Here is a 135,606-nt window from a genome sequence, read left to right on the forward strand (position 1 = left end):
GGTAACCTGACCTTTTTCTCTGGCTGCCCTTAGCATTATTTCCTTTATTTCAATCTTGGAGAATCTGACAATTATGCATCTTGGGGTTTCTCTTCTTGAGGAGTATCTTAGTGGTGTTCTCTGTATTTCCTGAATTTGAATGTTGGCCTGTCTTGTTGGGTTGGGGACATTCTCCTGGATAATATCTTGAAGTGTGTTTTCCAACTTGGTTCCATTCTCCCCGTCACTTTCAGGTACACTAATCAATCATAGGTTTGGTCTTTTCACATAGTCCCATAGTCCTTGGAGGCTTCGTTCATTTCTTTTCATTGTTTTTTCTCTAATCTTGTCTTCATGCTTTATTTCACAAAGTTGATCTTCCATCTCTGATATCCTTTCTCCCACTTGATCAATTTGGCTATTGATACTTGTGAATGCTTCATGAAGTTCTTGTGCTGTGTTTTTCAACTCCATCAGGTCAGTTGTGTTCTTCTCTAAATTGGTTATTCTAGTTAGCAGTTCCTGTAACCTTTTATCAAGGTTCTTAGCTTCCTTGCATTGGGTTAGAACATGCTCCTTTAGCTCCGAGTAGTTTCTTATTACCCATCTTCTGAAGCCTACTTCTGTCAATTTGTCAAATTCATTCTCCATCCAGTTTTGTGTCCTTGCTGGAGAAGAGGTGCGATCATTTGGAGGAGAAGAGGTGTTCTGGTTTTTGGAATTTCCAGCATTTGGAGGTTGGGTTTTCCTCAACTTTGTGGATTTATCTACCTTTGATCTTTCATGCTGATGGCCTTTGGATGGAGTTTTTGTGTGAGCATTTTTTTTTTTTTTTAATGTTGATGTTATTGCTTTTGGATTGTTAGTTTTCCTTTTAACAGTCAGGCCCGTCTTCTACAGCTCTGCTAGAGTTTGCTGGAGGTCCACTCCAGACCCTGTTTACCTGGGTATCACTGGCAGAGGCTGTAGAACAGCAAAGATTGCTGCCTGCTCCTTCTTCTGGAAGCTTCGTCCCAGAGGGGCCCCTGCCTGATGCCAATAGGAGCTCTCCTGTATAAAGTGTCTGTCAACCCCTCCTGGGAGGTCTTTCCCAGTCAGGAGCCACAGGGATCAGGGACCCACTTGAGGAGGCAGTCTGTCCCTTAGAAGAGCTTGAGCACCGTGCTGAGAGATCCGTTGTTCTCTTCAGAGCCAGCAGGCAGGAACGTTTAAGTCTGCTGAAGCTGTGCCCACAGCTGTTCCTTCCCCTGGGTGCCCTATCCCAGGGAGATAGGGGTTTTACCTATAAGCTCCTGACTGAGGCTGCTGCCTTTCTTTCAGAGATGCCCTGCCCAGTGAGGAGGAATCTAGAGAGGCAATCTGGCCCCAGGCACTTTGCCATGCTGTGCTGTTTCATACAATCTGAACTTCCCACAGTCTGAACTTCCCAGTGGCTTCCTTAACACTGTGAGGTGAAAACTGCCTACTCAAGCCTCAGGAATAACAGACGCCCCTGCCCCCACCAAGGTCTATCATCCCAGGTCAACTACAGACTGCTGTGCTGGCAGTGAAAGCTAGGCACTGTGGGAGTGGGACCTGCTGAGTGAGACCACGTGGCTCCCTAGCTTCAGTTCCCTTTCCAGGGGAGTGAACAGTCCGATCTCGCTGGGGTTCCAGGTGCCACTGGGGTATGAAAAAAAAAAAAAACTCCTACAGCTAGCTTGGTGTCTGCCCAAACAGCTGCCCAGTTTTGTGCTTGAAACTCCAGGCCCTGGTGGTATAGGCACACAAGGGAATGTCCTGGTCTGTGGGTTGCAAAAAACTATGGGAAAAGCATAGTATCTGGGCTGGATAGCACAGTCCCTCAGGGCTTCCCTTGGCTACTGGAAGGAGTTCCCCAGCCCCTTGCACTTCCCAGGTGAGGCGATGCCCCACCCTGCTTCTGCTCACCCTCCGTGGGCTGCACCCACTGTTTAACCAGTCCCAGTGAGATGAACTGGGTACCTCGGTTGTAAATGCAGAAATCACCCTCCTTCTGTGTTGGTCTCACTGGGAGCTGCAGACTGGAGCTGTTCCTATTCAGCCATCATGCCAGCTCCCCTGTGTAGTATTCTCTATCTTGCTTTTCATTCTTTTTTTCCTCTGTGATTTCATATAGCCTGTCTTTTAGTTCACTGATTCTTTTCTCTGCTTAATCCATTCAGTTGTTGAGAGCCTCCAATGAATTTTTCAACTCACAGATATATTTCTCAGTTCTAAGATTTTCTGTTAGCTTATTTTTTTTTTCTATTTCAACCTCCGTGTTTAATTTCTCTGATAAATTTCTGAGTTCCTTTTCTGTGTTATCTTAGATATCAGTGAGTTTCCTTAAAACTATTATTTTTAAGTCTTGGTCAGGTATTTGATGTATTGCCATCTCATTAGGGTCAATCACTGGTTCTTTACATTGTCCATTTGTGTTTTTCATGTTTCCTGTTGTTTCTTGTGGATGTATATTTATGTCTTTGCATTAAAGAATTATTTCAGTCTTCTCTGTCTGGCTTGTTTTGGTTTTAATTGGGGATGGGATGTTAACTTAGCAATTCTTCTTAAATTACCTGTTCAGTATCTTATACTTTTTCTCACTTAGTCACTTCCTCCTTTCAGGACTAGATGGCACCTTAAACTCAGGTTTGCCTTTGCAAACAATCAGAGCACTAGCAAACAATCAGAGCACTGCCCATCTACACTGGGTAATTTGAAAGGGGATACCCTGGTCGTATAAAAAGGCTGGCTGGGGATGTGTGCTCAGGGGACCTGTGACACGTATCTCCTACAGCATGATGCTGGTGAACAGCCACTGTAATTTGGCATCTCCTTTGGCCTAAGTACAGAGTAGGGTTTCTAGCACTAAGAATGGTAGTTTCACCCTCTCCTCTTGTCTCTGGCTGTTCTCTCCATCCAGACACTCACAATACTTACTGTGGATTGAGGCATGAATAGGTCTCCTGCCAGGGAACCCAAGATGGTAGGAAAGCTGTTGTTCATCTTGATCTCACCGTACCCAGTGCAGAAACTGTGAATCAGGTGACATTTTCTGCAAATTGGTGCTGGGCAGATATTAGGGAGGGGCATTTCACATATGGGAATTTGATTCTCTTACCATCTGCTCAGAATTTTTGTAACTTCTTTGTGTCCCCAGGATCTGATTTATTCTCATATTTGAATTTTTGGAATTTGCTGGTGAAATTTCAGGGCTGCATATTCGTTTTGGTTTGTCGGGGAGGGGGAATGAAGAGTGAAGGAAACCTGTGTCTACACAAACATTTTGGAACAGGACGTCTCCCAGGTACACACCTTGAGATGTTTTCCTATACCAATATATTGGGGACCAGGCTCTGTCTACACCTAAGCTAATTTAGTCTCAGAAGCGGTTCTATTTTTTGATCTTGCACATCATTGCTGTGCCCCATCCACTGTACACCTTCTCTTTAACTACATAGAAACTATAACCTTCTATAGGGCTCTATAGTACTATTGCCATCTAAAAATAGTATAATTGCACACATTTTTCTTATGCCAGATAAAGGTCACCTTTCAGTACATCCAGATTGTTTTTTGTGTTCATTATAATATTCTCATGGTGAAGTAAGTTTGATCAATACATAGTCTTAATACTATATTTTAAAATTTTTAGTAAAGTAGTGGCTTTCAAGTGTGGTCCCCAGACCAACAGCAACAGCATCACATGGGAACATGTTAAAAATTTATATTTTTGTCTCCTTCCCAGCATCTCCACTGAATCAGAACCTCTAGAGGTAGAGGTCCAGCAGTCTGTGTTTTAACAAGCCTTTCAAGTGATTTTTTTAAATGTTCATTATCTTTCTTATTTTATTTAATTTTTAACTTGACATATAAAATTATGTGTATTTGCCATGTATGACATATTGTTTTCAAGTATATATACATTGTGGAATAAATCTAGTTATTAACATATGCATTACCTCACATACTTTTCATTTTGTGGTGAGAATAATTTATTGTACAACAAGGTGACTGTAGTTAACAATATATCATAGTCTTGAAAAATGCTAAGAGAGCAGATGAAATGTCCTCAGATGTATGCTCAAGTTTGAGAACCACTGCTTCAAAATCTTCTTTGTCTTTTGTATGAGGGAACAATGTCCCCCAGTGGTGACAAATATGTACATTATCTTTTTATGTAAATATGTTTGTACACTGTGTTTAAAATAATTTCCAAAGATAATTTTTTATTATGTTTTTAAGTGGGATTGAAACTCAGTTGTCAAATTTCTTCTCTTTATTCATAATTAAATCCCAAACTGACACTAGACTGGCTAGAAACTAATTCTTACTCAGTATCATGATATCTTTCTCTCTAGAAATCAACCATATCCACAGGCTTACTTGGTGTATTAGTTCATTTTCACACAGCTGATAAAGAAATACCTGTACCCGAAACTGGGAACAAAAAGAGGTTTGATTGGTCTTATAGTTTCACATGGTTGAGGCCTCAGAATCACGGTGGGAGGTGAAAGGCACATCTTACATGGTGGCAGAAAGAGAAAAATGAGGAAGAAGCAAAAGCAAAGCCCCCTGATAAACCCATCAGATCTTGTGAGACTTATTCACTATCATGAGAAAAGCACAGGAAATACTGGCCCCCATGATTCAATTACCTCCCCATGGGTCCCTCCCAAAACATGAGAGAATTCTGCAAGATACAATTCAAGTTGAGATTTGGGTGACACAGCCAAACCATATCTTTCCACCCCTCCCCCCTCTAAATCTCATGTCCTCACATTTCAAAACCAATCATGCCTTCCCAACAATCCCCCAAAGTCTTAACTCATTTCAGCATTAACTCAAAAGTCCACAATCAAAAAGTCTCATCTGAGACAAGGCAAATCCCTTCCGCCTATGAGCCTGTAAAATCAAAAGCAAGTTAGTTACCTCCTAGATATGATGGGAGTACAGGTATTGGGTAAATACAGCCATTCCAAATGGGAGAGATTGGTCAAAAGAAGGGGGTTACAGGGCCCAAGCAAGTCTGAAATCCAACAGGGCGTCAAATTTTAAAACTCCAAAATGATGTCCTTTGACTCCAGGTCTCACATCCAGGTCATGCTGATGCAAGAGGTGGGTTCCCATGGCCTTGGGTAGCTCTGTCCCTGTGGCTTTGCAGGGTACAGCCTCCCTCCCGGCTGCTTTCACGGGATGGTGTTGAGTGTCTGTGGCTTTTCCAGGTGCTCGGTGCAAGCTGTCAGTGGATCTAACACTTCAGGGTCTGGAGGACAGTGGCCCTCTTCTCACACCTTCACTAGGCAGTGCCCCAGTAGGGACTCTTTGTGGGGCCTATGACCCCGCATTTCCCTTCTGCATTGCTCTGGCAGTGGTTCTCCATGAGAGCCCCGCCCCTGCAGCAAACTTTTGCCTGGGCATCCAGGCATTTCCATACATCTTCTGAAATCCAGCAGAGGTTCCCAAATCTCAATTCTTGAGTTCTGTGTACCCACAGACTCAACACCACATGGAAGCTGTAGCCACAGCCTGAGCTCTACATTGGCCCCTTTCAGACATGGCTGGAATAGTTGGGACACAGGCCTCCAAGTCCCTAGGCTGCACACTTATGGTGACCCTGGGCCCGGCCCACAAAACCTCCTGGGCCTCCAGGCCTCTGATGGGAGGGGCTGCTGTGAAGGTCTCTGCTATGGCCTGGAGATATGTTCCCCATGGTCTTGGGGATTAACATTAGGCTCCTGGCTACTAATGCAAATTTCTGCAGCTGGCTTGAATTTCTCCTCAGAAAATGGGTTTTTCTTTTCTATTGCATTCATCAGGCTGCAACTTTTATGCTCTGTTTCCCTTTTAAAATGAAATGCTTTTAACAGCACTCACGTCACCTTTTGAATGCTTTGCTGCTTAGAAGTTTCTTCTGCCAGATACCCGAAATCATCTCTCTCAAGTTCAAAGTTCCACAAATCTCTACGATAGGGGCAAAATGCCACCAATGTCTTTGCTGAAACATAGCAAGAGTCACCTTTGCTTCAGTTCCCAAGAAGTTTCTCATCTCCATCTGAGACTACCCCTGGACCTTATTGTCCATGTTGCCATCAGGCTTTTGGTCAATGTCATTCAACAAGTCTCTAGGGAGTTCCAAACTTTCCCACATTTTCCTGTCTTCTTCTGAGCCCTCCAAACTGTTCCAACCTCTGCCTGTTACCCAGTTCCAAAGTCACTTCCACATTTTTCGGTGTCTTTTCAGCAGCACCCCACTCTACTGGTACCAGTTTACTGTCTTAGTCCATTTTCACACTGCTGATAAAGACATACCCAAAACTGGGAACAAAAAGAGATTTAATTGGACTTACAGTTCCACATGGCTGGGGAGGCCTCAGAATCATGGCAGGAGGTGAAAGGTACTTCTTCCACGGTGGCAGCAAGAGAAAAATGAGGAAGAAGCAGAAGCAGAAATCCCTGATGAATCCATCAGATCTTCTGAGACTTATTCACTATCACGAGAATAGCATGGGAAAGACTGGCCTCTGATTCAATTCTCTCTCCCTGGGTCCCTCTCACAATATAGGGGAATTCTGGGAGATACAATTTAAGTTGAGATTTGAGTGGGGACACAGCCAAACCATATCACTCGGTGCTCAGAAAATGGGATAAATTTCTTGACCTTTCCATCTATTAGAGCCTCTGGTGGACTCCCCACTGCCAAATTAAAGTGGACCCTTGAGGTTTGTGTCCTAGATTCAGCTCTCCTGGGCATACCATGCAATCATTTATCTGAAATTTTGTCTCCTCTGGGTGCACTGCTACAGATCAACAGCTGGATCCCTAAAAATTACAGAACCTATTGGCTTTTCTCCCTTTCCCAGTTCCTGGAAACTGCTCCTCCCTCTCTTGCTTCAGAGATACTTCTCTATCTCTTCCTGCCCTTCAAGAAACGGAGATTTATTTCTTTAACAAATTGAGTCTTTTACAAAATACCTAAATGTCTTTTAAAGTGGTGTCCAGTAGAACTTCCTAAGAGGATAAAAATGCTCCATACCTATATTGTCCAATTCAGGAGCCACTAGCCACATGTACCCACTGAGCATTTAAAATGTGGGTAGTGCAACAAATCAGTTTTTAATTACATCTAATTTTAATGAAAATTTAAACAGCCTCATGTGGCCAGTGGCTACCTTATGAGGCAGCACAGTTTTAAAGCACAGCAGGCTTTTTCTTTTATCCTGCTGTAAAAATACAAATAGCCTCGCTATCTACTTGAAACAGAGAATGAAAAATATAGAAAGCAATACAAAATAGCGCTTCTAAAATGTTCTCCAGTGATGAGCTTCAGGCATTCATTATACTTTGCTTCAATTTTTCTGTATGTTTGAATATCCTCAAAATAAACATTTGGGGAAAGAAACATCCTGTCACAAATTAAAGCACAGTTATAAATAAGTTTCTGAAGAGGGATCCTGCGGCCTGAGCTCCAGCTGTTTTCATTTTGCTAATTCCGACAAGTGGATGGACTGATTAGGAAGACCCAGTGCATGAGAAAGCAAGAGTTGGATAAAAAGCAAGAGCCTGGGCCGGGCGCGGTGGCTCACACCTGTAATGCCAGCACTCTGGGAGGCGGAGGCGGGCATATCCCGAGGTCAGCAGATCAAGACCACCATGGCTAACATGCTGAAACTCCGTCTCTACTAAAAATACAAAAAATTAGCCGGGTGTGGTGGTGGGCGCCTGTGGTCCCAGCTACTTGGGAGGCTGAGGCAGGAAATGGTGTGAATCTGGGAGGCGGAGCTTGCAGTGAGCCCAGATCACGCCACTGCACTCCAGCCTGGGTGACAAAGCGAGACTCCATCTTACCAAAAAAAAAAGCAAGAGCCTGGACACCATGGAGGTGGGCGGGGGGCAACAAAAACCTTCTCAGTGGTAGGGGGAAGCATAACCTCTGCTTCCAAGCATTACTCTGAACGGAAGGCACTCTCTTCCTGAGGGAGATCGAGTCTGGATGCTGTCATGAGGACAGAGGAATGCTGCGTCAGTGTGAAGTGATACGTGGATGAGCTTCTGGCCTCATACAGATAGATGTCTAACTGGCAGAAGAAGTATCTAGGGCAAGCGAGTTGAAACAACAAGCTGATCAGAGGCAGGAAGGGTGGCACACTGTGCCACCCCAAAATATGCCACTTTGGCATAGTATTATTACTGAGCTAAAGACATTTGAAAAGCAGTAGATGCAAAAGGGCATGGTAGTCTCCAATTTTCTTCCTGAAAACAGGAGATTAAAAACTTTCATGTGAACGATGTCCTCGTTGTACCCAGAGAAAAGCAGCATTCTTCAACAGGGAGTGATAGCCAAGAGAATTCAGTATAAACAGACCTTTGAAAAATAGTTCTTATCTTCCATTTAGCCTCTCCACATAAGTTAATTACTCTTCTATAATTGTCTCTCTTTGTTAAACCTCATATAAAAGCATTTAGCTTTTGCTACTTCTTGGGGTCTTCATTTGCTTATGAAGGCTCCCATGTCACATAAAACTTATATTAAACAGTTTGCATGCTTCTCTCTTGTTAATGTTTTACACTAAATTCATTCTCAGGATCAGCCAAAGAACCTAAGAGGGTAGAGGTAAAGTTTTTACTCTCCTACAGTTAATTCAGTGAAGCAGCAGCATTATATATTGGCTACTAATACACATGCTGAAATGGATGCAGGGAAGAGAGAAACCAAAGAGAAAGTCAGGGAAAGGAAGATCAGTGAGAAAAATCAGATACAATGTACCCAAAGAAGATCACATTAGAGCATAACAGAAATCACAACCTCAGTTCTACTGAAGTCTCTATCTACTCCTTTATTTTTGCAGAGGAAACATTTGGCATCAGCATATGTTTCCTCTAAAGAGTTTGATGACTACTTGGAAACACTGCTATAAACAAAGTTACCAAGAATCAGGTATCAATGCCGCATTTTTTCTCAAACTTAAGACAAAAATGAGAATGGAGCACTGGTTTTCTCACAGTCAAAAGGAATATGTTGTGAATTTGACATTGGGTAAGATTTTTCAGATGTGAACTCGGACTTAAGACAGTAAAATCTAAAATATTGTACTGTGTATCTGAATGTCACTCCAGGCAGAGGGAGGAGTTATCACGATTTCTTATTCAATCAATTAGAAAAAATGATTATTTAAAGAAGTAGAAGGAAAAACAGATGGCATCTTGTCTGAAGACATCTTGTATATCACAGTTGTAAACACTTAAATAATTCATTATTCTATTTCAAAAGAACAAACTCTTAAATGTATCTTTCTGCGTCTTCCCTCTCCTACTTTTGCGTAGACAAAATGTCAAGATCTAGCTAAGAAAATCAAGAAAGAAAGTAACTCTCCTGGTAAGCTACTGTCATATTTGAGTAGAAACATTCCGAACATCTGATAATTCAGGTAAGGAGGAAATAAATGTATGGCTATCAGAAGTTCTTAGTCATCAGGTATGTGAGCTGCTGGAGTATTTTAAAGACAAACAAAGTATCATACAATAGTCTAAAAGTAAGTCAATTGAAGAAATTCAGTCAAAGAATTTCCTGGACTATAACAAGTGATGTGAATGCCACTTAAACCCTAAAGCTTGGCAGAGACCACACACTTTAGGCTCTTGATTATAGCTCTGAAAACAGTTATTAAGGCTGTCATAACTTGTAATTTATAATAATTTACTCATTCCCTTTTGTGAAGATCTGTTTAATGCTTGTTTACCTTTATTAGACTTTAAGCTCCAGGAGGGTAGGTACAAAAAATTTGTTCTCTGCCATAGGAACTCATTATAATGTTTACTGAATAAATGAACAAATGATTTAACAATACATTGTTAGAACTCAGACTACATCCTCAACTTTCATCATAGTGAGTGCCATTTATCAAAGGAACTGTAAACAGCAAATGACTGACCATTATCTTCTTCTCCATAATCTAAATGAACAAATTTAAAGAATGTTAAAGTGATAGATTATGACAAGTATCTTATTTTTTGCATTAGCAGCTACTATACTTCTATTACACTATTCAAAAGTGTAATACATCTGTACTATTTCATTTGGAAAAGAAAAGAGCCATAAACGGTATATGCTAGGATCCCAACCTCAGAGTGGTCAGATGGCTTGTCCCATACTTAAATAGCTGGTTAAGAAGCTTTCCTATGTCTGTGCTATGAAGCTTTCCTGTAAATGTGCTGTGAACTTTTACACAGGGCTTTTCAATGTTTGAAATACTTTCATATAATATCATTTAGTCTAAACATTGACAAAACACATATTAAAATTCCTATGTCCAATTATCCATTACACATATATAAACTAAAGCAGAGAAAAGTTGATGACTTGATTTCCAGTAATTAAATGGTGGCACAGAAGCAAGCTGGCTTTAGTCACCCTTCTATCACAGAAAATAAAAAACAAACATACAGTGCCCAGAATTCAAATATGAAGATGAGACAGTTCCTGGAGCCACCAAGAAGTGAAAAACATATAGAAGGTAACAAAATCAGACTTCCACATCTGTGATGCTCCTCCCTCCATTCTGCCCAGTACCAAACAGAAATATTTTCCCCAACTCAGTTTCTACACTAGAAAAAGTGAGATTGAGATACACAACCAGTTCTCCACCATATTGGGTTCACAGGCAAGAGACTTGTCCCTGCCTTAACCAATGGGAAGCATCCCAAGTGCCTGAAGGGAGAAATATCCCCAAGGATGGGTAGAGACAAAGGGGAGGCAGGACTACCATCTCAGCCCCGGAAACACTGCTCTGTAATGCAAAGGAAACACCAAATCAAAGTAGCCGCTCAGCAGGACCACAGTATAGGAGGTTTGTTCCACAGATCTCCTGGGCACAAAGCCCTATCCAGCCTACCCATACTGCTAGGATATCCTCTTTGGTGCCGCCTCTATTTGGAAAGGGAAGCACTGAGATTGTTTAGTTGAGTCAAGGCAAACCTGGGCTTAATGTGCCAAAGGCAGCTGAAAAGGAGGCAGCAGCCTAGTGGTAAAGAACCTTTAAGTAAATATATCCAATAAAAACCAAAATAGGCCAGACAAAGAGGACTGAAATAAACAATAAATCACTCAATGCAAAGAAGTAGATGTACATCCACAAAAAACAACAGCAAAGAGGGAACCTGATTTCCCCAAAGTAAGGACCCTAACAACATAGTGATATGTGAGCTCTCTAACCAGCAGTTTAAAATAGCAGCTTTAAGGAAGTTCAATGCTCTCCCAGTTAACACAGAAAAGGAGCTCAGAAATTTATCACATAAATTAAACACAGAGATTAAAATAATTTTTAAAAAATAAAACAGAAATATTGAAACTGCGAAATGTATTTGCTGAATATCAAATTTCATTAGAGGCTGTCCACAGCAGAATGGATCAAGTAGGGGAAAAAATCTGTAATCTTGAAGACAGTCTGCTGGATAATGCACAGTCAGAAGAATAAAAAGAAAAAAGAATGAGAAGCAATGAAGAACACTTACAAGCTATAGAATATTACCTTAAAAAACAAAATCTAAGAATTATTGGTGTTCAAGAGTGAATGGAGCAAGAGCAAGAAATAGAAAGCTTATTTAAAGAAATAACAGTTAACTTTCCAAAACTTCAAAAAGAAACATTCGGTTATAGGAATGTCAGAGAACACCAAACAGTTCTGACCCAAATAACACTACCCCAAGGAATATAATAATCAGATTCTCAAAGGTCAAGGACAAAGTGAAAATTCTAAAAGCAGCAAGAGAAAAGAAGTAAATAACATATAAAGAATCCCCAATTCCTTTGGCAACAATTTTTTTTTTCAATGGAAATTACACAGGAAAGGAAAGAGTGCATCAACATTTTCAGAATGTTGAAAGAAAAAAACTGGCATTCGAGAACACTTTAATTAGCAAAGTTATCTTTCAAATATGAAGGAGAGGTAAAGTCTTCCCCAAACAAGAGCTGAGAGAATTGACCACCACCAGACCCATTTTTAAAGAAATGTTACAGGGAGTTCTTTAATGTGCAAGGAAAACAACAACAAGAAATTGAAGATATAAAAACTACCAGTAAAATGAAGTAAATAGACAAACCCAGATTACTGTAATACTGCATGGGGTGCAATTCACTGATTCCTCTAATACAAAACCCAAAAGAAAAATCTATCAAAAGCAGTAATAGCTACAGCTACTTGTTAAGAGAGAGATAATATAAAAATATGTAAATTGAGATGATTAAAAGTCAAAAAGTGTGGGAATAGGGTTGAAAGTGCAGATTTTTTAGTTTTTTTTTTCTTTCTTTCTATCCTATTCTTTGTGATATAAGTAAGGTAAGTTGTCATCTCTTTAAAATAACTTGTATCTATGTTTTTTGCAAGTCTCATGATGACCACAGTGCAAAAACCAATAATTCACTAAATATGAAAAGCAATGAATTAAAGCATTCTACCAGAGAAAAATTACTTAACCACAAAGGAAGAAAGTAAGAAGGAAAGGAAGGACGTATGAAACAACCAGAAAACAAGCAGCAAAATGGCAGTAGTCTTTACTTAATAGCATTCAATGTAAATGGACTCAATTCTCTAATTAAAAGGCATAAAGTGGCTGAAGAGCCGAACTATGTGCTGCCTATAGAAAAAAAACACTTCACCTATAAATATACAGCCTGAAAGTGAAGAGATGGAAAAAGATATTATATGCAATTGGAAACCAAAAAAAAAAAAAAAAAAAAAAAAAAAAAAAAAAAAAGCAGGAGTAGCTACACTTATATGAGATAAAATAGCCTACATATCAAAGACTGTAAAAGGAGACAAAAGGTCACTATATAACGATAAAGGAGTCAATTCAGAAAGAAAATATAACAATTATAAATATCTGTGCACCAAACACTGGAACATCCAAGTATATTCAGCAAACGTTAATATATCTAAAGGGAGAGATAGATTGTAATACAATAATAGTAGGGGACTTTATCACCCCACTCTTAAAATGAAGAGATCATTAAGAGAGAAAATAAAAAAGGAAATAATGGAGATAAACTACATACTGATAGGCCTAACTAACATTCACAGAACATTTCATCCAACTGCTACAGAATAACATTCTTTCTTTTCATTAATACTGGAACATTCACCAGAATAAATGATATCTTAAGTCACAAAACAGCTTCCAACCAATTCGAAATGTAGAAACAACTACGCGTGATATCTTGGGGGCTGTAGTCCTAGCTGCTTAGGAGGCCAAAGCAGAAGAAGGGAACTAGTTGAGCCCAGGAATTCGAGGTTACAGTGAACTATGATTGTACTCCATCATTGTACATCGTTATACTCCAGTGTGGGTGGCAGAGTGAGACCTTGTCTCCAAAATAAATAAATAAATAAAATAAAACAAAATGTAGAAATTCTATGAAGTATCTTTTCTGACCGCAGTAGAATAAACGTAGAAATCAATTAGAGAAACCTCAGAAGCTTCAATGTAATTACACAGCATGGAAATTAAACAGCATGCTCCAGAAAAAACAATGGGTAAATGTATAAATTAAGAAGAAAATTAGAAAATTTATTGAAATAAATGAAAATGGAAATATAACATACCAAAATCTAGACAATACAGCAAAAGCAGTTCTAAGAGGGAAATTTACAGCAATAAATGTCTACATCGGAAAAGGAGAGAGACTTCAAATAAAGAACCTAATGATGCATCACAAGAAACAAGGAAAGCAAGAACAAATCAAACCCAAAATTAGTTGACAAAGAAATAATAAGGACTAGAGCACGAAAAAATACAATTCAGACTATAAAAACAAAAAAGAAGATCAACAAAATGAAAAGTTGTTTTTTTTAAGATAAAAATCCAACAAACCTTTAGCTAGACCAGAAAAAAAAGAGAAAAGCCTAAATAAATAAAATAAAAAATGAAAAAGGGAACATAACAACCGAAACCACAGAAATACAAGGAATCATTACAGATTGTCATGAAGAACTATATGCCAAACTATTGGAAAATTTAAAAGAAACAGATAAATTCCCGGACACATACAGCCTAGTAAGATTAAACTATGAAGAAATACAAAACTTCAACAAACTAGTATCTAGTAAGAAAACGTCTCTCATCAAAGAAAAACCTAGGGCCTGATGGCTTCACTGCTGAATTCTACCAAACATTTAAAGAAAATGTAGTAACAATTTTACTCAAACTCTCCAAAAAAAAAAAAAAATTGAGTAAGAGGGAATGCTGTTGAACTCATTCTACAATGCCAGCATTATACTGCTACCAAAAGCAGAGAAGAATACAACAAAAGAAGAAAAACACAGGATAATATCACTGATGAACAAAGAGGCAAACATCCTCAGCAGTATACTAGTAAACTGAATTTAACCACACATTAAAAGGACCATTCACCATAATCAACTAGGATTTGCCCCAGGGATCCAAGTATGATTCAATATATGCAAACATGATACCTCCCATTAACTCCATCAACAACAAAATCCATATGATCACTTCAACAGATGAAAAAAAAAGGCATTGGAGTAAAAATAGAAAAAATTAGCTGGGCGTGGTGGCGGGCGCCTGTAATCCTAGCTACTCAGGAGGCTGAGACAGGAGAATCGCTTGAATCCAGGAAGCAGAGGTTGCAGTGAGCCAAGATTGCGCCAGTGCACTCCATCCTGGGTGACGGAGACTCTGCCTCAGAAAAACAAAACACACAAAAAAACCAAAAAACAAAAAAACCCCACTTCTCTTTATGATAAAAACCCTCAACAAATTGGGTATGGAAGGAACATTCCTCACCACATACGACAAATCCATGACTAACATTGCTCTGAAAAGGGAAAAATTGAGGGCCTTTCCTCTAAAATTTAAAATAAGACAAGGGTGTCCGGAATTGGTGGGTTCTTGGTCTCACTGACTTCAAGAATGCAGTCTCAGACCCTCGCAGTGAGTGTTACAGTTCTTAAAGATGTTGTGTCCAGAATTTGTTCTTTCAGATGTTCAGATATGTCCGGAGTTTTTGCCTTCTGGTGGGTTCGTGGTCTTGCTGTCAGGAGTGAAGCTACAGACCTTTGTGGTGAGTGTTACAGCTCATAAAGGCAGTGCGGCCCCAAAGAGTGAGCAGCAGCAAGATTTAGTGCAAGGAGCAAAAGAACAAAGCTCCCACAACGTGAAAAGAGACCTCAGTGGGTTGCTGCTGGCTGGCTCCTGGCAGCCTGCTTTTATTCCCTAATCTGGCCCCACCCACATCCTGCTAATTGGTCCATTTTACAGAGAACTGATTGGGCTACTTTACAGAGAGTTGATTGGTCCGTTTTGACAGTGTGCTGATTGGTGCATTTGCAATCCTCTAGCTAGACACAAAAGTTCTCCAAGTCCCCACTAGGTTAACTAGATACAGAGTACTGATTGCTGTATTCATAAACCTTGAGCTAGAGGCAGAGTACTGATTGGTGTATTTACAAACCCTGAGCTAGACACAGAGTGCTGACTGGTGCATTTACAATCCTTTAGCTAGACACACAGTACTAGACGGGAAAGTTCTCCAAGTCCCCACTAGGTTAGCTAGACACAGAGTGCTGATTGGTGTATCTACAATCCCTCAGCCAGACATGAAAGCTCTCCAAGTCCCAACCAGACTCAGGAGGCCAGCTGGCTTCACCCAGTGGATCCCGCACCAGGACTGCGGGCGGAGCTACCCGCCAGTTCCCTGCCCTGCACCCTCACTCCTCAGCCCTGGGCAGTCCATGGGACCCAGATCACAGAGCAGGGGGCGGCGCTCTTTGGGGAGGCCTGGGCGGCGCGGGAGTCCACCGCAGAGGGAGAGTTCCGGCATGGCGGGCTGCAGGTCCCAAGCCCTGCCCGCGGGGAGGCAGCTTAGCGCGGAGGAGAACTCGAGCTCAGGGCAGGTGGGCCAGCACTGCTGGGGGACCCGGCACACCCACGGCAGCTGCTGGCGCGGGTACTAAGCCCCTCACTGCCTTGGGCCGAGGCGCCCGCCGGCCGCTCCGAGTGCGGGGCCCGGGGCGGCCTGGACTTGCGCTGTGCGCAGCCCCGGTCCCCGCCCGCACCTCTCCTTCCACACCTCCCCGCAAGCAGAGGGAGCCGGCTCCGGCCTAGGCCAGCCCAGAGAGGGACTCCCACAGTGCAGTGGAGGGCTGAAGGGCTCCTCAAGCACCCCCAGAGTGGACACCGAGGCCAAGAGGCGCCGGGAGCAAGGGCTGCTAGCACGTTGTCACCTCTCACAAGGATGCCCATTTTTTTTCTTTTCTTTGAGAAGGAGTCTCGCTCTGTCACCTAGGCTGGAGTGCAGTGGCGCAATCTCAGCTCACTGCAAGCTCCGACTCCCAGGTTCACGCCATTCTCCTGCCTCAGCCTCCCAAGTAGCTGGGACTACAGGCGCCCGACAACACGCCTGGCTAATGTTTTGTATTTTCAGTAGAGACGTGTTTCCCAGTGTTAGCCAGGATGCTCTCGATCTCCTGACCTCGTGATCCGCCCGCCTGGCCCTCCCAAAGTGCTGGGATTACAGGCGTGAGCCACTGTGCCTGGTCAGATGCCTGCTTTTACCACTTTAACATAATACTGGAACTCCTGGCTAGAACAATTAGGCAAGATAAAGAAAGAAAAGACATCCATATTTGAAAGGAAGAATCAAATTAGCCCTGAACACAGATGATATGATCTTATATTTAGAAAATCCTAGACTCCATCAAAAAAACTGTTAGAACTGACAAATGAATTCAGTAAAGTTGCAAGATACAAAATCAATACACAAAAATCAGTAGCATTTATATATGCCAACAGCAAACAATATGAAAAGGAAATCAAGAAGCAATCACATTTACAATAGCTAAAAAATAAAAATAAAATAAAATACCTAGAAGTCAATTTAACCAGAGATGTGAAAGATCTTTATAAGGAAAATGGTAAAACACTGATGAACGAAACTGGAGAGGACACACAAATAAATGGAAGGATATTCCATGCTCATAGATTGGAAGAATAATATTGTTAAAATGGCAATACTATTCAAAGCAAATTACAGATTCAGCGCAATCCTTATCAAAATAAGAATGAAATTCTTCATAGAAATTGAAAAAATAATCTTAAAATTTACCTGGAACCACAAAACACCCCTAATAGCCCAAACAATCCTGAACAAAAAGAACAAAGCTAGAGGCATCATATTATCTCACTTCAAAATTTATGACAAAACTATAGTACCAAAACAGTATTGTGTGGGCATAGACCATATAATGTGTACAGGACAGACACATAGACTAATGGACGAGAACAGAGAACCTAGATGTAAAGCCATGCCTTTACAGTCAATCTATTTTTGACAAGGCTCCAAGAACACCATGAGGAAAGGACAGTCTCTTCAACAAAGGGTGCTGGGAAAACTGTGTAACCGAATGTAGAAGAATGAAACTAGGCCCCAAATTCCCACCATATACAAAAATCAAATCAAAATGAATTAATGACTTAAATCTAAGACCTGAAACTTTGAAACTACTAGAAGAAAACATTGAGGAAATGCTCCAGGACATTGATATAGGAAAAAATTCTATGTGTAAAACCTCAACAGCATAGGCAATTGAAGCAAAAACAGATAAATGGGATTACATCAAACTAAATATCCTCTGGACAGCAAAGGAAACAATCATCACAGTGAAGAGATAAGACATAGAATGGGAGAAAATGTTTATAAGCTCTCCATCTAAGAAGAGATTAAAAACCAGAATACTTAAGGAGCTCAAACAACTCAATAGGAAAAAAAAATCTGATTTAAAAATGAACAAAAGATCTCAACAGACTTTTCTCAAAAGAAGACATACACATGCCTAACAGGGATATGAAAAATTGCTCATCACTAATAATCAGAGAAATAAAAATCAAAACTACAATGAGATATCATCTCACACCAGTTAAAATGGCTTTTGATCAACAAGACAGGCAATAACGGATGCTGGTGAGGATGTGGAGAAGGGAACACTCATACACTGTTGGTGGAAATATAAATTAGTACAGCCATTATGGATAACAGGGTGGAGTTTCCTCAAGAAACTAAAAATAGAACTACCATATGATCCACCAATTCCACTGAGTATATATTCAAGAGAAAGAAAATCAGTATACTGAAAAAGATCTGCACTTCCATGTTTATTGCAACACTATTCACATGAGCCAAAATATGGAATCAACCTAAGTGCCCATCGATGAATGAATGGATAAAGAAAATTTGGTATATATACACAATGTGATATTGTTCAGCCACAACAATGAAGTCTTGTCATTTACAGCAACATGGATGGATTTGGACGTCAGTATATTAAAGAGAAATAAGCCAAGCACAGAAAGACAAATATTGTGTGTTCTCACTGACCCGTCGGAGCTAAAAAATCAATCTCATGAAAATAGGGAGTAGATTGGTGGTTACCAGAGGACATGAAGGGTATGGAAGGAGCAGAAAGAAGATAAATTGATTAATGTGTACAAATATATAGTTGACAGAAGAAATAAGACCTAGTGTGAGACAGATCAGTAGGGTGAGTAAAGTTTACAATATTCTATTGTGCTTTTCAAAATAGTTAGAATAATTAGAATGGTTCTAGCATAAATAAAGGACATATAATTAAAGTGATGAGATCCCAAGCACACTGATTAGATCTTTATGAAGTATGAATCTATATTATCTCATGTAACTGAAATAATAAATATCTATTATGCATCAATAAAATACTTTTTTTTTTTTTTTTAAGACAGAGTCTCACTCTGTTGCCCAGGCTGAAGTGCAGTGGTGTGATTTCAGCTCACTGCAACCTCCACCTCCCGGTTCAAGCAATTCTTCTGTCTCCACCTCAGCAGCTGGGATTACATGCACCTGCCACCATGCGCAGCAAATTTTGTGTTTTTAGTAGAGATGGGGTTTCACCATGTTGGCCATGCTGGTCTTGAACTCCTGACCTCAAGTGATCTGCCCACCTCACCCTCCCAAAGTGCTGAGATTACAGGCATGAGTCAGTGCATCCAGCCTAAAATAAATAATTTCTTTTTAAAAAGTTTATGACTTACCCAAAGTTGCAAACTTATTGAGGGACAGAACTCTAACAACTCAGCAATTCTGATTTCAGTTAACCTTCTAACTGTTCCATGATGTTGCCTCTGAGACTGAATTATGTGCTAGTTTGTTTGGATTTCATACCTTTTTAACTTCTATATATCATTTCAATTTTATAGTAATAATGTTAAAAAAACATTTTGAGATAAATTTAGCAGAGTTTATTTGAGCAAAAAAATGATTCATGAATTGGGCAGCACTTGGAACCAGTCAAGGTTCAGAGAGGTCTACCCAGCAACTTCTTTAGGTAGTATCTACAGACAGAAAAAGGAAGGAACTTACAGAAACAGCCTGATTGGTTATAGTTTGGTATTTGCCTTATTAGAACATGTCTGAGCAGTTTGCCACTTGTGATTGGCTGATATGATTGGGCAAAACTTGGTTGTTTAAAAAATACACTTTTAGTTACATTTCAGTTTGTTTACATATAGATTATGGTGCAGTGTGTATGAAGGTTTCTTTAGGCCAAATTTAATTTAATTTACTAAGCCTTCAAAAGAAAGAAAAGGCAAACACTCTTCTTCTTATTCACAATTGTTGTGCAAGCTAGATTGGACGGTGGAAAACTACTGGTCTTAGCTTTGGGCTTCATCTTACTCTTTTGTAAAATAAAATTGTTCAAGCTGCTAACGTTATTTTCACCTCCCAAATTTAATGATGACATATACTTGCCTCTGTTTTATTTTTAGTGTGTTTACTTTTATTTTGTTTGTTACCAAAACTCCCTAGTTTTCCTAAGTCTTTTTCTTTAATTTGAATATATAAAATAATACAGCTACAAGTGGATCAGCATAAGAATTGGAGGAGGAGAAAATCAAACACAGACATGATTAAAAGAAACTATCAGTGCTATAAAACTTTCTAAATACTTCTGTGATCAATACTGTTCTCTGTTTGGAGTAGTTGGGAGTATAAGTGATTACAGGTAACAGTAATTCAGTACTTACCATACCCCTAATACTGCTCTGTGCTTTAAATATTAACTTATTTAGTCTTCTTAACAATTTTCTGAGGTGTTAGTCTGATATTACAGCTGAAGTACACAGAGAAGTTAAGTAACTTTTCCAACTGAATAGCTAGTGAATAGTAATATTAAGGTCTGAACGCCAGTGACCTATTTCTGGAGACCAAGCTGTTAACTGCTACATTATATTATCTAGCTTTATAGTGCTCATCATCTGGTAGAGAACATTAAACAAACAAACAAAAATATGCTATAACTATAATACAAGGACTATGCAAGTGTAATAAGTCTTATAGAGCAGTGGTCCCCAATCTGAGGGCTGCAAACCAGTACTACACAGCGAGATGGGGTACGCAGCAGGATGGGGTACACAGCAGGAGGCCAGCTGCGGGGCAGGAAAGGAAGCATTACCCCAAACTCCACTTGCTGTCAGAGAGCGAGGCATTAGATTCTCGTAGGAATGCAAACCCCATTATAAACTGTGCATGCGAGGGATCTAGGCTGCATGCTCCTTAGATAAGAATCTGATGATCTGAGGTGCAGTAGTTTCATCCTGAAACCATCCCCCCTACCCCTATCCATGGAAAATTTATCTTCTGTGAATTGTCTTCCACCAAATTGGTCCTTGGTGCCAAAATGGTTGGGGACCGCTGCTATAGAGCACTACATGTTTAATGGAAACTATTGGTTATACAATGCCTATTACGTGTCAGGAACTTTTAATATGTCTGTAAGGCATTCCGTTTCTTTAGTAAATAAGGAAAATGAGGCTTAGGGAAATTACTTCCCCAAGTCACAAAAGTAGATAGCATAATAGATGCAGGAGAGGGTATTCTTGCCACTACACTGTGATCTTTTTATACCCATCCAGTTATGGTGATCCTTAAAGACTTCACGAAATTTGAAAAGAACTCAGAAGAAAGAGATTTTCTCAGGTGAAGAAAGCGCTCAAAACAAAGTAGGGGAAAGCATTCCCAGAAGAAGGAATATTTGTCCCACTGAGCCGGAATAAAGGCTCCTTGAAGGGGAGGTAGAAGATAAGGCTTGAAAAGACAATGAGGTGAAGGCTCTTGGATATCAGACTCAAAAGTTTGTAGCTAGTAAAAGTGAGCCAATAAAAATGTTACTGCTAAGGAACACATCGATTTTTCAGGGAAGACAAGAGTTTTTCCTGGCCTGAGATCCAAAATAAATTTCTTACATGAGATCTAATCAGGGCACAGGGCACACCAAGTCACTGTGAGTGTCAAAGCAAATCTCAGAGTACTTTTATTCCAACAAACATTTATGAAACGTCAGGCTTGGTGTTTCATGCTAAATAATTCAACCTTGGAACAAAATTCAGTGAAGAGAATACGAGGCTAAATTAATATGACTTTAAAAAGCTCCAAAAGGTAGGTTGATCATCTGTTCTGTTAACCATGATCCTGAGATATTTCCTTACAGATGAACTTTTCTCTTATTACCAAAGGTTTTACAGTTCAAGATTATACACTTCATTGAGCACCCTGGCCTTGTGGCATTCTTTGCTGTATACCAAGTGCGGATTAATCCGCAGCTTTGAAAATCAGACAAACGGAAATCACCAGTTGTTCATCACCACAGACATTTAGCTGGACTACGAATATTGGAAAGGAAAAAAAATGCTCATGAAAATATGTGGTGAATTCCTTTAAAAAGAAACCAGTGAGAAATATTGCTTCACCTTAAAGCCTAGGATAGTAGCTACCTTTTTTTCTCAAGACTGTCCTTACATAACCTATTGGCATGGGGGAAAAGTCAGTTTATAAACTCCTTAAGAAACTTACAATCTGAAAAAGACAACTACGTATCATGTCAACTAAAGTAAGATAATTAACACTAGGATCAAAATTTGGAATCCACGTGAAAGATTCTGCGAAGATCACTTAAATCTCAGACCTTAAGCACTATTTTAAATATTTAAGCAGAAATAGAAAATGTCTATTATATTTCCATTTAATTTTCTGGACTTAAGAAATCTATGTGTAACTGATCGAGTTGCCTACTGGGTGCAAACATAAAAAATTTGTATTGGGATTCATTTTATTCTCAGTTTAAAATCAACAGTATCATTTAAAACACAGACACTAATTTTCTGGAAGTTTAACTTATTTGTCCCTCTTATTATCGGGGCTGGTAAAAACGGGCTAACTGAACATGCATTCTAACAAAGATTGCAGCAACGCCTGCAAAGACGGGCCCAAGCTCACCGCATTTCTGTTAAAAACGGGTATTTTTCTGCGCCACCTTGTGGCCATAAAACAACTTGCCCACGTGAAAGTTGACCGCTTTTTCCCGCGCCGGCAGAGCCTTGCCGAGAGCCGCACTGCGGGAATCGGCCTCCAGACAAACGTACAGAAAATGGTGTCTTCCTTTACAACCAGTGACACGAAACAGACTTCCCCTTCTTCCTACTCAGTTTCCTTTATTCCTTAATTCAATTTCCTCGGCCCGTCCACCCACTGTCCTCAGACAGCCGTTTCCCAGTGTGACCTCCTTTTCCAGCTGCACTACCCGACGGAGGCCCTTTTCCCAGCCCCAATCCTCCCGGGTCGCCCTCGCAGCTCTCCCTCCCGGTCCCCGCCCCGCCTTCTCCACTACAGCACGATCCCCGCCACACAGGCCCGCCCCTCCCTCCGACAGCCAATGGCGGCGCGACCCCGCCCCTCCCGCCGTTCCCTGGGAGTTAGCTGGCTCCGGGAGGCGGGGGACACTGAATTCTTTGTGCATCTTCTTTTGGCCTGCGGCGATACAACGCCCCCCAGCCCCGCGGCCCAGCCTCGGGGCAGCCATGGACTCGCAGGAATTGAAGGTGACCGGGCGGGCGGGCGGAGTTCCTTTGCGGCCTGTTGGCCCAGGGGCGCGGAGGGAGCTCGGGTGGCTTCCCTAGGCCGCTGTTTCTCTGCGATGCCCCGGCCGCTCGGGTTGCAGGGTGGGCCTGCAGCCTCTGCCTACGGCGGGTCTCCGCGGGCCCTGCTGGGGAAGCCCAGGTCTGGGCAGCCCGCCCGCGTGCTGTTTCTGAATTGCTGCTAGTCCCCATGCTGTTGGTTGTGTTTACTTTTGCATCATATTTACTAGGAAAGCTTGGGTTACCTATGACACTGCGCCTCCAGGTACGATTTTTAAGGTCTTAAGGCAAACTAGTGTCAGCTCCCACACTGGACAGTAAAAAGAGCCCAGAAAGATATATTATAGGAAACCCATTAAAGACGTGAGACTTAAAAGTGGAGGAGTCGTTATTTTAGGGTGATGGTCTAATCTGTTTATCACTGACTCATCCATTCAGCAATGACGGTCAACTTAAGAAAGGCTGATATAAAACAGTTAAAGACACGAGGCTTGAAAATAAAATAACTTTTCGGATGTTGGTCTTCCCTATTCATTTGTTCACTGAATCACTCGTTGAGCAAATATTTATGAAGGGTTTACTGTATGTCCATTAGAAGCTGGAGATGGCAGTGAGCGAAACTGAACAGTTTCTGCCTTCTCAGATTTTACAGGCTAATTAATGCTGGGGAAAAACCCGAATTCAGTTGACTCAACAAGTATCTGTCGAATGCCTCCTATGTATCTAGCACTGTTCTACGCACTGAAATAATAAAACCAAGAAAAACTCTTCCAATCTTGGAGCTTACATTTGAGTAGGAGGAGTCAGACAACAAATAGGTAAATAAGATGTGTATCCTGTGAGATGGTGATAAGTGGATGGAGGACAGTTTGGCGGTGCGGGAGGTTAGGGAATGCTGAAATGTCTTGTTTTTCTGCCTGAAGTTTTACATTATCCTCTGTTCTAGCTATCCCCCTATATCCTTAAATTTTTTCATTCCCTTAAATGTATTCTTTGCACTGCCACCCAAATGAACTTTCTAATAAAAACACTTTAATGTAAAAATGGGGTTCCTCATCGCTTAGACTTGAGGATCAAGCCCAAGTACTTAATGTGAGGCTCTTCACCCCACCTTCCTCTCCAACCTCATCATCCAATACTCTCTGTCTGAAGCCTCAGAGCAGGGAATGGCAAACTTTCTCAGCAAAGGACCAAATAGTACACATTTTAGACTTTATGTACCGTATGGTCTATCATATCTATTTGGGCATTGTCATTCAAAACAGCCATAGACAATACTTAAATGAGCATGGCTGTGTTTCAATAAAACTTTATTTATGAACACTGAAATTTGACTTTCATGAATTTTCACGTTATGAAATATTTTTCTTTTTTTTTTTTTCTTGACAGCTGGAAAATATAAAAACCATTCTTAGTTCACTGGCTGTACAACCAGCCAGCCAGATATGACCCACAGACTGTGGTTTGCCAAACCCTGCTCTAGAGTATGGAGTGGCTTTTACTCATCTTCATCACCACTACCATCCCAATGTACCACTGATGATTTCTTATCTGTGTTATTGCAGTTCCTCTTCCTAACTCCTATACCTTCCTCAAGAATCATGAAAAGGAAATAGAGTGTGTATGTGTGTGGAGGGAGAGTGAGGGGTTTGCAATTCAAGAGTCAGCTCTGAAATCCTCCCCAATAATCTTTCCCTTGATTTTAGTCATCCATCCTCCCCTCACACCACATTCAGTTTTCAAAGCTGTCCAAATGTTACTATCCCACATGCCCAAAGCAGTTTATAAGCTCTTTTCTTACATTTACTACATTGTATTTCAGTTAGTCTTCAGATTACAGTTTCATCTGAAAAATATAAGTTTTTTGGGGGTACAGGAACCGTGTCTTACTCATCTTTCTATTCATAGTACCTAGCCCAGTGCCTGGGTACCAGTAGGCAGTCAGTAAATGTTTTGGATTGAACAATCTAACCTGAACCAAGGCAGTGGCACTAGGTATGTTTAGTGGGAGTTAGACTAGAGAAATAGAAGAACCTACTGAGTGGTTCGACTTAGAGAGACTGGGCAAATAGGAAGGGAGGATTCATGAGTAACAGAGTACCTGACTTGGGTAGCAGGTGGAAAATGGAAATACGAATCTAGAACATAGACAAGAGGTCTTGGCAGGACACTTTTTTTTTTTATTCTATTAACATATGGGATCAGAGGAACTTATTTTTTTCAGAATAGAACTCTTATACTATGATATCTTAATTAATTCTCACAGTGACCCATATATTTGCATTACTAACAACATTTTATAAATGAGCAGACTGAGGCATTGTAAGAAGGACTAGAGATTTGAAGCCGGGTCTTTTTGCCTTTAAATTCCTGTCCTTTTTATGGTTCTATGCCACTGCCTTTCAGGAGGATTATAGATACTTAGTGATAGTGTGCAGAAGTCAAGTAACGTATTAAATGTGTCCTTAGTTGTGGCAAAGTAAGAGGTCATTTTGCAACTTTAGGGAATGGAGCATTGAAGGAAAACTGCGCTTCGCTGAAGTGTGTTGTGGGGGTCTGGAGATGGGGTGTGGATCACACTTTTAAGAAACGTGGCTAAAAAGGAGAGTAGGGAGCAGTGATCACAAGGAGGGAGGCAGAGTAAAATTACAGAGAACAGTCGCCTAACTGATCTAGAGAAGTACATGGACTATAGCCCTCCAAAAGCAAGAGACGATATACAACAGAGCTGTCGGACGGGCGTGGTGGCTCACGCCTGTAATCTCAGCACTTTGGGAGGCCCAGGTGGGCGGATCACTTGTGGTCAGGAGTTCAAGACCAGTCTGGCCAACATGGGGAGCCCCATCTCTACTTAAAAATACAAAAATTAGCCAGGCGTGGTGGTGCGTGCCTGTAGTCCCAGCTCAGGAGGCTGAGGCAGGAGAATCGCTTAAACCTAGGAGGCAGAGATTGCAGTGAGCAGAGATTGCGCCACTCCAGCCTGAGTAACAGAATCTCAAACAAAACAAAACAAACAAACAAAAAAACCAGAGCTGTCTAGACACCCTTAGATTTTAGTCGTGTCACTTAGTTACTGTATTTCTCACTGCTACTGAACAAGCTGTAGAGTACAGGTAGGTAGGAGGTATGGGGTGGCCCAAACTGCTTTCTGGTGAATCAGGTGTATCGTAGTGATGGCGGGAAAGTGTGGTTTCTGTCTTTGATTAGGTTAGCAACCAAGCCTTAGACATAATCCTAAGAAAAATGGTAGACAACACAGGCCCATTTTTATTCAGAAGTTAGTAGGTCCTGATGGTTTTGTCTTGTATATGGAAATAATATAATTTTGGAAAAAGCTTAAAGACAACCATTTTCATTGAAAAATAGTTTATTTATTTTTAACTGACAATTTATTTGTCACAGAACTCAAAGCCAAGTAAGATAACATTTGATGATACGTTGAAGAATTTAATTTGTCATTACTTTGTAATGCTGTAATAAAATACTGGATATTTTGAAAAGGAGGTTTTTTTTTTTTTTTTTTTAAAGAAACCTATGGTCTGGCAATGGAAGTCTTTTGTCTTTTTTTTTAATTTTAATTTTTATTTTTATTTTTTTAGTTCCTGTTTATTGTCTGCCTTTCTGTTTTCTAAAACATTCAAGAAAATGTGGGCAAAGGAAAAATGGCGAAAGCAGCCTCATTTCGATGCTGTTAACAAAAACTTTAGGAAAAAGGATTTAAATTATTAGAAAACATTGAATTATTTCAGTAATTTTATGATCATTCAGTTCTGCAATTCTTAGCATTGAGTTCTAGCCATTAACAGTATTTTAAGAAACTTGGAAGAAAAAAGTCACATTGCCTAAATTTTACATTATTCTAGATGTTAGATTAGTATCTGCTTCTTAAGAGTATTTCAGAGCACCAGAATTCCTTTATAACATTTTTTCATTATTTCCATTTAGACTTTGATTAATTACTATTGTCAAGAGAGATATTTCCATCACGTGTTACTGGTTGCCAGTGAAGGAATTAAGAGGTATGGAAGTGATCCAGTCTTCAGGTTTTATCATGCCTATGGCACATTAATGGAAGGTACGTGTTAATCATTAAACATGTTCCATCAGTTTTGAATTCTTGCTTTGTACTAAGAACAGTTTTTCATATCATAATCTTGATTTTCAGGTAAAACTCAAGAAGCTCTTCGAGAATTTGAGGCTATTAAAAATAAACAAGATGTATCACTTTGTTCTCTAATTGCACTGATATATGCCCATAAAATGAGTCCTAATCCAGGTATGGTATTTAAATACAATGCTTAGGACAATTTTTCCTATTCAGTTTATTTTGATTTTTCTCAGTTATCAAGTCATTCAGTCTGATCACACTATATTATGTGTTTCCTATAGATACAATTTATACATATATTTATCTTCCTGATAAGGGTATAAATTCATCAGGCACAAGAAATGTGTCTTCTACTACTTTCGTGTTCTTTATATCCTATGGCAGAGATTTCATTAGTACATAGGGATTTTTTTTAGACAACTTAAAGGGGAATGTATATTAGTAATTGTTATACCAAAAAACAGGTACTGTATATGCATAAATTGCTCTGCAGCAGCCAAGTTTACAACTTATGTGCAAATATACAGCCAATGCAGTTTATTTCTGTATATTAAGCTTCTTGAGAGCCTTAAAACCCTTTATGAGGGCTATATCTTGAGAGATACTCAGCAAATTTTTATGCAATAGTAGGTTGACTAGATTAGAGAAGGAAATTTATACATAAACCAGCAATTAAAGTTGTGTAAACTGCCAGGCTAAGTGGCTCAAACCAGTAATCCCAGGAACTCGGAAGGCTGAGGTGAAGGATTACTTGAGCCCAGGAGTTCGAGGCCAGCCTGGGCAACATAGTTAGACCCCCATCTCTATAAAAACAGAAAATAAAAAATAAAGTTATGTGAACTGTCTTAATGTATAGTTAACTTAATGGCAAAGGCAGAAGAGTTTCCCAATTATATGTAATAAAGAAGAAGTAGTGTTATATTCTTCCATATATATCCAGTAACAGCTAATAGGATTGTAAATATAGATTGTGTTTCAAAAAATTAGATAATAAACAAAAGTCGTAGACTGGTTCCTTGAATATTAGATGAGACTTTTTTCTAAAGTCAAGTATGGCATACCTCCTTCACACATACGCAAATCAATACAAAGTTATTTAAAACATGTAAACATGTGCTTAATTTATCCAAGAAACTATGCCTAATACAGTGAGAAGCTACAAAAGAATTGTAATAATTGGTTCATGCCATCAAGTTGGTAATCTAGTGGAAAAAACAAAATGTAAAAACCACAAAGATTAAATTCCAGTGTTTCTATTAAATAATACAAAATGAAACAAATGAGTTTATAATTAATTGAAGTTGATATGCACTATTAATTTGGAAGAGTAGGCTGAGAAGGCTTTTGAAAGTTTGCACCTTAATCTGATCTTTGAAGGACTGGTAGAATTTGAATATGAAGAGTATTGGCCAGAGAGGAGAAATGGATGGGCAAATACGTGGAAGTGGTTCAGGTTTAGGCTCTTCTGTGGATCCCCTTTCTCCATACTCCAGTGGGAGTGTGTTTAGCTAGAGCAGAGAATTTTCATGGGAGAGCTGTAGTCAGTATAAATAAATTAGTAAAAAAATAATTTCTTTTTAGAATCAAGTTTTTATTTAATTGGTTATTCTTACCAGTGTTGATTCTGTTGGAAACTGATTTGCAGGACACTGAAACGATGGAATCAGAAATACTGTTTAGAGGAACCTGAGTGCTAACTCTACTTTGCACCAAGGATGACACTGAATGGACTTGAAGTCTAGTAGGGGCCCAGATGTCTGTAAATACCACCTAGGAAAGTCCTAGATTGTTAGTATACATTGTTCCAGGATGCCTATGTAAACCCTGCTTATAAAAAAGCTGAGATCTGGCAACAGCTTTGTGCAGACAGTGTTAGAGCTAATTGATACCTCATTAAGGACGTGATGGAAAGCTCAGTAGGAAAGATTTCCTGTGCAATGCCTGCTCCTGCCTGGTGAGGTTTTTTTGTTTTGTTTTGTTTTTGTTTTTGTTCTCTTTTTCCATTTCTGTATCATGGCTGTTTAATGAACGCTTCTGAAGGGGTTGTAGGGATGGGGAGTGGGGAGAGGAGAAAAGGGTCTTCTTGCTAAGCAATCTGTAGACTTACAGAAACAGTTTTGTTTCCTTAACTTGTTATATTGTACCTTGTTAATTTCACATTTAAATTTGTATCATTAGAGTTGAAAGGAAGAGTCACATACCTTTCTCCTTGGTAGCCATTCCTGGATGATAGAACTGTTGGAATCACGGGCCTCAACTTACATTTCTTCTTCCTCATTGCATGGCTGATTCAGATTCTGATTCCATCCAGGGTTTGGGTATAATTGACTTCTGTGTCCTAAGCAGATACTTTTATATATATATATATGTATATGTGTGTGTGTGTGTGTGTGTGTGTGTGTATATGTGTGTATATATATATGTATATATATATAGAGAGAGAGAGAGAAAGCAGGAGAGAGAGAGAGTATATAGATTTAATGTAAGTGAATAGAGTTATCTATTTAAGGGAGCAGTCAGTTTTAAACTACATCAGCAATTACGACATCTTTTTACTGACCCATAACAGTAACTGGCATGTTTATATGTTTTAGAATTGTATTTAAGAAGTATTAATACTTTGAGTACCAGTAGTGGACCTGTTCCTAATAATTGTGATTAGAACCATTATACATTTTTACAAGTCTTATTATTAAAAAATATTAGCCTATACAGCCTTTCTATTTTGGAAATGATATAAACTCTATAGCTGTATTGTGCATTGCAGTGATCCTTGACCATATACCTCCTCTGTTGCCCAGACTGGAGTGCAGTGGTGCGATCTAGGCTCACTGCAACCTCCGCCCCCCAGGTTCAAGCAATTCTCCCTGTCTCAGCCTCCCAAGTAGCTGGGATTACAGGCACCCACCACCACACCCACCTATTTTTTTTTTCTTTTTTCAGTTGGGATTTCACCATGTTGGCCAGGCTGGTCTCAAACTTGTGACCTCAGGTGATCCACCCACCTCGGCCTCCCAAAGTGCTGGGATTACAGGTGTGAGCCACCATGCCCGGCCATATACAGCTTTTTTAGTAAGTTTGAGGAACTGAATTTAAAATTTGATTTAATTCTAATCAATTTACTTTTTAAATTTAAAAATGATACTTGATTCAGTTATTAGAAAACTTATTTCGCAATAACTTGAGTCTAAAAATCTGCTTTTCAGCCATAAGTTTTATGAAAACTACAAATCAAGTATTTTTGAATAAAATGTAGCTTTTTTTTTTTTTTTTTTTTTTGAGTCAGAGTCTTGCTCTGTCACCCAGGCTGGAGTGCAGTGGCGTGGTCTCGGCTCACTGCAAGCTCTCTGCCTCCCAGATTCATGCCATTCTCCTGCCTCAGCCTCCCCAGCAGCTGGGACTACAGGTGTATGCCACTGCACCTGGCTAATTTTTTTTTTTGCATTTTTAGTAGAGACAGGGTTTCACCGTGTTAGCCAGGATGGTCTCGATCTCCTGACCTCGTGATCCACTTGCCTCAGCCTCCCAAAGTGCTAGGATTACAGGCATGAGCCACCGCACCCAGCCAAAATTTAGCATCTTAATTGTGATGTGCTGTTAGTATGAAATACCACATTTCACAGGTAGTAAGAAAAAAGCATGCAAAATATCTCATTAATTTTTCTATCGATGATGCATTGAAATTATATCTTAGATATATTAGCTTAAATAAAACATTAAGATTAATTTTAATTGTTTCCTTCTATTTCTTTGATAGGGCTACTAGAAAATTTTAAGTTATATATATATGGCTTGCATTTTATTTCTATTAGACAGTACCACTATAGAGAGAAGTAAATTTTTTGCCTTGTTAATTATCTGACCTTTTATAAATACTTGATCCAGAATTTAATTTTTATTTAATATCATTTTCCCCTCCCAGATAGAGAAGCTATTCTGGAATCAGATGCCAGAGTGAAGGAACAACGTAAAGGAGCTGGAGAGAAAGCCTTATACCATGCAGGCTTATTTTTATGGCACATTGGTCGCCATGATAAAGCAAGAGAATATATTGACAGAATGATCAAAATGTCAGATGGTAGTAAACAGGTAGCTATTTTTCTGATTTTAAAATAATAACATTAAAAATCCTTACGTTATTGATCTATCCAGTAGTATCTGTGGTTTAGTTCTTTATTATTGTCCACTCTATTGCCACTTTGTAAATGACAGCTTTATTTTAACCCATTTATGGTTATCGATATGGTTAATAGTGTATTATAGAATAGGGATTCTCTAAGGTTAGTTTTATGCTACTAACTCTTAAATGATCCCTGCCTGGTTCCTTCCCTCTGTTTTTCTCTTTCTTTTTTTCTCCCTTTTTTTTCCTTCCCTCCATATTTTGTTCTTTCCTTTTCTCCCTCTCTCCTTATTGAACAGCTGTAGATACAAGGCACCATTATTTGTAGTGTTAATAATGTAAAGGAAAATAATACATAAACTTCACTTTCATGAATGAATAATCCAGTAGTGGCATAGAGCACATCCCCAGCTAATATTGTGAGAAAAATGATAGATGATATGAGAGATATGTGATTAAAGTATGCAAGAAAATAATAGCTAACATATATTGCTTGCTTAGTTTGTGCTAGGCACTGTTTTAAATTAAGGAGAGATCGCATGCATAAGTGTTAAGAGAATGTGAAAGAATTTTTTTGAAGGAACTAGCATTTGAACTAAAACCTGAAAGAAGGATACAATTTCAACAGGCAAAGATTATGGAAAAGGGAAGTAGATACTCCCAAGGTGAGAAATAATAGATGGAAATGAGACATGTTACTTCAGTGTACACTGAGATACTCATATTTGATGGAACATAGGATACGTTGGTAATGAGCAGGGAAGAAAAGCTTGGAGAAGTAGACTGAGACAAATTGAAGGATCTTGACTGCTAGTTAGAAATATTTGTGTCTGATTTGACATTCTTTGAGAGGCTACTGAAGACTTTTAATTATGGTAGTGATTTTATTAGAGTGCAAATCCAGAAGATTAATTTAGCAATGGTTTCTTGGATGAAGTGGCTTGAGGATAAACTGAAATGCAGCAAAAATAAAAAAGATAGTCTTTCTTGCAGAAGTTTTTGAGGCATGACACTAAAATATTGTACAGTGAGTACAAAGTTCAGAATTTTTAAATTACCCACAGGACCTGTGAACTGATGATAAATAGTTGGGAAAGATAACAAGTTGTCATGTATTAGGATGTCTTTGAGGCTTTCAGCCTAAATAAATTAGAGACCAGTTAGCATAAATAGAAAATACATTGGTGTAAGAAACTAATCTTAAAGGGAAGTGATCTGACTTAAGACATGCTGTATTTCTGGTTCTGGCAGAACAGTAAGATGGAGATAACAGATGAATTTCTGGAAAAATAAAAATTTAGAAGAGGTTTTGGGCTAGAAATATAGGTTGGGAATCATCTACACAGAGACAATAGTTAAAACCATTCAAATAATGGCACTGATTTAGTGCATAGCATTGGTTAAGGTTCTGATCTGTATTTTCAGGTGAAATACAGGGAGGTGAATATAGTCTTGGTTAAACATTTATAAATTTGTCAGTTAACCTAGATTTTTTAAATAGAAGAGCATATTTCACAGTTTTTTATTTGACCTTAAACAGAAAAATAACCAGTTTTTGTCTTCTTTTCAATCCTGTGTGTCTTACAACCCATTGGCCCACTGACTTGTGTAAAGATAAATATCCATGAGTTCTTCAGTTTCTAATGTTTCAGGCCGTTCACCTGTCATTTGAAATTCAATGGACTAATCAAAGAAGTTAAGAAGATAGTTGCCAGATCATCTGAATGTTTAGGATATGTGAAGCAAGACATCTTCTGTTATTTCATCTTAGTTCATTTAGACTGTTTGCTCAAAAAGAGACAACAAATTCTCATCTATATATTGAATTACATGTTTAAGTGTTATTATTCATCAATTACTAGCAAAGTCTCAGAGAAAATAATGGTTTTAACACTAATAGAATATTTGATAAGCTTCTTAATTTTAATATTGAGCTCAATAGTAATGTTAAAGGCTGAAATTTGTAATATAGTTCCCAAGACACTAGGCTGGCAAGGGTTCAAAAGTGATTTCACTAACAGAATTTTATTGTTCATAACATATTTGTTAGAGTCCTTTTTGTTATTAATTGCCAGAAAAATGACAGTAGGCTCTTTCATTAACATTTATTTCTTTTCATTTCTAAAGAAGTAAAAATAGAATTATTCATTTTACAGGGACACGTTTTGAAAGCATGGCTTGATATTACAAGAGGAAAAGACCCTTACACTAAAAAAGCACTGAAGTATTTTGAAGAGGGACTCCAAGATGGGAATGATACTTTTGCTCTGCTGGGTAAGGTGAGTTGGAGTTAGGGTAAATAAATCATGTTTCAAAATGTATTCATAATATATTTGAAACCTGACAAAACCAAGTAGCTCAAAAAAGTTGATAATTTTCATGATGCTGTTGTCAGCTCACAGCTGTAAGGTGGACTGGCATTTGTATAAGACGATGAGCAATACACTAGAGAAATGTATTCCCTGCCAAAGTTCCTGAATCCTGGATCAGCTGTAACTGTTATTGTTGTTGTTATTTTGGTTCAGACATTCTTTCCTCAGCATTTATCATGTGTCTTATGTATGTGAGGCGTCCCTTTAGATACTAGAAACCCTGAGCAAGAGAAAACCTGTTTTTATGGAGCTTGTATTCTACTGATGGAGGCAGACAATAAACAAAATAATTAAGTAAGTTATATAATATATTAGAAGGTGGTAAGTACAATGGAAAATACAGCTGGAAAAGCTGGGGCATGAACTTCCAATTTTACATGAAGTGGTCAGAGAAAGTGACATTTGAGCAAAGACATTTAAGGAGGTGAGGGTTAAAGCCCTCCAAGCATCTTGGGGAAAGTATTTCAAATAGAGGAGATGATGAGTTCAGGTACCTTAAGGCGTATTCAGGGTTAGCAAGGAGGCCAAAGTGGATTGAATAAAGAGAACAGAAGTGAAGGCCTGAGGAAGAAAGGTGGGATGGGGATGAGGAGGAGTGGTGGGCCTGTTCTGTGAGGCCTTTGGCTTCTACCTTCAATTAGAGAGACAGGCAGCCAATACAAAGTTTTGAACAGAGAAATAACATGATTGGACATACATTTTGAGGGATGAGTCGTTAGAACTCATTGATGGGTGGAAATATTTAATTAGGACCCTTTCTTCCATCCCCATTGATGCTTTCTAAATGCCTTTATTTTTTTTTTGACTCAGCAAAAAGAAATTATGAGTTGGGAACAACAGTCTGTTAGATAAGCAGTAATTTGGAGGGATAAAAAAGAAAGGGGAGAGGATTCATGTGTTGACTTTTGTTGATGTCTCTACATCACTTTTCCTGTCACTTTGTGTGGACAGTAAGCCCGTTGGACATCTTGTTCAGGCCTCAAGTTTTACCTAATGGCACTGCTGTAGAAATTGGCCATACACTTGTCTTGATCATTTTTCTTCTCTTAAAGAAAAGCTGTTGGATAAAAATTTGCCTCATCATTTCTTTTTAATGTACTAACTATACTTATAGCTTTATTTTTTCTGACTATGAAAGTAATAAATGAACATAGTAAAACTTTTTTTAGAAAATACAGTAACATCTGAATGACAAAATGAACATCACCATTGGAAATAACCAGTTAAACTATTATATATAATATCTCTTCATGTCAGTAAATATACATCTAAAAATTTAGGTCATCATTTTTAATGATTACTTAACATTTTATTAAATAGATATACTATAATTTTCTCCTCTAGGTACATTTGGGATTATTTTATACATAAACAATTCTGCCATAAATACCATCTATATACTTCCTTGTGATCTTTTCCAGTTATTTCCTTCAGATAATTCATAGAAGTGAAAATGTTGAAGTAGAGGGATTTATTTGAACTTTATTTTGCTTTTTCTTTAAAATCGTATGTTCTTTAACCTGAAAATAATTTCTTAAAAAGATGCAAAATTTCTAAAATTTCTTAAAATTTTAGATACTACTTGAACATCTCCTGGAAACATTTTAATCTAAAAAGACAATTTTCCTGTTCTAAATGGAAACATTATTTTATGGTATTTCCAAGAACATTTTAAAAAATTTTATCCTTTAATCATGTTTTTCAGCCATTTAAAAGTAAATTTTAAAACATAATAGTTTATATAATGTATTTGTATTATTCTGTGATGTTTTAAAATTTTGTTTTGACAAAAACTTACTGTTTCTCTCATTAAAAGTGATAACTGCTCCTCACAGAAAAGTCAGTAAGTATTAAATGCTCATACTCTGCCTGCTCTGCACCTTTTTTTCTCTTCCATTAGGCACAATGCCTTGAGATGCGCCAGAATTATTCAGGTGCCCTGGAGACTGTGAACCAGATAATCGTGAACTTTCCAAGCTTCCTTCCCTCTTTTGTTAAGAAAATGAAATTACAACTAGCCTTGCAGGATTGGGACCAAACGGTTGAGACAGCACAATGGTTAAGTAATAAAAGTTGACACAAGTCTCTTTGGATTTGGTTATAATTTTGAGAAAAAGCGAAATCTATGTGAATTTTTTTCATAAGAGTTTTTAAATTTGATTGTTTTCAAACAGTGTGGAACCAAGAAAATACTTAAAGTCACACTGCTTTTAAACATTGAATTTATTGATTTACATAAATATTTGATTCCTGTTTTAAGACAGATACTCTCTTTAGGCAAACAGACCAATATCCCTGTGGTCATGAAGCTTATATTCAAGCGAGAGGAACCATATACTAAGCGTACCAAATAAGTATATTCTGTAGTATGTGTTAGAAAGTATAAGTGCTACGGGGGAAGGATAAACCAAGAAAGAGATGGGGAGTGTTGAGGAGTTCGGTCTTATGGGATGGTCATGGACGGCTGAGACCTTTGAGCCATCTTCTAAAGAAGGTAAGGGAGTAAGCCATGCAGATGTTTGAGGGAAGACTTTGCAGAAAGAAGGAAAAGCAAATGCGGAGTCCCTGAGGTGGGAGCACATGTCATATGTTTGAGGAGTGGGAAGGAGTAAGAGAGGTGAGTAGGGTGTGAGGTCTGAGACAAAGGGTGGGAGTGAGCCCGTGCTAGATGATGAAGGGTCTTGTCAGCCATATAAGGATTTGAGGTTTTCTTCTGAAGCATGAGGTTACTGGAGGGTTTTGAGTAGAGGAATGCCATCATCTAAATTCTGTTTTAAAAGAATCACTCTGCCATGTGCAAAACAGACTGGGCGAGCAGGCAAAGGCAGAAGCAGGGAGAACCTTTTGAAAGCTGTTGCCATCATTGAGAAATGGTGGGGGCTGGCCCAGTATAGTTGTGGAAGTGCTTTGAGAAGTGATTGGAATCTGGGCCTGTAGCAATTTTGTTTAGGAGTAAGAGAAAGAATAGTTTAAGGTGATTCCAAGGTTTGTGGCCTGAACTACCAGAATAACAACAATGATGATAATGAACTGTTGTAAAGTGTTCAGAGTGCCTGGCTCATAGGAAGTGCTATCTATTTATTCCCAGGGTAACCCTAAGAGGAAGGTACTATTAGTATTTCTGTTTTACAACTGAATAGACTAAGGTACAAAGAGGTTGAGAAGATTCTCCAAAGCCACACAGTTACTTAGTGGTGGAGTCAGGATTCAAATCCAGAGCACTCTAGTCCCAGACTGTGCTCTTACCCACTACTTGTACTAGAGGATGCAGTTTGCTTCAGCTGCACAGGATGATTATGGAAAAAGAAGGTTTCAGGGCAGGGAAGGAGTTTAGCCTTCAACATTGTAATTTCGAAATGCCTATGAGAAATCAAAGTAGAGATGGATGTATGGGCAGGCAGCTGTATGTCTGAATCTGGAGTTCTCGAGAGAGGCCTAGGCTATAGCTAATATTTTGGAGTCACTGACACATAGATGTGATTTAAAGGCATGAGATCAAGAATAAATGTATTTGAGGCACAAATCAATACTTTCTAATGGATGAATTCATGTCACTTAATACTGAAATCACAGAAAAGTAAATTTCATAGGTAATACAAATATACCTTTAAAATCAGAATGTCTTAATAGAACTTCTCATGCAAACAATAGGCAAGATCCTTTCAAGATACAAGTGAAGTATAAATTGCATAGAAAGTCACCTTTACTTCAGTGTGGATCAAGGTTTATAGTCTTAGAATCTTCAGAATAAGTGACTTGCAAGCATGTCTAACTTTCATCCATATCTGACAAAATATTAATGGCTATCTCAGGACCGAACATCTTGGTAACATCTTTGCCAAGATCATCTGTCATTTATTATGAAGAATTTCAGATTTATGTAAAAGCAGACAGAATAGCATCATGAGGTACTCTTATCTGTTTCCTGCCCCCAGCTACCATCACCACATGACTAAACCCCCGTTTGCTTCCTGGGTTTAATTTTCAGTTTGAAGCAAATTCAAAACTCTGCATCATTTCATTTGTAAATATCACAAGATGCATTGAAAAAATAGGATAATTCTTTTCCCTCTACAACATGACAATGTCATTATCACATATAAAAAATTAAAAATAGTTTTTTAATATCAAATATCCAGTGTTCAAATTACCAATAGTCTCAAATATTATGTTTTTTAAATAAATTACTTTTTAATCAGGATCCAAATAAGTCTACATATTGTGATTGGTTTATATCTTTAAAGTCTCTAGGCTCTCTCCCAGTCTCTGTAAGTTCTTTCTCACTCTTTCTTTCTCTCTCCCTTCCTATCTCTCTCCTTCCCCTCTTCCCTCTCCCTCCCTCCTTCTTCCTGCCTTCCTATTTCCCTGTTTCCCTTCTCTTTTTCTTCTTGCCTTCTTTTTAAGGTAAAGAAACCAGTGTTTTGTCCTGTAGCGTTTTCCATGATCTGGATTTTGTTGTTTGTCTGCCATGGTGTAGTACAACTTGTTGCTTTATCCTCTGTAGTTGGTGGTTGGATCTGGAGGTTTGGTTAAATTCACAGTAAGTTTTGTTGTTTTGGCAATTACTTCATGAGTGGTACTGTTGTGTTTCATCACAGTGACAGAATGTCTGCTTGTCTCTCTCTTTTTGTGGTATCAGCAGTTATTCATGCTCAATACCTAAGTGCTTGATTCTTAGGGATTATAGTAGGATTACATTTGAATTCTATCATTCTTTCTTTGTTTCTTAGCTAGAATACCTATAAAGAAAAACTTCTCATCTCCTGGTTAGTTACTGAGTGGTGTAGTTCATATAAGAAAAAATAGGATAAGGTGCTTAAGTCTTTTCCTTTATTTCCAGGTTTAAAAAAAAAAATGCCAAGAATTCCTTAGCATCCTTCATTGGTAATTGATTAGTGGCCTAGGTTTGTTTGTTTTACATGCCATGGATTTAGATGAGTGCTTCTGGACATTTCAGTCATTATAATTGTACAGTCTTATCTCTGACTATTAGGAGCTTCTTCAAATTGTTCTTAAGTCCTTTTGACGTGATCCTAGTAGTCTTTGATAGTTACTTTGCTATTTGGTATGACAAGCTGTCCAGGCTCATTTTGTGTATTACTTCCCCAAGTAGGTATCAGTCATTTGTCCAGGGCAATCTAATCTCTTTTAGTGTGAAATGATATTTGAAGGCCACAATTTGGGCACTAGTAATTTTTTGATGTATGTATCTGTCAAGATTTTTTTTTCTAGGCGCTGTGTGTGTGTGTGTGTGTGTGGTTTCTATATATTTTAAAAATATGTTTATATTTTGAGGGTGTTTTAAAAGTAAGAAATAGACTCATAATGTACTTTTAAACTTGTTTTTCTCTTTAAGAGAGTGTTCCATAGATATCATTTTATACCTATTTACATAGATACACCAAATTGTTTTTTAATAAACAGTATTTTTAGGGTACTTTTATACTCACAGCAAAATTAAACAGAAGGTACAGAGATTTCCCATACATTCCTGCCTCCACACATAGATAGTCTGCCTAATTATCAACATCTCCCACCAGAGTGGTACATTTGTTACAGTGGATGAACTTACATCATAGTCACCTAAAGTCCCATCATTTATATTACAGTTCACTTTTGGTGTTGTACATTCTAGTGGTTTGGACAAATGTGTAATCACATGTATCCACCATTATAGTATGATACAGAATATTTCTACTTCCCTAAAAATTATCTTTATTGTGTATCCACTGTATATCCCTCCATCTCCCCAACTCCTTGCAATCACTGCTCTTTTTACTGCCTTTATAGTTTTGCCTCTTCCAGAGTGTCTATAATATAGAATAATGCAATATGTAGCCTTTTCAGATTGGCTTCTTTCATTTAGTATTATGAATTTAACTTTCTTCCATGTCTTTTCATGACTTGATAACTCATTTCTTTTTAGTGCTGAATAATATTTCATTGTTTGGATGTACCATAGTTTATCCATTGAAGGACATCCTGATTGCTTCCAAATTGTGGCATTTATGAATAAAGCTACTATAACCTTGTGCAGGTTTTTGTATGGACATCAGTTTTCAACTCCTTTGGATCAAATACCAAGGAACATAATTGCTGAATCATATGGTAGGAGCATATTTAGTTTTGTAAGAAACTGCCAAACTATCTTCCAAAGATGTTATACCATATTATATTCCCACCAGCAATGAATGAGAGTTTCTCTTGCTTTAAAACATCTGCATCAGCATTTGATGTTGCCAGTGTTCTGGATTTTGGCCATTCTAATGGGTTTCTAGAGGTATCTCATTGTTATTTTAATTTTAATTTGCATTTCCCTGGTGATATGACGTGGAGCATTTTTAAATATGCTTATTTGCAGTCTGTATATCTTGTTTGGTTAGCTGTCTATTAAGGTCTTTGGCCCATCTTTTAATTGGTTGTTTGTTTTCTTATTCTTTGGATTAAAGAGTTCTCTGTATATTTTGGAAAACCATCCTTTATCAGGTATATCTTTATCTGATAAATATTTTCTCCCAGTCTGTGGCTTGTCTTTCACAGAGCAGAAATTTTTAATTTTAATGAAGTGCAGCTTATCACCTCTTTCTTTCATGAACTATGCCTTTTGTGTTGTATCTAAAATGCCATCATCAAACCATAGGCCATCAGATTTTCTCCTGTTTTATCTTCTAGGAATTTTATAGTTTTATGTTTTACATTTAGCTCTGTGATCTATTTCAGATGGATTTTTGTGAAGAAGGTGAGGTCTGTATCTATATTCCTTTTTTCCATGTGGATGTCCAGTTTTTCCAGTGCCATTTATTGAAAAGAGTGTCTTTTCTCCATTGCATTGTCCTTGCTCTTTTGTCAAAGATCAGTTTACTATCTATGTGGGTCTATTTCTGTGATTTCTACCCTGTTCCATTGACCTGTTTGTTCTTTCACCAATACCACACTACTGTCTTGATTACTGAAGCTTTATAGTAAGTTTTGAGGTCAACTAATGTCAGACTTCTAAATTTGCTCTTTTCTTTCAATAGTATGTTGTTGTTCTGGGTTTTTTCCCACTCTGTATAAACTTTAGGATCAGTTTGTCAATATCCACAAAATAACTTGCTGGGATTTTGATTGGGATTGCATTGAATGAGTTTATAGATCAAATTGGGAAGAACTAACATCTTATATTGTCTTTGCATCCATGACATGGAATCTCTCTCTCTTTATTTGGTTTTTCTTTGATTTCTTTTGTCAGAATTTTAAAATTTTCCTCATAGACATCTTGCACATATTTTGTTAGATTTATATGTACCTAAGTATTTTACTTTAAGGAGTGCTAATGTAAATGTTACTGTGTTTTTAATTTCATATACCGTTTGTTCATTGCTAGCACATAGGAAAGCAGTTGATGTTATGTATTAACCTTATAGCCTACAATCTTGCTATAATCACTTGTTGATTCCAGGAGTTTTTTAAATTGATTCTTTTAGATTTTCTACATAGATGTTCCTGTCATCTGTGAACATCTATGTATTTCTTCCTTTCCCTAATCATTTTAAAACTGAGTAGCAATCTGTGAATTGAAAACACAAATAATTTATTTAATCTCTCCCCATTGGTATACACCTAAGCTGTTTCCAATTTTTCAGTGTTCAGTATAGTGCAGTGTGCACACACGCATACACACATACCTCTTTGAACACAGGTAGGACTATATATGCAGAGAAGTTTCCCAAAGGAGAGATTGTTGAATCCAAGATACTGTATTTGTTAGGGTGGGCTAAGCTGCTACAAAAGTAGATCTAAACATATAATGATTCAGTATAATAGAAGAATGTTTTCCCATATGTAACTGTTTTAGGTAAATGTTAGAAGTGATCAGGCAACTTTGCTCCACACTGTTTTTAACAGACCTAGACTCCTTCCATCTTGCAATCCTGCCATCTCCTAAGACCTCATAACAGCTGGCAGAAAGGGAAAGATACTGTAGAGAAGTCATTCCACTTTTTATAAAAGCCCAGGCCCAAAAATTGAATGTAGTATTTTATTTCACGTTGACCACCTCTACATGCAAAGATGTCTGGGAAGTGTTGACTAGCCACATGCCCAAGCAAATAAGGAGAGAATGGATTTAAGGAGACAAATTGTAGTCTCTGCCTCAAGTATATAAATTTAAAATTTTGATAGGCACTGCCACATTGCTCTAAGAAATCATACTAATTTACACTCCTACCAGTAGTCGATTGAATGTTCCCTTACCTTATCCTCACCAATTCTGGCCATTTTCAGTGTGTGTGTGTGTGTTTTTGTTTGTTTTTTGTTTTTTTTTCTAAGCCATCTGAAACAGAGGTGTCTTATTTTTATTTTCATTTATTGTATTGAGATTGAGCAACTTTTCATATGCTAAAAGCTCTTTTCTTTGGTATATAACTGGTTCTAAATATGCTTTTTTTTTTTTAAGTGAGCCTACTCTCTCCTTTTTGATGGACTCTGATAATTTTTATCGCAAGTTCTCCATCATGGTTTTTTGTTTTTTGTTTTTGTTTTTTTGAGACAGAATCTTGCTCTGTTGCCCAGACTGGAGTGCAATGGCATTATCTTGGCTCACTGCAAGCTCGGCCTTCTGGGTTCAAGTGATTCTTATGCCTCAGCCTCCCGAGTATCTGGGATTACAGCCACCCATCGCCACGCCCTGCTAATTTTTTTGTATTTTTAGTAGAGACAGAGTTTCGCCATGTTTCTCTTATAACAGTTTTGTTGGCTCTTTTTTTTTGTTCTTGACTGTCATAATCAATTTACAAAATAATAAAAAAGAAACTGTAGAAGATTTTGGTTTGAATTACATTAAATTTGTAGTCATTTGTGGGAAAAAAATTTTTCTTAACCAAAAATGAGCATTATTATATCAGGCCGCTATTGGTGTATAGCAAACAACCACAAATGTCAGGACATATAATAATAAGTATTCTTTCCTCACATTTTTGTGGGTCATCAAGGGTCTGCTGATCTCAGGCAGGGCTTGGCTGGGGCCCTGCTTCAGTTCAGATCCAGCTGGGTGAGTGTGGCACATCATTGCAGTTTGGACTCTTGTCACCTCCGAGAGTGTTTTCCCCTGGACTCACAACAAGTGGCAGCCGCTACTCAGAGGGAATTCTTCTTATACTGATAGCAGGTGCAAGAGAACAAGCAGAAGTATGCAGTGCCTCTACAATTTAGGCTGGTACACTGCTATTCCTGCCCACATTCCATTGGCCAATATAAGAAAAATGTCCAAGTCCCTAGTCAAGAAGCAGTAGGGTACACTCCAACTTTTGTAGTTAGTTACATGGCAGAAGGCACGTACTCAAGGAGGGTTAAAAAACTGGAACCAGTAATTGTGATATGTACCACATCATCCATGATAAGAGAAGTCTAGGGCGTTACCTTTTTGGTTCAGTTCTTTTGAAAAATGTCCCTGAGTACAGTTTCATAGGAATTTTATAGCTTTTGCATGTTTCTTAAGTTTATGCTTGTTATTTTTTTCTTTTTGCTTTTTGTTCCATTTATTAATAGGATTTTTTAATGTAATATTTTCTCATTTGTTTTTATCACATAGGAATCTGTTGTTGTGAATAACATTAGTAGGTATTGTAATGTTTGACCCAGCTTTGCATTCCTGGAATTCCTGTAATAAATCAGCCTGGTTAAAGTGAATTATTCTTTTACTATGCTGTTGTATATAGTTAGCTAATACTTCATTTAGGATTGCCACAAGATTTAATGAGACTAGTATAATCTATTCATATTTCTTAAAAACATATTACAAATTAAATTCCAGAGACTTTTATTTGTTTAAATAATAAAGTTGATAAGTTTCACAAAGCAGATATCATTTTACTAATGAAAATTACTTATTTTGATCAGTGGAATAGTGAGGCAAGCAAACCAACTTTTCATGCCCTCAAATAAAAGAAAATATATAAATTTATTTTGACATTAACTAAATTGTTTTCCTGCAGGTTGCTGCTCCAAGATAGCCAAAATGTGGAAGCACTGAGAATGCAGGCACTCTACTATGTGTGTAGGGAGGGGGATATAGAGAAGGTAAGTGGCATTGTATTATTTTAGTTTCCTATATTAAAAAATATATTTCATTACACATACACACCCACATACACACACACGTGTGTGCATGTGCATATACATTAAAGCCTTGAAGTTCTCTTTTAGACTATATGTCATGGTAGTTTTTAGTTGATTATGAGACTATACCTTAACAAAGAAGTCAGCTTCTAAAATCTATTAGTAAAGCAAAAATATTATACGATTAACATTACCCTTGAAAATCCCTTAAATCATTAATTATAGTATATATGGCTTTCTGTATGAAACTCCTGTGTATGATTAATGTAACCAGTGATACTAGATATGAAAAAATATGTATGCAAAATGTAATTTATAGTATATTTACAATTTAACTGAATTTGCGAAAATTTAATGGGCTTAGGATAAAATCCCATTGTACCTTATAATAAAGTATATCTGTTTCTGTAGTAGTGAACACATTGACTATAGATTGGATCATGGAGTGCCAAACTCTAATCTGAAGGAAATAGTATTAGTATAACATGTAGTAGATTTGCATTGTGTTTAGTGTGGTTAAATTGGTTAATGTGACAGTGCCTGATAGATACTTCAGTAAATACTAGGAGTATCTTAGTAGGGGTAAATTTTCCAGGCATTGAAATTACTTGTACTAAGTACCGTAATAATTTTTTCTATTCTAGAAAATATTTTGATTATAAACCAGTCTATAGAGGCAGTTGAAGGGCTGATCTCATATAATTTGTAAATACATTATCATTTGTATTTCATTTGTGTCATGAATTAACTGTTGGAGGGGGAGCTGGGCATGTACAGTTAATGAAATATTATGGATGTCTTTGCCTATCCAAAGGTTTCCATTCAATAACAAGTATTAAAGAAACACATTCTAAAACACATTTATAATTACTGAGTTTGTTAGAACCTTAAATATGTTTTATAACATATAATCATCCATTGGAGGAGGAGGAATATATAAAAGCAAAGGTCTTTTAAAATACTAGTCGGGTTATGCTTTGTTAGCATATATGTGCATGTATTATGTTGTTTTTACTTAGTGTATTTTAAAGTTAATACCAGTTGCTTTTGTTTTAGGCTTCCACCAAGCTGGAAAACTTGGGAAATGCATTGGATGCCATGGAACCACAGAATGCTCAACTTTTCTATAACATTACACTCGCCTTCAGCAGAACTGTGAGAGTGCCTACCATGTACCAGAGCTCTGTTATCTATAGTAGAGGGCATAAAATAAGTGGAAAAGGTGGAAGCAGGGAAGAGCATATGGCCTAGAGTGCAAATATGTATTTAAATATATGACATACTCCTAAGAAAGGCAGTTTAGAGGAGATGTGGTTTCCAGCTATAAGAAGCCCTGATGGAGGCTTCGTGGAGGAAATGCCACTTATTGATCTTTTAAGCATAGCCAAGTGCCTTCCAGGCAAAGGAAATAGAAGGTGGTTTATTTTCATCAGAGCATAGATTTATGACCAGGATTGCTCTTAGCTTTTGTTTTTTAAAACTATTTTTAAAAAGTTTTAAAGTGTATAAAAGAGCATTTTGGTGGAGGAAATGGTTGGTAGCTTATTTTTTAAAAAACAATAGGAAAGAAATGTTTTTATTATAAGCTCCCAGTAAAAAGAAGGTAATCAAGAATGAAATAGAAATATACAGTAGAATCTCGAAATCAATACAAGGAATGACAATATTGAAAAGTTCATTAAACTAAGAAGGTTAAAATAATTAGCAAGCATAAAGTTGAAAGAAAAAAATAAAGGATATTAATTGTTAAATGACATGACTATACTTAATTTTCTTATTTAAAAACAAAGATATCAGATTGTGTAAACTTTAGAGGAAGAAAACTCCGTGCTATAACGAAACTTTGAATTAAGGAGGTATTTACCTTTTTCGCTTACCATAGTCCTAGACACATTATTTCAATTACTTTTTTACTAAGCTTATAAAAATTATATAAGTTGGTTCAAACATTTGAATAAGTATTTTACTATTAAAGATTGTTGTCTTGAAAAGTTATGTACTTATTCTAACAACACTGCTATTTCTTGAAATTTTTTTCAAGAAGATTCTAAGGCATGATCTTTTAAAATATTCTCACTGGTGGCATAGCTAGTGTGTAGGGGGAAAACAGATCCTAGTCCTAGTTTTTTATTCAATAAGAAAAAACATACGTATATTATACACATATACACACACACATATACACATGTAACCATAAAATAATGGTTTTCTTGTTTATAAAACAGTCATGAGACAGCTTGGAAAAGCAGTTCAAAAAAATATGTTTATGTAGTGACATCATTAGAAGTGTACTTTTCATACTAGTTATTTTGTAAAAGCATTATGTTCATTAGGATGTATAAGTTCTGATAGAATATAAACTCTTGATGCATTGTGTAGATAATAGGAAAGTTTTATTTTTCCTTAATTATTATTATTTTTTTTCTTTTTCATCACTGCTGTGAAGTACAAATAATATATATATTTAGAAAAAATAATCCTTCAGTCTTGGTAGAAATGTTTGACTTTGAAATCTTACATAATCTTTTTTTCTTTTTAGTGTGGACGTAGTCAACTCATTCTTCAAAAAATTCAAACGTTACTTGAGAAAGCTTTTAGTTTAAACCCTCAGCAATCAGAATTTGCTACAGAACTTGGATACCAAATGATTTTACAAGGAAGAGTTAAAGAGGCACTGAAGTGGTATAAGACCGCCATGACACTTGATGAGACTAGTGTGTCTGCCCTAGTTGGTATGACAACTGTTTTCATAAATATTTATAATACAGATACAAGTAACAATTGCTTTTAACTTGCCATTAGAGAAGAACACAAGTATTTTATGGTTTTCTAAACTTAAATTGTTCTCTACTGCCCAGATTCGAAAAAGTCATGTCTTTAAAAATAAAATTTTTAATTCACAAATAATATCTTGAGAGAACAGATTTATATAAGGTGGTTCCTATAAATTATGAATTCTTCAGTAAATGATTTTATAAGGTCCAAGGCTACCCATTTTATTTTTTTTTCACTGTTTTCATTTTCTTTCTTTCTGTTGTTTTTAATCTAAAATGTTAAAGTATTGTGATGGGGGAAAATGTGTTTTATTAATGTTGTCATGTTAGCTTGAAGAGTGCATGCCTGAATTGGTGTGGACTTTGACTGTCTTTCTCCTGTTTGATTTTAGGATTTATCCAATGTCAGCTGATAGAAGGGCAATTACAGGATGCAGATCAGCAGCTAGAATTTTTAAATGAAATTCAGCAGTCCATTGGAAAATCTGCGGTACAGTATTTTATTTTATCAGATGGTCGATGCTAGCTGTTTATAAAATATGAAATTATAAATCAGTCTTATTGTTTTGTAATGGCTGGAAAGCACTAGTGTACACTAATTTTAATATGTAATTGAATTTATTAATTTACCTCCATGCAAAATGAAACTTTATTCTTCTGAATGATTCTAAAAGTCTGTTCAAGCTAATACTTGAGTTTGAACAAATAATTGCGTATCAGTAGCACATTATATGCATTTGAAATCTGAGTAGAAATAAATGGCTTTATAGCTAAATGGAATAATTTATGAAAACTACTTATTTTCTAGGAATTAATCTATTTACATGCAGTTCTTGCCATGAAGAAAAATAAACGACAAGAAGAAGTTATTAATTTGTTAAATGATGTCCTGGACACTCATTTTTCACAAATTGAAGGTTTGCCTCTTGGCATACAGTATTTTGAAAAGCTAAATCCTGATTTCTTGTTGGAAATTGTTACGGAATATCTGAGCTTCTGTCCAATGCAGGTAAGTAATTATGGGACTTACTTTCAAGGATGCATTTACATGATGTTTTATGAAAGAACTTAAAAGTTTTCTTTGATGCATTAGACTATATCGGCATCTTAAAATGGTAGTATTTGTATCTATGTTAGTTGAAATTGCTTTTAATCAGACTGTTTTTAGTAATGACTGCTGTCAACTACTGAAAGTATTGGTTTGCAGATATTCATTTGTATTTCATAAAATCTTAAAATCTTCAGTTTAAAGAAATATTAAAAGTCATCTAATTCAGACACCTACATTATATTTGCATCCAGTCTGTAACATCACTGTCAAGTGCCTATCCCACATCTGGACATACTTAGAAATGAAGTTCTTATCATATAACTATGATTGTTAGCCTGTATTTCCTGTGTTAAGTCAAACTCTGCTTTTGGTTTAAAAAAAAAAAAAAAAAAAAAGGACCATTTACTGGTCCTCCTTCTGCTCCTTGGATTGACATAGAGCAAGTCCAGTTGCTTAGAGCAAGGATCATTCCTCATTCATACACAGACCTTCAGATATTGGCAATTAGTTTTCATGTTCCACTAAACAACTCCAGGTTTCCAGCCATTTATTTTTTATATGAAATAGTTTTGAGAATTCTGTTTGTGAATCTGATGATATTCTTTATTTTGTCTGTTCCTCTCATTAAGCTCACTATTCCAGATGTGGATTTGACCTGCAAGAACTAGAATAGACCTTTTCCTCCCTTATTCCGGAAGTCCCTCCAACTTTCTTTTTATAAATCACATTACATTAATTACCTCTATTGAATCAACAGTTAATTAAAAACTTTCAGTGTCTTGTTGTACCTTTGGACTCAAATGTAGGACTCTACATTTATTCTATGAAATTTTATCTTTTCAGATTCATCTCATGAAATGAATTCAGATTCATTCCATGTTATCATATCCATTCCATGTTATCATATCCATTCCATGTTATCATATTCCTTGTGGATCATGATTGTCACCTATTTTAAATGGATCTTTATTGTCATCTGTCATCTGCTTTATCTAGCTCTGCGATAACTGTTACTATAATGTTCTCTTCCAAGTTTTGAGTAGACCTGAAGATAAAACCCTATGTTGTACTACCAGAGAGTTCTTTCCAAATTGATGTGGATTTATTAGTCAGCACTCTTATTACAGATAGTAAGCAGATACAGACGTCCTAACTTTACTGTATTCAGCTCACATTCAACACAGGGATATCAGGGCAGGCACTATCAAGCATTCTATTGCTGAAAGCAAACTTCTTAGCATTCTCCCTGATCTACAGCTTTGGTAACTGTGTTAACATGGGGAATAAGGAAAATGACCTTCCCTTAGGGAACCCATACAGCCTTTTCGATTATCGTGTCCTTTTCTAGGCTTTCATTACTATTTATTTTTTAAACTTAAACCCTCAGAGAATTGTACCTGGGATTGACCTCAGACTCCCCAGTCATAATCCATTTCACTTGCTTGGAAGTTGGAATACGTTGTTTTCGGTATTAATCTAGTATTCAGGATTCATTCTACGAATGTTTATAGAGTACCTAGCACTCTACTTGGAGCTGGGGAAATACCCATGTAAAACAAACTACATTCCTTTCCCCTGAGGCATGTATTCCAGCGGGAGGAGACAGATAATATAATGAAGTCAATTGTATACTATGTTTAGAAAATGACAGGAGAAAATAATAGAGCATGGTGGGGTGATGGTGATTTTAGATACAGTGGTCAGGATAGGCCTCATGAAGAGGGTAAGATCTGAACAAAGACTTAAAAATAGGGTGTGTGTGTGTGTGTGTGTGTGTGTGTGTGTATATATATAAAACTAATATATATATATAAAATGAATAGTGTATATAACTAATAGTATGTGTGTGTATATATATGGGAGTTTATATATATACTCCTTATACACATATGGGAGTTTATTAAGGAGTATTAACTCACACGATCACATTGTCCCACAGTAGGCTGTCTGTAAGCTGGGGAGCAAAGAAGCCAGTCCTAGTCCCAAAGCTGAAGAACCTGGAGTCTGATGTTCAAGGGCAGGAAGCATCCAGCATGAGAGAAAGATGTAGACTTGGAGGCTAAGCCTGTCTAGTCTTTTCATGTTTTTCTCCCTGCTTTATATTCTGGCCATGCTGGCAGCTGATTAGACAGTGCCCACCCAAATGAGGGTGGGTCTGCCTTTCTCAGCCTATTGGCTCAAATGTTAATCTCCTTTGGCAACATCCTCACAGACACACCCAGAATCAACACTTTGCGTCCTGCAGTAAAATCAAGTTGACAGTATTAACCATCACAGAACACCTGAAAATATGGTAGAGTGTTTCGGACAATGGGAGCAGCTGGTACAGAAACCCAAAGGGACTCGAGGAGACAAATGTGGCTAGGGCAGGGTGAGGAGGAGGAGAGTAGTCAGAGATGAGGTTATCCCAAGGAGACGAGCCCAGGTAGGGCCATAGCAGTTCTTATAACTCCTTTGGCTTTAATTCTGAGTACAATGGGATACAATGGGGAGTCACCAAAAGGCTTCCAGCATGATGCAAGTCAACACTTTAACCCAGTGTTTTAATGGATTTCTCTATCAGATATGCTGAGAATAAACTGTAATAGAACAAGAAATAATGCATTAAGTGGTAGTTGGGTCTCTAGTTCAACTAGACATCCTATTTTCCTTTACCAGGAAATTCTGTTTTCCTTTACCAGCATGATAGAAAGTAATCAGCGTATGTGATTCTATTTTCATAGGGAAATATGAGAAAGGCAGAATTGTCTCTTTAGCTCTGTTCCTACTTCTTTGACCCTTTTATAGACATAGTTTTGTTTAGAATTTTAGTTGAACAAATGATATCTTAAAGATTGTCTGCATAACTATTTTTTCTATGATTGCACATTGAAATTGTTTGCAGTAAAATGATGGTTCTCAATAACTCATTCTTAGCAGGTGACAAAGAACATTACCAGAACCTCACCATCACTTACACTTTCACTATTTTTACTTAGGCTGAAAAAAATACATATTTTTAAACTATTTGCTGTGTATCTATTATTGTGCAAAGAAGCATAAAAATCTTATCTTCAAGACACATAAAAACCCTTAGGCCTATAAAAGAAGCAAAACTAAATAAGAAACTACCAGTAGAACTGTATAGGTATTATAGAGTGTTAAATTTTATTATATAGATTATATGTGAAGAATTTAAAGAAATTGAAGTATTCTAGGCAATAGTAGTCATATTCTGATTATCTTTTTGAGCGATACATTGTGTGTGTGTAAGTTGTAGCACTTTCTTGTTAGTAATAATGGCTCGTTATAGGAGTGATTTTCCATAAGAAGGCACAGTCCAGTGAAAGATCTTTATGTGTCAGGGGGCGTGGGGTGGAGAGGATCAGCCTCATATAAAGAAACAGCCGTAGTAAGGCAAAGCAGGAGGGATGAACATTTTATATTTAAATTCTGATATCACAGTACTAAACTTGTGATTGGATGACCATTGGATAAAGGTTGGTTGGGTAGACAGCCATTATAAGAATAAGAAACAGTGAAAAGAATTAAGCAGTGTTTTAATATCACTTTAATTATCATACTCATTATTAATTGAAAGGAAAACTTTGAGGGTCTAAAACATGCCAGGCTGAAGAGCGGGGAATGTAAAGGTATGAGACATTTAGTTTAATATAGTGAGCGTTCTACCTTCTGTTTACCAGTGGGGGAAATCTGAATTCTTTAAAAACTGGCTTCACAGTACTCTAGGGGATAATGAGAGTAATTGAATTGAGCAAATCACAAGGCATATCTAGAATTTGAACACTTACTGCCTTGACTGTGTCAATTCTAGCAAAAAACTCTACCTCTCAGTTATCTTTCCTTTAACAGATACATTTATCTGATAAAAGTTTTGAACAGATATACTCACTTGATATGTTATCCATTTAGTAATTGTATAATAGTTTCATAATTATTTTGCTGAATAAGAGCCATTATTTGTATTGTGTGTTCATAGATCCCAGGGAAATAAATTAGTATTAGTTAAGTCATAGTAAAGATATTAGGAAATAAGTGAAATCAAAGAAATTTTAGAAAAATATGTATAGTTTGGTTAGTTATACTAAAATTAATATATGTTTATTTTTAGCTAAATATTATTTTACACTTATAAAATGATCTGCTGATTTGTTTTGTTTAGCCTGCAAGTCCTGGGCAACCTCTTTGTCCACTTCTCAGGCGTTGTGTCTCAGTCCTGGAGACCGTAGTAAGAACTGTTCCAGGTCTTCTACAAACTGTCTTCCTAATAGCAAAAGTGAAATATTTGTCAGGTAGAGTATACCTTAAAAACTTTTAACCTTTTTATTCTGATGTTGATAAAAACAAGTGTGATTAAATTAAGCACTCTGTATATAAGAGAATAGTCACATAACATGTACATTTTGTATATGCATAGATAAGTAATTTTAATCCAAAATAGAATTGCATAACTTACTATTTAATCCTTTAAAAATTACTATAAACTTGTGTGGCTTAAGTGAATTGCTGGGAAAATGCAGTTGTACCACTTTAAAAAAAGTCTGTCAGAAATTACTGGAAACTAGCAATAAGATTTTACAGTCGTTAATCCATGGTTGTGTTTTTACTGGTATAACCAAATGCAACATTTGCCAGATTTCAGGCCCTAATGAAAAGTACTGAGTAATTCTTGTTTAGTTTCTGTGAATAGTTATGGATAGCTTAAAATAAAAATGACTCAGTTATAACCTTAGTTTTCTAAGGCACAGACAAATACATGACTTTACACATAGAAATAGACCATCATGGCAGGGCACGGTGGCTCACACCTGTAATCCCAGCACTTTGGGAGGCCAAAGCGAGCCAGCCTGGGCAACATGGTGACACCTCATCTCTACAAAAAAATACAAAAATTAGCTGGGCTTGGCAGCACGTGCCTGTAGTCCCAGCTACTCAGAAGGCTGAAGTGGGAGGATCACCTGAGCCCAGAGAGGTTGAGGCTGCAGTGAGCCAGGATCACGCCACTGCACTTCAGTGTGGGTAAGGGGAGTGAGACCCTGTCTCCAAAAAAAAAAAAGACTGAGCCTGGCGCCGTGGCTCACGCCTGTAATCCCAGCACTTTGGGAGGCAGAGGTGGGCAAATCACGAGGACGAGGTCAGGAGATCGAGACCATCTGGCTAACATGGTGAAACCCCGTCTCTACTGAAAATACAAAAAATTAGCGAGGCATAGTGGCGGGCGCCTGTAGTTCCAGCTGCTCGGGAGGCTGAGGCAGGAGAATGGCGTGAACCCGGGAGGCGGAGCTTGCAGTGAGCCGAGATCGCGCCACTGCACTCCAGCCTGGGCGACAGAACAAGACTCCGTCTCAAAAAAATAAAAATAAAATAAAAATTTAAAAAGGCCATCATATCATGCTTGTCTATATGTACCTTTGCCAACCGAATGCTATAAAAGTAAATAAAGTTTGTAAAACTGTAAGAGCAGAAACCAGCTTAAAAGGTTTTTTCATAAAGTTATTTCCTGTTATATAATGGAGTGATGAGATTGCCTTTACTGTTTCTTTGGACCTCTGTTTTCTTTATTTTTTAATTTTTTATTTCAATTTTTTATTTGTGTTGGGTACAAATAGTTTTTGGTTACATGGATGAATTGTATAGTGCTGAAGTCTGGAATTTTAGTGCACCCATCACGTGAGTACTGTACATTGTACCCAATATGAAGCTTTCTATCTCACACCCTCTTCCCATCTTGCCTCTTCTAAGTCTCCAACGTCCACTATATCATTCAGTTTGCCTTTATACCCATAGCTTAGCTACTACTTATAAGTGAGAACATAACAGTATTTGGTTTTCCATTCCTCAGTTACTTTATTTAGAGTAATGGCCTCCAGTTCCATCCAGGTTGCTATAAAACACATTATTTCTTTTTTTTTTTTTTTTTTTACGCAGCTAAGTAGTATTCTATGGTGTATATATACCACATTTTCTTTATCCACTCATCGGTTGATGGGCACTTATGTTGGTTCTATATCTTTGCAGTTATGAATTGTACTGCAATAAACATACACGTGCAGGTGACTTTTTGATATGATGACTTCTTTTCCTTTGGATAGATATCCAGTAGTGGGATTGCTGGATTGAATGGTAAATCTACTTTCTACTACTTTGAGAAATCTTCATACTATTCTCCAAAGAGGTTGTACTAATTTACATTCCCACCAGCAATGTATAAGTGTTCCCTTTGACCACATCCATGCTGTCTTTTTTTTTTTTTGCCTTTGTAATAGTGGCTGTTCTGGCTATGGTAAGGTGGTCCCTAACTATAGTTTTAATTTACATTTCCCTGATGATCAGCAATGTTGAGCATTTTTTTAAATGTTTGTTGGCCATCTGTGTATCTTCTTTTGGGAAATGTCTATTCATGTCATTTGCCCACTTTTTAATGGGATTATTTTTTTCTTGATGATTTGTTTGGATTCCTTATAGATTGTGGAAATTACAGACTTCTGTTTTAGCTATTAAAAACATTTAGATGATGTCAGAGGGTGGTTTTACCTCTAAAATATTTCAGTTGTAAGAAGTAATACTAATACCTTCTGATTGAATTATACCATTAAACCACAGGATATTTCAGCTTTTCTCCTAATTGGAAGGGGTATCACCCACTATATAATTAGACTGGGACTTTGATTCCTATAATTTATTAAGTGTTTATTTTATATTGTGAAAATTTATATGAGTAAGTCACAATCTAGTAATACTTAATCGTTAAAGTCTCTAGTCATGAAAATTTCTTATATTAATCCCATTTTTAAGAAGAACAGTCTTACATAAGAATGATACAATGGACTTTGGGGACTTAGGGGAAAGGGCAGGAAGAGAGTGAGGGAGGGATAAAAGACTGTATACATTGGATACAGTGACTGGGTGATGAGTGCACCAGAATTTCAGAAATCACCACCAAATAACTTATTCATGTAACCAAATACCGCCTGTTCCCCAAAAACCTATTGAAATAAAAAATACAATTTCTAGTAACCAAGAGTTAAAAAAAGGAAGAGCACCCTTAAATCATGTGAAATACTGCTAGCATGTGTCTAAATAGTAGCATTTTTGCTAAATTGCCAACTGAAATGACTTCTGACACCAACTAGTTGGAGTTGGGCCAAACATCACAGGTTAAGGGCACAGTCTTCCATAAAATTGCCCTCACTTCAGACACCAGCCACAGATTTGGGCACTCCTAGAGCCTCCTGTGCTTTTGACTAGCTGCAAATGTGGAGGTCCCTCAGTTTCATTCATTTACTAGAATGAATTACAGAACTCAAGAAAGCACTAGGCTTAAAATTACAGTTTTATTATAGCAACAGGATACTAACCCAAATCAGCAACAGGAAAAGATGCACAGGGTGAGGTCTGATAGGTTCCCAAATGTAAAGCTTCTGTTGTCCTCTCCCCATGGAGTCAGGAGATACCACTTCCTGACATGTCGATGTGTGATAATCAGAGTATTAGCATCCAGGGAAGCTCACCAAGGTTTGGTGTCCATAGCTTTTATTGGGATTTCATTAAGTAGACATGGATTAAATCATTGGCCATATGATTGAATTCAATCTCCAGTCCCCACCGACTGATAATGTGGCTCTAAGCTCCAACCCACTAATCACAGGGTTGGTCTTTCTGGCACAGCCAGCCCCCATTTCAAGTCTTATCTTTGGCATAAACTATCTAGGGGCGTACCATAAGTCTCCTCATTAGGATAAACTATCAGGGTCCATAAAGAGTAATACAGACATCCCTAACATGAGGGAAATTCCAAGAGTTAGAGACTCCTTCCGGGAACCCAAGACAAATGCCAGCCAAATGCTTTATTACACAGAACTCTGACAAAGACAGATACACAGGACTGAAATGTCTTTCAGTTTCACTCAAGGGAAATTGCACTGCTCTTAGAAAGAGTTGGTGTTGATCTCTGGTGACGTGGTCTATTTTCCTCAACAGTAATGACCCACTTCTCATTTTTAAATATTTAGTATCTTTCTAAATATTTTAAATATTTCAAAATATTTTAAATATATAGTTTCCTACCCTACATATCCATCTCCTCACCCTTAAAAGAAACAAAGATTCTCATTTCTGTTACTCATACAGTACTCATTTTCTTCAGTCTCTTACTTGCAAATCTTAATTCTCTATGCACTTTGTCCTGTTAGTACAACCTCTTTCTTCAAATTATCGCCTTAAGCCTTCTCCTTCCTAAGATAATTTTCACACAAATTTATTATGCCTAACTTTTCCTTTTTTTACCTGTGCAGTTTTGAGTGTTGGATTGTATCACAATAAATCAAGAATCTAGCATCGTTAATTATGCTTGACGTTTGATTGCTAAACTTTGATGCTATGTTTAGTAAGTTATTATGCTCTCTCAGCCAGTTAGTTTTCTGTTAATCCTCCATCTCTGAGAAGAATATTTTCAGTCTCAGTGCATTTCTATTACCAGTAAGTTCAGCCTTATTTTGCTGACATCAGGTGAGGTTGAGGGGCATAATTCAACAGAAAATCATTTAGGCTGTCTTCTTCCCCCATTCTCCTAGCAAGGTTGAATGGGGAGTTGTTCTACTTACATCTTCTTAAGGCCCATTTATGAGGTGACTAAGTGCAGATCAGTGTGGGTTACATCATGAGAAACTTCTAAGACTTAGAATCAATGCAATGTTTTCCTCTGAAGAGCCTCTTCTTACCACATCTATCAGCCCAAGGTCAATTCCTCGATTCCTGTCACTTTAATCTTGATTATTTCCTTCTATTTTAAGACTTCCAGATATATAACTGGCATTATTTCAGTTGGTATTTAAAGGTATTTTAAATCTATAACTCATATTTCTGAATCTCTGAAGTATATCCGTAGGCCTTTTTTGTTATTTTATGTGTAGTAGTAATAGAATTTTTGACCAAGAATGATTACTAGACTAATATGCTCTTTGTTAACGTGACACTACAAAATTCTAGCTATTTAAATGAAATGTCTTTGTTATGCATTATTTATTTTAATGAAATTATAAATAAAACCTTTTTTTTTTGGACAAGGAAAATAAAGGTCGGTTTATTGGCCTCTCAGTAACACCAGTGCTTGGCTCTCATCCTTTCCTGCTTTCCCTGGCTTGCTCATTAGGATCAAGGGCTTGCCTGACTTGCAGGTGTATTCATTCATGTGGACTAGAAGGAAGCTAACTAGTGCAGATGGAATTAAACCATGGCCTATGAACAGCAAACTTTAAGTTTACAAACACTAGGGCTCTCCGTAAACTAAACAGTCTTCTTCCTCTTGCCTCTCAGATCTCCATTTCTTAATCATTTGAATTATAACAATGCATTGTTTTTCTTATTAGGTGATATTGAAGCAGCTTTTAATAACCTTCAGCATTGCTTAGAACACAATCCCTCTTATGCCGATGCTCATCTGCTGCTAGCTCAGGTTTACTTGTCTCAAGAAAAAGTCAAATTGTGTTCTCAGTCTCTTGAACTTTGTCTGAGCTATGATTTTAAGGTAAGTATTCCAGACTGAAGTGGATAAGACATGTCACCCTCCTTGAAAGCTTACATATTCAAGTATTTTGTGTTTTAGCCTGTAGTATTTTGCTAACAGTTGCATGCTTAATGGAAAAAAAAATTGAGCTCACAAGCAGTAGGAGGAAAAATTGAGGCAACACAGGTATGGATAAAAAACTATGTGGACTTGGTGACAAACATCCTGAGGTTAATATCTGGTCTTTCACTTCTCTCTGAGCCTCAGTTTTCTTTTCTGTAAAACTCACTTACTAATACTTTGCTGTTACAATGAGAATTAAATGCAATAATGAAGGTATATAAAAATGATGATAAACTCTAGATCCTTATGTCAAATATTTTTATGTATAAAGATAATAATTGTTTATTTCTTGGGCCTTAGTTTTTAATAACTTCTTTTTGGATTCATTGTGAAAGAACATCTTGTCATTTTGAAAGTAATCTTGTGGTTTGAGGATATAAACACAGTACATTTCTATCCAAGATATTATGTGTTACATCCAGTATCCCCTCAACGTTAGGGAAAATCCTAGGTTCAGTTGCTTCCTGTATTACCTCGAGTCATGGAGGAGCTCTTATCGCTTTTGCTTTGCTTCACAGGGTCATGAACCCTGTTAAGGGAGAACCCTTCGGTGAATTAGAGAATCCTAATTAAGATTTGCAGAAAATATCACTTGCTTCTTAGGATCGTGGTTTTCAAGACTAGTGGTATGTCAGAGACCCAGTGCTGGTGCCACACCTCTACTGAGTCAAATTCTCTAAGGGAGGAGCACGAGTGTGAGTCTCACATGAAGCTCTGTAAGCAAATGTCCAGGCTGCCTAAGGTTGAGAACTTCAGCATCAGAAGGACTATAGACTTCCTAATCGCTAGGTGACTGCCATGTCACCTCATTCTGGGTCCTGTCCTTCCCTTTTACTTCTTTTTCCTAACTCATTTTATCATTGTCTTATGTTTTCTGTATATACTGTTTATAGCCGACGTAAAGATGGAAGCTTTAGAACTGCATATTTAGGAGTAGTGTCAAAGGGGAAGGTCAATGCTTCATTAAAATGTCCTGAAACTTTTAATCTTCAAATTTAAAAAAGGGGAAAAACAGTGTTTCTAGAAATCTAGTAACTTTGTATCAGTCCTAGAAGTGCCAGATAAAGAAATTCCTTTCCTGAAAATTCAAATAATCTCTTAGAATGTAGTTGCTAGCCTTATAAACCTTGTTTACACTTTCTCTTCTGTCACAGGAGAAATATGTAATCAACCTCTTTGTCATCTCAAAGGATGCAGGGAGAAGCAATTTTCCTAAATCCAATTTAATATGATAAATAATCAGAGGGTTAATAAGAGGGCAGAGATAGACTTCATGCATACAATCAAAGATGGACTGTTCTCAGTGATCTCATTATTTTAATGTTTGATGGATTGTAAATTATGTGTTGATGTTGTAGGCACTCCAAGGAAATATTATTAAATATTATTTTTCAGGTGAGAGAATATCCTTTATATCATTTGATAAAAGCTCAGTCACAAAAGAAAATGGGAGAAATAGCAGATGCAATTAAAACACTGCATATGGCAATGAGTTTACCAGGAATGAAAAGAATTGGAGCTTCCACAAAATCAAAAGACAGAAAAACTGAAGTTGATACAAGCCATCGTTTATCGATCTTTCTTGAATTGATAGAGCTTCACCGCTTAAATGGAGAGCAGGTAGGTCAAGTTTTAATTTAAGGGCTCAGATGTGAACTTTCTTATTCTAACATATATATTAGTAGAAAATGAAAAGCTGGCTGGGCACGGTGGCTCACACCTGTAGTCCCAGCACTTTGGAAGGCCGAGTCGGATGGATCATCTGAGGTCAGGAGTTTGAGACCAGCCTGGCCAATATGGTGAAACCCTGTCTCTACTAAAAATACACAAAAATTAGCTGGACATGGTAGTACGTGCCTGTAGTTCTAGCTGCTCAGGAGGCTGAGTGAGGCAGGAGAATCGCTTGAACCTAGGAGGTGGAGGTTGCAGTGAGCCGAGATCACGCTATTGCACTCCAGCCTGGGTGACAGAATGAGACTCCATCTCAAAAAAAAAAAAAAAAAAAAAAAAGAAATGAAAAGCTAAATGTATTTCCTTGACCAAGTGGTAAACTTTAGAAAAATTTATTTCTCATTGCCTTGTACTAAAACATAAACTTCCTGTAAGCTCCTGAAAGTTAAACATAATTTGCTCCTGGGTGACCTAAAGTATCAGTGTGCTCATGTTGACTACAATGAAACATAATAACATGATGTACAACTCTCTTGGTTACTGTGAATGTAATAATATAATGCAGTTATAATCCTATGAATCCCTAAAAAGACTTACACACATATACACAAACACACATTTATGCACACTCTAGAACTACTGAAATAAAAAGAAAATACCAACCTGAAATTCTAGTAGATGAGGAAACAAAATAAATGAATGAATACTCATAGGAATATTATAAAGTCAGATATTTTAAAAAATAATAATATATACAGATAAGATAGAAAGTAATTCTGGGAGAATTAAACTTTGTAGAAAATGAGGAACTCAAAGTCATTTGTATCAGTTGTTTTAGGTTGCAGCACTTGCTAGTCACTTATTTTTCATATTTTAATGAAAATAAGAAGGCTGTATTTCTAAATATTTGCCAAATCACAAAGAATTTCCATTTATTTATTGTATTTTTTAGTGATAAGGTCTCACTCTGTCTCCTCGCTGGCATGCAGTGATACAATCATAGCTCACTGCAACCTCCTGGGCCCAAGGGATTTTCCCATCTCAGCCTCTCAAGTAGCTGGGCCATGCCCAGCTAGTTTTTAAAATATTTTGTAGAGGGTCTCCCTACGTTATGCAGGATGGTCTCAAACTCCTGGGCTCAAGTGATCCACCCAGCTCGGCCTCCCAAAGTGCTGGAATTACAGGTGTGAGAGAATTTCTGTTTTACTAATTAACTTAAAGTACATTTAACAAGAAAGGCCAATTATACCCTATATAGTTGATTCTAAGGTACACTTAAATTACATTTTAACATTTCTGGAATTCTTGTAATCTATGAAGTTGAGACGACTCTTAAATGACATTTTCGATTCATCAAGGTACACATTTGGAAATAAGGTAGAATATTCACCTAAAGTGTAGCAACAATGTTGTTCTGGTGGAGGGAATAAAGTAATCTGCCACTTAATGAAGACCCAGTGTGTACAGCTCTTCATTATACAATGCTGGGTGCTAAGTAAGTGCTCATTAATATAGTAGCAGTGACCCTCTGTAGCAGCTGCTGTTGTCCTAGGTGTGAAAACATTTATCTAGCTAACAGTATTTACAGCCTCATCTGATTTTGGTCATGGGTTTAGTTTTAAATTTTTGAAGTTTCAGAAAATTCTATTAATTTATTTCATAAATATTATAAATGTACTAGCATTTATTCTGCGTTATGAGAAAATCTCTCTTTCTAGTGTTATTTGTTCACTATTTTGGAAGAATGATATTTTAATTTCATCTTTACAGCATGAGGCAGCCAAAGTTTTACAAGATGCCATCCATGAATTTTCTGGAACATCTGAAGAAGTGCGGGTTGCCATTGCTAATGCAGACCTAGCTCTAGCCCAAGGAGATATTGAACGGGCTTTAAGCATCCTTCAGAATGTTACAGCCGAACAGCCTTATTTTATAGAGGCCAGAGAAAAAATGGCAGATATTTATCTGAAGCACAGAAAAGATAAAATGTTATATATCACTTGTTTTAGGTAAGTAATTGTCTCAACCCATTATATTTTGACACATTTAGCCACTAATATTGATTCCCCATTTTTTTTTTTTTTTTACTTTCTTCAACTGCTTTGCAAATACTTTACAGATCGTTTTCTGAATGTGGTCTTGATTCCTTCTACCACCAACCACAATCACTGTAACCAAGTTGTTTGCTCTCCCTAAAACATAATTATGATTCTTTCAAATTGGCTTACTGTAGTTTCTCAGCTCTCCTTATCAAATATTATTTTCGGACCCTAGATCTTCCTGTTTGAGAAGCGAAAGTGTACCCTGTATTCTAATAACTTAACAGCATCATGTAATGTAACAGTAATCCAGGGGACAGGCAAGCATATTTATTATAGTAGTTATAGAAAAAAAATTATTTTAGTATGTACCATGCTAAGATGTGGGTTACAGATATTTCTTGGTGAAAGAACATGATCTTAAAAGTGTGTCACACTGATGCCCTTATGAGTTATAGGGATACACAACACACACACACATACACACACACACACGGAGAAAGAGAGAGATTGCTCTTCCTCTTCTCCCCAAACAGAAGGGTAAACATAGAAGCATACACTCTATGTAAGGGAAAATTAACGTTTTTAGCTCTTGAGACCATAGTAAACTGTTGATGAAGTAATTCAGTATTGGTTCACCTATATTATATCAAACTCAAAAAGTTGCTCAGATTCTTTTAAGTGCTGAGTGATTCAAAGAAACTGAGCAGCACTGCATGTTTAGATGGATGGACTGGAGTTCCTAGATTGTATTTTCTAAGGTATTTCCAAAAGATCATCACTGTCATCCCTAATGATATGAAAATAATTCGAAATAGGGTTGACTTATTTTTGATGTAGCATAATGTAATAGTTAAAAGCACAGATTTTGTTTCAGGAAGATCTGACACATCAGCTGCAACTCTTAACATCATCTATAAAACTGAGATAATTCTCAAGAATTTTTGGACCAATTAGATAAAATAGTCTATGTTAAAGACTTAACACCACATTGTTATTTCAATAACTTTGGTAATATGACCTTTAGTAGTCTGCGTTTTCAGGTCAAATGTAAGCAACAAATACTGAAATAAAAGACTTTGTATTTTCTTAAGGTAACTTATTTCAGCATATAATTTATGCCATGAGTATCAGCACTCAAGATGCATAGGAGGACAGTAAAATTTTATTCTCCCATCGTTTTTTTGGTACCTTCACTCCCACATCATTTCAGAAGTAAACATAGCAAAATGTATAGGTCCAGACAAGGAGAACTTAGATATTTACTATCTACCTGTACTCGGTTACCTGCATTTCAGAAAATGGAAAGATTCAGTGACAGAAATAACTGATTTAGCATATACAATTTGGTTGTGGGTATGCATGAGGTTTTTATAATATTACACTGTTGGATATATAGAGATATTCTGAAGGCTACTGGCTAACTGAAATAAATGAGCTTATTTTTTATTTTATTTTATTTTACTTTATTTTTGGAAGAAGATACCTGTATTCAATATACTAAGTAGTGTTGGTCTGATTTCCAGAGAAATTGCTGAAAGAATGGCTAACCCTCGGTCTTTTCTTCTCCTCGGTGATGCATACATGAATATTCTAGAGGTAAAATTTCTGATGTTACTGAACTGCAATTTTTAAAAAATTATTTGTGATGAGTACAACTTCCTATTAAAAGGATGTTTTTTAAAATAATATTTAATATTTGAAGATCCAGTCATCACAATAAAAGGGAAATATCCATTACAATTTTAAAAAATTGATTTTTCTCTTTTGAGTTGATGCAGAAATTCAGCACTATTGTTATTTGAAATAGAGATGAGACTGGGTGCGGTGGCTCATGCCTGTAATCCCAGCACTTTGGGAGGCCAAGGCGGGCGTATCACTTGAGGTCAGGAGTTCAAGACCAGCTGGCCAACATGGTGAAACCCCATCTCTACTAAAAATACAAAAAATTAGCCGTGCCTGTAGTCCCAGCTATTGAGAAGGCTGAGGCAGGAGAATTGCTTGAACCTGGGAAGTGGAGGTTGCCGTGAGCCAAGATTGCGCCATGCACTCCATCCTGGGCGACAGAGCAAAACTCCATCTCAAAAAAAAAAAAGTAGAGGTGATACCAGAAGTATGTTAGGAATCTTCTTCTTTTTACCAAAGGATAAAGGGAGCTACAGACTAAGATGGTGTTTTCTTCAAAGGGAACCAATCCTCCAGACCTCTATAACTGGCAGTTATAATGACTTCTGGAAATGAAAAGTCAACATGGTGTCTCTTAGTTCACATACTGTTATTTATATAGACAAGAGCACAATTAATATGGGTAGAATTATACTAATAAATTATACCTACCCATACCTGCTCTTCTCATTTATCACCTTTTTGAAATTGTTAAAGTTCCTGTGCTTTAATATATGCTTAGTCCTAGGTAATCTTCCAAATGTAGAGCTTAATTATAGAAATGTTGCCCTTTAATGGGACCCAGTTATGCTATTTTTTATTGCTTATTTTTTGTGTCTGGCAATATTAGCCTGAAGAAGCCATAGTAGCATACGAGCAAGCATTAAATCAGAACCCGAAAGATGGGACATTGGCAAGTAAAATGGGCAAAGCACTTATCAAAACTCATAACTACTCAATGGTAAGTACTTTATTGTTTGAAATGTGTCTGTTGCATCAAATTTATCACACCCTGTTCTCGAGAAGCTTCAGCAAGCACCATTTGCATCTTTAATGGTTGTGAACTCCAAATTTGTATTTATGAACTGGGATTTGTGTTAAAGTATCTCAGATTCTTCATTGCTTCATTTTGTGATGATTATTTGGACCCTAGAGCTTGCTTCATCTTGCAGCTAGAATCCTTGCTATCAAATCAATTACTGTAAAGTTGCTATTCTTCTATCTCTTTTATTATGTAACAAAACATGATAAATGTTCTTTCTGTTGCACCAGTTTTTGCAAGCTATGTGTTTTGAGTTCATTTTTTTTTTCCAGTAGGGGAAACAGATTTTTCTAACTGTTATATTCTTGCCCTATTCCTGGTAATTGTTGACCATATGTACAATAGCTAGCAAAATGTATGCCTTTGATAAGGTTCCCTGGCCTCACAAAACCTGTAACAAAATTATTTGCCAAGTACCGTTCTTTAGTTACTTATCGTAAGAAATGTTAGTTGTTGGCCAGGTGTGGTGGCTCACGCCTATAATCCTAACACTTTGGAAGGTCAAGACGGGTGGATCACTTGAGTTCAGGCACTTGAAGCCAGCCTTGCCAACATGGTGAAACCCCATCTCTACAAAAAAAAAATACAAAAAAAAAAAAAAAAAAAAAAAAAAAACTGGGCATGGTGGTGAGCTCCTGTAATCCCAGCTACTTGGGAGGCTGAGGCAGGAGAATTGCTTGAACTTGGGAGGCAGAGGTTGCAGTGAGCTGAGATTGCGCCACTGCACTCTAGCCTGGGTGACAGAGTGAGACTCTGTCTCAAAAAAAAAAAAAAAAAAAAAAAAAGTAAAAGAAAAAGAAATGTTAGTTGTTTCATGTGATGATCTATTCTCTGAGAAGAATGGCATACTTAATTGACAGGCAGGCATATGCCTACAATTCTTCCTGGTTATTTCTAGTTACACCTATGCTTTAAGTCTGTAATGTGTTAAATAGCTGTGCTTGAATGCCATTCTCATTGTCTTGTTCCCTTAAATGAAATGAATTTTGTTTAGGCAATCACTTACTATGAAACTGCTCTGAAAAGTGGACAAAAGAATTATCTTTGCTATGACCTGGCTGAGCTCTTATTAAAATTGAAATGGTATGACAAAGCAGAAAAAGTTCTTCGACATGCTCTGGCTCATGAACCTGGTATGAAAGTCTTTCTGGTTTGAAAAAAGTCTGATAAGTCTGATCCATTTTATTTTTATATTGCATAAATATGTATTTGTATTCTCAATATTTTATATGTGGTTGGTTATATAAATACATGCGTATTTTTTCTTTTATCAGAATGCCACTCTACTAAAATGTGATATTTTAAAACCTAGTAGCAGATTTATGAAACAGTTAATTGTGTTATAGAAATATAGCTTACTTCCCAAAATAATATAAAGTAAGTTATCTTTAAATTACAACTACCTCATATTTAACCACATTAACATTTTTGTAATCTTTACTTTTTACAAAAGTAGCATGTTTCTTTTTTAAAATTCAAGCTCTATAAAAGAATATAATGCATAAGTCATCTGTTTCTCCTATGAATTCCATTTGCCTTGTTCTCAAATTACCTCCCTAGTAGCTTATAATTTAATATTCTATATATGTTTGTGTATATATAAATGTAATGTGATTTTCCTGCGCAAAACTGTTATTCTTGCTTTTCTGCAATTTTTTCCACATACATGTCCCAGATAGTTTGATGTCAGTACATCATGCATTTAATTTGCATTTCTTTGATGGGTGATAAAGTTAGGTATTATTTTGTTTATGTGTCTTATTTTCTTCTAGGAATTTTTATTCATATTATTCTATCTACAGGCATCATAATGTTCCATAATGCCAATAAATTACTTAATTTTCTTGAAATTATTGGATGTTTAGTTTGTTTTCCATTATTTTGATATTATAATCTGTGTTACAACAAATATCATTGTATCATTCCTTAGTGTACATTTGCATGTATTTTTTAGAGTAGGGTGCTGAGTTGAAGATTTTGTACATTTAAAATTTGTTTGGATACTATCAAGTTACCTTCTTTCAAGTTTGTGAAAATTTGCTTTTTAAAGATCTTTATTTTTCAATAAAAGTGATTACCCATTGCGAGAATTTAAAGATTACAGAAGTGAGTAAAAGTTGTGTCCTCTCCCACTCTCCAGAGAAAACCATATTTAACAACTTGTATATCATGATAATCAGTCTCCCTGCCCCCATCTTTACCTGTCTCATATATACACAATTATTATACCTACCACTTTTTTCTTTCTAAATAGATTATAGTGCACCTATAATTCTGCAGTATGCATTTTTCATTTAATAACTCCTTTCCTTGTTAGAAATATAGTTCTTCTTTATTTTTTAGCATATGTAGAGTATTCCACTGTATGTTAATATCATAATTGACTTGATGAGTCTCATATTGGAATACACATTTAGCTTGGGGAATAGTTGGAAGCAGTACTGAGATAAAATCCTTCTTTATATACATATACCTCTCTGTACTTTCTAGAATTGAATCTGGCCCCATTGTTCTTTCTTAAGGCTAAAAACTTCCTGACATTATGTCATATTAGTCATGAAAAATAAACTTATTTTAATTTGCATTTCTTTGATGAGTGATAAGGTTAGGTATTTTATGTATCTTATTTTCTTCTAGGAATTTTTAATTATATTCTTTGTCTTTAATCTTTTACCTAATATTCATGTTGTAGATACTTCCTCCCAGGCTGTCTTTTCTTTATCAGATTTGTTTATTGTATCTTTGATCAAGTAGAATATTTAATGATCATATATCTGCTTTTCATGTCTTTTTTTTGTTTCTGAATTTCTTGTCATTCTCTAAAATTTCTTGTCATTCTTCCCTAATCCTAACATTATGAAAGTACTTCCATATATTTTTGTCATTTATATTGTTTTAATTTTTATATTGAGAACTTTAATCCATGTACTTTATTCCATATACGAGTTTTAGTATATAGTTTCCAAAGTGTATAGCCAATTTTATTTTCATGCCATTTATGGAACTGCCTCCTTTATTTTATAATAAACTCCTTCATAGACATTACTCTGATGATAGGAATCTTTATTTTATTCCATTGTGTATGTTCCTTTTCTTTTGCCAACAACATGTTTAGTGTAGCTTTAAAATACATTTGAACACATGATGAGAGAAGCCGATTGTAAGTTTTCTGATACTTTCAAAATGATCTTTTAGTTTAGCTTTGATGACATTGGTGCTTAAATTCTTCTAATTATAAACGTATTTATTGTATGAAGTATTATTAGTTCCATAAAAATATATGCATGGATTTATCAGATCTTCTTTTGAAACACTTGAAAGGCCTAAATGTGGATATACATTTTGAAAAGTTTGTACGGGGAGAGAGATTCAAGTATCATCTGTTTTAGTTACAGTGGGTATATTATATTCATGTAACATAAAATCTTTCATTTAATATTTGCTGAGCATGCCCATGACATACGCAGATGCCTTCATATACATTTCATACATTATCTCCTCAGGACTCGTATTCATCTTTGAGGCAGATATAATCATACCCATTTTAAATTTAGCAATCTGAAACTCAGTTTTATTGATACGTTCAAAACTACCTAGTTGGCAAAATGGCATGGCGTGTCATGAACTGTGCACTTGACAGATGGTGGAGGAAACATTTTTGTTAATTATCTAGGGTTTTTTTTTTATATAACCCTATTTTTTATAAAATTTTTTATAAAGTATTTGGCATTAACCAAATATTTAAAAAGCACTTACCATGTACCAGAGTTTGTTTTCATTACTTTGCATATTTTAACTTATTTAGTAACTTATTAGCTTTTAAAATCTTACATCCACCCTGTGAGGTAAGTGCTATCATTTTTCCTATTTTACAGATGAGAGGGAATTACAGAATGGTTAAGTACCATGCTCAAAATTAAAGGGCTAGTAAGTGGTAAAGCCTAGATTTGAAACCAGACTGTTCAACATCAAAGTCAGTGCTCTTAATAACTGTACTTTATTGCTTATCAAGTATCTTTGATTTTTAAAAGAGCAGTTATCTTCTTAACTGCATATAGCAACTACCGTATCTTCTTTTAATGACTTCTGTAAACAAATTTTTATACACTTAAGGGTAAAACTGGAAATTATTGTGGTGTTAAATTGTTATCTCTTAATATATGTCTAAGAAAAGCCTCTAGTTGTTAACCAGTTCTTTAACTTTTCATCCAGCCAGTTTTTATCTTAAATCTTTTCTTTTCTTTTTTTTTTTTTTTAATTTGACCATTCTTCAGGTAACTGAGAAAATTTTAACTGTATTCAGTATTTTTCAAAATCATTTTTTCTAGAGCCCAGTTTTTAAAATTCTGGAAAAATGTAAATATTTATTTAAGATGAATAATTTTTTCCATTACATTCCATTCTTTCATAGTAAATGAACTATCAGCTCTCATGGAGGATGGACGTTGTCAAGTTCTTCTAGCAAAAGTTTATAGTAAAATGGAAAGACCTGGTGATGCGATCACTGCATTACAACAGGTAAACACATTTGTCTGTGAGTGTGGTCATGAGGTAGGAGGAGATGGATGCAGAAGGAAATATGCCATGTATAAGAGGAAAGCAATCTCTTTTGGCCAAACAGCTGCAGAAAATATGTCAAAATCAAAATACTTATTGAATGCTTATGGATTATACATTTTAAATATATTATTACTACTATTATAGCAATTAGGAAAGATTGGAATTTTTAAATCCTGTTTTACAGCTGAGGAGACTTGGTTGAATAACTTGTGTGAAGTCATATGACTAGTGTCATCATCAGGATTTGCACTTAGTGCTTTCTTCCTCCATTTATTTAATTGTTCTTTTTTCTCTTAATATTTTATGGTTCTCAACATAGAGGTTTTACACAGATTTCCTTAGGTATGTTCCCAAGTGGTTGATTTTTTTTTTTGTGATGATTCAGTTTCTGGTTTGCTAACAACTTCTTCATAAGTCACTTAAATTATTATCAAATATACTCTCTGCATCTGTCAAGATGATCATATGTCTTTCCTCCCATTTTTCTTTTCAAATGTGGTATATTAAATTGATTTATTTTCAAATGTTAAACCACACTTATATCACTGAAATAAATGTTACTTTGATACAATTTTTAAAAAGATTTGCTGGAATGTAAAGATGTTTTACAGTATTTTGTTCAGGATTTCTACATCTGTGTGTTCAACAAATTGATGCTAATTCTTTTTTTCTTTTTTCTTTTTTTGTTTTGTTTTGTTTTTGAGACGGAGTTTCACTCTTGTTGCCCAGGCTGGAGTATAATGGCGTGATCTCAGCTCACTGCAACCTCTGCCTCCCAGGTTGAAGCAATTCTATTGCCTCAGCCTCCCGAGTTGCTGGGATTATAGACGCTTACCACCATGCCCAACTAATTTTTGTAGTTTTCGTATTTTTAGCAGAGACGGGGTTTCACCATGTTGGTTGGGCTGGTCTCAAACTCCTGACCTCAGGTGATCCACCTGCCTTGGCCTTCCAAAGTGCTGGGATTACAGGTGTGAGCCACCGCACCTGGCTGCTAATTCTTTGATGTTTGGAACAATTCAGTGTTCCAGACCTTGAGACCCAACTCTTTGAAGGAAAGGTTTTAATAGACTTCAGACTGATCATTTTCAAATTGCTTCTTATATCAATTTGGATTTTTTTAAGTAGTCAGTTTATCGTTAAATGTATTAACATAAATTTATTTTATCTTTTCTTTTGAATGTCTACAAATGCAGTGAAAAAGATCCCCTTTTACAAACCTGGTATTAGTAATTTTATTTTTCTTCTTTGATAATCAATTATGCTAGGGGTTCATTATCTTATTAATATTTTCGAAGGGTCAACGTTTGCCTTTTCTGGCTTCATGAAATGTTTTCTTTCAACCTCATAATTTCTTCTACACTCTTTGGGTTTGGTTTACTAATTTTTATTTTATTTTAGTTTTTAGCCTCTTGAAATAGTATGTTAGGTAATGGATTTCAAGCTTTTGTTCTTTTCTTATTCATTTGAAGCAATAAATTTCTCCCTCAACACTGGTTTATCAGCATTCCACAAGTTTATTATTATTTTATTATTATTATTATATTTATTATTATTATTATTATAAAACATTTCCTCATTTTCACTTTGACTGGTTCTTTGACCAGTGGGTTATTTAAAAGTGTAGCATTCAATTTTTATGGAGGTCTGATTTGCTTGTTATCTTTTTGATACTGATTTCTAGTACACTTCTGCTGTGCCAAGGCATACTTTGAATGATTCAATCCTTTGCAATTTGTTGAAGCTTGCTTTACATCCCACGTTATAATCAATTTTGGTAAAGGTTCTTTGTGAACTTGAAATAATGTGTTTCTAGCATTGCTGTAACCATAATTATTTTTGCACCAACCTAATAAATACTTAGTTCAACCGTATGTCAATTAGGTCAGATTTGTTGATTGATTTCTCTACATCTTCCCTGTTCTTAGGGTTTGGTTGTTATTTGTTTGCTTGGTTTTGGTCTGTTTGTATGAGAGGGATGTTAAAGTCTTTCAGTATGATTGTGGATTTCTCTTTTTCCATTTAGTTGTATGTATTTTTGCTTCATTTATTTAGAAGATACATCATTGAATGATCCAGATTTAGAATTACAATATCTTCCTGGTGAATTAAGTTCTTTAAAATAATAAAATGGCCTTCTTCATTTCTAGTAATGCTTCTTGCTTTAAAATGTCCTTTGTTTTGTGTTTATATGGCTAAGTCCAGCTTCCTTTTAGCATGGTATATCTCCTGCATTCTTTTACTTTCAATTTTCCGTGTCCTTTTATTGAAGATCTGTCAGCATATAATTTTTTTCTTGACAATCTTAATCTATTATAATTTTTTAACATTTAATATAATTATGAATTATATTTGGATTTGGATTTGCCATCTTATAATTTATTTTTTTCTGAATTTTCTTGACTTTTATGAGTTAAATTATTCTTATTCCACTTTCCCCTCTATTATTGTGTTATTTATACCTCCTTTTATTATTTTTCAGTGTTAGCTACATTACAACACACATTTCTTCTTATTCAAATTCTGTTATTCTACTTTTGCCTTTTCCATTATTGTTGTCAGGCATTTTAAATTAGTTGTTTGAAACTTTGTTTATAGGGAACACAATGTGATATATTTTATTTCAGTATCAGATACTGGAAGATTTTTAAGTAAATCTTCTAGGTTCTCCATCTCATTTAAGCGATTTTGCCTATCTGCTCTATCTATTATGTCTTGATTTTGCAGCTTACTTCTGAGAGGGATAATCTTACTTCCCAAGTTCCCTGAGGGCACTTTACCGTTCCCCAGATAGGATCCATAATATTGGTTTGTTTTGCAGTTGTCTAGTTGTGAAATCATCACTTGCCTTCTTCATACTTGATTTTTTTTAAAAAGACCATTTTTATCTCATTCTATTTATCCTGTGTCTGTGAGCTCCCGTGATATGTTGGAAGCAACAGGTCTCTGAGGTAAGCAAGCAGTTTATGTATTACTCTGCTCATTTTCCCACAGAGAGTATCTGTCCAAGATTATACAGCTGGTTACTAGAAGAGTTTGAAGTGGAATGCAGATGCCTCAGTCCTAACCCTTTGTGCTTTCCAGGATACTGTACTAGTCACCTTTCGACTTGATTCCCGTGTACCCAGAAGAGTTCTGCATTCTGCAAATAATTTATAGTGTTTTGGTTTTGAGATTTAACCGACAGGGGCGTGTATATGTGTGTGTGCACGTGTGTGTGCATGAGTGTGGGTGCTTACCCAAGTTTCAGTAGAAAGTCCCAAAATTTTTTTGTCCTAGCTGTGAATGCATTGAGCTTGGATTATTAGATTCTGTGATATCCATCTAAGTTTATGATATCATTAAAGTATGTAATCTTAAACAATGTTAATGTCTTATCCTTAATGGTTGGTACATTTTAGCTCTTATTTTCTGAATCACATGATAGAGAAATGCACCCAGCAATAGGTTAGCTATCAGAAGCTAGAAGGAAAGTGTAATCTTTGGTAAACGTAGACTTTTAAAACATTTTAGAAATAAATTTAGCTCAGTTCACTCCTTTATGAATATCATTAGTCCCAGTCACCATAGTTGTATGAGGCCCTGTGTTATAAAAGCAGACATATGAAGCAATATCAAAAAACAGCATGCCATGGCTAGGCAATACCAGCACCCCAAACTGTTGAGTTTATATGTTAGAGCCCAGGGATTATTCATCTTTGATAAGGTTTGAGGAACTGTAACATTCTTCCCAATGATGACAATGCTGTATATTCTGAATGACAAAGAGACAAATCTGAAGATGCAATTCAAACAGAAACCTGTAAGAGGAGTCAAAGTTTTTGATATTTTCTGTTCATTTATTCAGCGACCATTTATTGAGCTTAATTTTTCACATGATGTAACTTAGGGGTTCTGTCATAGTGTTTTTGCAAAGTTGCTAAACATTTTTGGCAGTGACAGAAATGGTAAATTTAGGGAAATCTCAAGTCTTTGGAATTTTGCTTCCTAAACATTTCAGACTTTTCCAATAACTCTGCATTTCTGTAGCCCTCTCTGTCATCTTTTAGCTGACTCCATCGTTATTTCTTGCTTACAGTCCTGAAGTATCCTCCTGATTGATCCCATCCTCTTCCAGTCTCGTTTCCCTCTAGTCAGTTCTTCACAGTGCCACCAGGGTGATGGTTCCCAAAGGCAACCTGATCCTGTCATGCCAATGCTTATAAACATGGCGTAGTAGCTTCCCATGGCCTCTAGGATAAAATGTAGATTATTTAACAGGCTTACCTGTTGTATATTCTGTGTATCTTTTCAGCCATTTTTTCTTCTAATTATTTTATCAAACAGTGTATCCCTTATTCTCTTTCCTTCACATGTGATTCCTAATGCCTATGAACCATTCCATCTCTTCATGCCATCTCTTTTTCCCCAACTCACCAGGGTGTAACTACTAGCCATTCTTTTAATTCTCACCTGACTTCCAAGACTGAGTTAGGTTTTCTATTATGTACTCCCATGACAACAGCATTTTCCGCTTATCTTGTTGGAAAAGGGACAACTGTCCTCTGGGGGCACTTTGCCAGGGGCCTCTGTCACCAATATTTGTTCCACTTTCTCTTTAATTTTCACTTTCTTTCTTACACTTGCAATTCAGAGTCCAGATGTAAAACAGTAGAGGGCCATAAGTGATGGGACATCTCTAACAAAATTCTTGGAGGCTGCTACCTGGAAACTTGTGTCCTTGGGATGGTACCCTTACCCCTGAGGTGCTAGGAATGGGCCCCGGGGTCTTTCCCTGCTTTCTACTTTCCTATTGGCTAAGTGATGTCAGAGGAGGACATCTTGATATGTAGAGGTACAAGAATTCAGGGATGCAAGGATGCCTTCCTGCAAGACAGAGATCGTCCTATCTAAACCAATTGTTTTCAGGTTTTTTACTAGGAGCACATGCATGAGTGTGTGTATATGTGTGTAGCTATGTAAAAACATGAACAGATGTATGCATATGTATAATCCAAAACACACAAAGGTACATATACTGACATACTTAAACACATATTAATATAACCAAAATAAAAATTTCATGAAACAGTTTTAATGTTAACCACATGCTATATACACTTATATTTTTATTTCATTTGCAAAAGAATGCTGTTATGACTCTCTCAACCTCTGGCTTGAGAGGATAAAAAAAAAGAAAACCTGTTTCAAAGCAATTGTTTGCTAACATTTTGACAAGACTCCCAAGAAGGGTGCCCTGTGTGTAGCATAATATATTGCATGTGGTAGGCATTTACTATTTGTTAAATGAATGCATTCATTAGTGAATCATTATGTATAGCTGAAACGTGAATTTTATTTTTGAAGACCTAAAACATGGGAGTTCTTACCATTTATCGAAGGAACATCTCAATGTTCCAGAAACCAGATGGATGGGTGGAAAGGCTGATATTCTTCCAATTTAACAATCTACTCTACATTCTTACCCTGAGGAAGGCCCCACGTCTTTGTATTTGTTTCAAGGTTGTATTTCCTCCTTAGTGAACTTCCTATACACATGCTTGTAACAGTGGGAAAAGACTCAGTAATTCCGTAAGTGTTTTGTTGGAAAGATACATGCATGCTGGCTCATTTGCAAAGAAGTACATGCTTGAGATCTCAAGAATACATTTTCTTTGGATCAGGATTTGTTAGATCAAGGGTTCATAATGTTTAAATATATCTGTAAAATTATGCTGTGTGTGAGTTATAGAGAATTTAATTTCCTTTCTTTATTTTTTTATTCCTTTTATCCTGATTTTTTCTAGGCTCGAGAATTACAAGCTCGGGTACTAAAACGTGTTCAGATGGAACAGCCAGATGCAGTTCCTGCACAGAAACATTTAGCAGCTGAAATTTGTGCAGAGATTGCAAAACATTCTGTTGCTCAGCGAGACTATGAAAAAGCAATTAAGTTTTATAGAGAGGCTCTGGTTCACTATGAAACAGATAATAAGGTCAGTACCTTTATAAAATTTTAAGTACCTTTTATTCCAGATGTCCTCTAATTTCCTCAGATGTAAAATTTTTACCAGCTTGTTTTAAAAGAAGATGTAGGCAGGGTGCAGTGGCTCTTGCCTGTAATCCTAGCACTTTGGGAGTCCGAGGTGTGTGGATCATCTGAGGTTAGGAGTTTGAGACCAGCCTGACCAACATAGGGAAACCTTGTCTGTACTGAAAATACAAAAATTAGCCAGCATGGTGGGGGTGTGGGGGGGGTGGCTCCTGTAATCCCAGCTACTTGGGAGGCTGAGGCAGAAGAATCACTTGAACCTGGGAGGTGGAGGTTGCAGTGACCCAAGATCACACCACTGCACTCCAGCCTGGGCAATAGAGCGAGACTCTATCTGAAAAAATAAAATAGAGAAAAAGAAGAAGATTTACAAAGAAATATAACAAAAATACAAGTTAAAAGATTAATATTATTCCTCAAAAACTTTCAAAATCTTATATGATGCCTTACATTAAGAATATTAAAGTTTAAGGCCGGATGCAGTGGCTCATGCCTATAATCCCAGCACTTTGAGAGGCCAAGGCAGGCGGATCACTTGAGTCCAGGAGTTCAAGACCAGCCTAGGCAGCATGGCTAAACCCCCATCTACTAAAAAGTACAAAAATTATCCAGACGTGGTGGTATGTACCTGTAGTCCCAGCTCCTCAGGGTGCTGAGGCAGGAGGATCACCTGAGCCCAGAAGGTCAAGGCTGCAGTTAACTATGATAATGCCACTGTACTACAGCCTGGGTAACAAAGCAATACCCTGTCAAAAAAAAAAAAAAAGCAGAACATTACAGTTTAAAAACTGTAATGGAACAAGTAATATAAAGCAACTTGCAAAATGTTTTAATATTTGTGTTTTTAATTATCAAAATAACTTAAATAATTTTCAAATTAATTTATTTTATCAATTTAATTTATCAAAATAATTGAAATAATTTTAAAATAATTTAAATAATTTCTCAATCACAAATATCTGGATTTAGATAATTCAGTTCCTTTTACTAAACAGCTGTTTTACACTCTGTATTTCAACTGGTGTTTAGTACTAAGGATGCAAAAATGGCTAGGCTGAATCTATGGCCTCATATGGCACAGTGGGAGAATAAATGTAAAGATAATTTTGGTGTAGTACACTTACATACATGACTGGTTATATAAAAACTAAAATGTTTTAACTCTGTCAAGATCTGAGAAGATCTGGAGAGATTATTAATTTTTGAAAATAATTAATGGCTAAACACTTAAGTAAGTGATCATGTACAAAAGACAACTATCCTCTAGAATTTAATGACTAGTTTGGACATTTTTATTAATATAGTTTTTTCAGATAAAGGGCAAAAACAACCTTTAGCAAGGCATAACCAAACAGATACCTTTTTCAGTGGTGGCTAAAGGAGTTGGAATCCTACTTTTAAATCTGAGGCATACCTTAGAGATTATCTCTTGAAGCTTTTTATTTTACAAATGAGAAAGCAGATTAAGAGAGGTAGAAGGGACCTGACTTGGCCCTGTCATGGAGGACCTGGGACTAGAATCCAATCTCCTGGTTTTAAGACCAGTGTTCTTTTCACAATGCATTATGTCACTCTACTTTTGAAGCGAGTTACTACCTATTTCTCTGTTTTTTGTTTGTTTGCTTTGTTTTTTTCTCTAGTGTAAGAGAAAATAGAGATGGTATACATACAGTTTTTTGTGGGTTTTTTTTTGTCTATTATACTTGGCATTTTTATTGCAATGACTTTTGGTCAACTAAAGTTTAATCTGTGTCCACATATTTTCCTCATTCACTTTTTATTCTGTACAGTGTCTGATGAATCTAGCCCTTTGCTTTACAGATTATGTTGGAACTGGCACGATTATACCTGGCACAAGATGACCCTGATTCCTGCCTGCGGCAGTGTGCTTTACTGCTTCAGAGTGACCAGGATAATGAAGCTGCCACCATGGTCAGTCCAAGGAACTTTGGTACAATAAAAGCAGTTGTGTTTTATAAGTTTTAAATTTTACCCCATGGAACTACTACTAGATGATGAGATATGGCTCATGTTGGCTTTTGGAAGAAATAACATTTTTCTTTACTACATTTTACCAATAAAGACCCAGAATCATTAGGATTTTATTTATAAGAAAGATAAACCTAGGTCAGGTTTTTACATGCCCTTTTGGGTCTAGTTACTTTTTTATTTATGCCTAAGGGGATGCTTGGTTAGGTGGAGTTCATGTGGTAACACTAATTTGCTAAGAACTAACTTTTAAGTACTTAGGAATGGTGGACACATTTAAGAGTTTGGGTGGAATTTTTGGAGTTACAGGGGAAAAAAACAACTTCATATATCAGTCTAAGATGTTCTATTTTGAATAGAATTTTGGTTTTTTTTTTTCTTATTTTTATGTGGACTAAAATATTTGTTAGCTGTGCAGACAGCTACGTGGATGACATTTTGTGAGGTTTATTTAAAGTTATTGTGGTTAAAAAGAAATATATGAAATCTGCATTTTAAAGCACATAATAAGAAAAATCTCAGTAGGTCTTGCTCATTTTTAATTTTTCAAAATAGTTATGATTTAAATTTTGTTTTGTTTTTGAATCTTCTTATTGTTATTTTAGTCAGGTTCAGTGAGTTATCTTTTCTACAATAGCACATACAGTGTGCAATTCCTTTCAAATTTCTGTTTTTAAAACAACTGCTAGGAACATATTTTTTGCTAAAAATACAATTTTGCAAGCAGAGCAATCTGTTTCACGTCCTTGATTATCTTCTGTTACACTGATCTCCAAGTTATTCTGCTCAAGTTGGGCTTGAACCTTAAATTCCTCCTTTTTATAAAATGCTACCCCCTCCTCATGTTTATCATCTATATTTTTCTAGTGTTAAATCTTGATTGGAAGAAGATGTTGTGTAAAATACATGGCAATATTTTTAGAACCAACTTTTATCTTTATAGATGATGGCTGATCTCATGTTCAGAAAACAAGACTATGAACAAGCGGTGTTTCATTTACAGCAGCTTTTAGAACGTAAGCCAGGTAAATACCCACTGATAGTATTTTTTGAGTTCAGTCACCCCTCCCTTACTCCTTTTTCTTCTGTTTAGTGGTTTTGCCCTTGGGCAAACTCCATCCCTAGTTGAATCAGACTGTCTACTTGTTCCACACATGGGCTTGAATAGCTGAAATGGCCATAAGGAAAATGCAACACTGTTGACTGGTCTCACTTTAAATTATGAGCACAAACCTGGCAATCCTACTGTATTCCAAGAATGAATTCATTGATTCTAACTATTTTTTCCCACTTTCTCTTGTCTCCTGAAAACTATAGGGGGAACCAGCCCCCAATATTTCAACATACATTCTTTTCTATTTTCCCTACGTGTCAGCTGGTCTAAGAAATAAAGAGAAAGAGTACAAAAGAGAGCAATTTTACAACTGGGCCTCCGGGGGTGACATCACCTGTTGGTAGGTTCCATGATGCTCATTGAGTCGCAAAACCAGCAAGTTTTTATTAGGGATTTCAAAAGGGGAGAGGGATATGAACAGGGAGTAAGTCACAAAGATCACATGCTTCAAAGGGCAATAAAAGATCACAAGGGCAGAGAGGCAGAGCAAGATCAGAAGGCCAGGGTGAAATTAGAATTACTGATGAGGTTCCATGTCCTGCTGGGCACGCATTGTTGTTGATAAACATCTTAACAGGAAACAGCGTTTGAGAGCAGACAACTAGTCTGACTAGGATTCACCAGGCTGGAATTTCCTAATCCTAGCAAGCCTGAGGGCACTGCCGGAGACCAGAGCGTATTTCATCCCTTATCTTTAATCGCATAAGACAGACACTCCCAGAGCAGCCGTCCATAGACCCACCCCTGGGAATGCATTCCTTTCCCAGGGTTATTCCTTACTGGGAAAAGAATTCAGCGATATTTCTCCTATTTGCTTTCTGCAAGAAGAGAAATATGACTCTGTTCTGCCCGGCCCTGCAGGCAGTCAGACCTTATGGTATCTCCCTTGTTCCCTGAAAATCACTGTTACCCTGTTCCTTTTCAGGGTGCCCAGATTTCATATTGTTCAAACACACGTGTTTTACAAACAATTTATACAGATAATGCAATCATCACAGGGTCCTGAGGTGACCTACATCCTCAGCTTATGAAGATGACCGGATTAAGAGATTAAAGACAGGCATAGGAAATTATAAGAGTATTGATTGAGGAAGTGATAAATGTCCATGAAATCTTCACAGTTTATGTTCAGAGATTGCAGTAAAGACAGGCGTAAGAAATTATAAAAGTGTTAATTTGGGGAACTAATAAAAGGCCATGAAATCTTCGCAGTTTATGTTTTTCTGCCGCGGCTTCAGCCAGTCCCTGTGTTTGGGATCCCTGACTTCCTGCAACACAAACCTCCAATACCCTTGCCCCATTTCTTGCCCACAGTTAAAAGCCTTGCCACCTACTTCACTAAGAGAATACTTGCACCTGGAAGAGAACTTCTCCATTCTTTGTCACTAAATTTACCTACTCCTCAGCCTTTGTCCTCCCCAGGCCTGTGATCCCGCCTGTGTCCAGCTTCTCACCTACCAAAGGGCTTTACTCTTACAGTTCTCTCTCTTGAATTATCAATTTTTGCTAATCAACATATAACTGTGCTGTGACATCTTCCTGCTCTAAATAAATCAGTCAATAAAAATCAACTCTTAACTCTTATCCCCTCCCAATTACTGTGCCCTTCTTCAGTTCTTCTTGACAACAAATTTTTCTCTGAAGGATTTTCAAACATGCTGTGTTCACTTTGTCTCATCCACTGCTGCACTCCAGGGAAGTCGCTTCTGCAATGTGGTCGGTGACCCCCATACTGCCAGATCAGATTCAGTTCTCAGTTCTCTGCTGACTTGACCTGTCATCGTATTTGGCACAGTTTATCCCCCTCCACAATGAAAGACTTTCTTCATTTGTCTCTGAGATCCTAAACTCACTTGGTTCTTCTTTTGCCCCATTGCCCGCTGTTTCATTCTCCTTTGTTGGAGTTCTCTTCTCTGTATGACCTTTAAATATCAGAACACTCTTAGCTTCAGTTCCTGAACCTCCTTTCTTTTTATATATTCACCCCCTAGGTGACTTTGTCCAGCTGCATGGCTTTATATCCCATGTATGTACTGATGTGTCCTAAACATTTATCTGCAGCCCTTACTTATATACACCTCTGCCTCTTTGCATTCCCACTCAGATGTCTAGGAGTATCTCAAGCTTAACATGTCCGAAATAGAACACCTGATCTTTCCCTCCCCTCTAAGTTTGCTCCACCCCCACCTCTTACCTCAGTGAGTGGCATCACTGCTCCCTGTTATGCCAGCCCAGACCTCACAGTTAATCTTTGTCTCATCTTTCTCTCATATATCACCTCCAGTCTATCAGCAAATCCTTGTTAGTGCTATATTCAAAGTATACCTAGAATGCCATCACTTTTTACTACCTCTGTTACTGCCACCCTGGTCTAAACCATTGCCATCTTCCACATAGATTATTGCAACATCGTCATAACTCATCTCTGTTTCCATCCCTAGCCTATGAAGACTTTAGAAATGCTTTCATCGAAAATGGCAGAGATGCCCCTGAAAATTCTAGGCTAAAAAAGCACGGCTTTTAATTTTCTGTCTGTAAAAGAAATCTAAAAGTACACTGTGTAGGGGTTGGTATGGCAGTTCCACGGTGTCTTCAGGAAACCAGAGCCTTCTCCCTTTTTGTTCTACGTTGTTACTCTGACTTGCCTGAGCATCACCTCATGGTTCAAGATGACCACTGCATTGCTGGGCATTGATGTTCCAGGGCCCAGATGGGGAAGGTGGGTGCAGAGCTGGACAAAAGGGCTTCCCAACCAGCAAAAAAATAAAACCCAACCCTTAGTAGTGTCAACTCCATGGCTGCAAAAGAAGGTGGGAAACGTTATCTTTTAGCTGCATCTAATACCCTGTAGAATAAAATCAGAATTCTGATAGTAAAGAAGAAAGGGATAACAGAAACTAGGTAGGCAAAAGCCCAAGCCAGTTACAGCCTTGAGCCTTTTTGTTTGCTGTTTCTGCTTCCCAGAATGTGCTCCTCCCAAAGGTCCATCTGGCTGCTGCCTCATTTTCTTTTGGGCCTTTGCTCCAGTGCTGCTTCTTCCTTAGAATGCCTTTCCCTCACTGGCCTACATCAAGTAGCACCACTTCTTGCTCTCCATCCCTTTATCCTGTTTTCTGTTCAGTTGGGTTTTTGGGGTTTGGCTTTTGTTTTTGTTTTTGTTTTTGTTTTTAAGGATTTTTGGGTTTTATGTAGCTCTTGTGAAACAAAACCAAAAAAACTATAAATCATAGAACAGAAGCATCAAGTGACCAGAAACGTTGCCCTTCACTGCTGTGTTTCCAGAATTGAGAAGGATACCTGGCCTAGTTAGTACTCGACAAATACTGGATGGGAAGAAGAGTGAGGGAGAAAAGGAGGAAAGGGAAGCAGGGACGGAGGGAGGAGAGGAAAGAGGAAAAGAAGAAAGAGAGGTGGGAACTGTTTGACTAATAGATGACTGTGTGTTACTACCTGTGTTACTAAAAAGAGTTTGAAATGGCAGAGAAAGTCCTACAGCTGTGTTTCAGTTCTTCTAAACCCCGGTCAGAGCTGCCTGGTTAGAGCCGCAGAGACACAGAGGTGGCAATCCTTCAAGCAGGGCAACTCAAAGAACTAGATATGCTCTACAGGCTACCTCTACTAATGCTTTTAATAAAAAGACGTTTGAATTTAGAGAACATCAGTTCATACTTAGAAATAAAATATCCCCAGTTGGCACAAAAATTGAAAGGAAAAAATATGGTCTATTTTTTACAGTAGTATCAACACTTTCTCTTTATTATTTTTACTATTTAATTTTTTTTCCACCTTGGGACTACCAGAGGCCATTTCATTTGTTTTTTGCCTTGTCTTTTCCAGAGTATACTTAGATGTTACTTAAAAGAATGCTGTGAATTACTTGACCACTTCACCTCTTCCACTCACCCTGGGTCCAAAATATGGGCTCATCTTGCCACCCACATTGCCCAAACCTACTTCTATTTTCTTCAGGCTTGTGTCGTTTTTTTTCCCTGCCATTTCTACCTTGTGTTCCACACTGTTTTCTCTTATTCCTCTTCTCTAAACTACCATTTGAAAGTAATATACATAATATTTTCATTCTATCTCAAGCGGTTCCCATTTCACAGTCTTTCCCTTTGAGACAATGATCTAACTTTATTTCTTAAAAAAGCAGACTTCTTCTGTTGTGAATATTTTTAAGGCATTAAAAGTATTACCGTTTTCTAAGATTTGAAGAATCTCACACATTATAGTTTTCTAAGATTTGAAGAAGCCTTCATGTGTCTTGTGGGTTTTGTTTCACTTAAGTTTCTGTTAGTTGGCAGCAGCCTTTTCCCCCAAAAAATTGGCTGAATAGACTGACTGCTTTGGACTGTTGGTAAACAATATAAAAGCAATTTTTTATAAATGCAATATAAGGATCTTGTATTCCAGCAACACCAAATGACATGCAACCACGCTTCCAAGTCTTTGCTTGGGTTTTTTCCTTTTGCCTAAAATGAACTTTAGCTTCCTTATCTCTTTTCTCTTTCCAAACACATAATCTAAAATATATCCCTCTTGGGAGAAAATACAAAAGTAAATCTGCATCCCACTACCACCACCTACATTAAAAAAATGTCTTAGGTGATGCTGGGTAGCATGAGCCACCATCCTAGATTTGCCTCAGAGTGAAGGGTTTTCCTGAATGCGGGGCTTCCCATGCTAACAGAAAGTCCCAGGCAAACTGGGATGAGTTGGTAACCCTAATCCTCGGTTACTTTGTCCATGCATATTTATTACTTATAGTATTTTACTAAAAATATTTATGTGCATATTTGTGTTGTTTATTAGACTGTAGACTCCTCAAGTTCAGGGAACTCACCATATTTATCTTATATTCCCAATATCAGACAAAATGCCACGCACATGGATGTGGCAACATAGATGTTTATTGGTTGAATGGATCAGTGAATGACTGTAAAACACCAAGTCAATTAAAAATACAGCAGGAGAATCGCTTGAACCTGGGAGGCGGAGGTTGCAGTGAGCCAAGATCACGCCACTGCACTCCAGCCTTGATGACAGAGTGAGATCTCAAAAACAACCACAAAATTTTCAGTAAATTTTTATTGTCTATGTGATATTTTTAATCGTAAGAGTTTTTAATCTTGTGTTGTATGCCTTGTTCTTACTAGTACCTTACACACTTATCCACAGATCTATTTTGTTGGAATTACTCTAAAACATATGTATCTACATTCATTTTATGTGTACATTATTGTTTATCCTCAGTAACTCATCTTGTACTTTAGATTAAGGCTCTATTTTGGCTTATTTCAGAAATGTACCATACAAATTTGACTTAATTTAAGTAGTTGAAAAATTCCTCTTCTAGATCTAATTACTGCTATCATGACAGATTGCCCCTTTTCTCTGTCAGAATCTCCAGATCGCCTTGAGCTTTCCCCTTCCTTCATAGTAATCGGTTAAGGTGTCTCCTCAGTTCTGTTTGCTTGATAGCTAGCCAACACATCCAGTCTGTCTAGTAAGATCTTCCTCCTATCCTTGAGGCTGCTCAAAGGTCAACTCCTATGTAAAATTTCCCAACTCCTCCAGGCAAAGTTCGGAATCCTGTGCTTTGTAATACCATACCATAGCATTGTATGCTTGCCACATCTCATCACCCTATAACTATTTTGATATCTTCTTACTATCCATCAATAAAGATGGACCAGCTAAGTTTTTTAGAGGGTAATACACATTTTAGTTTTTAATGGATTTCTTAAGTGCAGAAATTTGCAAATGTCATGGTTAACCAAAAGACAAGTGAATGTAATTTAATCTGCCACTGGTAATTGTAACTTGAACTAATAATGAATACATTTCAATAGTATATAAGAAATATTCTAGAAATTGCCTTCCCAATGTTGACAATACTAGCAGTATCATGCAAAAAAAATTTCACCAGAAATTTTAACCTTTAGTTCTTGCTTAATCCAGTACAGCTTCCAGATGCTGTGGCTTTATTATGGGGTATTCTATTTCTTATCAAAATTTTTGAAGTATAAATATTATTAATAACATTTGTAATTTATAAATATTTTTCGTGGCTTTATTTATATAGCAGCACTCCTACAGTCAATATTATGATGCTATTTTAAGAAAATAAGTGGATTGGACTCAAAGAATTTGAGAAATTTGTTTGAATTCACATAGCTAAACGACAAGACCAGTATTTGAGTTGTCTTTTTCTGAAACCATATTCTTATTGTGCCCTTTTTAGTGATGCTAAAAAGTGTGATGAACAAAATCTCTGGACTCAAGATTGTGTGTCAAGGGGACAAACGATACTATCAACCTGTATTAGTTTAACATCCTGTAATTGAGTAGATACAGTGTTTCCAGAAGTTCTTTTTTTAAAGAATATTTTGTATTGTGGTGAAACATATATAACACGAAATTCATCATCTTAACCATTTTTAAGTGTATCGTTCAGTGGCATGAAATGCATTCACATTGTTTTGTAAGTCATCACCGTTACCCATCTCCAAAACTTTTTTACCATTCCAAACTAAGTCGGTACACCAGTTCCTCATTCTTCTTCCCGGAGCCCCTAGCAACCATCATTATACTTTCTGTGTTTATGAATTTAACTATTCTAGGCACCTCATGTAAGCTGTATCACACAGCATTTGTCCTTTTGTGTCTGGCTTATTTCACTTGGTATAATGTCTTCACAATTCATCCATGTTGAAGTGTATGTCAAAATTTTCTTATTTTTTATGGCTGACATACAATATACAATATTCCTTTATATATACGTGCTACATTTTGATTATCTATTCAACTGCAAAGGACATTTGGGCTCTTTCCACTTTTTCTGTCTATTATGAAGGTTGTTGCTGTGAACATTGGTGTACAAATACCTGTTTGAGTCTCTGCTTTTAATCTTTTGGATATATACTCAGGAAAATTGCTGGATTTACATGATGTCATCTCTTTTCAAATAGCAAAATAGAGTCAAGGATAAATAGCTTTAAAACAAGCTTTTTTGTTTTTGTGTTTTAATTCTAGAAATTCAACCTAAGAACATGTTGAGAATAGCCTAAGGGTTTTTGCAATTCCCCTACGTATCCCTAGTCCTGTGCTAACTGAAACTTGAGCACCCAAACATCTAAAAGATACCACTATAAAGAAATAAATAATGTGAATCATCAGTAAGTAGGCCCTTATGCAACCATTAAAAATCATGTTTTGGAAGATTCTTTAATGACAATTGGGAAATGTTTACTGTTGAATGTTCATCAAAATCAACATTAAAACTAATCAAAACCAATCAAAATCAAAACCCCAAATGTGACTCCAGTTTTGTATATATGTAAATAAACATCGATTTTGTATGAATGTAAACAAAGAAATAACGTATCTTTGCTTACATTTATATATCGGTTGGTTTTCAAATATATGAAAGAAAGCACACCAAAATGTGCTAATCTCTAGCTGGAAATATGTTGATTTTTTTTCTTTATACTTTTTATATTTTTTCCTTATTTTCTGTAGTGTCTATACATTATTTTTACAATCCTAAAAAAGATTTATTAAATTATTCTGTAACTTAGTTTGTTAGTGATAAGAGAGAATTAGATAGAATTGGGAGAAGGCTTTCTAGGAACCTGCCAGGAAATTATACCTGAGATCAAAGGAATGAATGAATGAATTAATTTTTTTAGAAGAAGGTGAAACAGGATTAAAATATGGGAACTAATATGCTAAGGTTCTAGTATGGTAAGTTAGCATATGGTATGTTAGCTATATGTACATATCAAAGAGAGACTGGAGAAAAATTTCTTATTGCCCACCCCATACATTATTTGTCAATTGTACTGTTCCCACGTCCTTCCTAGCAAGAGTAAGTAGGAGAGGGGTTCTCAGAGACCTACAGTGAACTTGCCCTGTCCAATTAAATCGGTATCCCTGAACTACACAGTTGAAAGTCTAGATTACCTAGGTAGAGGCTGTTTCTCTAAGGTTGTCGTCCCCCAAACAGTAGAAAAGTTACAAGAAATATTCATTTTTCCAGATTTGCCTATGTAGATGTGACCAACCCAGCCCAAACTATGTCATTTAGTAGATCATCTAGTTGGCCATACAGCATCTTTAGGGACTTATTCCCTGAGGCATTTTTTACTTATATTTAAAATGTACATTTTATAAGTAAATTATACACTAATGAAGTAGAATTATAACCAACAAAAGAAACAATATAAAATGTTGCCCATATCTGAAGTATTATTTGTTTCCAGATAATTATATGACATTATCTCGTTTGATTGATCTCCTAAGAAGATGTGGAAAACTCGAGGATGTCCCAAGATTTTTCTCAATGGCTGAGAAACGTAACTCCAGAGCAAAGTTGGAGCCAGGATTTCAGTATTGTAAAGGACTATATCTTTGGTAAATCTATTGACAAATAAATGCTACATAATTTTTTTTTCTCATTGTAAATCAAGTAGAATAAGCTTTTCTTTGTAGTAAAAAAAAGTACGTTTTAAAATAGTTCATCAGTTTTATTTACCAGACAGATTATAAACTAATATAAGTTTTGTAGTCAGTGATTGAAATAAATAATTCTTTTAAACATCTAACAAGGTACACTGGAGAACCAAATGATGCCCTTCGACATTTTAATAAAGCTCGGAAAGATCGTGACTGGGGCCAAAATGCCCTTTATAATATGATAGAAATCTGTTTGAATCCAGATAATGAAACTATTGGAGGTGAAGTATTTGAAAACCTGGATGGAGACCTGGGGTGAGTTATTTGACATATTATCCTTTTTTAAAAAACACTTGTTGGAGATAATAAACAGGATACTATACAAAAGAACTAAATTCTAGGATAGCAATAATGAAAGGGCAGATGAATAAAATAAATAGGCATTTCATTGCCTGTTTCAGAGAATAGTTATTTTAGCAAATTGAATAGTTATTCAATAGATTAGTTATTGCTAACATAACTATTCTCTGAAACAGGCATAAAATGTTTTTAGGTTTCCTAAATAATAATAGACATGTTATGAAGACACTCCCCTAATTGTAGAATTTGACAACTATGGCAAAAATTATCCACACAATAATAGTAACTACTTAACAAATGGTAGGTATTTTCCAGACCCTGTCCTCTATACTTTCTATGCACTATCTCATTTGTTTTCTACAATAGTATTGCAAAATAAGCTGAGTCAACTTGTTTAATGTGATAGTAATGATGGAGGCAAGATTAAGACTGAGTCCTGACTGCTGCTAGTGTGGTATACTGCTAGTCAATGGTTATTTATCAACCTGCATTAGTAGCCTGTCCTCTCTTTAGACTCGGGCAAGGCATGTGGGGAATGTATTAGGACATAAAGAGAATATGAGGTAGTTCCTGCCTTCAGGAGTGTGTAATTTACTTAAGAGGCAAGACAATACCTGAAACCTTTCAATCTGCAACTAAACATAAATGGATTTACATGGATATTAAGTATTGTCAGAGTTCATAGGAATCATAGCAGTGCATGAGGTATTCAGGGGAAGATGCATGCAGGAGCAGGAAAAAATTAATACTAGATTGCCAAGAGATTTCAATGACAGATTTTAATGCTTGGATTACAGAGATCAATTAGAGCTAGGAAGTGGCATGTTTATGGTTGTTATAGGAAGGTTGAGGTAACATTGCTGTTACGGAACTATAAGCTATCCAAGTGGAAATCTTCTGCAGGCAATTCAAAATACAAAACTAAAACTCTGAAGAGAGGTCACAGCTAGGGATAGAGATTTGGAGACATCTGCAGAGTGCATAGTTGGAACTCCATGAATGGCCTCTTTGAAAGTGGTAGAATGAAGTAACAAAAATCTGAGAACTAAATGTTAAGTTTGTTAACATTTAAGGGATCTGGAGGAGGAAGGAAGGTCAGAAAAGGGCAATCAACATGGTAGAAAGAGAACTAAAGCCATGTAGTGTTACAGAAGCCAAGGAAGAAGAACTTTGAAAATGGTAGTCAACAGCGTGACATGTTTTAGGTAAGATAAGCCTAAGGTCTGAGAAGAAGACCAGTGGCTTTAGTGATTGGACTTTGAGTGTTTAATTTCCTTTTATTAATTGATTTGTGTATATGTGTGTGTGTGTGTGTATAAAACAAGAAAATTGCTATTAAATATTCAAATTGCACTTGAAATTACCTTTTGACACACATAATTTCTGAGAGTCTGATAGGCAATGTGGTGAGGAGAACAGAGTAGATTTTATATGTCTGATAAACTTAGATTCAGGTCCTAGGTTTACCACTTATTAGCTGCATGACCTTTAGCAAATTACCTGTTTGAGCCTCAGTTTTCCTGTGTGTAAAATGGATTAAACATAGAATGAAATAATACAGTATTTGTCACTTTTTCCTCCTCCTTTTCTTTCCTTTCACTTTTTGAATAGATATATGTTAATTTTATTGTTCTACTTATAGTTTTATATTTGCTGGAATGCACACATTTACAACATGTAGATATTGTCCAACTTTTGTCTTCATTCTAGAGGAAATTAATGCTTAATGGTGTTTTATTGAGTCCCTATTAATTTTGTTTAAAATGCATTGTAACTGTGCTTCAGTTTGTATTAGAAGAGAATGAGTGACATTCTTCACAAAAGATTACTTTTAAATGAATGACAAAAAGTATAAAAGAATGCCCAGAGCTTTTTTGTACAAAAGCCAATTCTAATCTCAATGAATTGTATCATGAGTAAGAGACATAAGTGATTTATTTTTAATTATATACAGTAATTCAACTGAGAAGCAAGAATCTGTGCAATTGGCAGTAAGAACAGCAGAAAAACTTCTTAAGGAACTAAAACCTCAGACTGTTCAGGGTCACGTACAGCTTCGCATAATGGAAAACTATTGCTTAATGGCTACCAAACAGAAATCTAACGTTGAACAAGCATTAAATACCTTCACTGAAATAGCAGCATCTGAGGTTAGTGGATTTTCTTTTTCAGCTTCATATGTTATCTTTATTTGGTAGTATAGAAACATGTATTTTGATTAGTTGTTTATTTTCTGAAGAAACATTGACTTAATTTCCTGTTTTGTTTTGTTTTGCTTTGTTTTGTTTGTTTGAGACAGAGTCTTGCTCTGTCGCCCAGGCTGGAGTGCAGTGGTGTGATCTCGGCCCACTGCAAGCTCCGCCTCCCAGGTTCCTGCCATTCTCCTGCCTCAGCCTCCCGAGTAGCTGGGACTACAGGCGCCCACCACCACACCCAGCTAATTTTTTGTATTTTTTAGTAGAGACGTGGTTACACTGTGTTAGCCAGGATGGTCTTGATCTCCTGACCTCATGATCCACCCACCTTGGCCTCCCAAAGGGCTGGGATTACATGAGCCACCGCGCCCGGCTTAACTTTTATTAAAAATTAGGTATATAGTTGGGCATATACAATGTCCCCTTCTTTGCAGAAGAGACGATGTTACTGTTTTGATGTGTTGTTGATGTATTTCTCTCTACTGGAATGTTAAATTCCAGAGAAAGGGAATTCTTCAAAAGTACATAAGTTAATTCTCAAAGGAGCCACTTTATCCTCTGGAGAATTTCTGTGTTGTAGATGTAGCCAAGATTAACTTACTAAGTGGAAGTAAACACCTGGCTGCCCTGATGTCTTACCTCTTCACTTACATGAACTTGGAATTTTTCCAGCTATATAGCTACATGAGAGCAATACTGGCAGCTTCTAACTTAGTCATACAAATAATTATATAATTTTTTATTTTTTTTATTTTTTTGACACGGAGTCTCACTCTGTCGCCCAGGCTGGAGTGCAGTGGCGCAATCTCAGCTCACTGCAAGCTCCGCCTCCCAGGTTCACGCCATTCTTCTGCCTCAGCCTCCTGAGTAGCTGGGACTACACGCACCCACCACCACGTCCGGCTGATTTTTTGTATTTTTAGTAGAGATGGGGTTTCACCGTGTTAGCCAGGATGGTCTTGATCTCCTGACCTCGTGATCCACCCGCCTCAGCCTCCCAAAGTGCTAGGATTACAGGCGTGAGCCACCGCGCCCGGCCACAAATAATGATATTCTTTGGCAACACTGAAATAACCTCCTGCAATCTTTTCAGATTTGTTATTTTCATAGTATTATTCTTACAAAATCAGAGGCTTTCTTCTCTTCGCTGTGCTTGAATCCACCTTTTTTCCTTTTCTTTGAAACGGAGTTTTGCTGTTGTCGCCCAGGCTGGAGTGCAATGGCGCGGTCTCAGCTCACTGCAACCTCCGCCTCCCAGGTTCAGGCAATTCTCCTGTCTCAGCCTCCCAAGTAACTGGGATTATAGGTGCCTGCCACCATGCCCGGCTGTTTTTTGTATTTTTAGTAGAGAGGGGTTTCGCCATGTTGGCCTGGCTGGTCTGGAACTCCTGACCTCAGGTGATCCACCTACCTCGGCCTCCTCCACCTTTTTTCTTACTCTGTAGATACTGTTTTTCCTTCCCTCACACAGCACTTTATTTCTTCAATTACTTGATATTAAGAAAGGAATTCTAGATACCCTCCCATCAGCAGTTGGTAAGTTACTTTTAAGCATATTCATTGGATTTCATGTTTATTCTTCCATTCAGTGATGCTGTAGGCCACTGGAAGCTCATTTTGTGTCTCTCAGAGGACACACAGAATTTTGCTGTGATTTCTGATGGTTCAGTGGTCACAGTGGCAACAATAAACTACCCAAAGCCCTGTACAGTGATCTCTTTCCCCTCACCTTCCAGGGCCCTGGAGGAGATTGAGATGTCAGGGGTTTGGGAGACCTGCAACTCATGTTGTGGCTTGGGTACAAGTATCCTAGATGGCAGCTTTATTACCACACTTGGAACAAAAGAGCAGGGCAGCACGTCAGCAGCAACCCTCCAAAGCAAGGCCCTTCTGCACACATTGAAGTAATGTGCTCAGGGGTCATGCTCTGTTGAATTGGCTTTGTGGAACAGATGGATGACAGCTGCTGAATGAAGACAGAGCAGAAGTAGAGCAATCATGTACATCTAAGAGAATCTCTAGGAACATGAGGAAGCACAGTCTCATGTCAAGTGCCATAGCTACTGAATGCTGTGATGTGCTGTTCTATCTCATAACAATGAGAAAGTTTATTTTGACTAAATCCATTATCCCTACTGTGAAGTTTAAGAGAGGAAAAAAAGCCAAAAGCAGTGAATGATATTACAGCTATTTCCTAGAAAGACTATGCCTGCTTTCTGTTGATGAGACTGCGTTATTTTTTTAATCATCCTTACGTATGTGGTTAGTAAAATACTATCTTCAGATATGTTTACTAACCATATTATTCAAAAGATAATGATACATGAGCTGAAGTTTCATAAGCATCAAATTTTATCTCACATTTTTTTCTTTTAACTCATAGGCTGCATATATTCAATATAATGAATATTCATTAAGCAGCCAGCAAGTGCTAAGCATAGTGGGAAACACAAAGATAAATAATGTATGGTCCCTTTTTTCAAGTTTCTCATAGTCTATGGAAGACAAGGCAAGCATACTGACTATGATGACTTAATACAAAGCAAAATGTGTTACATTCCTTACTAGAATTGCAAATAAAAATGTCGTAGGAGACAGTATAAGGAGAGTTGGGGGACCCTTTTGTAAAGAAGGTATGATTTAAGAAAAAATAGGATTTAAGAAGCAGGTATGATTGAAGAACCAGGATAAATTGCATTTTAACAGGCAGAAATGAAGACAGTGTGTTCCAGAGGAAGAGGAAAATGTGAACGAAGTCAGGGAGGCAGAAAAACATAGGGTATGTTCACAATCCTGTGTGTCATTCAGAGGGACTGAAAAAGAGGTATGTGACAGGAAATCATGGAGGACATGCTGGAAGATACATTAAACCCAAGCTAAAGTGTTTCCACTTGCTTTCATTGCATCACCTCAAACCATAAAGATGAGGTGTTTGTAATACAGCTGTATTGTCCACATCCGAGTCTTGTCCTTGGCAATCTAAAATTACTGCAATTCAGAGTTATTGAGAGACAGAGAGAGAAGCTGGCTCTAGGTCTTAGGATGTCTGCACCAGAAAGAAATACCTAATGCAGGGATTAGAATTCAGGTTTGCTTTTAGAAACTGTTCTTCAATTCACTCAGGAGTGATCAAGTTGTGAAGAACCGGTAGATTCTAATCAAACTCAAAGTGTAAGTCAGAGAGGTTATTTTTAATTGTGTAGTATAGGGGGAATGTGGGACCTTTTAATAGGACCCTCTTCCTCTTAGGCTGTCCTAGGACCTTGCTGACAAATACATAGCAGGCCTCTATTTTCTCTCCTCTTCTGGCCCACCTGAGGTGGGCTGGGTTGGGGAGAGGGTGAGGCTCTGTTATTGGTAACATCCTACACGTCTTTGTAATCTACAACCAATTGGTTGGATTTAACACTCAAACCATTTTGCCACCCCTTACCTAGAGGAACAGATTACATCTTGGAAGTTTATTGATAGACATAGAATTTGAGGTAAGGAAGTTTTTATATTTCTAAAAGCTGTTTTTATAAAACCCTAATGTACTGCCCTTCTCTATTCCAGAGTTATTTCTTACTTCCAACCATAATCAGTTGGACATTGAACATTTTACCACTCTCCTTTTACAGTATTCCTTATCAGTTACCCAAATTTGCTATCTTATAGTATACTTCTATTATAGTAATGATATCATCAGTCCTCAGTCACAATTTCTTACCCTTTGTTTTTGTTTTTATTTTGAGACAGAGTCTCATTCTGTCTTCCATGCTGGAGTGCACTGGCATGATCCTAACTCACTGTGGCCTTGAACTCCGAGGCTCAAGAGATCCTCCCACTCCAGCCTCCTGAGTAGCTGGGACTACAGGGGCCAGCCACCACACTCAGCTAGTTTTTCTTTGTTATTTTTAGTAGAGGTGAGGTCTCGTTATGTACTAGCCTCAGCCTCCCAAAGTGCTTCGATTACAGATGTGAGCTGTCCACCTGGCCCCTTTATTTGTATGTCAAGCTGAGGCTTCTTTCTTTATAAATGCATCGTAATCCCTCTGCTGAAATTTAAGAAGCATCCTACCTTAATCAAGAACATACACATTATTGCTTATGAAAGTTAGTTGTCTGGATAGATCACTAATGGCCTCCATTTTATGTGAATTCTCATTAACCTATTGGTTTCATAGAGTGGCATTCTCTGACTGAATTCAAACTCTATCCAAAAGAATATCATATAGATTGTTTTAGGAAGCTGCAGACTCCAAATCTAAAAGCATAATTTAAGGCATTAGTTTATTTCATGTACTTTCTAAGTGGTGAATTAATTATGTGCCTTATTTTTAACATTTCGTTGTTCAAACTTTATTGGGAGAAGAAGTTTTTGGATAAAAGGAGAAGGGAGGGGAATAAAGCAATAGAAGTCATAATGGGTAAGGACCATCATCAGGTAAATTATTGTTACTCGTCTTTGACAGGTGAAAGAAGTAAGGAGCCTAAATGTTAAATCTGAAATACAAACTGCTCAATAAGGATTTTACTGAAACAGTTTTATTTTTTCTGTTTCTATACAAAACTAAAACATGACTATTTGAACCCCATTAAAGATAAAGTCTCACTAATTATTGTAATTGTGTGCATGTGGCATCTGAATAGTTGTCATTATCTTGAATTATCTTGACCACACAGTGCTTGACCAAGTTTCTTCATAGCAGCTTGAGGGTACTTGATGTGTTAAATAATGATCTGTAATCACAGTTATCTGTAATGGAGCTAGAAATGGAATCCACAAACTAGTTCTCATGTAGCATTTTCTGCTTTCTGTATGTTTTTGAGACATTTATGTGTGTGCATCTTGTGGTCTAAAAGTTTATTTTCTTATAGAAGGATCATATCCCAGCACTCTTGGGAATGGCAACGGCTTATATGATCTTGAAACAGACTCCACGAGCCAGAAACCAGCTGAAACGTATTGCGAAAATGAATTGGAATGCTATTGATGCCGAAGAGTTTGAGAAGAGTTGGCTGCTACTTGCTGATATTTACATTCAATCAGCAAAATATGACATGGCAGAAGAACTATTAAAACGGTGCCTGCGTCATAATAGAGTAGGTGATTGAAGAGTAGAAAATAATTATTGACCTTTGCTGCATAAGCTTTCCATATAGATATCATTGAGTGTTAGTCCATTTCCAAGGATTCCTGTGTGATTTTTGAAAATTAAATGTTTATTCTTACCACAATCAGAAAACAAGCATTAATAATAAGAAAAAAGCCATTTGTCCTTTAAAGTTAAAAAAAAAAAAAGATTTGTGCAATTTCAAGTTTCAGCTCTAGTGATGCCCTACTTAACAGAAAGTGTTTTTGGAATGTCAAACATTTGCCTGTGATTATCCATCTCATCCCAGAACTAATGAAAATTGCAGAAGAACATTAATTGCGGACGTCTGTCCCTCCCATTAAGAAATACTCTTGAATTTACTGCAGCTGCATGTCATTTTCTCATTATTAGAATCTATTATGCATAATATATTTTGTGGGAGAAAGTCTTCAGCTTTTAATTTCATTTGTTTAATAAAAATTCCTTATCTTTAGGTATAAAATTGAATATTATAAAGTCCTTAGAATTTAAGACTTTTTACTAACATTTTGATGTTTAATTACAAAAGATGTCATTATAGCAGTTCTTTAAAGTTAAGATTTATTTTTTTGTTGAGAAATAATTGCACACAACTTAGAAATGATACTTATCTTCATATATTCATATCAATTACTTCAAAACCTTAATCACAGTAAATCTGTTTTATTCTCCTTGAGTGAATTAGATTACAAATGGACCATTTATTTTTTAAAGAGGAATTGTGATTATCTAGTACTATTAAGATTCTTTCCTAGGAACTTAACCTGAATGATCCAAGCATTTCTCAATTTATAAACTATTCTAGATGATTAGTTACATAAATTTTATATTAAATTGGCTTTGAAAAGCAGAATGCTCGTTAATAGGCTTTGAAAATCTAAATTGCTGAATAGTTTACCCTTTCATATCTAGTCTAGGATTAACCAAGATTGCATGGGAATTTCAGTGCACACAGAATTTCAGTTTGCCAGAACGCTGATAACAATACATTGCATGGTTGAACATGATGGCTGCTTTAGAAGCTTCATTCAGCCCTGCTGGTTGAATATGTTGATATTGAAAGCATGACATTTAAGAACTAAAGCTTAGGAACCTTGAATTACATAATTTAAAAAATGGAAGTCATCCATATCTGGGGCAGGAAATGTACAAGATGACACTAGACTGTCTTGCTGTACCAGATGATGAAGGAAGCTATCCATGATGATTAGAGTTTGTGTCAGAGATCTAGAGGCCAACTTGAAGACACCTCCAGCACGCGAAGTTGGGATACTTTAAGTATCGATAAGAATGCTAACTGCAATATATTGAAACACATAAAATATGTTTAAATCCATGACTTCTCAAAGATCCAAAATAGAAAAAACAAAACAAACAAAAAACCTAATTGGCGACCACTACAGTATGCTAGTGAACTGACTGCTATTTCTAAAGCTTGCAAATAAATATCCTGCCTTTTCTATACAGAATTGGTTAACCAAATAGTCAATGAGACGTTTCTCATCATAGACATTTTCCAGCTAACAAATGAAGAAAGACTGATAGACTATCCCCATTTTTCAACCCTGATAAATTTATATATGGATATAACATCACAAAAAGATGGAGAATCAGACATTTTGTGCTTCCCAATAGAAGAACATACATCAATGGCAGGGCTAGGGTTGGGATGAGACAAGGGAAACACTCAGTAATCAAGATAAATAATAATTTAATGCAGCTGTGCTGAACTTTATTGGAGCCTGAGTCAAAAGGGAATATGTGCATTCCTATATTCATATTTTTATGTTTTTTAAAAAATAGGTAATTGGTAATGGTTTTAATGAAAATATTGCTGGTGAGATTTCTTCCATCAAAGTGAGAAAAGTAAAATGATAAGAAATTAAGTTTAGGTATAAATAAAATGTTCAGTCTTAAATGTAGTGATTTTTAATATATACTTTCAGATTCTTCAGTATTTTTAAACTCATATTCTGGAAAAAAAAATACAATTAAGAAATATACAAAAACACGCATCCATGTTTTTATGCCTCAGGCTCCAGTGTGGCTTATCATGGCACTGATGTTAGAAGTAGATTCACCCCTCCCCTCCAGAATCAAAATGGAAACCCAACCTCTAATTACAGTTTTCAGAAAATGTCAGTGACATAGGAATATGTTACATAAACACCACAAAGATGTAGTCAACTAAACTTGCGTTGTGAGAAATTTGGGGATAAATATTCATTTCTATTGCATTTCATTTCAAGAAAAGAGACACAGAGAGACAGACAGACATACTAAAGGGAAACCTCTAGATCAAAAAAGACTAGATCAAAACATTGACCACTTACAATGTTTGATCCTTATTCAGTCCTCATTCTAACAAAAACAAATTATATTGAGACAATAAAAATTTGGACAGTACTGGATATTTGGTGCTATTAAGGAGTCGTAAACATTTTAGGTGTGATAAAATTGTTTCTGTTTAAATAACATCTTTAGAGATGCACACTAACACATTTAGACTTAGTTGATATGATATCTGAGGATTTTTTTCTGTTAATACAGAAGGGTAGGTTTGTGAGATAGAGGTGAAACAGTATTAGTCACGAAATAATTGTTGAAGATAAGGGTTCATGGAGTTCATTATGCTCTTATCTCCATTTTTGTATGTGTTGAAATTACTCATAATAGTGTACATGTGCTTGTGTAAAATACAAATGCCCTGTTGTGTATTTCTGATTCTGTAAAGAAAACCCTGATTCTGCAGATTTGTAATGGAGACTTGCCATCAGAATCATTTATTAAGTTCAGTAAAAAATTTGATTGCCTAGCCAAGGTTGAAAACCATTATTTGATTTGTCATTTAAATGGGTTAATATGATTGACCTCTATAGTCACGAACATCCCATAAAATCTTAGTGATATCAGGTTTAATCTATTGATGTCGCCCATTTTTCTTCAGTCTTGCTGCAAAGCTTATGAATACATGGGATACATTATGGAAAAAGAGCAAGCGTATACAGATGCTGCCTTGAACTATGAGATGGCATGGAAATACAGCAATCGGACAAATCCAGCAGTAGGTGAGTTTGGCAATCACCTAGATTTTTCACAGAAAAATTATGTTTTATTTATTACTTTTCATTTAAATGCATTTGATTGTTTTCAAAACAATAAACATTGAGTCAATTTTCATCGTCAACCTTTCTGAAAGGAGAATACATTTTATATTTATAATATATTATTAGCTACTAATAGTTCAATTTCCTGAGTTCCAAACTTGTCCTCAGTCACCTCAGTGTACATCTAGTCTAATTCTGCCCCCTTCTCTTCCTTCTAAAAGGAGGTGCTATTTTGAAATTAGGAATGCCATGGAAAAAGATGTTTCCATTGCCAAGTAGGTTAGGAAAATATTGCATTAAATTTAATTACACAGGTTTCTTTACTTCTCAAAGCTGTTAAACACTAATGTATATTGCGATGGATATCACAGAGGGGCCATGTTTCCCACAATTATTTGACCATGGGCCATTTTTTTTTCTCCTGATCATTTAGAAACATCATCCACTCCCAGTGTTTTATAGGCTGTTTGTTTGAGTAATGCTAGTCTACAGTGTCCCTAACAGAGGTGGCATCAGAATATATGTCATGACTAACCTCTCCCCTCATGCCAGGGAGCTCATCCTCATGTTTGTGTACTCTTTCTTTGTGTTGGGTTGAAATATGCCTCCTTGAAACTGCCCAAGTCTGTTTTCCAGAGCAACCTACAGAATGCCTCCCTCTTACAGATCATGACCCTTTAAACTGCAATCTTCTGTCCTGTGTCCTAGGGCTTCTTTTCAAGCCATCTGCAGTTACTTGTCCATTCTTCCTAAGATTGAATTCTGTCTGAGTCTCTCATCTTCCTTGTTGCTGTCTCCTGGAAGCTCTAAAATAGTGTTTCCTAAACTGTGCTTTGGAGCACTTGGGGAGATTTTAATAATTATTATTATTTTTAACTAAAAAGAATGGAGTATGAAGGTGGTAGATGCCATGGCCATGTAAGTTTGGAAAGTGCTGCTTTATTTTTCCATGCCCCTCTGACCTGTTGTACCATAAATGAAAAACCTCTTAACTATGGTTTGGCTAGTTATAATTAAGCTATTTTTTTCTTTTGATTAGGCATTTTGTCATCGTTAATTCAGCCTAAGATGGCATCAGTCTTTTCAGCAGCCATGTCACAGTGTGAATTCAATTTTGATTTGCAGTCAAATGAGTCACCCTCACACTAACTGCTGTCAGCTTAGGTCTTCCCTCATCTTTTAGTTTCCTGGAATCTGTTCTTATACTATACTAGACTTGTACAAAGCACAAGAACTAATGATTTTATAGTATTTTTTATTCTAAGGTGACATATCTTTCAGAATAAAGTCACCTCATAAAATAAAAAGTCCTTAAATGTCCTTAAAATATTAATTTTGACACTTTATTCCACAGAAGGAATGTACATAGAAGTTAAATTATTTATATATTCCATTCCTTGGAAGACCTCAACAAATAAAGAGATTCCAAATGACTAGTTCTTTCATTGTGTCATCATTGTATTTCATAGATTATTTTATCAGTTCCTCCAACTTTGCTTTGGTAAACATTTCTTTCTAAGGCTCTCCATTAATTCCTCAATTTCATCCTTAAGATTGTCATTGCATCTCACTTCCTCAACCTGCCTGCCAAATAAACAATGCATTTCACTTTTTCAGTTGTCAGAAAACCCTTAAAATCATGCTCATGGCCAGGCGCGGTGGCTCACGCCTGTAATTCGAACACTTTGGGAGGCCAAGGTGGGCGAATCACGTGAGGTCAGGAGTTCGAGACCAGCCTGGCCAATATGGTGAAACACCGTCTCTACTAAAAATACAAAAATTAACGGGGCATGGTGGTGGCCACCTGTAATCCCAGCAACTCGGGAGGCTGAGGCAGGAGAATTGCTTGAACCCGGGAGGCAGAGTTCGCAGTGAACCGAGATCACACCACTGCACTGCAGCTTGGTTGACAGAGTGAAACTCTGTCTCAAAAAAAAAAAAAAAAAAAAAAAAATCATGCTCATGCTCTTTCCATAGATTTTAGGATTGAATATTATTATGAGAGGCACCAGGATGAATGATGAATGGATAATTTGCTTGACTGCAGTAAATTGCAAAAATTTATTTATAAATAAATATATATACACACACATATATACACACCCACATCATTTTGTACACCTTAAATATATACGAGGAAAAAAAGAAACACACTAGGAACAACTGAGATCCAATGAGAGAAGAAACTGTTCATGTTGCCCCCTCCATACCCATTCTCAGGTTACGTGACAGTCATTAGACTGTGTACAATGTTTGCGTTCTCTCTGTCTCTCCTGGTTGCATGTGGTTGAGTTCTAGTAAGTGTGGCAGGTACAGTGCAGCTGCAGTGCACATTTTCTTTCCCCTTTTGAGCTCTTTATTTCCTCTGAAATTTTTGTACTAGGTCATGTATCAAGTTTCTTCCAGTGTTAAAATTCTGTGATGATAATATATTGAATGTTTACATATAAAAAAATGCTAATATTTTGTGGTATTCTAAGGTTTTAAAAACCATTTCACAAGTATTTTATGTGATTTTTTAAATTATACTAAGAGTTAGAGGGAGGAGTTGTTATTCCTGGTTTAGCAATGAGGAAACCTGAAAATGACAGCTCAAGCCACTTGCGTAAGATCCCAAAGCTAGTCAGGAAGCCACAAACCAAAACTGACATCTTGACTAGTTTCCATGTAAGTATGTTTGGCATGACATCTTAAAAATTGCTTTTCTTTTTGAATGTCACAAACCATTTTAGTTCATTTTAGAATTTGTTGGTAATGACATCAAATTTACCTCTCTGGAACATCGTATTTTTGTCTAAAATCTGAGCTGTGAGTTTCTGTCATAGGCCCTGCGCACGTGTGCCTGTGTGCGTGTGTGTGTGTGTAGATATGTATATATACAGTCATGTGTTGCTTAACAGTGGAAATATTCTGAGATATGCATCGTTAAACAATTTCATTATTGTGTGAACATCTTAAGAGTATACTTACACAAACCTGGGTGCTAGATCCTACTACACACCTGGGCTATCTGGTATAGCCTATTGCTCCTAGGCTGCACGCCTGTTCAGCATGTTACTATCCTGAATGCTATAAGCAGTGTGTGTATGTAAACGTATAAAAGGTACAGCAAAAATACAGTATTAAAATCTTTGGGACCACCATGATGTATGTGATCTGTTGTTAATGAAACATCATCATGCAGTGCCCGACTATATAAAATAGTATGAATTTTAGATCATTTCTGTTTCTTTCTTTTTACTACCATCTGATAATGTTCTTTTCAAACACTTAAAATTTTAAACATTTGTTTTGGTACTTTTATTAGAGCCCAAGAGCACTATTCACATTTCTTATTTCATATTTTGAAGAGGTAGAGTGAGATATTTATTATTACACATTATTTTACATTGCATTATATCTTGTTTACTGAGTGCACAGCTGCTGTTACCTTTCTTGTCTTCTTTTCTCATTTTTATAGCATGTTACAGGAGAACAACATCCATTAAAAGGAATGTCTTAAACATTCTTCTAATTGTTGGTAGTAGAAATGTGGCATTTCACTATCAGTAATTGTGATAATTCTTACGAGTCATTGATGACTAATCTGCCTTCCTCTGTGTCGCCCTCCTACGTGCTTTGTCTTTTCGCCATACTCCAAGTTCATCAACTCCCTATGTGTCCTACCACTGGCCTTAATCCACGCAGTTTCCTCTGTCTGAGAGTGTCCTTGATTCCCACCTTAGGCTAGTTTATGCCTCATTCTTCAGATTTTGGACATCTCTTGATACTCTCTTCTTCCCCGATTCAGGTTCTTTATGGTAACTCACTTGGCCTGGATCTTTCTTTCATAGCATTTATCTCAGTTTTGAAATTATTCATTTACTCAAGAAACTATTTTAAAATGTATTTTTTCTCCTAATAGAATGCAAACCTCATAACTGTAGGCATCAGTTTGCCTGTGTAAGTGCTAAATAAATCTGTACTGTATAAATGAATGGCTGTGTTGTCATTTACTGCCTTATGATGAGTTTTTACTATAACCTGAAATAAATGAGACTTTTCTAGTAAGTTATAGAAACCACAGTTGTGGGATGGCAGCTTTCTGACTGATCAGTGTACTCACCGTGATCCTTTTTTCCAACTCCACTTTCTTTTCTTCTTACACTTCTTTTGTGTCACTCTGCCTTCTGTTATCACACAACTTCTCTGTATAGTGTAGTTTAGTTGTTCATTCACCAGCCTCCCTTACAGATTCTCTAGTGAGTAAGCAAAAAGAGGAGGAGGCAAGGAAAAGTAATAGTAGCAGTGTACTCCATCATTCTGTTTTATGGTTTTTGTCTTAACAGGATACAAACTGGCATTTAATTACTTAAAAGCAAAAAGATATGTGGATTCAATTGACATATGTCACCAGGTAAACACTTAAATTTAGATTCCTTAAAATTTTTCAGATGCACAATTTCCTACTTTTTAAAATCTCCAGATGTATATGAATAGAAGTAGAGGATATATAATTTTAGTTAAATAATTTATCAAATATGTTTAGGAAGATTATCCATGTTCAAAATTTAGAAAGTGATGTTCACCTAAATAAAAAACATGTTTTTACTTTGAGATCAAATAATAAAATGTTTATGTCAATTTAAAGACAAAGACCACTGAAGGGTACATATTAAACAATAAACCATAGAATATTTACATGTATGGAAAGGAGTAGAATTAAAGAAGTGGAGTAAAAGAGACTTTTACTTTAAAAATAAATAAATAAATAAAAAGGATCAGTGGCAGAAACATGTTAAATAAAATTTAGTCTTTAAGTTAGCAGATATTTGAAGATAATATAGATTCTCCAGATCATTGTTCTGATTAGAAGTTCTTATGAATGTGTCTGAATCTGGTTATTAGAGAATTCAGATTGATCAATTAGAGATAAAAAGGAATTCTATTAGAAGTCATTCAATTACATTCTGTAATTCATCCCCTACGAAATGATCACCTACTTAAATTTACAGTCTCTTTATATATACATTGTCCCATTGATGTTCCATGTAAGACATTCTATTAAACATTGTGAGGACCTCCAAGAGAAGTTCCTTAGAAAAGAATTTTGTAATGCCCCTTATCCCACAGAGCTATCTGTTAGCATCATTACAGTAAATACTTGGCCTTAGTAATTGCGGTTAGTTACTGAGTCTCTGTAAAGCAGTATTTCAGTCAGGTTAGGGTTGTATGCTAATGTAAGGCTATATATTAGGATCATTTTTGGAGTTATTTAAAAAAAAACAAGTATCTCCCCACTCTTAGACTCAGTAGATCTAGAAATATGTATATCTCAAGATCATTTCAGGTAAAGCTAATGTGTGCTGCTGTATAAAAGTCACTTTCTAAGGGTTTATCAAATATTATGAATGAAAAGCTAAATTACAAAACTATTCTAAATCATTGATACATAATTGTTTTATACAACTAATCTATTAGCTAAGCAATTATATTTGTTATATTTTCTACATTTGATATTCACATTCTATTGTTCTCATGTAACTACCGTTAATAGAAAGGAATCATCATGTTACATTTAAAATGCCACCATTAAAAAGTGTTATAGCCGTTGTAGTATTAGTACAAGGAAATCTTAACTGTAATGCTCATTTCTAGTAAGTTTTTTAGCTCCGTAGTTTTTGATCATTAGTTACAAGTTTTTGTGGGTTCTTTATTTGTTTTGCAGGTTCTCGAAGCACATCCAACTTATCCAAAAATCAGAAAGGATATACTTGATAAGGCCCGTGCATCTTTAAGACCTTGAAAATAATTTTAACTTAGGTGTTGGTTTAACAGGAATTGAAAGAAATCTAACTTTCAGTTCTTCCTGTTCCAAACAGGTTTGAGCTCAGTGCTTTGTTAATAGAAGTAGCCTCTTTTTTGTCCAGCAGAGGTTGCTGCTGTACATCAAGAAAAGTACTGTGGTACTATGTGAAATTGGTGTTTCCTAATGGAGTTGAATGAGAGCTGCTCTATTTGACTCTGTTTTGATTAGGTACAGATTTGGTGACTCTGTGGTAAAGACTATAATTATTTCTATAAAGAATATTTTGTTAAAATCTAGGCAATTAAATACCCTGTATCTTTTCTAAGGAATATTGTTTATTTCAGGAAATATATTTAAAATGCATTGTTCTCTTTTAAAGTGGTTTTGTTATATTCTTTTTTTTTTTTTAAGATGGAGTCTTGATCTGCCACCCAGGCTGGAGTGCAGTGGTACGATCTTGGCTCGCTGCAACCTCTGCCTCCTGGGTTCACGCGATTCTCCTGCCTCAGCCTCGCGAGTAGCTGGAACTAAAGGCATGTGCCATCACGCCCAGCTAATTTTTTGTATTTTTAGTAGAGACGGGATTTCACCATGTTAACCAGGATGGTCTTGATCTCCTGACCTCGTGATCTGCCTGCCTCGGCCTCCCAAAGTGCTGGGATTATAGGCGCGAGCCCATGCTCCCAGCCTGTTTTTGTTGTATTTTGTGTTGTTTCAAAGATTGGAATAAATCTGCCTGCAAATAACTCATGAAAAAGACAATATATATATTTTAAATATATATTTTAATAAAGGTTTTATAAATGTATGGTTTATATTCCTCTTGGAACTCAAAAGACGTGGTAAGTTTTGCAAAATCAGGGTAAGCTCCCCCTGCATTCTGTAATGTTAATGGGTGGTGCTATATTGCAGAAAATGTAACTTTCATTAAAAAATCTTTTTTGGAAGAGGATAAAGAGTGTGTGTTTCCCTTTCCTTTCTTGAGCTCATTCTTCCTGCTTTCAAGGCTGCTGTGGTCTTAAGAAATAACCAGGACCTGAAATCTCAATTTAAATAGGTCCCTTATTAGGGATATTTAACCCTAGCCTAGAAAACTTAGTCTGCAGGTGTAATTTCAGACACTGTAACATTTGATGGTAAAGGCTGACCAAATACTTTTGGTCAGCAGGGAGTCACAAAGCACACCATGTGAAAGCAACAGTTTCCCCAGCTCTTTCTAATAGCACCCTGGCATAGAAGCTTTCACTCTTACACTAAATTTAACCTAATCTAGACTTAATCCTTAGCATTATTTTTAATTTCTCATCTACATCTTTTCAATTTTCCTTAAAATTGTGGTAAACACAGTCCTCAATTTTTTTTGCATTTACAATAAACAGTATTTATAAGTCATTTGCTGCTTTTTATTAAATGTCCTGTGTTTGTTTTGAACGACATTCTCTTGTTTCTGATTATTTCTCCCATTTTTCAAAATCCTTTTCATTTCAATTATGTTATAAAATTCCAAATATTCCTCTTTTCACTTAGCAAAACAGTTGTGTGTGTGTGTGTGTGTTTTGTTTATTTTGTTTTTTTTTTTTTTTTTTTTTGAGAAAGAGTCTCACTGTCACCCAGGCTGGAGTGCAGTGGTGCTATCTTCCCCACTGCAACCTCTACCTCCTGGATGCAAGCAATTCTTCTGCCTCAGCTTCCTGAGTAGCTGGGACCACAGGCGCACGCCTGACTAATTTTTGTATTTTTAGTAAAGATGGGGTTTCACCATATTGGCCAGGCTGGTCTCGAACTTCTGGCCTCAAGTGATCTGGCCGCCTTGTCACCTAGCTTTTGTTTATGGCATTTCATAGAAATGTTTAATAATAAGAGCATTTATGAGGCACTTCATATATGTTAAAATGCTTTTATATTTCTTACATTTGATCTTCGCAAACCTATAATGCCAGAATTATTATCCCTGTTTTACAAATCTGGAATCATGAAACATTACCTCTTTTTCTTAATTCAGGTGGAGGAATATCTTTCGGCCTTTTTTTTTTTTTTTTTGAGACGGAGTCTTGCTCTGTCCCCCAGGCTGGAGTGCAGTGGCGCTATCTCACTGCACTGTCTCCCAGGCTGGAGTGCAGTGAGTGGCACTCACTGCAACCTCCGTCTCCTGGGTTCACACCATTCTCCTGCCTCTGCCTCCCAAGTAGCTGGAATTACAGGTGCCCGCCACCATGCCTGGCTAATTTTTGTATTTGTAGTAGAGACGGGGTTTCACCGTGTTAGCCAGGATGGTCTCAATCTCCTGACCTTGTGATCCGCCCACCTCGGCCTCCCAAAGTGCTGGGATTACAGGCGTGAGCCACCGCGCCCGGCCTCTGAGTGGACATTTTTAAGGACAATGCTATGGACTGAATGTTTGTGTCCCCGCAAACTTCATATGTTGACATCCTAATCTTTAATGTGATAGTATTGGGAGGTGAAGCTTTAGGAAATAATTATGTCATAAGGCTGAAGCCCTTTTGAGTGGGATTAGTGCCCTTATAAAGGGGACCCCAGAGAGTACTCTAGCTATCTTTCTACCATGTGAGGACACAATAAGAAGTCAACTATTTGCAACCAAAAGAGGGTCCTCACGAGAACCTGGTGGTGCTGGAACCGTGATCTCAGACTTCCAGCCTCCAGAACTGTGAGAAATAGATTTGTTTTCTTGATAAGCCCACCGGTTTGTGATATTATTGCAGCCGGAGCTGACTTGGGCAGAAATCGCATAACAGAATGCCTTTAGTAGTTCCAATGAACTTGCATCATGGGATGCTAGAATCATGGAAATTGGATAGAGAAATAGAGCATCTGTTCTCTCAGCAAGACATTTCCAAATCAGTTTTCCTATCTGTAAGAGGAGAGGAAGGTTTTGTTTGTTTTTTAAGCAGCCATTTATTTTGCACCTGCCATTTGTTAGATGCTATTTTAGGGACTTTCCTTACTTTATGTCTTTTAATTTTCAGTCAGCTATTAAGAGAAATAATATTCCTACTTTTCAGATAAGAAAGATAAGACCTGGACTAAATGATTTGCCCAGGGTCACAGAGAAAAGTATCAGAGCCTGAATTCCATACTGGCCCAGTCAACTTCAAAGCCTCTGCCTCATTTATTATATTAAGATGCCTTCTATAACTAAGAGATAATGTTTCTATAAGAAAAAGTGATCTTGTCTACCTCTGGCTAGCAGAAGAAACTGACTGGTGTATCACAGAGATAGCTAAGTAATGAAGAACAAGATGAACTGAGTGGAATGAACAGCTGTTACAAATGGAGAAACTATCAAAGAGCAGTCTAATTGAGGAGCAGTGTAGTGTAGCAGTCAAGAGCACGGATCTGAAATCAGACCAGCCTGGATTTAAGTTTTGGCTCTACCATTACCCAGATGTTTCATCTTTCTCCAAGTTACACACTCTCAGCCTCAGTTTTTTCACCCATAAACAAGCATATAAGGATAATAACCTGCCTCAGGTTGTAAGGATTAAAGGGAACTTATATAAAACCTATAATGAATCTGACTCACTAGGCTCTTAATAAATAGTAGCTCCTCTTATAAGCAGAACAGGGCCAAGTAGTAATTACAACTGAGAAGAGAAAATGCTGTTCAAAGCAAGATGAAAAAGGTGAGTAAAGTCCCTTAGAGAGCTCAGCCCTACAGGATTTGAGATTCTCATTCATACCCTCTGTCCTTCCCTCCTCATTTTTCTTCTTCAACTACTTCCCTCTTTTCCTCTCTCTCTCCCCACCAAATATTATGCTAGACTCCACATGCAGCATGTCATTTTTTCCACCTTGAGCTTGCTGTTGCCCTGCTTTCCTCGCTGTGGAATTCTCTTCCTCCTGTCCCTCCCTTCACCCCCGCTTCCTACTCTGAGCTTCCTTCTCCAGGTTTGCTCCTTCTTTCCATCAGCTATCACTTTATCACCACCTCCTCAAAGAGGCCATGTTCATGTCCAGGCCCACAATCTCAAGTAGCCATCCTGTGATTCTGTATCATATTATCCTTTTTAAACTCTATGCAGCACTTACTACCTCTGATGTTTGTCTTCTTTAAGGATTTGATTGCCTCATGTGACAAGCCCAAGATCTGTGACAGTTGGAGCTCAAACTAGGCAGTCTTGATTCCAGACTCCTCTAAACTAGTATTTCAAGGAACTAATGCCCATGACATGTTAAATGGAAGTTTGGGGACTTACACTCAGGATGGAAGCAGGGGGACACAGCAGAAATGAAAGAATTTTCTGTGGATCTGAGATCTGCACACCTGCCCCCCTCATGGTAAGTACGCAGTTGTAAATTTAATGTACTTTTGACCTTAATTCAGCTAGTATGGTGAACTGGGTCCCAAGAGGAAATAGCTTTCTTCCCCAGAAGCCAAGAACCTAGAGCAAATCTGGAATCTGGAAGGCTTTTATGCATGGACAGCTGAGGAAGCGGGTTGAACTTTGCACTAGAGTAGAAGTAGATAATGGAATCACTATGGAAACCAAAAGACCAATTAAGAATCTGACAGGAGCAATCCTAGTTTGTGACTGGAGATGACAAGTGAATAGCTTTAAAATAGGATCATATAACAGCATTCATGCTGATAGATTTTTTTAAATGCAAGGTTGGCAAAGGTGCAAGGAAACCACCACATTCGGACGCTGCTCGTCGCAGTGTAGCACAGCCTTCCTGAAGGGAATTTGGCAGCACAAAATAAGAGTCTGTCGTTTAACCAAGTGATCCCATGTAGAGAAATTTATCACAGGAAATATTCCGAAGTTTTCTCAAAGGTTTCCAATTTTAAAAATTGAATTTTTTGCTGCTTTTGGTTATCAAAACATCCAACATGAGGTTGTCAAATATGTAAGATTTGACCAATAATATAGTACTAGGTAGTTATTGAAAACTATTTCAAGGGTTTATTTATGTATTTAATTTTTTTGGCTCATGCCTGTAATCTCAACACTTTGGGAGGCCGAGGCGGGTGGTTTGCCTGAGCTCAGGAGTTTGCAACCAGCCTGGGCGACACGGTGAAACCTCGTCTCTACTAAAATACAAAAAATTAGCTGGGCATGGTGGTGTGCACCTGTAATGCCAGCTACTTGGGAGGCTGAGGCAGGAGAATTGCTTGAACCTGGGAGGTGGAGGTTGCAGTGAACCGAGACTGCGCCACTGCACTCCAGCCTGAGCAACAGCGAGACTCCTTCTCAAAAAAAAAAATTTTTTTGAAAGATTTTAACTGCTAAAATGCTCACAAAATAAGTGAAAAAAGAGGAAAATGTAACTATTCAAATAATAATATATCCATTTGCCAAAAATATAGATGCATATAAGAATATACGAAACTAGATGAAACTAACCCAATTGTTAACATAGTTATATCTGAGTGATGAAATATTTATTTACCATTGTAAAAGTTAACTGGAATTAACATATTATTCTACACTAAAAAAAAAGTTTTTGTTGTTTTTTAGAGAACAGCCTTCTCAAACTTGCTTTTTGCTGTTTAAAGTTATTTTTCTGAACACAGACGAAGAGAAAAAGCTAAACAAAAGCTGACATTTCAACTCTCAATACCACACTTTACTATTAATTGTTAATGCAAAATGTAATCTATATTACTTCAATGGCCAGCGGTAGAGATTCAGAAAGTGGAAGATAGAAAAAAAGACAGCGAGAAAGTAGTAGTAGGAGTGGTAACAGAAGTGGTACTAGAACTTAAGAGTTCCAGAGGGGATGTGTAAGAGCACAGTCCTGCAATTACATAAAGAATTGAGAGCAAACCCAGTACTCTGTAATTTTAGTCCATTATTCCAGTAACAGAGTTTTAATGATGATTCTACCAAATATAATAAATTAGAAGCCAGTGGAAATATCTGAAATCCTGCCGAGCCTCCACGTGTGGTCATGCGGTGTGTGCGCTGCAGAGGGTGACCCAGCCAAGGGCGCAGGAGATGGAGGCAGAAATCCTCCAAGTCTTACCACTCTGCAACTGCATCCGCATGCAGGAGGACTCCCTTTTCTAATTTGAATACAACTTTCTCATAGGCTAGTGGAAGCCCTGCAAATGGAAGGCAAGGAACTCGAGTCAGTATAGAAAAGTTTTTAGAAATAAGGCTGAGGGTGAAGAGTGATGTGTCCATAAGAGTGTGAGAAGTCTGTCTTTTAAGATAAGAGCTACTTGGGCATCTATGGAGAAAAAAAAAGAAAAAAAGCCAGTAAATATTGAAGGTACGAGAAAGAGAGGAGGGGAAAACCTGAGTAGAAAAATGGTGGCATCCAGGGGGTGCACAATTTTTGCAAGGGGAGTGAAGGAACAAATGAACTGCAGAAAGAGTCACTGATATAAAGGTGACTTCAGGAGCCCTTATGCTAATTGGCTCCAGTAGTTTTATAATGAATAAAATAGTCTTTGAGCTAAGGGCACTACCACTCCTTCATATGCATAGGATCTTGGACCTCTGTTTTCTTTGAACTCTTAAGGTATTTTTCACTTATATCTAGGTTCCTGGTTGTGGTTGTTGGAAGTCTGCCTGCCAGATTAGAGGGGAGTTACTGTAACATGATAAGTCCCAGTTATGAGCAAAAATGTGCTACCCCCTTCTAATACTTTTCTTAAGAACCAGATGTTTTCTAGAAAGATGTTTCACTCTGCAATCTGCCTTACAGTGCACATCAGTGAATCTGGCACAATGCCCATAAAAGCAATCTGATCCCATAAATGAAGGATGCGGAGTAATGAGCAGGTTCTAAATGTCTTACTTCTGAGTGGTATAACATGAGACTCGATGGCAATCCTTAAACCAGGCTGCTTTCAAATAGTATGTATGTTATTTTTATCTTCCTTCAAACAAATTCTTTTGGCAATGTAAAAGAAACCCTGTTTTTTTTTTAAGGGTGTATTTTAAGAAGGTAATTACTATTTCCATTTTCACCAAAAGCAGCCTAGTTTTATTTTTAATGGGTAAGTGATGTAAGAACTTTAAAAAACCACTTGCAACACAGAGGACAGAGCTGCAAAGTGTTCAGTAGTGTCCTTACTTATTTTGGGTCAGGGCAATAGGTCCTTTTTCATAGTTACAGATTCAACTTTCTTTGAAAAACACACTTAAGAACTTTGAGGAAAAAGAATGCACTAAAATGGTAAGCAGTTACAAAAATGTTCTTCATATAGTTTAAGTTTAATATATGAAGTTGCTCTAGTAAATAAATAAAAACTCCTCCCTTACATAGTTTCCTGAAGAATTTTTTGTCCAATTTTTCACATTGACTTAAGTTACAAATTGCAGAGGATAGATTAAGGGGGACTCTGGGTGGGGGCAAGCGCAGGACATTGAGAAATCGCAAGTGCAAAGTTAAAATGATTGAATACATACCATGTGAAGAATCAAGGTGAGGAAATGGGACAAACGACGTGTCTAGATCCTGATGTCACTTACTTGTGTTAAACACATAAATCTACTGCCTCTTATAAAATGTATGTGCTGGGTGGTTGTTTTTGTAGATTTTTAAAAATGCCTAATGTGCACTATTAAAGTTTCAATAAAAATGATTTTGTTTCTACAAAAAGGAAACACTTTTTTAATTTTTTATTTGGAAAAAAATTAAACTTACAGAAAATTGCATGAATAAGATTGCAAAGACCATATATACTAAGGTAAACATTACAATATTGCTAATATTTTAGACCATCTGCTTTATCATTTGTGCTATGTGAGTATACGAATTTTATATATACATTTACAGTCACACAGATGTATACACACATATATACATATGATTTTTTTTCTGAAGATTCTGAAAGTAAGTCGCAAGCATCATACACATCCCTGTACCCCTAAGTACTTCAGTGATATGTCCTAAGAATATGGATACACTCCTATATAATCAAACTGTGGTTATCAACTTCAGTAAATTTAACACGGATACCATACTTTAATCTATATCATTTACCACCAATTGATCCAATAAAGTCCTTTTCTTCCTCCAGTCAAAGATCCACTCTGGAATCAGATATTGTATTTACTTGTCATGTCTCTTTATTGTTGCTTAATCTGGAGCATATCCACAGCCTTTCTGTCTTCTACAATATAGACTTTTTTTTAAGAAAATGTCCCTCACCCTCTTTTTTTGTAGTAGAATGTTTTTCATTTAGGGTTCGTCTGATATTTCATCATGATTCAATTTGAGCTAAACATCCCTGGCCATAATGCTATGTAAATAATGTGTCCTCAGGGTATCACATATGGATACACACATACTTATCTGCCCTCACTTGTGAATTAATTTTGATTACTCCTTCAAATGTCTCCACTACATAGTTTTTTTTTTTCTTGCAACTAATAAGCAATCTGTGAGGAGACACTTGTAAATCAAATATCCTGCTCCTCTTCAAAACTTTCCACTAGATTGATCATGAGTCTTACCTAGTCCCATCTTTACTGTGATGGTAATAAAGGCTCCACATGTACCCAGCAGTCAGTACTCAGGGTTTTACTGTAAGCAGTAAGGAGCCCCACCTTTGCTTATTTATTATTGTTTTTGCTTTTAATTTTTATCCATTATTTAATATAGAAGGACAGTAGGGGACTCTGGAGCTTAAACAAACTATCACATAGTGAGGACTTAGAGTTGAGCTTTTTTTTTTCCCTCCTGGAGAAAATAATTTTATTGTATATTATTCTATTCTATTCTACTCCTATTCTATTCTATTCTATTCTATTCTATTCTATATTATTTGTTTAATATGGAAGGAGAATAGGGGACTATGGAGCTTAAACAAACTAGCACATGGCAAGGATTCAGATTTGAGCTTTTTGTTGTTGTTAAAAATATTTAACATCATACAGTCTTGTGAAATTCTATTTTTTCAATATTTCATCATCCATTAATGTCTTTAATTATTTTGGTGTTTAAATTGTTTCAGATTTGTCCAGCAGGAGCCTCTTCAGGCTTATTCCTGTGTCCTTGTGACATGCTCTCATTGTTCATTTTTCTTTTTTTGAGCAATTTCTTACTTTCTGTCCTAACAAGGTATCTCAGGCCCAACTTCTGATTTGCCTGCCTCAATCTTGGAATCAGCCGTTTCTCTGAGGAGCCCTGGTTCCTTTTATTGAGAATGGTGTTAGAGATGAAGATCCGAGTGCTAAGTCTGTTCACTGCTGATAGGGTGTAATTGCTTCTAGATCCTTTCAGCAGATGGAAAACATATGCGTGCATACATACATATGCATATACAGAAATATACTCGTAGACACACAGGTGTTTGCATGAATACTGTGCATACACACAGTCTCACACACACTGACCTCTAGTTCTTATTTGTATAACCCTTTTCCAGAGTGTGATCCTGGATCCTAACAACCTCAACCTATTTGTCCATTTCTTCAGCCTTATAATCTACCTAAAATGGTTTCAGAATTGCTTCACCCAAACACTTATAACAAAAGCAAGTCTACAAAATCTACAAAAACGAGTTCAGAGTTTGTTTTCAGTCTCCCACCTCCCACAATGCCACCAACTTTGGTCGATTTTTAATTTATTGTTGATAAATTTAACAATCTCTCTTAAAATGTTACCAGAACCATTTCCCAATAGTATGATGTATTCTAAAAATCAAACTAGGCCAGGCACAATGGCTCACACCTGTAATCCCACAATGCCACCAACTTTGGTCGATTTTTAATTTATTGTTGATAAATTTAACAATCTCTCTTAAAATGTTACCAGAACCATTTCCCAATAGTATGATGTATTCTAAAAATCAAACTAGGCCAGGCACAATGGCTCACACCTGTAATCCCAGCATTTTGGGAGGCCGAGGCAGGTGGATCACCTGAGGTCAGGAGTTTGAGACCAGACTGGCCAACATGGCAAAACTCATCTCTACTAAAAATACAAAAATTAGCTGGGCATCGTGGTGGGTGCCTATAATCCCAGCTACTCAGGAGGCTGAGGCAGGAGAATCATTGCTTGAAACCAGGAGGTGGAGGTTGCAGTGAGCCGAGATTGTGCCACTGCACCCCAGCCTGGTCAAAAAAAAAAAAAAAACTAAATTAGTTATTGCTGATAGAGTGTGTGCTCTGTCTCATGGACCAGCTTTGCAATTTCCTTCCAAATATTCGTCTACTTGCAAAATAAATGCCATCCCTTCCCACGCCAACCATATTGATGATGTAGTGGCAGGAAGGAGAGTAGGGGGCTCTGGAGCTTAAACAAACCATCACATGGTAAGGATTGAGAATTGAGCTTTTTGTTAAAAATATGTTGTAGATCTACATTATTATAAACTGATTTTTCTGTTTGACCTTAAATATTTTCAGCACTTTTACTGTGATAGGTTAACTGTCAGCCATAAACATTTCTAAAGAAATAGGAAAATTTTCTTCCTATATTATTCAAAATACAAGTTTCTGATTTATAGCAACTAATACTATTTTTTCCCCTCAACCTGCCATTTCCAACTGCTTCCTCTTCTTATTGAGTGAATCCTGGTCTCTGCTTGAAAAAGTTAGATTTATATCCTCTATTCTTTATTTTTGTATTTACATTTTGTATCTATTTTCTTGAGTCCTACAGCCTCACAAAATCGTTTTGAATAGCAGAGCTGCAGAGCTGATGGGGAGGTCAGCTATGTTAATTCCACAGTGCCCCAGTCTTCGGTGTGAGGTTGCCTAGCAACCCATCTCTCAGGCTTCCTTTGTGGATGAGAGAAGAGAAAGCGATTCTTCTATACACTCTCAAGCCGAGATGATTTTTATAAAGTGAAAAACCTTTCGCAAAGGGTCTAACACAACCCCTGCTTCCCTCCTCTGCCCACTTTGTACACTTCACATATGATGAGAGAAATATTACATCCTTTTATGCTTTAGATCTGATACAGATATAAAGCAGAGCTAGACACTGTATGGTCAAACAGTGGAAGTGACCTGTATCTTCATGTTAAATTGAGACACATTAATTAAACCACTCGTCTTCCCTTTTCCCTTCTATGAAAGCATAGTTACCCCTCAAGTTCTAAAAGCCAGTTACATTAAATGAAACCGCAACTGCCTGCTGAGCATCAGTTACCATAGCGACGAGAGCCAGGAGTGGTGTTTTTCTCCTTAGGCACAGGATGACTGAAATGTGTTCAACCAGGGCATTCAAGCAGCCTGCTGACTAGAAATCAGGCATCTGGGAAGAGCCTGCTCAGTTGCTTTTTCCTCCACACTCATTTGAAAAAATAACTAACCCCTCTGCTATTCCCTTAAAGCTGTTACCTTTTTAGAACCAAACTTCAGTGGGTGGTAGAAGTGCCCTACCTTAGGCATATAGGAGAAAGGGGAGCAATGATGCATGCCAGTGAAACCCACACGAACAGCTGAGAGAGCTGGCGAACAGTGCAGAGAAGATGCACTGCCCTTTCAGATGTCTCTGAGAATACAGAGTACCACATGTATTTTCCAGATTGTGAAAATACTTAGGTACATTTTTTGAAACATTTATAATCCTATCACATTATTTTCCAGGCAGATGATGTTATTCAGAAGAATATTGTGGTTCCAATGGATAATGCTTTATGGAGGGTTATTGTAAGTTAAAACAAGTATAAGGAAAAATGCTTTGTGCTATTCTCATTTGCCTCTAATTTTGGCTGAGAATAGAGAGGAGGTTGACCTCCTCTGCCACTTAACAGTGTGACTTGGGGCAAGTTCCATAAGCTATCTAGGTCTCACTTTTCTAATTTTTACAAAGAAACTAAAAAGAGTATTGTTGCCAGTGTGAAGTGAGAAAATATACATAAAGTACCTGACTGAAACACTGATGACTGTTATAATCAGTTTTGCTTAACTGACCACTCAGTACTGATTGAACACCTGGGTACATGCCCATGCTTGATGTGAGAAGAGTACTGAGGTCCCAGCCAGAAAGAGGGCAGCCAAGTTTGGGGACTGCAGCTGCAGGTTGTCTACCTTTCTGATGCTTCAGAAAGGTTTGGTATGTCATCCTCACCAATGTTCTATCCATAGTGACAATGACATGATACTCCTTGTGGGTCTACCTCCATGGCCAGTTCGTAGGGAAAACTCTTACTGCTGTTTCATAACTAAATTTTGCTTTTCTACCTGAACTGTCATTACCAGGTGGCACCCTCAGTCATCACAATCATTAGACTGGATATCTGTCTCCGTGGAGAATATGTGAATACCTCCGAATATACTTCCTGAAGGAGCTGCCAAACTATTTCCAGCAATGGCAAAACATAGAACGTAAGTGAATTCCCAAAGTGCCTTCCCTGGGCATTCTTTTCTAGCAACAGTATACCTTCTGGTGACTTTCTAACAAAGCAATTACATAATTCCTGGAAAGCATATACTTTTAAAATTTTAGATCATTGAATCTAAACCTTTTATTTTAGAGATTAAAAGGGAGTTCAGCACATTGATTAAATTGCCCAATTCATTTTTATATATGCATATATATATATATATATATACACCCCAAAATAATACCATATAAATGTATACATTTACCTACACACACATTCATGTATAAATATACACATATGTAAATAGAAGGAATCAGTTATACAAATACATAATTTTTTTTCAAATTGTCTAAAAGTATACTCCAAGTTCCCCCAAACTAGAGACCATTATTATCATTGATTGCTCTATAATTTGCAAGTCGCAGAAACCAGCTTAGGTTGGCCTGAGTTCTATGTAAGTCTTCAAGTTGGCACTGGAGCTGAAAGGTGGGAAGCAACTGGAATCAGGGACTGGAATGTGGGCAGGACTCTATGCCTTTCCTCTGATACTTTCTGCATGTTGGTGTTCACTCACCTATCCATCTGTTTAGGAATCCAAGCCATTTGACAGATACTCACTGAAGACCTATTCTATGCCAAGCACTGTGCCAGGCAGAGGGAAAGCCCTCATATCGGGCAGAGCTGGTCTTCTCCAGTAGATCTTGTGAGACTTATTGGCTCTTATTCTCTCTTGCCACTGCCATGTAAGTAGTAGCTTTTGCCTTCCACTATGATTATGAGGCCTCCCCAACCATGTGGAACTATGAATTTATTAAACCTCTTGTATTAGTCTATTTTCATGCTTATAAAAGACATATACCTGAGACTGGATAATTTACAGAAAAAATAAGTTTAATGGGACTTACAGTTCCACATGCCTGGGAAGGCCTCACAATCATGGTGAAAGCCAAGGAGAAGCAAGTCAACTCTTACGTGGATGGCAGTAGGCAAAAAGAGAGAGCTTGTGCAGGTAATTCCTCCTTATAATACCGTCAGATATTATGAGACCTATTTGCTATCACAAGAACAACACAGATATTATGAGACTTATTCTCTATCACAAGAACAGCACCTGCCCCCTTGATTCAATTACCTCCTACTGAGTTCCTCCTATAACATGGGAATTCAAGATGAGATTTGGGTGGGAACACAGCCAAACCATATTACCTCTTTTTCTTCCCAGTCTCAGGTATGTCTTTATCAGCAGCAGGAATACAGCCTAATATAGTAAATTGGAACCAATAGAGTGGGACGCTGCCGAAAAGATACGTAAAAACATGGAAACAACTTTGGAACTGAGTAACAGGCAGAGGTTGGAACAGTTTAGAGGGCTCAAAAGAAGCCAGATCAATGTGGGAAAGTTTGGAACTCCCTAGAGACTTGTTGAATGGCTTTGCCCAAAATGCTGATAGCAATATGGACAATAAAGTCCAGGCTGAGGTGGTCTCAAATGGAGATGAGGAACTTGTTGGGAACTGGAACAAAGGTGACTCTTGTTATATTCTAGCAAAGTGGCTGGCAATAATTTGCCCTTGCCCTAGAGATTTGTGGAACTTTGAACTTGAGAGAGATGATTTAGGGTATCTGGTGGAAGAAATTTCTAAGCAGCAAAGCATTCAAGAGGTGACTTGGGTGCTGTTAAAGGCATTCAGTTTTATAAAGAAAGCAGAGTATAAAAGTTCAGAAATTTGGAGCCTGACAATGTGATAGAAAAGAAAATCCCATTTTCTGAGGAGAAATTTAAGCTGGCTGCAGAAATTTACATAAGTAACGAGGAGCTGAATGTGAATCATCACCAAGACAATGGGGAAAATGTCTCTAGTGCATGTCAGAAGTCTTCAAGGTAGCCCTTCCCATCACAGGCCTGGAGGCCTAGGAGGGAAAAATGGTTTCACTGGCGGGGCCCAGTGTCCCTCTGCTGTGTGCAGTCTAAGGACTTAGTGCTCTGTATCCCAGCCGCTTCAGCCGTGACTGGAAGGGGCCAAGGTAGAGCTCAGGCTCTTGATTCAGAGGATGCAAGCCCCAAGCCTTGGCAGCTTTCATGTGGTGTTGAGCCTGTGAGTGCACAGAGTCAAGAACTGGGATTTGGGAACCTCCACCATGAAAATTGAGGATGTATGGAAATGCCTGGATGTCTAGGAACAAGCTTTGCTTCAGGGGCAGACCTCATGGAGAACCTCTGCTGGGGTAGTATGGAAGGCAAATGTGGGGTGGAAGCCCCCACACAGAGTTCCCATTAGGGTGCTGTCTAGTGGAGCTGTGAGAAAAGGGTCTCCATCCTCCAGACCCCAGAATGGAAGATCTACTGACAGCTTGCACCGTGCACCTGGAAAACTCACAGACACTCCGTCGCCAGCCCATGAAAGCAGCCACACTGGCAGAGCTGCCCAAGACCATGGGAACCCACTTCTTGCATCAGCATAACCGGGATGTGAGATAAGGAGTCAAAGCAGATCATTTTGGAACTTTACAATTTAACTGGCCTGCTGGATTTTGGACTTGCATGGGGCATGTAGCCCCTTCGTTTTGCCCAATTTCTCCTATTTGGAATTGCTATATTTACCCAATGCCTGTACCTCCATTGTATCTAGGAAGTAACTAACTTGCTCTTGGTTTTATAGGCTCATAGGCAGAAGGAACTTGCTTTGTCTCTGATGAGACTTTGGACTATAGACATTTAAAAGAGTTAGTGCTGAAATGAGTTAAGACTTTGGGAGACTGTTGGGAAGGCATGATTGTTTTTGACATGTAAGGACATGAGATTTGGGGGGGGCAAGGGAGAGATTGATATGATTTGGCTGTGTCTCCACTTACATATCATCTTGAATTCCCACTGTTCTGGAAGGGACCTCATGGGAGATAATTGAATCATGGGGGCAGGTGTTTCCCATGATGTTCTCATGATAGTGAATACATCTCACAAGATCTGATGGTTTTATAAGGGGGAGTTTCTCTGTGCAAGCTCTGTTTGCCTGCTGCCATCCATGTAAGACATTACTTGCTCCTCCTTGGCTTCCACCATGATTGTGAGGCCTCCCCAGCCATGTGAAACTGTGAGTCCATTAAACCTCTTTTTCTTTATAACTTAGCTAATCTTGGGTATCTTTATTAGCAGCATGAAAATGGACTAATACACTAGTTCTCACAGACGTTTCACTACTCCCATGTTGTAAGTTTGGCCACGTGCAGAGAATGATGTGTAGTTTCTTAGTCCCTAACCCCACCACCACTCTGGCAAGGAGGAAGGCCAGGAGGTGACACAGGTTACCCAGGCCCACATCTATGGATCAGAAGGTTGCTGGGCAGACACCCTGGAGGCTCCACTGCAGTGTGTTATCCGATCCTTTTGCACTTCTCCCTCCACAGTATTTAGTCCATTTCTTTAAATTCACTCAAGTGCTAGCTTAAACACCTACATTTAAAAACCCACAACTTTTAGTTAAACAATGTAGAAAATTACTGAACTTTCATTGATAAAGAAATTTGCAACATGGTAAGTTATTTGTTCAAAATCATAATTCTCCCATCTGTTTTATTTCTCCAAATGTCCAAGAAACCCAAACCAGGACAGTACCAAGGGCTGCACCACCGTAATGGTACCACCACAGGGTACTACCACAACTAAACTAGGAGTTTAGTTGGATCTATGCTGCTGAGAGTATCAGTGAGTTGCCCAGGCTTGCACTTTTCCAAAACACAGAAGCAGCAGCCATAAAGAGCTGGGCTCATCAAAATTGAGTATAAGCAATTCTCAAAGACCATGTTGATATATAACAAGACCTTTGACCTTTATATTCTTTCTTTATGTTCTAGGTGGCCCTTATATTGACACGTTTTAAAATTATTCTCTAAAAGGAGCCATTAGCCATTGTCCAAGCTCATGTAAAAGATGAAGAGATGCTGGGAAGATATCAAATCAGTTTGGGTCCAGTTAGCTCCAAGGATTCTTTGTTAGGCCACGCTACTAAGTCTCTCAGACTTTAATCCCGTTTTTGGGGGGCTCACATATATCCTGGGGCCTTGTGAGGTAAGAATAAGTCAGTCAGGAACCAAACAAAATTCAAAGAAATGGATAGGCATCACGATATGGTTTGGTTCTGTGTCCCCACCCAAATCTCATCTCAAATTGTAATCCCCACATATGGAGAGAGGGACCTGTTGGGAGGTGATTGAATCATGGGGATGGTTTCCCCCAGGCTGTTCTTGTGATAGTGAGGGAGTTCTCACAATATCTGGTTGTTTGACAAGTGTCTGGCATTTCCCCTGCTTGCTTGCTCTCTCTCCTGCCGCTTTGTGAAGGAGGTAGCTTGCTTCTCCTTTGCCTTCCACCATGATTGTACATTTTGAAAGCCCCCGGCCATGCAGAACTTTCAGTGAATTAAACCTCTTTTCACTGTATCTTTATAGCAACATTATAACAGACTAATATTAATACATAACGCTTCTTTAGGGAAGTCAGCAAACAAGATGCTAACTGATGGAGTGAAATCCCCAGGAGATGCAGAAGGCAAGTGCAGCTAACTGAGGCCTCAGAGGCAGGAGATGCCCATCGGGATGAGAGCTATGGCTTTCTCCAGCGATGACTCTGCTTCTATGAGGTCACTAGTAGTAGAACCATGTATTGCTGGCATACACTTGGGGTAAAAATATCATTGGCAAAGTTGCTTAAGATCCAATCCACTTAACTGTGACTACCTCCCCCTTCCCTATTTCCTACATCTTCCTGTTCATATACACATAGTACTTTCCTCTTCCTTTTTCTAGTTCATCCTCCTGGGAGAACCGCTTTCTTGCTTAGAGTGAAACCCTATTCTCTTGTTTATGTTCAACATATTTTGTTGATGCTCCAAATTCTCTTGTTCTGGCTTCTAGCCAAGGCATTTTGTCCTCCTTTTTACAACTAATGTAAAAAAAAGAAAAATCCTTGAACTTCAACCCTTTTTATAATAAACCTTAGTGATCCATCAGACTCAAATGTCTAATCAACAAAAAGAATTTGAAAACATTAACTGTTGCTCAAATACAAGAAGAACTTAAACTCCAGACTCTTCTAGCACAGCAAGGAAAGAGAAACAACAATACAGCTGGTTCCATATTAAAATAATAGGAAAGTTTATCTCCTTCCATAATTCAAAAAATACTACTGAAGAATCAGAAAAGTAAAAATTCTGCTTGTATAAAGAGTTCCTGGATTGTGCTGCTTCTTATATCAATCATTTCTCTCCTGCTTTCCTGTAGATGGCCCCGCCTCTCCTGGACTTCCATCTGTCATCAGGAGAACATGACCATCTGTAGTCAGTACAGATCATCAATCCTTCCACATATACAAGTTCATTTTAAATTTTTAAAAATATAATACAACTGAGAAGTCTTCATTAAATTGCTCTGGTAGTCCTGTTTTCTGTTAGGGATCCATTACATCTCAGAGTCACATGGGTGATCCCAGATTGCAGGATTGAAACACGGCTTTAGGGGTCTGTTACTTTCCTATTGCTGCTATTAAAAATCACCACAAACTGTGTGGCTTCAAACATCACAAATTTATTTTCTTACACTTCTGGAGGTCAGATGTCCAAAATGGGTCTTAGAACTAAGACAAGGGGCAACAGAGCTCCTTCCTTATGCAAGCTCTAGGGAAGGCTCTGTTCCTTGACTTTTCCGGCTTCTAAGGCCAGCTGCATTCTTTGTCTCATGATCACATCACTGTGACCTCTACTTCTGTCATCATGTTTCCTTCTCTAACTTTCCTGCCTCCCTCTCTCCCTAAAAAGGACCTTTGTGATTATATTTGGGCCTACCTGGATAATGCAGCATATGCTCAAGATCCCTAACTTAATCACATCTGCAAAGTTGCTTTTGCCATGTAAGTTAACACATTCACAGGTTTTAGGGATTAGGATGTGGACATCTTCAGTGGGGGTTGGGGCATTATTCTGCTGACCACAGGGTCTGATATAATCAGAGGCCCACTTCCTAGAAATCAGTGAACCTGAATTCTAGTCCGCAATTAGGACATTCAATTAGGAGAGTGCATAGGGATTGTTGGTATCCCTGTTTTACCTTTGACTTATTAGACTGTAGCCACGAATTCTGGCCCCAGCCTATAGAATGTTACGATGAGAAGCACTGGCTTTAAAATCATACTAACTTGACTGGGATTTTTTGTTTGTTTGTTTGTTTATTTGTTTTAGACAGTGTCTTGCTCTGTCACCCAGGGTGGGGTGCAGATCATGACTCACTGCAGCCTCAACCTCCCAGGCTCAAGTGATCCCCATACCTCAGCCTCACAGGTAGCTGGGACTACAGGCGTGCACCCACCCCACCCAGCTAATTTTTTTATTGTTTGAAGAGATAGGGTCTCAGCTATGTTGCCCTGGCTGGTCTTGAACTCCTGGGCTCCAACAATCATCCCACTCCAGCCTCCCAGTGCTGGGATTACCCTCATGAGCCACCATGCCTAGTCTCACCTGGATTTTCATCTCATAGGAACCCTGAGAGCTTGGGCAATTTCCTCAACTTCTGTGAACTTCAGTTTTCACCTCTCTTCTCTGGGGAGGTCTTAGAGGAAACAGACTCAGAGACTTACCTGCAGGATACTCTTGGGAATAACACTGGTAAGGGAGTGAGAAAAGCAGGATTGGACTGCAATAAAGTCACAAGGAAGGCTTCAGCTGATCCCAAAGGGACTATGTTGATGGGATGGCCTCCCATGGCCTCCCTTTAAGGCAAAGGAGACAGACATTGGTTTCCCCTGAGTCAATCTGCCAGGGTTGGGACTACATAAGAAGAGTGAGACATGCCTTGAGAACAAAATTTAGTGGGTGTCAAAAAGCTCAGTAGCCAAGATAAATAACATTTTAATACATTACTGTTATTTAAAACGAAATCAATGCAAAAGTCAGTCTTTATTTTAAAATTTCAGTATTTCATTCAGGGTGAACTTTTGCATTGGTTTGTATTTTTTAAATAATGCTTTAATATAGACTGTTTTGGGGAGCCATACTGGAGCCTCAAGCAAAGAGAAAAATCAGTCATATTGATTATATCTTTATTTAAAATTGTGATATTTTGATAATTACAGAATCTTTACATTTTTTATTTTTAAAATATTACATTAAAATATTGTTTGTTTTGATTACTGAGTTTTTGGCATCTGTTTAAATTTAGCACTCAAGGCCAGTTTTTCACCCTATTCCTGGACTGCATTGTATACAGGCTGCCCCACTCTCTCTTCAGGAGGAAATATAGTCTTAATCCAAGGCCAGTGCTTGGAGAGGGGTTTAACTATGAGCCATTAGCAGTCAATACTCCTGGCATCTGGGAAAATGAGTGTCTTGATTTTGAACAGGGTCATGGTGCCTACCATAGTACCCACTGTGACACTATGATGTCTACCTATAATGAGATTATTTTGTCATATAGTCATTCACTCATTGGGATAGTAAGATTGTCATGAAGGACATAAAGACTTATGTGAGAGGAACTTCAAGAAGGCTGACTGGAGGCATCTGCCACTTACCTTTTCCACAGACAAGAACCAAAATAGCAAGTACATAATCAAACTTCAAATAGAGCATCTTAGAGAGAATACTGGAATTCAACGGAGAAGGAACAGGAAGCACCTGAGGCGTGGAAGGAGCAGGAAGGGAGGGAGTCAGCTCATCTGGGATCAGCGGGGAGCTCATAGAGCCTCCCTAGTTCAGGGAAGCGGTAAGGAGGAGATTCCCACCTGTCCATATTCCCACCATGGATTCCTGAGACCTTAGCCATGGGGGACCCCATCACAGGCTCTGAGAATAACATAGGGACCTGCCTGGAGGTTACACAAAGGCATTGCTCTAGAGAAGGAGTTCATAATGGTCCAACACACCACCAAGTCCTAAGCGGATTCACCATTTTGAGAGCCTAGACCCCACTGGGGGGCTGCATCCTGCCCTGGGGCCCGATAGCCCCAGCACCTTCACATCCCTGGAGCCCCACTGACACCCTTCTGTGTCCACCCACAGAGCTGTAGCAGCAATAACACCAGTCAGATCCAGCAGAGTGGCAGGGTCTCCAGCACTCCAGCACACAGTACCCTGTATGCCAGCTAAAGGGTGGTGCAGCATCCTAGGGAGGCTCTCCCAGGACAAAGCCAAAGCACATACTCTCTATGGCCAGAGAAACACCTACCTGGGACAGCTACTACATATAATGACCCTGGCCCCAGCAGCAGGGCTGCTGCAATCACACTCTGAGGACGGACTCTCTTATCACCAGCCACAGCCACTATTGCTGCCACCAGAAGCCAAAACACATGCAGCTGGTCACGACTCCATCTACCAAGCAGCAGGGCTGCCATCACACATTTGCACATTTCCTGAGAATTAGTTTTCCCTGCTGCTACTACTGCTGATATACCACTGCCACTGCCACTGGAGACTAAAGCATCCCTCCTCCCGCACAGCCTAAGAACTGCCTGCCTGTGGCTACAGTTACTGTCAGAACCTCTGCCTCTACCCCAACAGCAGGACTGCAGCATACTTGGACATGCCCTAATGGCAGGCTTTCCCTGCACATCACCCCTGTTGTTGCAGCCTCCCAAGCTCTCCACTGGAACCTGAGGGTCACTCCACTCTGCCCACCATAGCCAGGACATGATTACATTCCTGGCGTCCCTGGAAACAAGCCTACCTGGCCTGGCACTCCCCCGACTCCAGTGCCCTAGAACACTGTCTAGGGGCTTGCCTCACCCTGTCCACAATCACTGGCATCTGTGCAGTCCTCCTGGGGCTTCCACCACCACAGAAGCACCCACTGCACATGCTACCTGGGGAACGAGGGAATAACCTACCCAGCTCATTGTAGATATGACTAAAACCAATGTGTGTCACTTCAGAGCCCAAGGATTGTCTTGCCATTATTACTGCCATTACCCTGGCTATCCAGGGACCAAGGATCCACTCACCTGACTGACCCACCACTACCACTGCAGCACCAGAGCCACCTGGAGGCCCAAGTATTGGCCTGTTTCAACCCACTAACACTGGTGACTGCATAAACCAACTGGGAGCCCAAGACCAGGCATGTTCGGTCTACTGCTGCCATGACTGGGATATGATGACTGGCCTACCTGTAATCCTCATCCTCAACAAAACCTCACTGTAGCCTCCACTAACAACAGTAGCCTAAGCCACTGAGGAAATCACAGACACAACCGATGCTGTTTACAACTGAATAAATCATATGGAGACTACACTACTGCATGCACCCAGAATCAAAGCTAGTGTCCTACCCAATGAACAGCATTGATGTATCTTCAGGAAAAATTCCTTCCCTTGTAAGAGCCAATCCGAAAAAAAAAAAAACTGGAAGAAGTGACTATTATACCAGAGGTACAGTTATCAACATAAAAACACAAGAAACCAATCCAGACAACATAGCAAAGGCTTGTCTGTGCTAAAAATAAAAATAAAATGTTAGCCAGGAATGGCAGCACACTGCAGGCTGTAGCCCTAAATGCTTAGCAGGTTGAGACAGGCTTGAGAGTAGGAACTTGAGTTCATAGTGAGCTATGATTGCAAACACAGAAAAATAATTGAAAGAAATCAGAAAAACAATTCAGGATGTGAGTGAGAAATTCACCAGAGATATAATAAAAAAGAACAAACCAGAAGTCCTGGAAAGAAAGAATTCAATGAATGAAATTTTAAAAATTCATCCAAGAGCTTCAACAACAGAGCAAGCAAAAGCAAGAATCTTAGAACTTGAAGACAAGTCTTTTGAAATTGCCCAGTCAGATTTTTTAAAAAGAAGAAAATACAATAAAAAAGAATGAACAAATCCTGTGACATAAGAACACCATAACACAACTAAATACATGAATTTTGGATGTTCCAGAAGGTGAAGAGACCAAATACATGGAAAACCTATTTAACAAAATAATAGCTGAAAACTTCCCAAGTCTAGGAAGAGATTTAGACATATAGATATGGGATGTTTATAATCCCTAAATAGATATAACTCAAAAAAGTTGTTCTCCAAGGCATATTAAAGTAAAACTCAAAACCAAAGAGAATTCTAAAAACAGCAGAGAAAAGTGTTTAGTCACACATAAGGGAACCTCTGTTAGACTACCTGGGGATTTTAAAAAATATATATAGCAAAAACATTACAGGCTAGGAGACAATAGGATGATATATTCAAAGTGATTTAAAAAAAAACCTGTCAGCCCAGAATACAATATCCAGCAAAGTTGTCCTTCATAAATGAAAGAAAAATAAAATATTTCCCAGACAAACAAAAACTGAGAGAATTCATCTCTCCTAGACCAGAGCTACAAGAAATGCTCAAAGGCATTCTATACCTGGAAACAAAAGAATGATGTCTACCATCATGAAAACACATGAAAGTACAAAACTCACTGGTACCGCAAACACACAAATAAGGAAGAAAAATAACCCAAATGTTACCCCTACAGAAAAACACCAAACCACAATGATAAACAACAAAAGAGAAAGAAAGAAAAACAGAAAGGAAAAAGATAGAAAATAACCAGAAGGTAATTAACAAAATGACAAGGATAAATCCATACTTATTAATAATAACCTTGAATGTGAACAAATTAAAATTTCCACTTAAAATATATAAACTAGCTAAATATAATAGATTTTTTAAAACATGACTCAACTATATGCTACCTATAAGAAACTCATTTTGCCTGTAAAAACACATATAGACTAAAAGTAAAGGGATGGAAAAAGACATTTCATACAAATGGAAAACAAAAAAATAAGCAGAAGTATCTATATTTATATCAATATCATATAAAACAGAATTTAAGTCAAAAACAGTAAAAATAGACAAAGAAGGTCATTAAGACACAATAAAGAGATCAATTCAGCAAGAAGATTTAAAAATTCTAAATATATATGCACCCAACATTGGTATATATAAATTAAATATTATTAGACCTACCGGCAGAGATAGACTCCAATATAATAATAGTTTTAGACTTCAACACCCCATTATCAGCATTAGACAAATGATCTAGAAAGGAATCAACCAAGAAACATTGAATTTAAATCACAATTTAGACCAAATGGACCTAATCAACATCAACAGAACATTTTATTCAACAACAGTAGATACACGTTCTTCTCGTCAGCACATGAGACATTCTCCAAAAAAGACCATATATTAGGCTACAAAACAAGTCCCAATAAATTCTTAAAAATTTAAATCATACCCAGCATCTTCTCAGACCGTGGCGGAATAAAACTAGAAATCAATAACAAGAGGAACTTTGGAAACTGTACAAATATATGAAAATTAATATGCTCTGAGCAGCCATTGGGTGAATGAAAAAATTAAGAAGGAAATTTAAAAAAATTCTTAAACCAAAAATGAAAACACAACCTACCAAAACCTGTGGGATATAGCAAAAGCAGTGCTAAGAGGGAACTTTATAGCAATAAATGCCTATATCAATAAGGTTAAAAAATAACAAACTAACAAACCAATAATATACCTAGAGGAACTAGAAAAGTGAGAACAAACCAAACTCAAAATTAGCAGAGGAAAATAAATAATAAAGATAGGGGCAAAACTAAATGAAATAAAGAAAAAAAGTTAAGACAAAGGATCAGCAAAATGATAAGCTGATTTTTCTAAAAGATAAATAAAATGGATAAACTAACCAAGAAACGAGTTCCCAAATAAACACAATCAGAAATGAAAAAGGAGACATTACAACTGATACCACAAGAACACAAAATACCACCAGATACTATTATGAAAATCTATACAACACAGTGAAAAACATAGAGGAAATGGATGAATTCCTGGACATATATAACCTACCAAGAATGAATCAGGAAGAAATAGAAAACCTGAGAAGGCTAATAACAAATAACAAGATTGAATCAGTAACAAAAAGTCTCCTAACAAAAATAAAAGCCCAGAACCAGGTGGCTTCACTGCCAAATTCTACCAAACTTACACAGAAGAATTAACACTAATTGTTATCAAAATATTCCAAGAAATTGAAGAGGAGGGAATTCTTTCCAACTCATTTTACAAGGTTAGCATTACTGTGATACTCAAACCAGACAAGAGCACAACAAAAAAAGAAAACTACACATCACTATACATGGTGAACATAGATGCAAAAATCTTCAACAAAATACTAGCAAACCAAATGCAATAGCACATCAAAAATATAATACAAGTGGGATTTATCCCAGAGATGCAATGGTGGTTCAACATATGCAAATCAATAAATGTGACACAGCACACCAACAGAATGAAGGACAAAAACCATGTGATAACCTCAATAAATGCAAAAAAAAAGCATTTGATAAAGTCCAACAATCCTTCATAGTGAAAACTCTCAACAAACTAGGCATACCAGAAGCATACCTGAACATAATAAAGTTCATAAATAACAACCCCTCAATAAGCATCATAATGAATGGGGAAAGACTGCAAGTATTTTCTCAAAGAATTGGAACAAAACAAGGATTCCCACTTTCATCACTCGTATTCAGCATAGTACTGGAAGTCTTAGAGCAATCAGGCAAAGAAGAGAAAGAAAAGGCTTCCAAATTTGAAAGGAGGAAATCAAATTGATCCTCTTTGCTGATGACATTAAACTGTTAGATCTGATAAGTAAATTTAGTAAAGTTGCAAGATACAAAGTCAACATAAAAAAAATCAGTAGTGTCTTTACATATCAATAATGATATAGCCGAAAAAGAAATCAAGTAGGCAATCCTATTTCCAATGAATCCCATTTACAATAAACTAAATCCAGGAATAAATTTAATCAAAGATGTGAAAGATCTCTATAAGAAAAACTACAAAATATTGATGAAAGAAATTAGAGAGGACACAAAACAAATGGAAAGTCACCCCATGCTCATGGATTGGAAGAATTAATATTGTTAAAATGACCATACAACCCAAATCAATCTACAGATTCAATGCAATCCCTATTAAGATATCAATGTTATTTTTTCACCAGAATAGAAAAAGCAACTCTAAAATTGTTACAGAACAACAACAACAACAAAAAACCAGCTCTAATGGCCAAAGCAATACTGAGAAAAAAGAACAAAGCTGGACGTATTACACTACCTGACTTCAAAATATATTACAAGGCTATAGTTATCAACACATTCCTGTGTTGGTACAAAAACAGACACAGTCCAATGGAACAAATACAGAACCCAAGGCTAGGCATGGTAGCTCACACCTGTAATCCCAGCATTTTGAGAGGCCAAGGTGGGAGGATCACTTGAGGCCAGGAGTTCAAAAACAGTCTGGGCAACACTGCAAGACCCCATGTCTAAAAAACAAAACAAAAAAAAATAGCCAGGCATGTGGTCGGCTTCTGTAATCTCAGCTGCTTGGGAGATTGAGGCAGGAGGATCGCTTGGGCCCAGGAGGTTGAGGCTGCAGTGAAACATGATTGTGTGATGGAGCAAAACTGTCTCAAAAACCGAAAACAAACAAAAAAACAAAAAGTAGAGAACCCAGAAATAAACCCACATTTTTATAGCCAACTGATTTTCAACAAAGGCTCCAAGAACACACATTGGAGAAAGGATATCCACTCCAGTACGTGGCGAAGGTAAAACTGGATATTCATATGCAGAAGAATAAAACTAGATAGCTATCTCTCATCATATAAAAATATCAATTCCAAATGGATTAAAGTCCTAAAAATAAGACCCACAACTATAAAACTACTAGGAGAAAACATAAGGGAAACACCACAGGATATTGGACTAGGCAAAGATTTTATGGCTAAGATCTCAAAAGTGCAGGCAACAAAAACAAGAATAGACTATGTTAAACTAAAAATCTTCTGCACAGCAAAGGAGATAATCAATAGAGTGAAGAGACAACCTGTTGAATGGGAGAAAATATTTGCAAATTATTCATCTGATAGAGACTAATATCCATAATATGCAAGGAACTCAAACAACTCAGTCAAAAAACACTAATAATCCTATTAAAATATGGGCAAAGTACATAAATAGACATTTCTCTAAAGAAGACATACAAATGGCCAACAGTCATATTTTTAAAATGCTCAGTATTTCTAAGCATCAGTGAAATGCAAATCAAAACCACAATGAGATATCATCTTACCTCAGTTAGAAGGACTATTAATAATAATAATTTAAAAAACAGATGTTGAGGATGCAGAGAAAAAGGAGCTCTTATACACTGTTGATGGGAATGTAAATTAGTACAGCCACTATGAAAAATAGCATTTAGATTTCTCAAAAATCATACTATCCAGCAATCCCATTGCTGTGTATTTATCCATAAGAAAGGAAATCGTATCACAAGGATACCTGCACTCACATGTTTATTGTAGCACTGTTCACAAAAGCAAAGCTATAGAATCAACCTGAGTGTCTACTATTGGATGATTGGATAAAGAAAATTTGTATATATACACAATGTAATACTATTCACCTTTCGTTAAGAAAGAATGAAATCTGGTCATTTGCAGCAACATGGATGGAACTGGAGGTCACCATATTAAGTGAAATAAGCCAAGCACAGAAAGACACATATTGCATGTTCTCACTTGTATGTGGGAGCTAAAAAAGTGGATCTTATAGGGGTACAGAGTGAAATATTAGATTGGTACAAAAGTAATTGCAGTTTTTGACATTTAAAAGTGACATTAAAAGTAGTAGCTACCAATTGGCAAGAATGTGTGTAGGTGGGTGGGTAGAGGAATGGATGGGCATAAATTGGTACAAACATACAGTTAAGTAGAAGGAATAAGTTCTGATGTTTGATAGCAGAGTAGGATGTCTATGGTTAGCAACAATGTATTGTATATATATCAAAATAACTGGAAGAGAGGACTAGAAATGTTCTCAACACATTGAAATGACAAATACTCAAGGTGCTGGACACCCTAAATACCCTGACTTGATCTTACACATTCTATGCATGTAACAAACTACCACATGTACTGCATAAAAATGTACAAATAGTATGTATCAATTATATATATATATATATATATATATATATAACACTATGGCTACCAAAACTCATTATTTCAGGTGCTAGCGAATGTAGTCACAACCAAGACTAGGCTTGAACTCTTCCTTTCAGCTTCCCGAGGGCCAAGTAACAGAGTGAAAGGTCAGATAATTTACTTAGACCTCAGGCTGTCATTAATATTGTCAACGAATTGCTTTGATCTATGGCTCATTAGCTTTGGTTAGAATTGCTAAGCAAATAAGCCGAAGTGAAATTTTATTCTATCCCATGGCCTATCTAGTACCTTAACCCCAGACAACCTTTTTACATGATGATCACAACCAAGCTGGTGGATGGGCATGAACCTTTTATTGCTATCAGAAAAAAAAATCAAAGTGCAAGCTCTATCGAATGTGAGTGAGTGAATGCCCATGGTGTATCTAGCATCTATATACTGTGTTCTAGAAGTGTGTTAGTTTGGCTTAAAGAAAAACTATAAATTCTTTGTCTTCATTCGGAAATCAGTAATTCTCAAAAGAGAAGGTAGTTTATAACCCCTAGGAAGATCAGTGATTCTCAAAAGTGGGTACGGTTTATAACCTCTAGGGGGACACATCAGAATCTCCTGAGGAAAATACTGAACTATGCAGTCCCTTCTCAACTTTCCCCTAGAGAGAGATTCTGACAACATTGTCTCCTATCTAAGATTTCCTGATGACTGTCATGAATCCCCATTATTGATGGGAGAAAAAGTTTACATCAGGTGTACTGAGATGCAAAAGGAAAAGAATCGTTGTTATAAGCTGAAATTGTTAATAGAAGTGCACACAAAACAAAACAGCAGCAAGATACTATGCAATTAGCTGACATGCATAGTGACATGTTTGCCACATTATACAGAAAAAAAATAACTAGTTTTTTCATGAGCCAAATTTCAATAACAACTATTAAGTGGTATTTAAAATGCACCATTTATAGAAAGAACCTTTTTCAGAAGCACTGGAAAATTTTAACTCATATATACTAGTTGAAAGAAAAAAAAGGTACTTGCTTATATTTCAATAAGCCCTCTCTGCACTGAGAAAACAACGTTGTTGACTACCTTTTGTTTCTTGCCTCGATACTGGTTCTCCAGCTTTCTCTTTTTTGTGTGTGGTTTTCTTTTGGTTTTTTTTTTTTTGTTAGTACACAATTCTTACTAATGCAAACCTCACATTGACTCAGATGAAGGAGGCAACAGAATTTCTGGACACCGTGTACCCTTTAGATAATGTACCTCAACAATGATTCAGTTTCTTTTTCTAATTTTGCAGATCATTTAACAAAGTGTACAGCTGAAAATGGTTTGTGTAAGTGGTTTTTCTTCTGTGAGCTTATTATATTTCCTTTGAAAATTGTTCTTTGTGATTTCAACATCTTCTGGGGGTAGGGTGGTGACATTTTATATATATATATATGTATTTTTTTTCTCTGTCTCTCTCTGTATGCTTTTTAAATCCAACAGTCACTTCCCTTTCCTCGTGATAATCACTTCTTTTATGGACTGAAAGCACTTTGTGCTTTTTCCTCTGTAATCCTAGTTGATTATACAGTATCTTCATTGTTGCTCGGTGTATAAGTCTTCGAGGTTTCAGCTGCACTCTCCAAATCATGATGAGCTTCAACCATGGCCACTGACGAAACCTCAGGCATTTCAGCTGGTATTTTGAACAAATTTATTTACTGCCTTTATTATAATGTTGTCGGACAGTTGTGCATCTAGATGATCTGATGGAGTTTACACTTCAGAGTCACTGGGAATGCCAAAGATTTATTTGTCTCTCATTCATTAAGAAGGAAAAAAGAAAGAAAATGTAACTAATTGAAGAGTCTGGATGACAATTATCTTTTTGTGAGTATTTTCTCCTCGATCTTCTCCTAATTTAAACCAATATAATGCTCAACCAATGCTCATTCACATTTCACAGGTATTTGTTCTGTTTTTTTAAGACAACTAACTCCTCCTATACATAAAGGGGAAGAAAATAGAAATACTTTTTAAAACCCAGGAAGAACTTTTAAGTCCTAGAATATTAAAGGAAAGTTGCAGATAAGTTAACCTCGCAAGTATACTACTAAAAGGAATTATTATAACATAGATTCACTTCTGACCTTTAAGGGGGAAAGTATAAGAATGATATTCTTAAGTTTCATGAATTGTACATGTTTTAATTATTGTTGTATTATGCTTTAAAAGTATCTTTACACTGGACATTCTTAAAACAAGGTAAAAATTACATTAAAATTGTAGTTGCCATTATATTTCTTCTAATTTATATGTATATGTATATCAGAAAAAAATGTATGTATGCATATATTTCTTTTTACATTTGCCGTCATTGACAAGAAAAGTTTTTAAAATGTCACAGAATACATCAAGAGTAGACTATTTTATTTTCACCACTAATGGTAAACTTGATTATTTTCAATAATTTTCTACATTGAATATTGCCCTCTATTCACTTGTTGGTGATCTGTCTCTGAATGTTACTGCTCAGAAATATAGCTACAGCTGTGTCACTTTTTAAGGAATGAAATTATTTTGGGGGAAACTATTACATGTAAATTTGTGATATAATGTTATTTGTGGCTTGAGAGTATATTGAAAATGTTAGATTTACACAGAAATATTTTCTTAGTATGACATCAGGGTTGATGGTACATTATTACTTAATAATATTAAAGAAATACAGGCACAAATTACAAGATAATTTTCTCATTTTAAAAATTCTTCTCATGAAAATAACCTGTGAACCGTTGAAAAAAAATTTGTTTTAATGTTGATTTAAGACATTATTGGATTATGTGTGATTATAGAAGGCCAGCATATTGCAATTCATGCTTTTTCCAGCTTTTAAGTGTTGCTATCCTTGTGTGCCCTCTGTGCTTACATGTTGAAAATTTTTCATGTGACATTCAGGCTCTTCTGAGGATCATTTGATGAAACTGTTTGTGCATCCATGGTGCAGGGCCCAGACCACCCAATGTTTCTTTAACAGTTGCACTTCTGCAAAGAGGCATGATGGTCGATGCTGGGAGGCTCTTAAATTGAGAAAATACAGACCAATTCAGAAATAGTTTTGCCACTGAGCTTGTGTAACCAGCTTGGATGGCCAGATACATCTTCTTTTATAGTGACCAAATGGGACCAAGAGGTTATTTATTTATTTATTTATCTTAAAAATGAGATAACAATATTTACTAGTTAAGGTTATTTTAAGGATTAAGGGAAGGGAAACAGTGATCTGCTATTTATAGAGTATCGACTATGAATAGGGCATTGTGTTTGGTGTTTGAAAGGCTTTGTTTCCAGGTCACACTTTAGGTACTGTTGGTTATGTTAATAGCTCAACTTCAGAGAACTTCTAACAAAAAGGTGGTTACTGTAATTTTATTACAATTCCACTGCTAAGTGTGGAGACATAGCCCCATTCACAAGGTTTACTCTTTGCAGCTGGAGAGTAGCATTCTAATGAGAAAAAAGGCTGAGAAGTAATTCATACCTCTTCAGATGAAGAAATGTTTGTACCTTCCAATGCTAAATTTTGCTGTTGCTATAACAAGAACTAATAAGATTTAGATTTTGTTAGCCTCTGAATATTCTGGAGTTAGCCGAAGAGGAAAAAAAAATAAACACCTTTTTTTAACTCATTGGTAAAATTCAGGAGCTGCAAAATAAAATAGGCACTACTAAATTCTATCTGTTCCTTTTGGTTGATCACCTTATAGAAAGAAATGAACTACGAACCCTAAATGGAACACATATATCTATTAGTAGGCAGAGAAATCCAAATAAAAATCTTGACAATTTATTTAAAATAATTTTGAACAGAAAGGATTCCCTACTCTGGGTACCACAAAGTTTTTATAACTTCCCCTGGATAATTGAGGTTGGTACATATACCCTAAAGTAAACAGCAAGTAACTTCTCTACATGGTTGTCACAAAACCCATGGACCTTTATATATATATATGTATTCATATTATATATATAAGCATACATTTTAGATAGATTAGATAGATACATAGATAGATAGATAGATAGATAGACAGATAGATAGATAGATAGATAGATAGATAGATAGATAGATAGATAGATAGACAGACAGATGCACACACACACACACACACACACAGGAAAGGATATGACCATGATAGGCATAAGGATAGCCAAGGGAGGATGTAACATCTGAAAAAAATCATGGTAAAAAGAAGTAAAAGAAAACAGAAAACAGAGAGAAAATGTACCAAGAAAAGGCAAATTGAATTTGTAAACACGTGGAAGTTCAAGACTATTCGCATCAGGCCAAGTCCTAACATTCCAGTGACACTTGCAGACATTACTGTTATAGCACATTAATTGTTATGGGTACTTGGATATTCTATGCCAAAAGTCTATAGTTAATTTCTAATCATTGCAAACAATCAATAATTCTACTGAACACATTTAGATTTTTTAAAAAAGGGAAGTGAACTAACAAAAAGTAGTCATTAGGTTAAGTGATGAATCACATAAAATAAACCGTAATTCTCAAAAAGTGTAGATAAATGAAGTTATTTCTTATTTACCCTATATTTATCCTTCATCTATCTTATCAAAATGGATAAAATCACTTTCAGCCAAATTATAACATTTATTGTAGGGCATATTACCTCAAATTTGTAGCCAAGGGTAAATACTGTATTTAAGGTAAGGACTTGTATCTTAGGTTTTCTGTTTTGTTTCACTTGTTTTCATTTTTTGGTTCACTTATTCACTCATTTATTAATGTATCATTTCCAACTTCCTGAAACACTGGATTGAAAATATATTCTTGACCCTATGTCTAAAAATGTTAAAGTTGTGTGATTATTTGGAGAAGGATTATGTTAGCTTTTCCTAGTATTTCCTTCCTTATGAAATCAGGTTGACCAGGACAAAAGAACAATTCCATTGGCGCATTCTGCCTTGCAGAGCAAGTTGTCCACAGGAACCTGTGTGTGCAGGTTCCATAGCCCTTGATTGGTGAGTGAATGAGAGGGACTGACAGTGGAACTCAGGCTGAAAGGCTCTTTTTGCTATTTATACGTAGAGTAACGATCTACCACGAGACTGTTCTGCTCAAAGGCAATGATTTTGTCGAACAGATTCTCTTCCATTAAGATAAGACTAATGAACAAATTCTAACAATGGCCAAAATATTTGCCATCGTGTTTTCTCCAAGTACAAATCTAAGAAATTAATTATTTTATCTTTAGAAAAAATTTTCCTCTGCTCCCCACAGCATTTCAAACCACATTTTCCTGATGTGGCTTCCTTTCCCAATAAAATGTTGGGTACATAGTTTTGTAAATTCAAATATCCAAGGTCAGCATAAGCTCTTAGCCAATAACAATAGAGCTTCATTCCACAGCAGTTTTAGTTGTCTTTGGGGATAACTCAACTGCTGAGAGATGAGTTAGTCACACTCTGTAATTAATAATGTTCAATCATTAGCTGTCTGGTCAGGCCTGTCTCTTTTTTCCCTCCATATGTTTTCAGTTCATTCTTGACTTCATTTCCATTTTCCCTTCCCCCACAAGCAGCCATTCCAATGAGTTTGATATATGTCATTGAGTATATAAATATATTTGAAAAATACATAAACTCATTATATGCATGCATGTTTTAATTTAAGTGGTATTGTGCAATAGATTTCATTCTCTGTCATATTTTTTATTCACTCAAACATGCTATTTTTGAGATGATGCTATAAGTACTCATTCATTGCTACCAACCACTGCATGTTATTCCATAGTGTGCATTGAATATATTTTATTTATCTGTTCCCTAATACTAGAACTTGTTTGACACCAGCTCCTAGCTCCCACAAAATACATGGGAGACCCTATCATTGGATCTAGGGTACACCCACAAATTTCTCCAAACATTGCTAACTGACCTCATCAGTCCTAGATTCCCACTAACCTTGTACAAAGGCTGCAAGTCTCACTGTTCCCTCAACACCTACTATTATGGAAAATTATAATTTTTACAAACCTGATGGGTATAAAGGGATATCTCATTTTAATTTGTGT

General features: G+C 37.0%; 1 protein-coding gene across 7 annotated transcripts; it reads left to right on the forward strand.

Annotated features, from left to right (window-relative positions):
* Positions 1–22,747: 22,747 nt before the first annotated feature.
* Positions 22,748–119,909, forward strand: TTC21B (tetratricopeptide repeat domain 21B). Of its 7 annotated transcripts, none has more exons than XR_007718447.1 (30): positions 22,765–22,899; positions 26,881–27,010; positions 27,101–27,211; positions 30,966–31,132; positions 33,320–33,442; positions 35,436–35,593; positions 43,510–43,594; positions 44,690–44,788; positions 46,173–46,365; positions 46,800–46,897; positions 47,216–47,416; positions 51,621–51,750; positions 56,827–56,984; positions 58,482–58,706; positions 60,528–60,766; positions 62,323–62,395; positions 63,312–63,422; positions 64,498–64,636; positions 67,915–68,021; positions 73,850–74,038; positions 75,916–76,026; positions 77,027–77,108; positions 85,462–85,612; positions 85,808–85,969; positions 87,969–88,164; positions 93,070–93,294; positions 96,274–96,394; positions 106,298–106,520; positions 114,353–114,478; positions 119,755–119,909. XR_007718447.1 is itself a non-coding variant. In XM_050752888.1 (30 exons), the coding sequence occupies exons 3-30, from the start codon at positions 27,004–27,006 to the stop codon at positions 102,216–102,218; spliced, it is 3,807 nt and encodes a 1,268-aa protein (XP_050608845.1). In that variant the 5' UTR covers positions 22,809–22,899; positions 23,579–23,753; positions 26,881–27,003; the 3' UTR covers positions 102,219–103,026. The 7 variants fall into 7 exon arrangements, 3 of the variants coding, with proteins under 3 accessions (XP_050608843.1, XP_050608844.1, XP_050608845.1); XR_007718448.1 differs by lacking the exon at positions 119,755–119,909 and adding an exon at positions 108,897–109,048 and having other exon boundaries at positions 114,353–119,743; XR_007718446.1 differs by lacking the exon at positions 119,755–119,909 and adding an exon at positions 115,068–119,743.
* The last annotated feature ends 15,697 nt before the right edge of the window (positions 119,910–135,606 follow it).

Source organism: Macaca thibetana, chromosome 12, assembly GCF_024542745.1.
Source record: "Macaca thibetana thibetana isolate TM-01 chromosome 12, ASM2454274v1, whole genome shotgun sequence".
Taxonomy (NCBI): domain Eukaryota; kingdom Metazoa; phylum Chordata; class Mammalia; order Primates; family Cercopithecidae; genus Macaca; species Macaca thibetana.

Excerpts from the sequence above, each read along its gene's own strand:
- TTC21B (XM_050752886.1), top strand. The coding sequence starts at position 22,879 with ATGGACTCGCAGGAATTGAAG. Across the intron at positions 64,637-67,914 it reads TGCTCTGGCTCATGAACCTG|TAAATGAACTATCAGCTCTC; the intron begins GTATGAAAGTCT and ends ATTCTTTCATAG. Across the intron at positions 96,395-100,761 it reads TCGGACAAATCCAGCAGTAG|GATACAAACTGGCATTTAAT; the intron begins GTGAGTTTGGCA and ends TTGTCTTAACAG.